Genomic DNA, 142,614 nt, shown 5'->3' with positions numbered 1-142,614 from the left:
ATGGGATTGCTTTAAAAACGCCAAGCACAGAAGAGCCTGTGCCTAGAAACCCAAACGGAGTGGATGCTGACCGCGTGTCCAGCCCACGCCCGGACACAGAGCAGGCACACGAGCGATGTTTGTCAAATGAACAACCAATGGGTGAATGCGTGAGTGGGTGAGCCACACATTCTGAAGTGACCAGAATGTTCTGGAACTGATCACCATCTTCCGCTAATGCTGACTCGTGTTCTGACTTTGAACCGTTCATCAGGTGAGAGCTAATTACCTCGAGGGGCTCCTGGTGACCGTAACTCTTGCTGAATGGGGACCAAGAGGTGCTTCAGTGTAATTAGTTCCAGTTCCATAACCCCAAGGTCCCTGGGCGGTGGCACGTTTCCAACATAGGGCCCGCTCCAGGTCTTGAAGACATAGACACAGGCACCACTAACGCTTTGGCTCATGGATTATGCCAGCGATCAAAAGGCTGTGTGGAGGATCTGGTGTACAGGGAAGATAAATGTGTTTATTCTGTCTCATGCCCCTTCTTGAGCCAATCACTGTCAAGGGGGATGGGGGACCTTAGAGAGTGATGGGGAGTCATAGCTGGGTGTGAGGATGGGGACCCCTCCTCTCAAGTCATATAGAGGAGGACTGGACATCTGCACAAAATCAGGGCTCTGTGAGCAAGGAAGAAAGGGGGAACGTCCTAGGGGCAACTGAGCATCTTCCTCATTAGGACAGCAACTCAAGGTTGTTGAGAACCTGTGAACACACCATGCCACCTAACCCTCCCAACATCTTGCAAGAGCATCATTCCCACTGTTTAGATAAAGAAACTGAGGCCAGGCACAGTGGCTCAATGCCTGTAATCCCAGAACTTTGGGAGGCCAAGGTGGGCGGATCACTTGAGCCCAGGAGTTCAAGACCAGCTTGGGCAACCTAGGGAGACCTCATTCCCACAAAAAAAATTTAAAAAATTAGCCAGACATGGTGGTGTGCACCTGTGATTCCAGCTACTTGGGAGGCTGAGGCAGGAGGATCGCTTGAGCCCTGGAGTTCAAGGCTGCAGTGAGCTGTGATTGCACCATTGCACTTCAGCCTGGATGATACAGGGAGACCCTGTCCAAAAAAAAAAAAAAAGAGAAGAGAAGAAAAGAAACGAAACGAAACAGAGACTCAGGGACCAGGCTCAGGTGGCAGTCCAGGATTCTCTTAGAAGTTGGCCACTGATGGGAACACTGTTGCTTCACCTCCGACATGCATTCTCCCTTTCTTCCTTGCTCATAGAGCTCTAATCTTGTTCAGCTATCGAGTCCTCCTCTGTATGGTTCAGTGGGAGGGGTCCCCATCCTCACTACCAGCTATGAATCTTTTATCCCTCTCTAAGGTCCCCCACCCTCTTGACAGTGATTGGCTCAGGAAGGGGCATGGGACTGAATAACAGCCAATGAGCTGAGAGGAAAAAGACCTGCTGGGGCTTCCAGGAAGGTCCCTCCTTCCTTGCCACGTGGCGTGTCCAGAGGATGGGATGGAAATGAGGCCCCCATCTTGCTGCCAGCCAAGGATGGCGCTGACACGTGGAGATGGGAGTGGCAGAGCCTGAAGTGCCAGCCCTAGGCTGCCTTGATTTAGGACTCTCTGTTTGTGGGGCAGACATTCCTTTGAGTTGGAGTCAAGGAATCTGACTCTGCTCCTTGCAGCCCGAGGCGTCCTGAGGGACATTATCGGACTTCTCTTCCTCACCTCTTTCCCACCCCTTCCTTGCCAATTAGAAAAGCTTGAGGACTCTAGAACCTTCTGTTCCCACCCTGGCCCCATCATTTACGGAAATGGCCCCACCCCTCTGTTCCTCCACTTGTTCAGCTGTAAAATGGGACTCTCCTGCCTTGCCTACTTGGCTGTGTTGCTGGAGTGAAAACGAGGTATCACATGAAAAGTAAGGCACTTTCAGAATGCCACTGGGCTAGAAAGAGTGAGAGAGGGTGAGCCACCTTTCCTATCATGCCATTTCTGGCGTTGCCACAGAACCCAGCACCCCACAGAGAATGGCACCTTGATGGATGGGCAGTGCTGTTTGCTCTTGGGTGTCTTCCTAATTCTTCTTTGACTGGTCTGCGTAGTTTTTGTTCTGGTTAATTGTATTTGGTGATGATAATGCCAAGCCTTCCTTAATCCTCCTGGGGAGAGGGATGACCAGAGCCGGTGGGCCATTTGCAGAACACTCATTTGGTGACAGCATTTCAGGGCCTTGCATGCATTGTCCCAACCCTGAATCAGTTAGAGGTGTTTGTTGTAAACAGCAAATGCCAACTGTAGTTAAGGAGCATGGGACCTCATAGAAGGATGTGGGGTGCGTAGATGCCAGGCCCTGCTCCCTTGCTTCTTGGGTACTAGTTACAGAGTTAACACCAGGTGTGGGGGCACCTGGGGAGCCTGGGTCACATGACTGCACTCTAGCTGCAAAGGAGGCTGGAAACATGAGTGTCTGGCATGTCCTACTCCCCTCTCACGGGAGAGAAAATCCTGTAAACAGCAGATGGGCTCTGAGGCTGGGGTGCCCACATTAGTGACAAATATCCACTACAGTGTAGCGATGGACACTGACTGAGTAAATGAAAATGGCCTGTAATTCACCCCCTTCCCCCTGATATCTTTGTTCAGTTGTTTCAGTGACCTATCCAGTGTCTGAGAGTGTACGGGTCGGAAGGGGACTGAGAGCAAGGACTTTCAGCATTTTTCTCTTGGTAACTTGCTTTTAAACACTGAAATTTGTGGCCAATCATCTGAAAGATTATATGCCTGAAAATAACAGCAAATAAATCAGTGAGAAGAGCGTTGAGTGATGACTACAGTTTGACAGTCTCTCCCTATGTCCAAAAGAATGCTTAAAGCCCTTGTCACCTTTCTTCCCTGTCACTGGCTGAGCAGGTGTCTCTGGCCCTCGCTGTAGGCTCTTGCACACTCCTTGTATTGGCTTCCCATAGCTGCTGTAATAAATAAGCACGAATTTGTGAATAATACACATTTAGTCTCTTTCACCGCTGGAGGCCAGAAATGCAACGTCAGTCCTAGTGGGCTCAGATCAAGATGTGGGCTTTGTTCCTCCTAGAGGCTCTAGGGGAGAATCTGTTTTCTTGCTTCTTCCACCTTCTACAAGCCACCTGCACTCCTTGGCTTGTGGGCACTCCCTCTACTTTCAAAGCCAGTGATGCCAGGTGAGTCCCTCCCACATCCCACCTCTCTGACTCTCTTCTGCCTCTTCTCCACTTATAAGGACCCTGTGATGACAGTGGGTCCACCCAGATAATCCAGGATAAACTCCCTCTTTTAAGGTTAGCAACCTTGATTCCATCTGCAACCTTAATTCCCCCTTGCTGTGTAACCTAACCTGTCTATAAGTTCCGGGGTTAGGACATGGAAGTCTTGAGGATGGGACACCATTATTCTGCCTGCTACAGGCCACAAGGCAAATGTTTCCCAAGTTCTAGGACGTACAGAGTCTTTCCTTCCATCCTGTGTCTTGTAGCTACCTATGCCTTGTTCCACTACAGAATGTTCAGCTCATTGTTTTGTCTTATAATACTTGGTTAATTATTTAACAATTCCACAGATGTTTGCTAACCACCCACATGCCAAGCCTGGGTCCACATCAATGAGTAAAACATGGAGTTTCTGTCCAGCCCTGCTCTCTGTCTCCTGGGTAACAGTGACCACTTTTGGAGCACTGCCTGGATCATCTCTTTTAGTTGCAAACAGTGCTGTGAGGTCATCATTATTGTCATTCCCATTTTACAGATGAGGAAGCAGAGGCACAGAGAGGTTAAGCAGCTTGCTACTCACCAGCACAGTCCAAATCCAGGGCTCCTGAGCATAACCATCATTCCTCGACACTATGCTCACTGCAGAACTTATTGCTCTTACAGGACAACATTGACCTTGACAGTGGTCAAGATTCGGTAGACCTCCACCAAAGGGGAGCTGTGGGTTAGCCTGGCACACTGCTCTGTTTGGGGAGGACAGCTCTCAGCAACCAGTCCTGGCCTCTGTCTATGGAGATTTGGAAACTGGAGTCCAGAAGGTCACTAAGTTAAAGGACACATAGCTTGAGCTAGAATCCAGGTGTCCAGAATCTGGTAGCTTTTTCCTTCGGGAGCCATGGAATCCTGTGGTTGACAGTGACTTCAGAGCATCAGGCTCAGTTTTCCCACCCAGAGTAGGAACCCCAGCTACAGCACCGTCGACTCATGGTCACTCAGCGTCCTTAAGTGCCCAGTGTGGCTTAACTCAGGCTGGTTGTGGACCCAGCCCAGAGTGACTGCAGCACGGCAGCCCTTCCTGCCATGGCCGCACCACCCATGTCCACAGTGAAGCTCGGCCACTTGCCCCTGGCCACGCATTAGGGAGCTTCAAAAAAGATCAGTGCCTGCACCAACCCAGGCTGGAATTTGAATCTCTAGAGATGAGGCCTGGGTATCCGAATTTTTTAAAGCATATAGACCTTGTTTTTTAGCACTGTTTTACAGAAAAATTGAGAAAATAATACAAATGGTTCCCATCTACCAGCCTTCAGTTACCCCTGTTATTAACATCTTACATTAACATGGTACATTCGTTCTAATTAATTAACCAATAATGATACATGATCATTAACTGAAATCCACACTTAATTCCAATTCCCTCAGATCCCCTCATGTCTGTTTCTGTCCCTGTCCCAGGATCCCATCCAGGATTCCACATGATAGTCATTGGGTTTCCGTGGGCTCCTCTTGGCTGAGTTTCTGGGACTTTGCCTGTCTGTGATGATGCTGATGGTTTTGAGGATTGCTCAGGTAGAGTATTTTGCAGAAGATCCCTCAGTTTGAGCTTTTCTGATGTTTTTCTCATGGTTAAACTGGGGTTACCGGTTTTTGGGAGGTAAATCTCAGATTAAAGTGCTATTCTCATCACTTCCTATCCATGGTCCATGCCGTCCGTGTAACTTACCAAGGTGGATGTTGGCTGTTGGGTTCTCCACTGGAAGTTTACTCTCTTCCCCCTTCCCATACTGCACTCTGGAAGAAAACCAAAGCCCAGACTCACTAAAGCCATTAAAGGACTTTCCTGAGGTAACAGAGCCGGGGAATAGTGAGTGGCTTAGGCCCTGACCTCTCTCCCTTGGGAAACTGTGCTCTGCGGACCATCTGGTCTATCCAGGAGAGAAGCAGCTGAGGCAGCCTCTGTGGCCCTTCAAGCCCTGGCCTTCAAGGAGTTTTGACACAGCCAAGGTGCCCTTCATCTAGCAGCTATGCAAGACATTCGCTAGAAAGTGGATCTGCGCCATCTTTTCAAAAGCCAAGGAGCGTGGGTTGTGTGCTCTGTAAAGGTCTGCATGGGCTGGCTCTGCTCACCCACCCCATCCCCTGAGCCCTGGCTGTCTCCTGCTTCCCCCTGCTCTCCTGGCTCCAGGCACACTGGCTTTTTTCCACATTCTCCAGCATGTCACGTCCCCTTCCATCTACCCGGGAGCCTTTGCACGTGCCATTTCCTCTGCCTGGAATCCACTCTCTTTCCTCCTGTACTGGCTAACTCCTGCTTCCTTCAGAGTCTACCTGAAGTAGGGTCTACCACTTTAGGAAAACCTTTCCTGACCACCCTCCAGATTAGGGCTGCCCCCATTGCATATGCACAGGGCTCGCCACCTCAACATGCATACACTTCTGTGTGGGAGCTTTTCTTTTTTTTTTTTTTTTTTGAGATGGAGTCTCGCTCTGTCACCCAGGCTGGAGTGCAGTGGCGCGATCTCAGCTCACTGCAACCTCTATCCCCTGGGTTCAAGCCATTCTTCTGCCTCAACCTCCCGAGTAGCTGGGACTACAGGTGTGTACCATCACGCCAGGCTAATTTTTATATTTTTAGTAGAGATGGGGTTTCACCATACTGGCCAGGCTAGTCTCCAACTCCTGACCTCATGATCTGCCTGCCTCAGCCTCCCATGGTGCTGGGATTACAAGTTTGTGCCATGGCGCCTGGCAGGAGCTTTTCTTTTATTCCTTTTATTTTTTTAGAGACAGGGTGTTTCTCTGTCACTCAGGCTGGAGTGCAGTGGTGATCACAGCTCACTGCAGCCTCAAACTCCTGGCCTCAAGCAATCCTCCTGCCACAGCCTCCCAAGTAGCTGAGACTACAGGTATGCACCACCACGCCTGTTATTTTTTGTTTGTTATGTTTGTAGAGATGGGATCTCACTATGTTGCCCAGGCTGGTCTTGAACTCCTGGCCTCAAGCGATTCTCCCACCATGGCCTCCCAAACTGCCGCGATTGCTGGTGTGAGCCACGCTTGAACAAGTTTTTCTTTTTAATTAGCATGTTTCCTCTATAAGGCAATAAGTTCAAGAAGGATCAGACTGTGTCTGTCTGTGTTTACTGCTGTATCCCTAGAGCCTATGTCTTAGAGCACCTGGAACATAGGAGGTGCTCAGCTCAGTAGATGTCTGTTGAGTAAAACAAGTGAATGAGGAAGACTTGGGCCTTAGCTGCCCTGGACACTATAGAAGGATAATCTTCACCATTAGAATTCATATTATCTTGTCTTTTAATTTTTTCCATTTTTCCTTCCTTTAGGGGGCATTTAGGAGTACATTTCAATGGGGATGAAATGAAATTTTTAAGTCAATTAATTTGGGATTTTTAATCTTATACCCATGTCTTAGCCTCATGGATCTGGGTTTTATCAAGCCAGAGTGAGAGTTAAAGTAGAAGGGCCTGACCCTTGTTGATTTTGGAGCTCTATGACTCAGAGTCACAGTGTCTCAGAGACGACATATGGTCCATGGCTCTTTAGGCAGAAGAGTTAGTGTGTCAGTTCTCTACTGCTGCGAAACCAACTGCCCCAAGCTCTGTGGCATAAAAGATAACCACTTTATTCTATCTCATAGCTTTGTGGTCAGCAGTTTAGGCAGGGCTCAGCTGACTGGTTGTTCTGCTTCCCTGGCATTGACGGGGGTCCCTCAGTGGGACTCAGCTGGTTGATGGCCTGCTCTGGATGGACCAAGGTGGCTTCACTGATGGGGATGATGGGAAGGCTGTCAGCTCTCTGTCTCCACATCACCTCGGGTCTCTCCATGTGCTCTCCCCACCAGCATAAATGGACTTCTTCCACAGTAGCTCAGGACACCAAGAGAACATGTTCTAGGAGGCAGGAAGAAGCAGCTGGCAGATTCTTAAGTCTCAGGCCTGGAAATGGACACAGCAGCACTTCTACCTATGCTGCTGGTCAAAGCAGGCACAGAGCCTACTGGATTGAAGAAAGAGACACAGACCCCCACCTTTAATGGGCTGAGTGTCAGAGAACTTGTGGCCAGCATTAATCCGCCACAACTGGTCATTTGTGGGCTTGAATTCTTGAAGGATGGGAGAGTTCTATTGTACACAGAGCTGCTTTTTCCATTGCAGAGAGACTTGGAAGGTGAAAAGTTGATCTTTTCTGTGGAGTGGTTTCCTGTCTCCCTTTAGTCCACAAATTTGTCTGGGTCTGAACAGCTATTTGGAGTCTTGCCTCCCCTGAGAACTTTGTTGGTAAACTACGATCTCTTTCTTGGGTCGAATGCAGGACCCCTGTGCTCTTAGATTGCACACTTTAGCTCCACTTTGTGGGCTACTGGGATCAGCAGGTCCATCCTGTGGGTGAGCCCTGTCCAAAGGTCCCCGGCCACCAAGGGCAGAGCCAGGACTCAAAGGTGACTGTGAGTCTGTGTGAGTCCCACAACTGCAATGATAAGCATTTGGGGCTGTGTTTCCTCTCACACTGGTTGTTAGCTGTCAAGTGATATGTTTTTTAGAAACACAGTTCACTCATTATTCACTCACTCACTCACTCACTCATATTCATTCATCCACCCACACATTCATCATCCATGCATCCACCTACTCAACCATCCATCCACTCATCTACCCATTCATCAGCTCCCCACTTCCCCATGCATCCTCCATCCATGTATGGAGCCAAGCACCTACAGGCTCAGGGCACAGGGTCAAAGGAGCCCACTGTCTTGGTGACCCCTCACGATTCTTGCCCATCTCCCATTTGGAGCCTCTGGTCTTTAGGAATTGGCTGTCCCTCTCCTGATCTCTCTGTGGCTGCCCTGTGCTGGGGGCAGATGATGGCTCAAGGTTGGATCCTCACATTTGCATTTTCTACCCTTTTGGTCTCAGTGTTGCAGTGGAAACTTTTCTGGAAGTCTTAAAAAAACTGAAGAAAAAAAACCATACAGGAAATTGTGTCTTGTGTTCTTTGTAGCGAATCTTGTGCTAATTTTGAACCCAGCTTTATTTTTCTTTATTTTTTGACACCAAATCTTGAGTGTGAAGATAGAAGCTTCCTCCAGTGAAGCAGCAGCCCCAGCGCTGGGCCTGCAGTGGAGACCGGGGATGAGAGAAGCCCCTAGAGTGGGCTGGCGAGGATACAGTGCATGGAGAGCACCTGGGGCAGGGCCGGCGCCAACAGCATAACACACGCTGCTGCTCCTCTCCCGCAGGGCCCCACGGATATGGCTGGAAGCAGCCCAACATCAGGGCAGGTGAATGGCATGAGCACGCATGCTGGGCATAGCCGGGTACAACAACGAGGAGGCATGACCAGCTATAAGTGCCACTTGGTGACAGGTGGCCTGGCTGGAATCCTGGCTCTGCCACCCACAAGCTATGGGACTGTGGGCCAGTGGCCCCATCTCTCTGTGCCCCACCTTATTCATCTGTACAGCAGGATGATACTGACAGTACCTGCTTCTCAGGGCTGTTATGAAGGTGAAAGGGACACATCCAAGGGCTGTTGCCAGAGGCTGTGAATTCTTTGCTACTTTGGGCTGCTGCCCAGGCAGCAAAGGAGATGCAGGTAGCCAGAGTGAGAACAGGCAGGTAGCCAGGTGAGAACAGGCAGGGTATCCAGCTGGCACTGGGTGGGGGATTAAAGATGGGGAGGATGGGTGGCCAGCAGTAACTGAGATAGCGCCCCCAAGTCCAAGAGTGCCCGTGTGTGCTCAGATGTGTTGGTGGCATTGCCAGGAGGGAATTTCAGGTCACTTTCTGTCATCTCCTTGGGCTGTGCAGGTCCATCCTGGGTCTTCTCATGGGACCACATCTACTCCCACGATGTAGCTGCCACCCTTGACTGACAACTTCCAAGTCCATGTCTTTAGCACCAGTACAATGAATTCTAGAACCGTCTAAGGAATACCCTCTGAACTGCTCTGCCCAGACAGCCTGCAGGCACCTCACACTCAAAACGTCTTAACCCAAATTCATCCTTGCAACCCTCTCCCCTCACCCCAAAGCTCTTCCTCCTCCTCCTGGCTCCTAGTTCTCCAGTGAGGACAGCTATGAAGTTAGGAACCCACATGCTGCCTAGCTGCCCTGCTCCCTCCGGGCCACCACCATCTCTCCCCTGGGTTATTCCCATAGTGGGGTAACTGGTTTCCCTGCAAACATTTGGCCACCCTTCTTGGCTGCTTCCTACACCTCCGACAGAGCTATCTTCAGCCACGTGGGGAGATCACATCAGAGCCCCCAACTTAATGTTCTCTTATCCCCAATATTGTGGCCACGAGCCCCATGTGGCTATTTAAGTTTAAATTAATTAAAATGAAATCATGACAGCTTCCCAGCTGGCCTCCAGGTCTTCAGGCTGGCTGCCGTGCTCCATTATCCACCTGAGAGCCACAGGGAACATCCTAGAACCTGGCTCTTGTGGGGCCAGTACCCACCTCTCACCCTCAGTGGCCTCAGCACGCCACGGTTCGTAGGGGCACTCACCTACCAGGGCAGCCTCCTCCTGCCTCCCTTCTGCATGCCTCCCTCTCAGCCCTGCTCCTGCCCCCTCCCTTCCCTTGCACTGCCTGCCTCCATGCTGGCCTCCTCCCTCCTCCCCGTGCTGGTCCACACCTGCTCCCCTCCAAGGCCCCAGGGTGACATATTGCTGACTGCTTTAGGAAAACAGCTTCCTACTCTGCACGCATCAGGTCTTTGCTCTTTGTGTTGAGGTCATGGTGCTGGGCTCACCCAGGCTTGGGGAACCTGGCAGGACTGCAGATGGATCACCAGGCTAATGAAGCTGGAACTCCAGGTCTCCCTTCTTGCCTGCTCCCTTACAGGGCACGTGTGGCACATTTTGTACTTTTATCCTGAAGAGGGACCCTATTTAGGTTGTTTAAGCAGCAAGCTCACAAACTTACACCCACTCTGGGCTGGACTTGGCCCTGATGATGCCAGTCTTCTCATCTGTGAAATAGGAGTAAGAAGACAGCCTTGCAGGATGGTTCTGACTAGCAAAGAAGGACACAGCCAGCCCGTTCTCAGCGAAACGCCCAGCCCGTGGTGGGGAAACACCTCAATGTTGCATAATATTGTTTGATTGACAGAGAAAACAGGTGTTCAGTAAATCCTAGTTATTATGACTAATGTCCTAATACCCATTGATGGGCATGCTGACTTCACCCTCTCCAACCTGGTGAGGTGGGCATTAATGGTGCCCCATTTTACAGACGAAACTGAGGCTGACAGAGGAGAAATGATTTTGCGTGTCAGGTAGCTGCTGCCCACGGGTGGGGCCAGGTCCGGGTGGCTCACGAAACTGCGTCCCTTTCTGGGATGGTGCTGTCCCCCTAGTGAGACCATCCAGAGCGCACTCTGAGTGTAGAACATTCCCGTCTCGCACGGAGACGCGGCGCCTGTGGCCTGCTCTGGCTCCTGTCCCTGGCTCTTCTCGTTTCTATTTCAGCTCTTTTCATTCCTACTTTCGTTTCATCTCAGATTCCTGCCTTGACACTCACTTAAGAGAAGAGTGAAGTTTCGGGGACTCCGCACCTCAAGGTAGTTCCACCGCACGAGGTGCTGCGTTCGCAGTATTACTCATGCACCTTTCTGATAAGAAAAGTGAAAACGCGAAGTTGAAAACTGAAGACGCCCAGCAACTTCCTGAATCCAGCTCTCCACGTCCTGCCCTATGGGACAGACAACTCCCAAAGAGGAATCGTTGGTGGAAGTCCCATGTTTCGTTGGCCTTGGAAGGGGGAACTGGTCAAGGCAGGTTCGGTTTCAGGATCTCACCTCACCTGGGAGCGGGGAGGTGATGGTCCCCCAGCAGGGCAGTCACGCCGCCCGGGCCTGGAGGCCGGAATCCACGCTGCGCTTGGCCAGGGTGGTCCATCCCTGTCTCCGCCACCTGTGTCGGGCAGCCTGACGCCGTGTCTTCCTGAGCAGCTGTCGGTGTTGCCGTGTGGTAGCCACGCTGTTGCAACAGGCGCCGCTGAGGTTTCTGAGGCCCCTCCGGCCAGAAGCTGGCCCAGGTGCTGTGGCCAAGACATGTGCGAGCGACTGAATTAGCCTCCTTGGGGGAAAAAAAAACAAACAAACACCACGCACACAAACACCATCCTGCCTTTTTTTTTTTTCAGGGCTCATCTCTGGACCCACACCCCATAACCAACATGGAAGCCTGGATTTGGCCCTGGGTCAGGCTAGCTCCACAGGGAAGGGTCCAGTCTCTCCGGGGAGATATCCCGACTTCGGGTCCTGCTTTCTCTACTATAAATGGAGGCCAGCCATGCCCCTCGGTGGGCCTCAGTTTCCTCACCTGTACAGTGGGGAAATCCATAGGACCTACGTCCCAGGAGGGCACTGGACCGAGGCACTGAATGCCTGTCCAGTGCTCACGATCGTGACAAGCACGGTGTGGAATAAATCCGGAATAAATGCTTACTGGGTGAGGGAGGACAGGGAAGATTTCTAAAATCCCCCTGACTTAAGATCTGATTCACCCATTTAAAAAACCGTACTGGTAAATAATTTGAAATGTAGAGGAAAGTTATAAGGAATCGCACAAAGAATACTCCCAAACGTTTTGCCCAGATTCACCTGTTTTCTGTGACAACTTTGAGATAGAATTCACACACCATACAACTGACCCATCACAAGTATACAATTCAATGGCCTTTCATAGTCAGAGTTGTGCAACTGTCACCAGAGTCAATTTTAGAACGTTTTCATCACTCTCCTCCCACAAAAAAACCCTCACATCCCTTGGCTGTCACTCTGCACCTATTAATATTTTTTTAAGTGTTGAGACTTTTTTTTTTTTTTTTTTTTGAGATGGAGTCTCACCCTGTTGCCCAGGCTGGAGTGCAGTGGCATAATCTCGGCTCACAGCAACCTCCACCTCCTGGGTTCAAGCGATTCTCCTGACTCAGCCTCCCGAGTAGCTGGGATTATAGGTGCCTGCCATCATGCCCAGCTTATTTTTGTATTTTTAGTAGAGACAGGGTGTCACCATGTTGGTCAGGCTGGTCTCGAACTCCTGACCTCGTGATCCACCCGCCTTGGCCTCCCAAAGTGCTGGGATTACAGGCATGAGCCACCACACCCAGCAAATGTGAAGACTTGTATGCATCTTCTTGACCTGTGGTCTTTGGCATTTGAGTCTTAGGGGCCCTTTAAAATATTGAGATAGGCCAGGCACAGCGGCTCATGCCTGAAATCGCACAACTTTAGGAGGCTGAGGTGAAAGGATTGCTTGAGGCCAGGAGTTTGGGACCAGCCTGGGCAACATAGTGAGACCTCCATCTCAGCAAAAAAGTAAAAATAAAAAATATTAGCCAGGCATAGAGGTGAGCATCTGTAGTTCTAGCTACCTGGGAGGCTGAGGCAGGAGGATCCCTTGAGCCCAAGAGTTCAAGGATATAGTGAGCTATGGTTGTGCCACTGCACTCCAGCCTGAGCGATAGAGTGAGACCCTGTTTCTAAAAAATAAAATCCATATTAACATACTGTGCAAAGACCTCATATTCATTTATTCATTCAACAAATGTTTGTTGAGCACCTGTTTTATGCCAAGTCCAATACTAGGAGCTGTGGTTGCAACAGAGCGCAAAACAGACCTGGCCCTGCCAGTCACCCGGGGCAGGGAATCCCCCCACTCCACTCCCTGCAATAATCAAGTGTAGAGAAGAATTAGCAAATCACAGCTGGGAAGGGGCTGCTGGAAAACGCAGCAGAGGCCTTGACCTTGCCTGGTGAGTGCAGGCAGGCTTCCTGGCAGAGGGGCGTCTGTGGCTGAGGGAGCAGGTAGGACCGGCTGGTCAGAGACGATGGCACACGGGGAGCTGCTGAGCAGGCAGGAGCATGCTCCATGGGGGAGCTAGGAGGAGGCCAGTTCTTAACTGGAGGGTGGAGAAGGAGGGCCAACGACGAGCACACAGAGGCCGAGGGGTGTGCACACATGGGGCTTTTCCTCCCTCTCTGTGGACCAGGAACCTCCTTAGTTATCACACGCCGTGCTGAATTCTCTAACACACTTTGGCCAACAATGTGTCCCTAATCACAGCAGCTTCTCATTTAGAATGTGTTCTCGTTTAGGATGTGTTCAGACCACATCTGGGTATATGTGTTCGAGCCTCTGTGATGTGAACTCCACTTGAGGACTCCCCGGGTGCCTCAGGAACCCATGTCCTACCAGTTAGATGCCCTTGTTTTAGACCCCTTATGACAGCATTTTATAAACTCTGTTCCGAAGGATACTGACCCATTTGCAACTCAGCCAAAAAAATGAAAGTTATGTAACCAAACAAACTTAGAAAATACCCCATTTCTTTCTGGACGTTTCACAGTGCACAGGAGCATATTAAAGGCTCTGATAAGTCCTGCAGCAAAGAACCCAGTGCTTCCCAAATGCGGTAGTTCAGGGAACCTTTTTGTTCCATTACTCCCATGAAGTTTACAGAACTAGTGCTATGTGGAAAATGCTTTGAGAAACATGGATAATTCCGCAGGTGATCTGCCTGAGTGTGGAATGCAGATATCCAGCCAGAGTCTGTAACTTCAGACACGATGTGGAAGGCCAATGTGAAAGGAGGAATGGTAGAGTGGCTTTAAAAGGGTTCCCTCTAATTCCTCTTGGGGAGGAAAGTAGGAGCCACTGACACCTGGGAACTGTCCTGGAGCTCCTGGCCGGGCTGGATCATTCTCCTGTTTGATATAAACCATCTCCCAGAACACCAGCTGCACAGAAGGTCATTCTGGGATCACAGTAGTGAGACGAAGACAGGCCACGGTGTCACCCACAAACACCAATTATTCCCCTTTCCCCACTCAAATGAAGAATGGCTGTTTCTTGACCAATCTCAGCCTTATGCTGGTGCAGGTCTCCCCTGTCTTAAAGGTGACAGTGATTGAAGCACCCACCCGGAGAATCGCTCCCTTTCTTTCGCCTCCTGCTCTACTGAGCCCCACTTCCCTAGACCCTCCCCTTCCCACCATCCATCCAAACCCCAAGCCCTGCAGGGGCTCTTCCCAACACCCTCTCACCGAAAAGTTCCTATGGGGAGTGTCCACCCTCATTGCAGGGAGGAATAAACCTGGCCCTTCAACCAAAGGCCTCCAGGGCAGCTTGGCTGGAGGGCACGACACTCTCAAAAATATATAATTCTCTGAACAAAACATACTTCTGTTTCTTTACGAATGAAGCATCTTTTTGAAAGTGTGTGGCACTGATTTTGCAAAGATATTCATTATGATAAGGCTTGATTCCAGGTAACTCTTTTCAAAGTGAGTCGCAGACCAGGAAGTCCTATGTAACGAGTGATGGGAAGATGTATTTTATACCTTGCCCCTCAAGTCCAAACTTGAACCCAGGTCTCTCTGAACCAGAGTGGAGCTTCCTTCCATTATAGCCCCATATCTGCTGTGAGGGAGCTAGGGGACCTGGGAGAGTGGCCACCCTGCACACTATGTGTTACTGGGTGAGGATTCACACATTTGTGGCTGAGGGGAAGACGTTCACGTTGGATGGTTGTAATTTCCAATCCAGGCCCCACCCCTCTATCACTGAGTGACTGTGAGTGAGTTTCTCTGCATTCCTGAACCTCAATTTTCTCATCTATGAAGTGGGGGTGCCAATAGTACCTACAAATCGGGTTTAAGGATTTGAGTAGATAACATATGTGAAGTGTTTAGCCAGTACTCTGTCAGCAAATGGTGGCCGCCACTGTCACTGTTGTCACTGGTACTGTAGTGGTCAAGGTCAGCGCATCAACCTTTGGTCAGTGTTCTTTCTAGGTTAGAGGACTTTTGACCCCGGGTGTCCATTAGGATCACCTGGGGGACTCAAAAACAATGGACTCATGGACTGGCCCCAAGATTAGGGAACAACTGGTCCTGGCTGGCAGGGCTGAGAGCTGCTGCTCCAGACCTGGTGCTGGGGAAAAGGAGGCGACTTCCCCACTGCGTGAATCTACACCTCTGCCCAGTGAGCAAGGGAGAAATGGCTCTGATGACTGCCTGCTGACCCAGGCCCAGTCTTACTGACCAGGGCCATCGTGAGAGGTGCACCAGGCCGGCTGCTGCCATAGCTGCTCGAAGCCTGGGGACTGGACATCAGGCAAGCGGTGGGTGGGCACCAACCCCCACATCACTCTCTCAGAGATAAAAGTAGCTGCCATCTGCAGGGTGCTTCCAACGTGCCAGACACTGCTGAGCACTGTGTATGCATGCGTTCATTTCACACCCACAACCCTGGCAGGCGCACAAGCCAGCTTCCAACTGCTGCAGCAACAAATTGCTGAAACTCGGTGTCTTTGTGATATTTATTTATTTATTTATTTAGAGACAGAGTCTCTGTTGGTCAGGCTGGAGTGCAGTGGTGCAGTCTCAGCTCACTGCAACCTCCACCTCCTGGATTCAAGTGATTCTCCTGTGTCAGCCATCTGAGTAGCTGGGATTACAGGCGTGTGCCACTGCGCCCAGCTAAATTTTGTATTTTTTCGTAAAGACAGGGTTTCACCATGTTGCCCAGGCTGGTCTCGAATCCTGACCTCAAGTGATCCACCCACCTTGGCTTCTCAAAGTGCTGGGATTACAGGCCACAGCAAGCGAGCCACCGTGCCTGGCCAAAACTTGGTGTCTTAGAATAACACAAAGGCATCTTAGAGTGCTGGAGGTCATGTCTAACGTGGGTCTCACTGGGCTAAAATCCAAGCGTGGGCAGTGCTGGTTCCCTCTTGAGGCTCCAGAGGAGAACTCATTTTCTTGCCTTTTCCAGCTTCCAGAGGCCACCTGCACTCCTTGGCCCCTGTCCCCTTCTTCCATCTGTCAGCTGGTTGAGTCCTGACATGGCCCTCCAACCCTCTCCTCTCTTACTTTCAAGGGGCTTTGTGATTTCATTGGGTCCACTTGAAAAGTCCAGGATAATTTATTTTAAAATCTGCTGATTAGCCACCTTCATTCCACCCTCAACTGTCGTTCCCCACTGCCAGGTCACCCGACATAGTTACAGGCTCTGGGGGTTGGGCTGTGGACATTTGGGGGACTAATGCCTCCACATCTGTTCTCATTGTTTCCATTTCACAGAGGAAGACACTGAGGCTCAGAGTGATTAAATGGTGGCTTGACCAAGACCCCACAGTCAGCGAGGGCTCCAGTGAGATCCAAGGTCTCCTTCAGTGCAGGTCTGAGGACCACCCTCCCCTTCCTCTGCTCATTCTCTGCAGCCCTCCTTTGAACTCTCCACTTCCACATTCTCATTCTCCATGACACCAGAGCTCATCCTATTCCTGTAGCCTGAGCAGATGCAGAAACCACACCCGAAGCTGAGGTGGGGGCCCGCCCGCTCCTCACTGGGTTCCCAGGCCCTCGCCTGGCAGATGGGCTTGGGCCCCACCCCTCACCGCACCCTTTCCCAGCCAGTTTCTGTTCATTTAATGGGACCTGTTGTGCATTGAGCCGAGCCCAGCTGGGAATACAGTGAGAGATAAATATCAGAAACTGGAAACTGTAAGACTCCGGAACCCAACTGGAATGGTTCTTGATGTCTTTCATTTTTAACAGAAATTACCTAATGAGATGCCCTCACACTCTTGATGGCTGGTTTTCTGCCTGTAGTGCCATGTAGGGTGGGTTTGTTTTGGGTGAGTTGTAAGATACAGAAGGAGCGAGCTGTTTTATTATAGAATAAAATCTTTAGGCCAGGCATGGTGGCTCATGCCAGTAATCCCAGCACTTTGGGAGGTCAAGGCAGGAGGATCACTTGAGGACAGGAGTTTGAGACCAGCCTGGGCAACATAGTGAGACCCTGTCCCTACAAAAAATTTAAAAATTAGTCGGGTGAGGCGACACAAGCCTCTAGTCCTAGCCACTCAGGAGGCTGAGGCAGGAGGATCGCTTGAGCCCAGGAGTTTGAGTGCAGGGAGCTATGCTTGCCCCACTGCACTATAGCCTGGGTGACAGAGTGAGATCTTATCTAAAAAAAAAAAGTAAAATCTTTAATGAGGTGTTGTTTTCATTGAAGGTGACATGTCTTTGTACGAGCCTGTCTTAGAATCAGGAAAATAACTAGAATAGAATCTACGGTGCCTGCCTGCCTCTGTAGTAAGGACACACAGGGCTGAAGGGATGAGGCATTTTTCAGGTGTCCTGCAAGAATGTCTCCCCCGCCACCATCCCCGCCTCCGCTGCCTGCTCTAGATGTCCAGCGAGGCTTTGGGCAAGAAGGCTGTTTAGGGAGCAGGAGTCTCCCGTTCCCGAGAATCCATGTGGCCCATCTGGGACTGGACAAGAGGAGTGGGACCCTCCTTGCCTGGGCATAGTACTCCCTGGGCTGGCTGGGTTCCAGCAAACAGTGGTGAGAAAACCTGAAACCCTGGTGGGGTGTATCAGGAGGAAGGGAAACTGATCTTTTTCGTTGCCTCCCCTCACTCAGCCATTGGTTTGGTTTGAACACATTTTCTCCCTTCATTTTTTTTAAATCATAAAAATAATACAGCAACCGCATTATATAAAATTTGAAAAAGGGAAAAAAGAACTGCTCCCCACATTCCTCCCACACTAACCCAACAGCTCTCGGTCTTCATTCAGGTGCCAGACATATTTTGAACTTATTATATCATGCCCGTTTTCCTCATTGCTACAAAATCTGGTAACTGTCATTCAGCGGGCTTGGGGAGCAGAGCGCCATTGCCCACGAAACAGCCCCATGTGGATGGCCACTCAGGCCGCTTGTAAATGTCTGGTTTTCAGGACCAATGCTGCCTGTGCCTGAGTGTGGATTTCTGCTTCTGTTTAATCCCTCTGTTAGGATAATGGCCAGGAGTGGCGTTATGGAGTGGCCAATACGATTTGGCCCCTGATCACCTCTCCAGCGCCTCCCCCCATCCCTTGCACCCCCCACTCCACTACAACCATAGGGCTCCTTGTTGTCCACAAACATGTTAAGTGTGGTCCTACCTCAGGCCTTTGTACTGCGCCCCCTTCCTCCCAGCACACTTCCATTTATTCACACCACTTTCCCTTTGCTTTGTCCAGGGATCTGCTCAAACATCACCTCCTCAGAGAGGGCTCCCCTCTCTTTCTCTGGCGTGTCTGACTTTATTTTTCTTGAGAGTACTTGTCATTGCTTGACACTGATATAGCTCGTGGCCCCTTGCAGGTGGTGAGTGCCATGCGGGCAGGGTCTATGCCTTGCACACTGGTGCATCTCCAGCTCCCACGTGTGCCTGGCACAGAGGGCATGCTCAGTAAACACCTGCACGTGCCCAGCACACAGAACGTGCTCAGTAAGTACCTGCATGTGCCCAGCACACAGAACGTGCTCAGTAAGTACTTGCTGAGTGACTATTTAAATGCATAGGGTGTTATGGCCATTTCAGGTCTCTGCATATGGATCACTAACTTGGTGATGGGAGCTGTGGCCACATCCCAACGTTTGTCAGTGCCTAGCTCCTACAAGGGTACCAGGGATGCAGGGGTGATTTCAGTTGGGGATTTCCCCCGGAGAGTCGTTTTGATGCATTCATGCCTCCCAAATCACCCCCATAAGCACCTCTGCATGTCCAGGGTGATGTGGATGACCAGGCGAAGGAAATTTGACTTTATCCCTGCTGGCAATTGGCACAGTCTCTTAGAGACTGTGGGTGTTTCCACCTCTGCTGACCAGGGGTACAAGTGCCGGTCCTGACTGGTGTCTCGGCTGGGCATGAGACTCTGATGAAGACTCGTGTGTGAAGGGCACGAGGGCAGCACAAGTGCAAGGTGGGGCAGGGGCTACTCATGGTGGAGCCAACGCTTTCTAACCAGTGGTGTCTGATTTAATTCATGCACCATTCCCATGGAGTTGGTGAACATCATCATCCCCATCTTATAGCTGGGGAAACTGAGGCTCAAAGGGGCGGAGGGCCTTGCACAGTCAGGCCATGGTGAGTGGTGGAGCGGATGGCAGGGAACTCCTCTGCATTCTCCTGATGCTCCTGGAACAGCCCACCCGCCGCTGCTTGGCTGGGGCTGTGGGATGGTCACCCAAGCAGAGATTGTATTCCCGAACTTAAAATAATACCCAAGCCTTGTCCCCAGGGCTTCCAACTCTGTAGGTCTCAGCCAGGTCCTGAAGTCTGTAGCTTCATAAACTCAACAGGTGATCCTGACGCACGTGGCCAGAAGAGTCTTGGAGAAACCACCGTGCTAGAAGAATCAAACCTCCCCTTGGCCTCATCTTCCCCAAATGCTAACCACATGGTGAAGACATCTGACGGTGAATGTACCGGCACCTGTGTAAGCTGCAGTTCCTTCCCCACACGAGTAGGAACCGGTACCAGGAAATCCTACTTTCGCTGGCGCTAATTAAAGAAAGGAGACAAAAGCCCTATGGAATCTTAGATCTGGAAGGACACCTGGAAATCATGCTGTGCTCTTTTTTTTTTTTTAAATAATTTTTAATATAGATGTTATTTTTTCAGGTCAGTTTCAGCTTCACAGCAAGATTGAACAGAAAGCACAGAGGGTTCCCACCCACCCACACATGCAGCCTGCCCACCCCCGCCGCACAGCCTCCCCCACCAACCACGTCCCACACCACAGTGGGACATTGATTACAATGTATGAACTTACATAGACACTTCATTATCACCCAGGGTCCACCGTGGACATTCGGGTTCACTTTTGGTGTTAGACATTCTGTAGGTTTGGATGAGTGTGTAATGGCACTCACCCACCATCGCAATCTCAGGCAGAAAGAATCGTTCCACTCCTCTACACGCTCTCTGCCCACCTGTTCATCCCTCCCTCCCCAGGGCTCTGTTTTTTAAACTAGGAAACGCAGTTGCAGAAAGATGTAACAAGGCGCAGGATAAACATGGCAGCCTCTCAGAGCATCCATTTTAATAAAAGATTGCAGTCATATATTTGGTCATTAAAATGTTTTTTTACTAAAATCAAAAGTCAAGTTTTTCAAAGTGCAGACTATACGGGAATTTTAGTTTTTTAAACTTTGGCCCCAAAATGTGATTTTATTTGAAATATAGAGGTATAACCATGGCAAAATACATTGTCTTTAAGAATTTTTGGATGAATAATTGGGAACATTTTTAACATTAGTTATTAGAGGATCTTAGGGATTACTGTCATTTTTAAATCTCCTATTTTACGTTCAGGGATTCATGTGCAGGTTGGTTACACAGGCAAACTTGTGTCATGAGGGTCTATTGTACAGATTAAATTGTCACCCAAGTACTAAGCCTAGTACCCACTAGTTCCTTTTCCTGATCCCCCACCCTCAGGCCCCATTGTGTGTTGTTTCCCTCTATGTGTCCATGTGTTCTCATCATTTAGCTCCCACTTATAAGTGAGAACATGTGGTATTTGGTTTTCTGTTCCTACATTAATTTGCTAAGGATGATGGCCTCCAGCTCCATCCATGTTCTTGCAAAGAAATGATCTTGTTCTGTTTATGGCTGCATAGTATTCCATGGTATATGCCGAGATTTTAAACATAAGACCAGAAACTTCAAAGAAATTTGGGCCTTCTAGAGGGGTATGCTGGTAGAAATTTAACAACTGGCTCTCCAGAAAAAAAAAGCACTTGTCAGTTTCCATCTCATAAATATTCCCACAGCGGCTGATTTCAAGCCACTATCGTGATGTCATTGAATGTGGAAGGTGCCCTGGGAAGGTCTGGACACAATCAGCTCTCACAGTTAGTGAAGCTGCCTCTAGCACATCAAGGGCCTTGCTGACTTCTGGGGGCAGCGACTTTAGATTTCTCTGTAGAATATAAAAAGCTTGGGTCTGGAGAGTTCTGGCGAGGTGGGAAAATCAGTTATGGGTCTCTCAGGGAATCGGTAATAGGCCAGTATTAGAATCTGGCTCCTTAACTGCAGAGAAGTGAGTTCTTTGTCCACAAGCTGAGTCCTAAATTGTAAATAGTGACTGAAAAACTTACCTGTCCATATAATAATAAGTACAAATTGTTATAAATAAACTGACACCATGGGCTCCACGGCCACACAGATCGTAACAGTAAACAAGCTCTCTCTTCAAGCGATTTGACCTGCTAATGAATTCCCTCATTCATTCACTCATTCAGTTATTTGTGAGCTAATTAAGAAAATGTTTACTGAGCACCAACGTTAGGTCAGGCATTGCTTTAGGCACTGGGGATGAGGAAGCCAGCGAGATGGTTCCCTGAGTGGGGGTCCTACGTGCTCATGGCTTCAAGAGAACATTAAAGGAAGCTGCAATGCAAAGCAAGAGCTGAATGCAGCTTTCTGGACATTTCTGCAGGCCTCTCTCAGGCTCTTCTTGGGTTGTATCAGTTGTCTAGTGACCCTGCCCAGGCAGCAAGCATCTCAGGGCAGGGCTGGGCCTTGTTTCCTAACTACACACCCAGAGCGGGAATCTGCACAGAACCGTGCACAGTGGATGCGGGAGTGAAAGAGGGTGGTGCCCCCGCACCAGAGGGGATTCTAATTTGGTTTCTATGCAGTGACGATAGATTTACATGAACACATCTACCCTCGGGTCTGGTTTTCTTTCTGTCAACAACATCACACAGTTTTACATTGAATGACCAACGGAAAAGTCCAACGGTAAAGTCTGGTTACTGGCAAAGAAGCTAAGGTGGCCACTGGAAGGTTTGAACCAAAGGCAACATCAGGGTAAAACATGGAGTTTGGAATGTGACCAACGTGGGTTCAAATCCCATCGCTGCCACTCACTCACTGTGTGGCCTGAGGCAATCCCCTCTCTGAGCCTCAGTTTCCCCATCTGTGTAATGGGGATAAAATGGTTTACCTCCCAAGGTTGCTGTGAGGATTGGAAATGAGGTATTTAAGTACCTAGCCTCTGTCTGGCACTGAGAGGCACACAGTAAGTATTAAACAGGTAATTAAGGCTGTAGACATCAAGTCTAGCAGGAAATCTCAGCATGCTGCAGGAAAAGGGACCCTGGAGATGAGGAAACTGGGAATAGAAAGTGGAAGTAACTTGCCAGAGTCACCCAGCATGGGAGCTTCCACACTGAAACCTAGCCTGGGGCGGATGACCATTGGTTTCAAGGAGCTGTGCTGGGGAGGCGTGGAGGGCATTACCTGAACTTCTGCTTCAGGATGGTTTACTCCCCTTCACAAACAGAGCAACGGCCCTGCAGGGTGATGACGTGACAGCCAAGAAAGTGCTTTGCAAAACATCAAGTGCTGTGCATTCCTATCATGAGTCACGTGCCTATGCCAGGGAGCGAGCTCAGTGCTTTGGGTACATTGTCTCATTTGGTCCTGCCAAAAGTCCTGAGAGGGACCTATTGTTATCATCCCCATTTTGTAGACAGGACCAGAGAGGTGAAGTCATTTGCCAAAGAACACACAGCTGGAAAAGGTCAGAGCTGATACCTGAACCTGGATCCAGCCGACCCCAAGTTCTGATCTTTGTTTATCACACTGAGCTGCCTCTTTGGAGTGTCCTGGCTCCGTGAGCTGGGAGGTCAGCAAATGTTTGTGGCTGGATAAGGTGGCTGGTGGGTGTGTTCACCAAGGCCGCTGCTGTTCCTGGTTGCCATGCTGAGTGGTCCAGCCATCTGGGTCTTCTGGAAGTTTCAGCAGGGCTCTCCAGTGTGCTCTGGCCATGCAAGTCAGCCCAGGTCAGAAAATGAAACTGGCCAGCTTCCCTTTCAAATATGAGACAGAAGTTGAGTGCTGGCCACCTCTTGCAAGGAGCCCCAGGGGTCAAAGGCAAAATACTCTCCTGGCTCTTGAACTCCATCCTGCCCCACATCCCCTGGGCCCCACCAACGCCCCCTTACTTCCCAAGTCATTGAGCTTGAGTGGTCCTGTGGGAGGACAACAGGGCAGAGTTTTGGATCCACTTTGGAAACACCTGGGTCCTGAGGGCATTTCGTGGAAAACTCATATCCACCCACCTCTGGGTCTTCAGCAGAGTTAAGAACAGACAGGGTCTCTCAGAGCCTTAATTTTCCTCCCAGCACCCTTGGGTTGGGGGCCGATGGGCAGAGGAGCGGGTCAGAGGAGTTCACGCTGCAGCCGCGTCTTTAGGATTTCCATCAAGGGTTGCTCAGGGATCATTCCGGTGGGAAAAAAAGAGGGTGTGGTTTGAAGTTGCATTTAAATTGCACTTTGAGTAAAAATCAAGGAAACGTGAATTGTATTTTGTGAAGTACACGGAGGGGGCTGATTGAGGTGGAGGGTGGGGGCTACACCCACCGCTTGGCACCTCCCTGAGCTTCTCAAAGGCCAGAGTCATCCAGAAACGGAGGGACTGAGCTCTCTTTCTCTCTGTAGATGCGCCAGCCTGGCAGGTGCGACCCGGGGGTTTCGCCAGATGCCCTGTGTGACGTGGCCATGTGGGATATTCACCAGAAGGGGTTCCTGGTGTGGGGATCAAGTTGAGCTGGAAGCCAGCTGTGTTGCTCTTCCAGACATGGGTGTCGTCCTGGAGGAAGGGCCCCCCTTCCTAAGTCAGGCATAGGCAACGCGTGGGGTTCAGCTTCTGTCTCCTGTGCCGGAGACAGAAACAGGACCAAACAGACTTCCAGGATGAGGGCGTTTATCATTTCACACTACAGGAAGTTTGGGCAGGCTTCCCGGTTGCCGACTCCACGGCTCAGAGACGTCCTCCAGGACCCAGGTTCTTGCCGTCTCTCTGCTCTGCCATCCTTGACGTTAGCCTTGTCCTTAATCTGGCCACAAGGTGGTGGCAGCAGCTCTAGGGGTTACATTTGGGCAACAGAACCTGGAGGAAGAAGAGAGACCACCTCTCCCGGGCATCCTTCTGGAGGGAAGAAACGTCCCAGAAGCCCCCCCGCCCCACGCAAACCCGGCAACTTTGTCTCACATTTCATTGGTCAGGACTGGGTCACATGCCCATTCCTGAACCAATCACATGCAAAGAATGGGATCACATGATTGGTTCAGATTAATAGCCGCGAGTGGACTGGAAGCGGAGCGTCAGGCTGCTTGTCCTCTGGCCTAAAAGACCAGGATTCTATGGGCCTTGCTGGGCTCTCGCCTTCAAAAACCCAGGCCTCCTAATTCTCCCCAGAAACAGCTGCATTGGAGACCCCAAGTCTCGGGACCCCACTCCTGCTCCCTGCGCTGTGACTGGTCAGCCTTTAACCTGTGCCTCGGCGGCCGCTGGCTTTGCGGTGCTTCCTCTACAGGTACTGCCTCCGAACACCCAGTCTGTCATTGTCCCGGGGGCGTCCTGGCTTTGGTTCTGTTAACACCTCAGTGCTGAGAAGGCACCTTAGTCGTGGCTTTCTCTCCCTTGGGCCCCCTGCCTCGAGGCCCAGGTTTTATATCTTTGCTGCCATAAACCTCTGGTCCCTGAAGCTTTCCTCCCAACCTCAGCGGGTCCCCACCTCTCCACTAAGGTCAAGTTCAGTCTTGGGGACATGGTGAGTAGAACTCTTTGCTTCCTCTAACCATCTGTCTTTTCTCCCGACCCCACCACTTTTTATTTTGAAAACTTTTCCAAATTGGAGAGAAGAATGATGATGAAAGATTTACTCACTACCCGCGTTTGACAGCTGTTACCATTTCACCGTATTTGCTTTTAGTATCTATGCTGAAATATTTGTTGGGGCAGGCACGGTGGCTCACGCCTGTCTGTAATCCCAGTACTTTGGGAGGCTGAAGCTGGCAAATTGCTTGAGTTCAGGAGTTCAAGCCCAGCTTGGGCAACATATTGAGACTCTGTCTCTATAAATTTTTTCTTTTTTTAATAGCCAGGCGTGATGGCTCACATCTGTGGTTTCAGCTATTCGGGAGGCCAAAGCAGGATGATAACAAGGCAGGATGAGCCCAGGAGGTCAAGGGGTCAAGGCTGTAGTGAGCCATGATCATGCCACTGCACTCCAACCTGGGGATAGAGCGAAACCCTGTCTCTAAAAAAAATAAATAAATACATTAAAAAAATTTGCTGACTCACTTGAAGGTAAATGGCAGGCATGTAGATAGACCACATGTAGTCCTTAGCAGTGTCTGCTAAGAATAAAAGCTTTCTCCACAATCCCAATGGTATTGTCACACAAAAGAAATGTAATATCATCTTTAATATCCAGTCCCTGTGAAAATCCCCCAATGATACACCTGTCATTGGGATTCATTTGAATCTGAAAAGAAAGTTAATTTCTTGTAGCCTCTAAGGGGTTAATAAGGTTGCTCTAAAATGACCAAAAAATACACTGACAAACACATGCAGTTGTCACAGCCAGAGCCTTTTCCGCATTCTCTTCTCTGTCCCCACTTACATCTCTCAAAGTGAGTTTTTTTTTCCCCCTTAGGTCATACTCAGGGCAGAAATCAGATGACATTTTAATCTGCAACTCAAGCGCCTCGTCCTGGGAAGGCTCCCGGTTCTTGGCATGGGATTCTCTGTCTCTGGGCGCCCAGCAGCAGCTCGAGAGTGGGCTCCGCTCCTCCTCCTTCACGTTAACTGGCTCAACTTCTCTTGACTTTTAATAATACCCTGCCGACTGGCTGCCTTCTGCCTTGTCTGTGCACGGATGCTGGATCCACAGTTCGTCTGAGCTAGGCTTCTTGGTGAGTCATGTGGACTAACCCTTTTCAGGAAAGTGGTTGCTGGGTCTGTGGCTACAAAAAAGTGGAGGCCTCAGACAGACAGCAGACACATCTGTTTCCAAGCAAATGTCTGAGGGAGTGACCGTTCTCCTTTCTAGGCTCATAAACTAAGCAACAACAGTGACAGCAACAACAATTTTGTTTTTCTTATGCTCATGAGGTCCTGTGGTACAATGTTGAATAATTGTTAAGACAGCTAATGTTTATCAGGCACTTGTATCTGCCTCGATGGGGTAGTGTGGTAGACTGACTAATGACCTAATGTCTCCTCTAAGATTCCCATGTCCTCATCCTTGGACCCTGTGAATATGACCTTAGGTGGCAGGAAAAAAAAAAAAAAAGTCTTTGCAGATGTGGTTAAATTTAGGATTTTGACATGGGGAAATTCTCATGGATTATCTGGGTAGGCTCTAAATGCAATCTCAAGTGGGCAACATAGTGAGACTCTGTCTCTACAAAAAATTACCGGAGTGTGGTGGCATACCCCTGTAGTCCCATCTACCTGGGAGGCCAAGGTGGGAGGATTACCTGAGCCCAGGAGATTGAGGCTACAGTGGGCTGTGATTGTATCACTGTACTGCAGCCTGGGCAACAGAGCAAGACCCTGTCTCAAAAAAAAAAAAAAAAAAAAAGGGAGGGAGGGGGAGATTTTACACAGAGAAGAGGTAAAGGTGATGTGGCCACAGTGGTGGAGATTGGAGTGACAAAGCTGTGAGCCAAGTGAGGCCGGCAGCCAGCAGAAACTGGAGGGGCAAGAAAGTGGATTCCCTCCTAGAGCCTCTGCAGGAAGCATGGCGTCACTGACGCCTGCATTTTGGCCCAGCAGAATTGCTTTCAGCCTTCTGGCTTCTAGAACTGTGAGATAATACATTTCTGTTGTAAGCCAGTAAATTTTGTAATTTGTAACAACAGCCACAGGAAACGAAGATAGGTAGGTACAGTGAACGCCTCCCCATTTTTCAGAAAAAGAAACTGAGTCCTTTCCAGTGAGTGGTAGGGTGGGCTGATGTTGGAGCCCAGGCTTTAGCCCTCTTGTCTTCTATCTTTTGTCTCAACCCTAATGGAAAAGAAGACCTTGCACTGCCAGCCATGAGGGGCTGCGGGAAGCCGAGCGATGCTCTGTCTTCTCATTTAGCGGGGCAGGGGGCAGGGATGAGGTGCTTGGTTGTCTCTCAGTAGAGAATGGAGAAGAGCTGATCTTTATGTAAATTCCCTCATGCAAATATCCCTGAGGGAGTTTGCTTACCGGTCGGTTCCTTCACACTGTAGAGCAGATTGCTTGAGAACAAGAAAGTCGGTCAGGTACCCCTCAGGGGGTTTGAGGTAGAAAGAAGGGGGACAGGAAGAAGACCACCAAAGACAGATTTTAAGTACTTTACAATTTTTTCCTTCATGGAGACAGAGTTGAGCCCTTCCAAATAAATAAAAGCTGATTGGTGAACAGGTCCATTCACTCAACAAAGTAGGACAATCCGTGATTAGGATTCAGAGCAGTGGCTCACGCCTGTAATCCCAGCACTTTGGGAGCCCTAGGCAGGTAGATCACTTGAGGTTAGGAGTTCGAGACCAGCCTGGCCAACATGGGGAAACCCAGTCTCTACTAAAAATACAAAAAGTAGCCAGACGTAGTGGCACGTGCCAGTAATCCCAGCTACTCGGGAGGCTGAGGCAGGAGAGTCGCTTGAACCCAAGAGGTGGAGGTTGCAGTGGACCAAGATCATGCCATTGCTCTCCAGCCTGGGCGACAGAGTGAGACTCCATCTCAGAAAAAAAAAAGGATTCAGAATAAAGCAAGGAGTTAGGAAATGTGATCATTGCCGCTATTCTTATTTGTGTGAGTTAGGTTAGGCTGAGGGATGCTGCGGGAGTGAATCTCAAAGGTTAACACAGCAGGAGTTCGTGGACTACACAAGCTGCATGTGATAATAGTGGGCTGGAGAGGGTGGGAGGCAGTGGAGGGGGCTCTCCTTCACCATCAGGAGCTCACAGCCCCCTCAGCTGATACAGCCGAGAGGACAGAGGCTGGAGAATCACACGTGACCTTTTTATTGCCTCCTTCTGAAAGAGACCCCCGTCAACTCTTCTCCCATTTTATCAACCAGATCTAGCCACACGCTCCCTGTCTAGCAGCTTGGGGCCCGGGAAGCCTAAGGGAGCAAAGGGAATATGTGGTGAGCGTTTCTGTGTCTGCCACTTTATGACTAATAAATATTTGTTGAATCTATTGAGGTACAGAGTAATTTCGGTTACATTTCTTTTATCAATAGTAAATAGAGAAGAAAGCCATTTCTGCTCCAGGGAGCTCTTGGTGCAGTGGGGAGACAGCACTTTAACATTAGAACAGTGTGCGAAGCTGTTGCGAATTTCCAGGTATAGATGTCTTTTCTATCAGTCAGTGAATCTCAGTTATGCTTCTTGAGCAGAGTTCATCACCATAGATAGACCCAGCAGTTCCCAGATTAAACAATGAGGCATCCTAGCAGTAAACTTGACCTGTGAGGGAAGAAAAGGATATGAACAAGGGTTGGCTCAGTTTGGCTCTTGCCTGTCCATCAAGTTCCCAAGCAGACTGGGGCCAAGTACTCTAGACTGTAAGTGCCATGTGGGCAGGGGTTTTGCTTTCATACTTCTCTGTAGACCATGGTTCTTGGCATGGTCAGCTTTCTAGATGTCACTGTAGGTTCCAGTGTTGATCCAGTAATCTCTGCTACAGTGTGTTGGACTTTTAGGATTGGAATGGTTCAACCGATTGACTCAATCAATCAAGCATCTGTCTATTTATCCATCACTTCATCTGTTCATTCATTTATTCATATATTGATTCACTTGTCTATCCATTCCTTACTCCTCCTTTACTTCTTTAACTATCCATCTGTTATTTGTCCACCCATCCACCCATTCGTCCATCCACTTATCCAGTTACCAACCTACCCATCCACCACCCATCCATCCATCCATCCATCCATCCATCCATCCATCCATCCATCCATCCATTTCATATCCATCAAAAACATTTGTTGAGCATAAGTCGGGATGTAGTTTGGGGTTTAGGAGAGGGGAACACAGACACAGCTGCAATGGCAGGGGGCAGGGGAAATCCAGGTTAGGGGGCCAGAGTCTCTGCATGGAAGGTCACTACAGGTCAAAGCCCAGTCCAGCATGGGGAAGTCAAGACTGAGCAAAGCTAAGAGGAATTTAGGAACAGGGGAAGGTTGAATGTCTGTGCTGGCAGCTGCTCAGTGCAGAAGCTCTGATAGCAGAGGTAGGCTTTAGTACATCAGGGAACAGCTACACTTCCATGTGAGTGGGGAGCCCATGAACTAGGTAAGAAGCAGAAAGCAGAGCCCCAGACAAGGGGACTAGCTATAACAAGTAATAAAGAAACTAAAGTCACCATTAATTGGAGCATGAAGTGGAGAAAAAGGCTCGGGAACAAGGTAGAAGGAAGCCCAGGAAACCAAGGTCATAGCTAGTGCCCAAGGTCAATCTGATGAGTAGCCCAGACACCAATGCTGAGAGTCCAGAGGCCTGGGCTGAATGGAGCCCAAGTCCTGGGAGAAGCAGCCAGGATGGCTCTGCCAAGAGGGTCAAATGCCACCCCAGCTGTGAGCAGACAAGAGCAAAGAGGTTGAGGACCAGGCTGGGCATAACAGGGCTGGGCAAGATTGTGAACGAGCAGGAATGGGTACCAGGTGCTTATAATTCCACTTGGCCATTTTAATTCAATCACACACATATATGATGAGTCCTTGTTATGTGCTGGGCACTTGAGACACAACTGCAGATAGAACACAGTCCCTGACTTCCGGGAGCTTACAGTCCAGTGGTGAGGCAGATAAACTGAAAATTACGGTTAGGTGGCTAAGAGTTGGGCGCTGTGGGACATCAGTGGGGGCATCTGACCCAGCAGGAGGGGCTGGAAGGGCTCTGGTGGAGGCAGCCTGGGGAAGGGACGTGGGGGTGGGTAGGAAGAGACTTGTCTACAGAGGACAAAGCAGGTGCAAACTGGAGATTCAAAACACTCTTGTGCAAATGCATAAATAAACTTCGGTGTAAGGCAATCCCTCTCTCGCGCTGCGACTTGCACTTGGGTGCCCTGGAGGTGTTTGGAAAGTGCAGGTTCTGATTCAGCAGAACTATGGTAGAGCCTGGGATTCTGCATTTCCAGCCAGCTCTCGGGGAGTCTCAGTGGTGCTGGTTGCAGACCACACTTTGAGTACCAAGGGTGTGAAATAGTCTTGTTACAACTTGATATGGAATTACATTGGAAGTTTTGCATGGGCTTTAAAAACAGACCAAGAATAAAGTGGTTCCTGAGGGTGGCTGGTCCCGTGATGCAGGAAAGATGAAAAGCAAACCTGAGATGATGGGCAGGTGGCCCCCAGGGGTCCTGATTTGGATACAGGACTGACCTTGCATGTTCTCACGCCTACCATGTGCCTGACAGTGCAGCACGGGTTGCTATGATGCCACTTTAAAATGATGTCTGGGTTCCTCTTACACATTCAACAGTATTCTACTGGGGGATTTATGGTTCAAAAATGATGTAATAATTAGGCAAGGCACAGTGGCTTACACCTGTAATCTCAGCACTTTGAGGGGCTGAGGTGGGAGGACTGCTTGAGCCCAGGAGTTCGAGAACAGCCTGGGCAGTATAGTGAGACCTTGTCTCTATAAAAAATTTTAAAAATTAGCCGGACATGTTGGTGGTGCGCCTGTGGTTCTAGCTAGTCAGGAGGCTAACGCGGGAGGATAGCTTGAGATGGGAGGCAGAGGTTGCAGTGAGCCGTGACTGAGCCACTGCACGTCAGTCTGGGCAACAGAGTGAGACCCTGTCTCAAATAATAATAATAATAATGTAATAAGAGTCAGAATAAAGAATCAAGACAGTTTTTTCAGGATAAATGAGTGAGGTTGGAAAGAGTTTAGCGAAAGAGAAGAGACACCAAGTAGTGTAGGATAAGGATTTATTTAGTGGGGGTGTGTGTGGGGAGAGAGAGAGACACACAGAGAGAGAGAGAAGGGGGAGGGCAGGAAGGAAACATGAGAATGTAAAGAGAGAGACCTCACACTTCTGTTAGAGGGATGGTCCATAATCAGTTCTGCTCCTTGAAGAAACTACCTAAAATATGAACGTTTCTGCTGCCCGAAGGCAGCTTTTGCTGGCTGGATCACTTCTTTTTTTTTTTTTTTTTTTTGTATTCTTATTTACCTTTGTGGTTGGAATCTGGTCCGTGGCATGCTGATAATAACCCTCAGAACTAACTTTTCTTTTCATGATCATGTTAACTCATTTTCACCTCCTCCTGAAAGGTGGTTGTCGGGGCTCTTACCTGTGAATTTAGGCAGCAGATCCCTTGCAGGGGAGCTCAGGTGTCATCCTGAGCCCTTGTGAAGTTCTGTGATTTGGGCCCCTCCTGGCTTGGGCAGCTGCATTTGTTTCCTCGTTGGGCCTATTTGTCACTGTCCCCCCCACTGTGCATCTGGAAGTCAGTTGTCAAAAAATTCCAACCTTCCAGAAAGTAGCCATGAAAACCAAAATGAAGACAAAAATCCCCGAGATCCACATACAGGACTTGAGGACCAGGTATTCAAGCCCACGTCTTGAGGTCAGGATGAAGAGCTCCCATCCCCTTCATCGGTCTTAGTTTCCATGCTGGTTTAACCTCCGTGGCTATCAGTGTTCTCAGGCCGTAGCAGAGACTGCTCACCAGAGACTGGCGAGCTGGGAGCTGCTGAGAAAAGGGCAGTCTCTGCATTCCAGAGAGGGAGATGGAGACAGAGACCTCGGGCATTCAGTCAGCTGCAAATGGCTTTCTGCACTTTGATAGGCCCTCCCTGCCTGTTAATTTCCCAAACATGGCTGGGGCAAAAGGACAGAAGGGAGACTTTTCACTTCTTAATATAATTGCAAAAGTGGTGAGGTTATGGCTGATGTTTTCATTTTTTGTTTCAAAAATATTTCGAATGGAAAAAGTTTTCTTCTCTGTGGCAGTGGAAAGGGGCTTTGCCTCCTCCCTCCCCATGCACCCGGTCCCTCTGCTCCCGAAGCACCTGGTTCGTGTTGTCCAGGGTTGGCGTGTGCTGCTTCCGCTGGCTGGGGATGCTGTCCCCCAGCATCTTGATATGGAATTACAACTTGATACGGAATTAAATTGGAAGTTTTGCATGGGCTTTAAAAACAGACCAAGAATAAAGTGGTTCCTGAGGGTGGCTGGTCCCGTGATGCAGGAAAGATGAAAAGCAAACCTGAGATGATGGAAACAGGACTGACCTTGCATGCTCTCACGCCTGCCATGCGCCTGACTGTGCAGCAGAACAGTCCCAAGGGCTGCTGGTTGCCCATTTTTGTGGTCACACCTTTGGGTGAGTCAGATCTCTCTGCTCAGATGTTGCCTCTGGTGGGGCATGGGTGTGGGTGGGGGGCTTACCCATCCAAAATGGACAGCCCTCCATCCCCCTCCACACCCTTCACCCATTTCTCTTCTTCCCAGCACCCCCAGCCCTCTCTGGAGGGATTCTTTGCTGCTGTGGGACCTCCCTACCACCAATCCTGAGCGTCCAGAGTGCTGGGCTCTGCTTCTGTTCACTGTGGCCTCCCCAGGCCTAGGATGATGCGTGGCAGGGGGAAGGTGGCCAAATGGAGGCTGCAGTGCTCCACATGCCTTTCAGCACTGCAATGCCGAGGTCTCCTGAGAAGCTGTGTGTTGCTCCAGTTAGGGGTGGCTACCACGTTAAGACCACATGCTTCCTGGGTTCAGATCCTAGTCAGGGTTGCTTTTTGGGGTTCCTTAATATGCCTGTGCCTCAGTGCCTTTATCTGTGTAATGGGGACAAGACCAGGACCTATCACATGGTGTTATGAGGATTAAATGAATTAGTATATGTGTCAGAGGCGTTTGAACCAGAGCAACTGCATCTCGAAAAGAGGCTCTGTAAAATAAGGCTGAGACCTGCTAGGCTGCATTCCCAGACAGTTAGACATTCTAAGTCACAGGATGAGATAGGAGGTCGGCACAAGATACAGGTCATAAAGACCTTGCTTATAAAACAGCTTGCAGTAAAGAAGCAGCCAAATCCCACCACAATCAAGATGGTGATGAGAGTGACCTCTGGCCATCCTCACTGCTGCACTCCTGCCAGCTCCGTGACAGTTTACAAATGCCATGGCAACATCAGGAAGTTACCCAATATGGTTTAAAAAGGAGAGGCATGAATAATCTACCCCTTGTTTAGCATATCATCAAGAAACAACCTCAAAAATGGGCAACCAGCAGCCCTTGAGACTGTTCTGTCTATGGAGTGGACCTTCTTTATTCCTTTACTTTCCTAACAAACTTGCTTTCACTTTACTCTATGGACTCACCTCCAATTCATTCGTTCATTCATTCATTCTTTTCTTTCCTTTTTCTTTTTTTTTTTTTTTTTTGAGACAGAGTCTCACTCTGTCACCCAGGCTGGAGTACAGTGGCGTGATCTTGGCTCACTGCAACCTCTGCCTCCCAGGTTCACCCTCCCGAGTAGCTGGGACTACAGGCGTGTGCCACTACATCTGGCTAATTCTTTTATTTTTAGTAGAGATGGGTTTTTGTCATGTTGGCCAGGGTGGTCTCAAACTCTTGGCCTCAAGTGATCCGCCCACCCTAGCCTTCCAAAGTGTTGGGATTACAGGCGCGAGCCATGGAATTCTGTCTTGCATGAGATCCTAGAACCCTCTCTTGAGGTCTGGATCCAGACCCCTTTCTAGTAACATACGCAAAACACTTAGCACAACCCCGGGATGTGCTACTTCTGGAATCATTCCTACAACGACTGAAACTGCCTTTGCAAAAATTATAGCTGGGGAAATTATAACAGGGAAAGAGGTTAGACCTAACCAACTCCATCTTGCTTCTAACCTTTAAGCTGTCCTTGTTCATTCCTGGGTGTAGGCCGAACTAACCTTGGAAAGGAATTTAGTTTCTAGTTTGACTCTGAAACAAAATTGATAATAGCCCTTTCCCGCAAGAAAACCCCTTCTTGTCTGGGGACCAGTCTGCCTTTGTAGGACTAATAAATTAGCTACAAAATTAGAAATTATGATTTAGGGGCCCTGCAGCCTCTGGCTGCAAGAGTCTGAACCTCCCTAAATTGCTCCTGGGAATGATGTCACTATTGTAAAACCTAAGAGAAGTGTTTGAGATATTTTGCACCCATACCAGTAATCTGACTCAGCTAGTTCTGTGATCCCACCCAGGAACAGAAGAGAGCAAGAAAACCTCACTTCAACCCCCAGTCGTTCCATCTCCAACTCTACCAACCAATAATCCCCACATCCCAAGCTCCTACCCGCCAAATTATCTTTAAAAACTCTGATCCCCAAAGGCTCAGGGAGACTGATTTGAGTAATAATAAAGCTCCAGTCTCCTGCACAGCCGACTCTGCGTGATTTACTCTTTCTCCACTGCAATTCCCCGTCTTGATAAATCAGGTCTGTCTAGGCAGCGGGCAAGGGACCCTGTTGGGTGGTTACACTATGACTACTACTAGGACCGTTGGCAGTACTACTGATGCACTGAGTTGTTGCTGCTGCGGATACTGCCAGGATCACTCTTGACAGCGCCACTGCAGCTACAAGGACTGCACCTGGGGCTTCTGTTACCGTTACCACCGCGACTTCTGCTGCTGTGATGATGCCACTGTGCTGCCACTATTCATTAATTACCACTACGACAACTGCCGCTGTGATGATGTGCCTGTGCTGTCGCGATTTTCACTGTTCCTACTGCCTCTGTGACTACCGCCTCTATGACTGACACTATCGCTACGACTGTAGCCATTGTTCCTACTGCCTCTGTGACTACCGCCTCTATGATTGACACTATTGCTATGACTGTAGCCATTGTCCCTACTGCCTCTGTAACTACCGCCTCTATGACTGACACTATCGCTACGACTGTAGCCATTGTTCCTACTGCCTCTGTGACTACCGCCCCTATGACTGATATTTCTCCTGCTCCTCCTATTACTCCCTGCACTGCTTCTATCACTGCCACATTACTGCCTTGACTATATGATTACTGCTGCTAGTCTAGTGATTACTCCTGTGGTTATCACTATGATCATGGCAGGGACTGTTGCCTCTGCAATGGTGAGTGCTGTTGCTGCTGGTATTACTGCTACCTTTAGTACTGTAACTCGCTTGTGGAGGAATGAAATACCCACCGAGCCCCCTTTTCAGTGGCATCCCCTGCAGAGTCCTGCCCTGAGTTTTCTCTGATGCCAGCCTTCCTGAGCCTCCATCAGTCATCCTGGAGTTCTGAGGTGGCGTCATTTAGGGACAGTGCTGTGGGGGCTTTGCCGGGCATGCAGGCTGACTTCACCTTAAGCCTGAGCCCAGCTTGATGGAAGTGGTGGTTCTATGTCCTCTGAGCTCAGGCTTGCTGAGCCTTCTGCGACCTCAGTGACCCCTGTTTCTGTGGATGCCATTTTGACCTTTGGTTGTGTGCTCAAGCTAACTGACAACTCCTTGGCCATAAAAACTCTCTGCCTTAAGTTGATGTTCAATGACAGCGTAGGTTTATTGAAAGCAAGCGTGTTCATTATCTAGCACAAGGATTGAAACGTTATTCCTCTGAATAGCCAATATTTGGACAACGTTTTATAGGTAAAATATTCTTTAAAGGGATATCTCTGAGTCATTTAATAGCACAGGCATCGGTGCCAGAAGGTCCTGGGTTGGAGACCCAGATCTGACATCTTCTGACTGTGTGAGCTCAGCTGTGTCCTCCTCTCTCTAAGTCTCTGTTTCTCTATCCATGAAGTAGGGGTAAAAGTAGTCACCACCTCCTTCCTGGGATTCAGGCGAGGACTACATGAGATGATGCAGCTGGAACTCAGTGAGGGTCTCACGTCCTGTTTCCTACCTTGACTCTGTGACTGCCACAGAGCAGAGGCTGATACTGTTTATGGAATAAGTTAATTAAGACATGCGGAGCCACATCCCCAGGGCGGTGCTGGCAGAAGAGCGAAGTGGGTGAGGCTTTGCTTCCTCTCCCTCCTCTTACACTGTGTTCCCATGGCCCCCTCTCCCCACTCCTTAAGGCAGAACTGCCCTGGCGGTTCCCTCTGTCTCAGTCACACCCTGTTCAAGGAACAGGTATCAGCCGGTGACATCTAGATGCCACTGAAACCAGCAGATCCCCTCCTTTCGTGCAATGGTGGGTAGACCCTTCCTTTCTGTTAGGACTAACCATTTCTCAGTGAAAGGATTTCAGGCGAGCAGGTGAAGGGGATGGTTAAGCCTTAAAACATGCCAGTTGGAGGCTTCCAGCCTGGTGCACGCAAGGTCATCCTCCCCTGCCTTGGTGCTGTACAAATACACGACTGCAGGTGTGGTTTTAAAGGGAATCTCAGATCGGAGGTGCCCGTACCTTGGTCAATGTTTAACAGAGGGCTCCCGGCCAACCCCAGGGTGAGGGGTGAGGGGCTTGTTCAAGTTCCACTCTCATTGCAAGTTGAACTTACGGAAATGCCTCCTTTCTACAGCCACACCGTAAGCTTCCCTTTCTCCTTCCAACCTCTATATGACGGCACCCTGCAAGGGGCCAGCCTCTCTTCTGTCTCTCCATAACTCTCCCAGACACGAGTCACTACCAGCTAAGATGGCACTTTCATGTGAATGGGAAAAAGCCTTCCTTCCTGGGTGAATGCAGACTTGCAGGCCTCGGGGTTGGCGAGCTTACCGCCAGGGCTTTTGTGCAAAGAAAAACGTGTCCCTACAAGGCAGCTCACAGCCTGGACGTTAGCCCCACCTGAGACAGAAGCACTTTGTGCAGTGCACAAACCACACCACTGTATGCTGCAGACCTTTTCAAATGCCTGATCCATTGGCCTTGAAAACTCAGTGGTGGAATCTCCCACCAGCCACGCAGTTATGTTTCCCCAAAATACCGGGGTTGCTAAACTAGTTGGAAAACAAAGTCACAAAGAAAAACAATGATCTAGAGTTAAATACCTTCAAACCAAAGTTGTAGAGAGCAGCTGCTCCCCAAACAAACCAAATTTGTAAATTTGAAAAACCCGCTCCTATAGACAAATCTCTTGATTCGCGGTCTTTGAAAGCTCAGCAAACATTGCTTCTGTGCTGCCATCTTTTGAGTCTGGTTGTCCCATGAGTTTGATGTTGTGCTGTGCTTAAAAAATTCTTTCTAATGCTTCGCAGCTTGAGATTTAATATCCTGGTGACTCTCTTTGGTTTTCATTTTCACAGGCCTTATCAGAATTTATTGAGGGGTTCGAAGGAACTTCTTCCTCTTTGATATTCCTGTATGGACAGGGAGAAGTGTAAAGAGATGTCCAACAACAGTGGTTTTAAAAAATTGGGGTGTTTCATCAAAAAAAAAAAACCCTGGGAATCTCAAAACCGTAGCTGTGGTGGGATGCCTCTGGGTAAACATTCGAAATCCCTTCTTCACCTGAACATACCTCCTGGGCTTAAAACTCCTTCGCCCTCTGGGTTTCCTTCCCTTCATTGTCTGCAACACTGAGTCATTTGCAAAGACCCCTCCTGGTTCACCATGGCCTCACAATGGTCCACCCCTGCTGAACCCCCAACTGCTGCCTCAGCTCAGACCCCCTTCCCATCCGTCTTGCCTGTCTCTCTTCCGTGCACGTTGCTGTGTGAACAGTACTCTTCCATAAGACCATCTGTGTCCACACCTCATCCTTGTGATGTTGGCCATGGAATAGTGGGTGGTTGTTCAGGATAAAAATCACAGTGTTCAGATTGGAGGCTTCCAAATCCGATCCTCCAACCACCAGCTGTCGTGGCTGCTGATGACCTTGGATGACTGGCTTAACTTTGGGTCTCACATTCATTCCTCATCCATAAAATGGAAAGAATAGAAGCAGCCACATTCAAGAGTTGATCGGATGCAGAATGGCTATAACAGCTTGGCACAGAGTAAATGTGCTCAATTAAATTAAAAGGTAGCAGTCACATTTATTACCGCTTCTCACTTTTGTATGACATTCAGTATCTGATCTAGTGTCTTACATGTACTGGGTAACTCAATAATAGTTTCCTTTTATTGTGTTTCAGGGAAAAATGCATCCAAACGTAAGAAGCACACACAAGGGATGTATGAGTATTGCAACAACATTGAGACAATAGAGAAATGTACAAAGTAAAAAATGGAAGCTTCTCCCTTCTCATTTCCATGCCAGCAGTAACCTATGCTAATGGTGTTCTAAGCATCCTTCCCAGACAAACATGGTTTGTTTGTTTTGACAAAAATACGATTCCACTAAATGTATGTCCTGCCCCTTGCCACATGTGGATCTGGGCGTGAGGAATGTTTACTTTCTTTCTTTCTTCTTTTTTTTTTTTTTTTTTTTTTTTGAGACGGAGTCTTGCTCTGTGGCCCGGGCTGCTGGCTGGAGTGCAGTGGCACGATCTTGGCTCACTGCAAGCTCTGCCTCCTGGGTTCACGCCATTCTCCTGCCTCAGCCTCCAGCCTCCCGAGTAACTGGGACTACAGGCTCCCGCCACCATGCCCGGCTAATTTTTTGTATTTTTAGTACAGATGGGGTTTCACCATGTTAGCCAGGATGGTCTTGATTTCCTGACCTCGTGATCCACCCGCCTTGGCCTCCCGAAGTGCTAGGATTACAGGCGTGAGCCACCGTGCCCGGCCCGAGGAATGTTGACTTTCACAGGGGCTGTGTTTTCACCACGATGTGGAGCTGAAAGTGGTCTGTGTCTGGGATTCCCGCCCTGTGGGATAGCAAGATGCCGTACTTTTGAGGTTGCTTTCAAATGGTGACTTGTTTTCTTATCAGAAGAAAGAAAATGGGGGAGATGCCCACCTGAGTATCTTTCAGCAAATACTGGGCCTGAGGTCCTGAGGCTGGGGACGGGCGTTTGCTGCTTTGGGCAAACATCCAGAATTCCTCAGCGGGACACCCTGGTTCAACACAGGAGAGTGGAACCTTTGTCTCTGCTTTCTCTTTAGTGCCACAGGCAAGAGCAGTTCTGACCGAGAATAATTTTGAGAGAATGAGCTTCTGCATGGGTATAAAAACAGTTATTTTGCAAAAGGGCAAAACTGAAAAAAACAGTTGTTTTAAGGAGCATTGCAGTTATAGAAATGTGTCGCCTAAAATCCTTTGTAACGGTTTGTGGGAATACTCCCAGCCACACTCTGAGAGGACTCTGGGTGAGAGTTTCCAAGGGGGATGTAAAAACCAACCCAGCCCTGCAAGCGTGCCCGGCCTACCCCGCAATGTCACAACACACAGCGCTGAGTGCCCGAGGTGGGGCCCACGGGGACCCAGCCTGGCACTGCCACTTCGTGTTAGGAGGGACAAGCCGAGGATTCATTCTCAGGGCAGCGGATGCCTCTGCCTGACCCCTTGGTTCCAGTACATTCTTTCAAATGCTGGATTCCAAAAGGAAAGCTTTGCACTTGATTAAGAAGAAAAAAGAAGTCCACCCACCACTTCCTCAATTGTCACGGCTCTTTCACCACTGGGAATGATGAAGATTAAGTAAAACTAGACGCAGTCATGATTTGCTACTTAGCGAGGAATACCAGGGCCGCGCTCAAGCCGGCGCCCCTCATGTCCAGGCTCGTCCCACTGGTCCCCACCCCTGCTCCTGCGTCTGCACCACCCACTCTTTCCTGGCCTGAATCCCTGCTCAGAGACACTCTGAGAGCTCTCCTGGGCCTCCCTTTCTCCTTGCCCTTGGAAAAATGGAGATGCAGCTGCAAATGCCCCATCTCGGTGATGGGATCATGGCAGGAGAAGACAGTCAGGGCCACGTTTTTGGGGAATCTCAGTGCCTTCACGTTGGTTCTGTGATGGTTGGCTCAGAACATGCACTCCTTCTTGATCTTATGGAAACGCCACCAGTTACCTGCCAACTTGGTGTCCTGCCACACTGTTGGTCACCAAGATCAAGCAAGGGCTGGGAAGCCAAGCGAGCAGCAGACTGGAGGCCCAGGTGCTTGGCTACGCACAGGCTGTGTGCCCTGGGCAGTGTGAGCAGCCTCTCTGGGCTTTCATTTCTGCATCTTTAAAATGGATGTAGGAATCCCAGCCCTCCTTAACTCACCCGGTGAGCTGGCAGCGGATCGTGCGCCAACAGCGACCGCAGCTGCTTTGTGTGCGCCAGGGCCTGTGTGTTGAGTTCCATCCACCCCTCACTTGAACTGGGGAGCCCGAGGCACAGAGAGGAGAAAGAACTTGCCCCAGTGGGGAAATCAGAGCCAGGATTTCAACCCAGGCAGTTTAACGGGGGAGCCATGTGGTGGACCAGAACTTTCTGCATGGATAGACACATGCTATCATCTGCTTGTCCAACACATCTGAATTCTGAACTTTAATTTTAATTTAAATGTAAGCAACACGTGGCTTCCTGAAGGCACAGTGCAGTTGAGATCCTCGTGCGGCACCGTCTGCCTGAACTTTCTGTGATGAATGGGAAATGACCCATGCCTGCGCTGTCCAAATGGAGCCACCAGCCGCCATGACACCTGAGCGCGTGATCCTTCACACGGTGGGATTGTAATCAATTTAAATGCGCATGGCATAGCTGCAGGTAGCTGGTGGCTGCTGCTGGGTGGCTCCAGTCCCGCTCATTAAACAATGTGCACACCCATCTGAGAAGGGCTTGTCTGGCACTCACTGTGCTGTGTCCTGAAGATCCACGTACCTCTCTCTCTCTGTGGTTTTCATTTTGGTGTGCAGTTCCCAGCAGGGCATATGGTCCACGGGAGGGGCTGAAGAAGTGTTTGCCAATGAGCAGGCTGGATGCCTTGGTTTCAATACTCATTCACCAAATGTTGCATTGATAATTCTGCAGCTGCCAGGCACGGTGCTGGGTACTGGGCAGATATGAGCCATGAATCTCTGGAGGGGGACATGGATGACCAAACAGCTGAATAGGGAATTACAGCCTGAAAGGAAAATATAGGGTGGCATTGGGGATGCAGTGGGGTGCCCACTTCAGACAGATGCCTGGGGGCGTTTTCTGAGGATCCACCTGAGGGTCCATTTAGGGTGCAGCCTAGAGGATGGGAGGAGTGGGGTTGGAGGTTGGGGAAGAGCTGTTCAGGAATGTGAAACAGACAGTGCAAAGGCCCTAGGAGGGAAGGTGCTTGGTGTGTGCGAGGGAACCAGGAGGCCTGTGTGTTGGGAGGTGCGGTGCTGAGAGATGGGCTGGCTTGAGAGGGAATCAGGAGGCCAGTGTGTTGGGAGGTGCAGCGCTGAGAGATGGGCTGGCTTGAGAAGGAATCAGGAGGCCTGTGTGTTGGGAGGTGTGGTACTGAGAGGTGAGCTGGCTTGCTCCATTCACTCCCTATTAGGGCCTTTTGCACACCAGGGTTGGGAGCCTCACATTGTGTGTATCACCTATATACATATTGTCCAGGTCTTCAGGGCATGCTGAGCTGTTTTAATGATATGATAGAAATCCTGGTTCCCATGGAAGACTCGTAAAGGATTGTCGTGTTACAGAGCGAGTCAGTTACCCAGCGGGGAAAGTGTGAAACCCACAGGCAGAAACTTCCCTGTAGCAAAATAATTCTTATATTTGACAGACATACATATGTAGCATTTACTGTGTGCTCAGTGTAGCTGTATGAACTCTAAATGAACCAGTTGAATCCTCCCAGCAGCCCTACAGGACAAAGTACCACCTTCATCATCATCATTGTCACCATAATCGCCTTCCTCATCACCACCATCGTCACGACCGTCACCATCACCGTCACCATCACCCTCACCGTCATCAACACCATCATCATCATCTTTCCCATTTCACAGCTGGGGGAAGAGAGGCTCAGAGAAGATAGCTAAGTTGCCCGAGGTTCGTGTGACTGGCAGTATAATGCTGTCCGTCCTGCCCTGCAAAAAAGTCCCCAATCCAGAACTGTTAATGTGTTATCTGACGTGGAAAAGGGACTTTGCAGATGTCATTACGTTAAGGATCTTGAGAGGAGGAAATCGCTTTGGGTTATATAGGTGGGCCATCACAAGGGTCTTTGTAAGAGGGAGGGAGGCAGCAAGTCAGAGTTAGAGATGGAGCTTGCGACGAGGTAAGTAGAGAGAGACTGGAAGATGCTGGTTTCGAAGGTAGAGGAAGAGGCCAAGAAATGTGGCGGCCTCTAGTCGCTGGGAAGGGCAAGAAGAGAGATTGTTCCGTCCGGGAGGAGCACGGCCCTGTGACACACTGACTAGCCCAGTGAGACCTGTGTCAGATTTCCAACCTCCAGAACGGTCAGAGAATCTGCACGTGGTGTTCCAAGCTGCTAAACTTGTGGTCATATGTTACGGCAGCCATAGGAGCCGAATGCTGAATGCAGTCTTAAAAAAAGGAGAATGGCCGGGCACGGTGGCTCATGCCTGTAATCCCAGCACTTTGGGAGGCCGAGGCAGGAAGATCACTTGAGCTCAGGAATTCAAGGCCAGCCTGGGCAATATAGTGAGATCTTGTCTCACTATACAAGGCTACATTACAAGAAAATGAAACTAGCCAGGCATAGTGGTGTGCACCTATACTCCCAGCTACTTGGGAGGCTGATGTGGGAGAATCCCTTCAGCCCAGGAGTTGGAGGCTGCAGTGAGCTATGATTGCATCAGTGCACTCCAGCCTGGGTGACAGAGCAAGACCCTATCTCAAAAAAAGAAAAAAAAAAAAGATAAGGGAGTGACTTTCAACCTGAAACCTCCTTCATAGCCCCGTGCCCCTCCTGGAGTAGTGATGGACTCACTGTGGCGCCGTGCACAGCCCAGGACTTCCCTGAGGCTCCAGCTGTGTCTGAGCACAGCACAGGCAGACCCCAAACCCATGGCACCCACCCCTCGGCTGCTTATCCCACTACGGGGGTATTTCTGGGGTGTGACTTGGGCTGGAGAAGGTGGTGGAGGGTCCATGTTGCTGCACTAGTGTGCCGCTGACTTTTGAGCTATGATCTAGCAGGATCCAGGAAGAATGACTTTTGCCCCTGCCTGAACAAACCCACCGAAACACAGGAAAAGCCACCCCAATGGGCTTGGAATGTAGTCAGCCCAACCTGCTGCCTCTTCACGCCTGAAGACCCAGGTGTGCACTTACAAAGGGCCGAAATGAATGTTCCTAGGCTCCCAGCTGGTCAGGCCTGGATCTTTCACATAAAAAGGGGTGGGGGACAAAGACAGTGAGAAGCAGGGGACGGAGGGTGGAGAGAAAACACAAGGCCTCCCACAGTGCCTGGCCTGAGTTTGAGGGCCACGGGGTCCTGGGGTGCATTGTGGTAGGGGGAGCGGCTAGGGTGGGAGGATAACTTGGCAGCGGCACGCTCTCTGATTCTGCAAAGCCCCCAGGAGCCTAGATGGGCCTGTGAACACCAGGGACTGAGGACCCCGGTGGGGTGGGAACCACCAGCAACAGGAAGAATCTGAAGGAGAGGAACTTGGCAGAAACCCGACTTCTCTAAAAATATTCAAAGCCCGTGGCCCACAGAGGCTAGATTGCGAGGCTCCTGGGCTCCAGCAGCCGTGTCTCTGACCGTTGAGACCTGGCGCGGTCCAGGCGTTGAGCAATAGGGCTGTGCCCGGTGTCATGCTCACCGCCCACCCCGCCCTGCCTGCTCCGCTTACACGGAGATGAGAGGAGAGGCAGCTGCTGGTGTGGCCATGTGTGTATGTGTGGCCATGCATGTGTGAGTGTGACCTCTTGTGTCAGTGGGTGGGTCTGCCGCCGGCTCCTGCAGTCCCCTGTGGCCTCTTCTCCAAGGACAGGCAGCAGAGCCCTCCTGTGGACCCAGCACAGATCCTGGGCTGGCTGTGGTCCGGGAGGGCCAGAGCATAAGGGAATAAGTATAATTCATGGAGCGCTTGCTCTAGGCCCGGCCCTGTGCTAAGCAGATCATAGCTGTAACCCAAGACCCTGTGAGATAAGAACTACTTTTGGCCCTATGTACAGAGTCTGAGATGAATTCAGAGAGGTCGAGTTGTTTGCCTGAGGCCACACAGTGATGGGTGAAGCTGGAGGAAGCCAGCCCACAGGGTGGTGCCCCTAATGCTCCATGGCCTCATTGAGGACAGACACCCCAGAGCCAACCCAGGGCCAGGGGCCCGCATTCCCCCATGCCCACCATTGACCTGGAAGGTGGGAGTTCTTGCCTCTACCCCCGGGCTGCCTGGGGCTTCTAAAGCCTTTGGCTGTTCTGCAAGGAGGTCTTCGAGGGTCTTAGTGTGGGGAAATTAGGGATGGCAAGCTGAGGGTGGGGGACGCTCTAAGAACCCCAGATGAGAATCGTTCAGGCAGGACTGAGACATTCATCCTCTGTCTCAGACGTCTAAGATGTCTTGTCTGTCCCTTGTCTGAGACACAGCTGAGGTCTGGCTGTGTCTCTGAGGCCCTCAACTCCCGGAGGCATCAGAACTGGGCGAGAGCACAGGACTCCAAGAGCAAGCTCCAGATTCACAGGCGTTGCTGCCTCTCGGCCCCTTCTCCGCGCTGGTCAGGCCTCCCAGCCCACCGGAAGGGCAGCAGGGCGAGCTCTCTTTTCCTTCCTGGTGTCTGGCTCTGCAGCTGACGGTTGGCTCCTCCGCAGCCCCTGCTGCGCTTCCTCATCTGCAGAGCAGAGCTGCGTCGGGGGCACTGCTGCAGGCGGGGGACCTGGTCCTCCCTCAGCGGGGAGTCTGCTCCGTGTCCTCGCCTTCCCTGGACCCTGCTGCCATTCATTCTGGGGCTGTCCGGGGTGGTCACAGGCATAATGGGGTGGAAGGTGCGTGCTGCCCAGTCCCTGGTAGACCAGGTGGAAATGGAGGTGCCTAGCTTTGACGGGTCTGCCACTGGTGGCCCCGAGCCTGGGTCCTGGATCCCAGCTGCAGGCTCACCTTCTAGCACCCTCCCAGCCACTCTCCAGCCACAGGAACCTCCCCGTGCTTTGGTTTAGGGACACAGGGACAAGAGCCTCTGCCTCTCGGACAGTTGTGAGGATTAAGGAATCCCTCATGTGGCATTCTTAGCCCTGTGCCCAGAACCATGTGGCTGGGATTGTCACCTGATCGAAGGCAGGGCAAAGGTGTGCTGAGCCCTGCCTTGGCCAGGAAGGGATGTCTAGAGTCAGCCCCATCACCCCATTTTGCAGATGAGGAAATCGCCCGAGGATGGATCTGACTTGTGGCTTCAATGGAGCCCTCATTCTCTTCTTCACTTACCCTCTCCATGAGGAGGAAGCCAGTGCCCATCAAGTGTTTCGTTTGTAGCACGGATTCTTCTCGCAAATATCTTTGCATTCGGCTCTGGTGAGGGCCAGTGGTGCCGCGTGAATGTCCCAACTCTTGGAACAGCCTTGGGCGCGTTTCCTTTTGTCTGTAGAAGTGAAAGAGTAGAACTCAGTGCAAAGCCAGCAAACTGCTGGAACCTTGGAAATGCAGAGGCCATGAAGGCTGAGTCCTGGGCCCTGCAGTCAGAGGCCTGCATTCAAATCTTGCCTCTGCCTGTGATTGCTGTGGGACCCTAGCAGGTGACTTAGCCATGCCCTGCCTGGGTTTACCTACCTGTGAAGGGCCCTTGTAAGCATGAAAGTAGCTGGCACAGACCAAGCATCTGTACCTGGCAGACCAGTCCTTAATGAACACGAGTTATTGTTACTATTATCTTGATTGACATTTTCATTTTAATTCATAGGAAACAGGCCTGGAGAGAGGAAGTGAGTTTCATGATGACTGGAGAAAGGGCGTCTCCTGACCCCTCACCCAGAGCTGTCTGTGCTTCCCTTAGCAGCAAGATGACTGACAGAGCCTAGACAAAACCTTAGTTCCTTCAAAGGAACTAAGGTTCCTTTGTTTTGCTTTCAGGGCCTTTGCTCAGTAACCCTGGGGCCGCTGGCTGAAGGCAGCATAGGCACTTCTCAGCAAGCCCTTGAGTACATACCTGGGGAGACGGGGCCTCACTGGCAGGGGGTGGCCAGCCAGGCTGCCCTCACCACTTTCTCTCTGCCTTTTGTGGCAGCCCTGCAGTCCTGGCTCTGATGAGCGGGAGTCACAGCGTGCGGCCTTGGGAACAGCTCTTAGCCACTGGGAGTCTTGGTTTCCTTACCTGTAATATGAACACAGAGGCTCCAAGTTCCGAGCATGGTCAGACTTAGTCACGTTTTCACCCTGCAATGGAGGAATGTTTTCGAAACATTTTCTTTGACACCATGTCCGCCTAGGAAATACGCTGAGAAAATTAGACAACTGAATGATATTGACTGTTCTCATGAATTGCTCCAATAATTTGCTTTTTCCTTGACCTGCAGGTTAAAGTCAGCATTCATTGATCTGCTACATAAAGTAACATTTCTTCTAATTCCAAACGTAACATGGGCTCAATTTGGAAAACCTGGAAAACAGAGGCAAACACAAATTTGGAGGGAAAAAGAAAAAAAGAAAAAAAAAACAACAAAAAACCCCAACAATGTGGGGAAATTTAAAAAAAAAAAAATCTCCAAACAAAAAGAAAATGAAAAGGAAAGTCAAACAAACATTTATCACCAGATATGAAGCCGTCATAAAACTCTTGTGCTTCTTGGAAACACTGTCCTGCTCCCAGTTTGGAGGGCCATAAAATCTCAGGGTATTGCCCTTGCAGATGCCCTCTGGGAGCCTGCTGGAGGAAAGTCTTCATTTTCTAGAACCTTCTCCTACCCTTATGTAGTGACCCATGAGGTGGTAGGTGTGGAGGGGCAGCCCTGGTCTTGCACCTCCAGCAGGTTGCATGTTCTGGACTCTGATGGCCCAGAGAGACCCCTCTTTCTGCAATTTTCTAGGCAACTTGCAAGAGTTTCTTAACCTCTGTGCACCTTACCTTCCCATCTGTGAAATGGGGGGATCACTGGGAGTTGATAAATATGAAGTCATACACATGGTAGTTGTTACTATGCGTCTAACCACACCCCAAGCATTTTTGGTTTTTTTTGAGACAGAGTCTCACTCTGTCACCCGGGCTGGAGTGCAGTGGTGCGATCTCAGCTCACTGTAGCCTCTGCCTCCAGGGTTCAAGTGATTCTCTTGCCTCAGCCTCCCGAGTAGCTGGGATTACAGGTGTGCACCACCATGCCCAGCTACTTTTGTATTTTTGGTAGAGATGGGATTTTCACCGTGTTGGCCAGACTGGTCTTGAATTCCTGACCTCAAGTGATCCTCGGCCTTCCAAAGTACTGGGATTACAGGTGTGAGCCACCATGCCTAGCCCCCGAGCGTTCATTTAATAAAAAAAAACCATTGCTTTAAGAACAGAGCATGGGAGAAGTAGACAGAGAACTGGAATGGCATTAGCTTCCCAGAAACCCTCCTCCTGTCCCTTCAGATCACCACCCAGACCCCCATGGGGAGCCCCTATCCTAACTTCTAACAATGTAGATCAGTTTTGCCTGGTTTGGAAACCTGGGTAAATGGCATTGTTGTGTGGACTCTTACATCTGGCTTCTCTTACTGAGTATCAAGTTTTGGAAATCATCCATGTTTTTACATGTAGATGTTCCCTGGAGCAGCTTCCACGACTTGCTTGGAGGCTGTCAGAAGGCAAAAGACACATGGGCCACGTCCAGTTTCATAGATTCTGCTGGTTTGTTTTTTTAAAAATAAAGAAACGCCAGACCAGAGATGCACACACAAACAGAAGGTCAGCATTCACAGGTGGGCACCTTCCTCCAGTGTTGAGTGACTGTGTGCGTGGATGCCTCCGTAAGTCCAACACTGAGACTCTGTGGGTTGGGGCAGCCCTGCTCTAGTGTGTGAGACTCTGGTCTTGTTAGCACTCAGTCCCTCCCAGCTGACAAACACTGCCAAGCACACTGCAGCGACGCTGCATCTGTCGATCAAATACATGAATGCACAAATGAATGAATGGGACTCAATCATCATAGGAGGAAGAGCAGAGGAAAGAACTGTTCTGATTTCCACACCCAGGGCTGTCCTCCAGGTCCAAGGAGCAGAGGATATCAGCTCATCATGTTGGATAAAGGACACCTGTCCCCTGGGGGCAGCTGCTATGGCCTCTGTTGCAGATATCTGTTCTACTTTCTCTTCCACTTTCTTTCTTATCCTTGCATTTCAGGTTGGGGTGCAAAGCAGGGTAGGGCCATAAAGATAGGGGATGTTGTAGCAAAGAGCTTGGAGGCTGTTCTGTTGGCTTGGAGCTTAGTCCAGGGGCCCCTCAGCCCTGAGGTGCTGGGGATGGGGCCCGAGGTTCTCCCCATGCTTCCTGCTCCCATTCCCTGATGGCTATGCAGGAGTCCAGGAGGTCATCTGAGTGTGTGGCAGTGTAAGGATGTTGGGGTGCAGGGATCCCTCCCTGCCCAGCATACTCTTGACACCCCCATGCCCCAGCGCCTACAAAGTCCCACCCCAGAGGCTCATGCCAGATCCGACGAGTGTTTGAGGTCACTGAGAAGACAGGGACAGCTGGAGCAGCAGCCCTCACATGGCCTCCACCACCTCCTGGGACCCTTGGCCATGAGGATCCCACAGGCAGCAGCGCCCCCTGCTGGCTCATTGTGGACCCTCCCTCCCACCTGGCCCCGCTCCCCTCACCCCAGCTTCTTCCCAGCTCCTTCCCATCCATCCATCCTCTGGGACACCTAGGACCTTTGATTGCCACTAAGTCCATGCACTGCCTGTTGGGCTGCTGGATAAGCTGCAGAGTATCAGTGGGGTGGATGAATTTAAAACGGTGGCCTCGCAAGAATATGAGCCCACCATTGCACTCTTATACACATACACCCCAAAATTCTCACCTGGGGTCCACTGGGGACGTGGATGATGGTGTTATGCGTGCTGGGGAGTGTGGGAGCCGTCCAGCGCCCCTCAGTGAGGGGTGAGCTGTATGGTGGGCATACCCCGGTTATGCAGCAGCACAGATGAATTTTAAAAACAAAACATCAATTTAAAAAAGTAAAAAAGGGCCAGAATGAGAGGCCAATACAATACCAACACCTGTATTTACCAGAAATAAAATGCATAGATCATATGGATGGTTACAAAAAACATGACAGAGTCCACAGCAGACCAAGTAGTTGTGAGTTCCCAGTCTCAGGGTATCTTCCAGTCTGAGGGGCCGGGACTCCAAGGTTCCCACGTCCAACAGACCTTCCTTCCAACACTCTTCATAGGGGCGCAAGGGGGCTCCCCTTCTCTCAAGCCTCCCCCTTTAATTGTTATTGGTAATCGACAACATGGCAATTTCATGTCATTTAACCATACAGAGTGTGATGTGTTTCTAGAATGGAGAATGCAGCAGTGAATATGAATGATTAGATCCACATGTAAAAACGAGATGATTCCTCACACTCGATACTTAGTAAGAGAAGCCAGATACAAGAGTCCACACACCATGATGCGTTTATCCAGATTTCCAAACCAGTCGAAACAGATCTACATTGTTAGAAGTTAGGAGAGGGGCTCTCTTTGGGGGTCTGGGTACTGACTTCCAGGGGGCATGAGGAGGGTTCCTGGCGGAGGGGGAACAAAGCCATTCTATTTCTCTATCCAGTGGTGTTACTGGTGCTTAGTGTGTGAAATTCATTGAGCCGTGCACTTAGGATTCATGCGTTTTTCTGTACCTGTGTCATACTTCAATACGACGTTCAGAAATGCGTGTTTCCAAAGCAACCATGTACAGTGCAAGGACACCTGAGAACAACAGGACACACATTCAGTGTGGGAGGACAGTTGTCCAGGCTGGGGAGGGTCCAGGGAGCTTCCTTCTGCTGCCAGGCATCCCGGGCCCCTCCTCCAGCTCTCTCCTGAGCCCCTGCATTGCTGGAGGCCCAGCCTTGGCTGGCGGGAAAGGAGGAAAGTCCCCTCTAGTTTCTTTTTCTCGACACTGAAGGAGGTGACAGGTATTTGTTCCTGAAACTCATGGCTGAGCTAATTTTACACAGTGAGTGAGGCACTGCAGAGAGAAATGAAACAGTGGCTTGGGGGGTCTGATCTGGGCAGAATGGAAACCCTCACGGGGCAGCTGGGAGCAGTGAGGGAGAGGCTTCAGAGAAGGGGAACCCCCTTGTGTACCTATGAAGAGTGTTGGAAGGAAGGTCCATTGGACATGGGAGCCTCGGAGTCCTGGAATGTCCACATTCACCCTCGGATGGGGAATTCACAACTACTTGGCCATTCACTGGGCCCTCTGAGCCTTGGTTTCCCCATTTCTAAGGGGATGGGGTGGATAAAATGATGCCTAAAATTCCTGCCAGTGTGCAGGGTGTTGTGCCCATCTTCATCTCGTGTCTTCTCTCTTTCTCTCTCATATTTCGTTCCAACTGCAGAAAAGGTTGAACAAGAAAGCATCACACTGTGTTTGGGTTTTCAGGAAAATGAAAACATACCCAGTAAGAGCATGCTAACTGCTTCATGAAAACATGCCACCGTAGGCACTGTGATGGCAAACAGAGGCTGTCTGGGCTTCGAGGCCGCTGTACACTGAAGGAATGTTTGGTGAGCCCACTGCTGCATCCTTTACATTCCATGACACCGTTAAAAAACAAATTCATGGCCGGGCGCGGTGGCTCAAGCCTGTAATCCCAGCACTTTGGGAGGCTGAGATGGGCGCATCATGAGGTCAGGAGATCGAGACCATCCTGGCTAACGCGGTGAAACCCCGTCTCTGCTAAAAAATACAAAAAACTAGTCGGGCGAGGTGGCGGCGCCTGTAGTCCCAGCTACTCAGGAGGCTGAGGCAGGAGAATGGCATAAACCCGGGAGGCAGAGCTTGCAGTGAGCTGAGATCTGGCCACTGCACTCCAGCCTGGGCGACAGAGCGAGACTCCATCTCAAAAAAAAAATTCATTTTTACTGTGGCTGTTTTGTGACTTTTATAATCATCCAAAATGCTTTAAAAGCTCTTAACTGTGGCACATAAAAGATTTACACCGTCTGTAAGCAAACAGTTACATTTAGCCACAGCAGGGGGATTCTTCTTTTTCTTGGTGGCATAACTGATGTGAAAGATGAAAAGGAAAGACAGTGAATCTCTCTGAAACTCTTCCTTTAGCTGTTAGTCTTGCTGGCTCATACTGTACTATCAGAGGCCGCCCACCACGCTTGAAGGAGAAGGTAGTATTTCTGATCTTGTTTTTCCGAGGGAAGGAGTGGGGAGGCTCATGTGCTTTTTTCCCAGAGACAGTGTTTAAAGTAGAAAACACACTTGGGTTAACCAGAGCCCATGCGATGTCCTGTGTGAAGAGAACAATCTCCAGCCCCTTAAAACGCTGGGGAGGCCTGAGCAGTGTCAAGGTAGTGACTGATGTTATAGATCACGGAGCCTCGGCTGAATATGGGAGGGGGTGAAGCTTGAAGGGTGGATGGGAGAGAAGTAAAGGGCCTGGCGGACTGGTGACCTCTGAGAGGCTGGAGAACTGATATTGTGCCCATGTTCGAGCCTAGGTATAAGAAGAAGAAATTGGGTTCTGAAGTCTGAGGATGTCTGAGTGAGGTATTCTGGAGATAGAGAAAAGACTTGTGGGTTATCGAAACAGAATAGGGACAAAGGTCAGTAAGATGAAGAAATTAAGACAGGGAGCACAAAATTCAGCTCCGAGCTTCCTAGCAGCCACGGCAAAAAGGAACACGAGGCGCTCCAATCTAAGAAAAATAAAATAATAGGTCATCTGATAGGTCTCGAGTTCACCTTGGATGACAGATGGAATTGGGAGGAGGGAGAGAGCTTGTTAGTGAGTATCTGAGCATTCACTGAGTGGAGAGAAACCATCTAGAAGGCCAGTTCCTGCATAACCCTGCGGCTCATGTGTGAGAAACAGAAAAGCTGTTTGTTGCTATCACTGCAGACCTAGTAGACCATGGCAGGCATTGTGCAGGCTCTGGAAACCCTGAGTGGTTATTGGCTGTCTTCACTGCACCACAGCGATGTGGCGGCTGGGAGACAGACCTTGCCATGCAGGTGCGGGTGACGGAACTGTGGGATTAGAGGCTGACACCAGTGGAACAAGCCCAGCTGGACCCCCTGCCCCAACTCAAGCCAGTTCAGGCTGGGGAAGTGGAGGAACCCAGCTGGCTAACGTGCCGGACCCAAGGGTGATTAGTAGCCAGGCTGGTGCACGTGGAGCTGCATGGTGATCGGCATGAGCACCACTTGTTGAGGACCTGCAGCATGCCGAGTACTCTATTGTGTCACCTCTTTAATCCTCACACCGATGAAGCTCTATTCTTATTTCCTGTCTCCAGCAGAGGAAACTGAGGTCTGAGAGGCTGAGTATGTGGCCTGAGTTCACATGGCTAGGAGGTGGCTGAGCTGGGATTGGAACACATGTCTCTCTGATTCCAGAGTCTTTTTTTTTTTTTTTTTTCCTGGCCCCTTCTAAGGTTTGAACAGGCTGAGTGAGATGTCCCGAGTTGGGCAGTCCCTGGCTGGGAACAGAGCTGCCTGTGTCTGGGGTCTTGGGGAGGCTCCGTGCTGGCTGAGAGGCAGCTGGCTGGCTCACACCTGTGCTCAGAACCCCTGGGGCTTTCCTACAAACCCACTCCATCGCCTTCTGAGTTCACATCAGGGAGAGAGTGACTTAACGATGAACCTTCCCCAGGAGGCTGCAGGGTTTTAGAAAGGATCCTAGGGAGGGAGCTGCTAGCAGGTGGCTTTTGGCCTCTGCCCATGGCAGAGAGGACTGGAAGGAGGGAATGTTGATTTCACAGAATTCATGATTCCTGCTCAAGACATCCTAGGCTAATTGAGCACCAGAGACCTAAGGGGTCCTCTTTTCCTTTCTAGGCTATTCTACATATTCAAATGGTCCTTTGCATTTATCCTGACAAATCCCATTGGGGTGTGTCTGTCCCGCTATTGTGTTTGATGTCACAGTCTTGAATTTGCTTTAGTGTTGGAACAAGGCATATCCACCACCATGGCTCTCCTGACATGTGGGACTGGAGCATTCTCAACTGGGGGGTGCCATCTGGGGCACTGTGGGGATATCTAGCAGCATCCCTGGCCTCCACCCACTAGATGCCAGTCGTACCCCCACCCCAGATAGCATAACAATAAAAAATGTCCCCAGACATGGTCAATATCCCCTGGGATTTAAAATTCATTCCCCCAACACCTTGTTGAGCTTTTCCACCTGCTCTAGATTTTCTGGGCTTAATGGTATAGAGGGATTTGGGGCTCCACTACCAATGGCATGTCCTCGGGCAGATCTCTGAATTTCTCTGAGCCTCAATTTTCTTAACTGCAAAATGTTATCCCCCAAAATAATAGCAACAGAAGTAGTGACAGTCATGGGAGCCATGGGCTTTTGAACACCTGCTAGTGCCAGGCAGCATGACAGGGACATGCATCTCATGGAAACTTGGTGTCTTTGGCTACAAAGCCAGAGGTCTGTCCACTCTTCCAAGCCGGTGCCTTTCTGTGATGAGTAGGCATGAACTTTAGGAAGTGTCATACAAAGGACATCACACGAGTGATAGTTACAACCCTTTGGTTAAATCGCTGAAACGCGAGGCTTGTGCACTCTGCCATTTTGGTCTTTACGGACCAATCACTTAAAATGCTTGGCCCTTGGCAGTCATCAAGAAATGAGAAAAGAAATGGCCAGCTCTATCAGTGACCATAACCCTCATGCGCATGGGGCAGTCCTCCTTTCTGTCTGATGTTTTTCTATAATTACTAGTTTCACACTTAGAAATGCCTTGGGCTAGATGCAAAATTAAACAGTCATGTTGCCTAAGTGGCACTGACTTCCTCCCTTCTGTCCTTCTGTCTGTCCTTCCTCCCTTCTTTTTGTCCTTCTGTCCTCCCTTCCTCTGGCCAATCTACTCTCAAATGTGTCACTCATATGAAAGTCCCAGAGAGACGTATCCCAGAGTTAGGTCTGAGGAGTAAATGAGTCCCTGTTCAGTGATGATGCCGTTTTTATTAGCTGAGAGCTTGTCATGTTCCCTTTTTGCTCTGTCAGGAAGCTCAGAAATAAGGTTTGTGTGCAGATGTGGTAGCTCTCCTTAGCCCAAGTTTCCTGGATCTTCACTTTCTCATCAACAGCTGGATGGTGGCTCATTTCTTATTTTTATTTTATTGAGACAGAGTCTCACTCCGTCGCCCAGGCTGGAGTGCAGTGGCGTGATCTCAGCTCACTGCAACCTCTGCCTCCCAGGTTCGAGCGATTCTCCCTCCTCAGCTTCCCAAGTAGCTGGGATTACAGGCGCGCCACCACACCCAGGTAATTTTTGTATTCTTAGTAGAGATGAAGTTTCACTGTGTTTGTTGGTCAGGCCGGTCTCGAACTCCTGACCTCAGGTGATCCACCCACCTCGGCCTCCCAAAGTGCTAGGATTACAGGCGTGAGCCACCGCATCCGGCCCCATTTCTTGAATGATTCTGGACCTTTGATGATTGCTTTCAGGCGTTTAACTATTTACCTATAGCCGCTCTTTCACAAGAAGCTGGCTTCAAAGCCTCCCTGCAGGAGGGCAGCTCATAAAAGAAAGACGAATGCACTTTCAGAATGTGGTCGGAGAGACTTGGTTACTCCTTAAAGCTTGAGGACACACACACAGGAGTCGCTGTTTGGAGTGGGTTCTGTGATGGGTAGCGCGGATGGGTGAAGAACAAAGTTCCGGCACCAGGCGTTGCACGAAAATGTGAAGCGCATTGTCTGCTTCCGATAGGAAAGCACCAGCTCCTGTGTGACGGGGGCTGTTATATCCCCGTTTTACAGAGGAGGAAAGTAAGGGCTAGCTTGGGAGGCGCAACCCCCTGCTTCCCACACAGTGAGCAAGTGGAAGAACCACGCTTCGCCTCAGCACTGCTGGTTTCAAAGGCCACGTTCCTAACATCTGCTGCCCACTGTCTCAACATGGCCCTGTGGGATTGTAGTAACAGCCTGCGCTTACTGCCTGATTCCGGTGTGCCAGCCCCTGGGCCGAGGACTGAAATGAACTCCCATGTGATCCTCACGACCAGTCAGAGTTGAAATAACAATGAGTTAGCTGGGCGCGGTGACTCACGCCTGTAATCCCAGCACTTTGGGAGGCCAAGGGTGATGTATCACCTGAGGTCAGGAGTTTGAGACCAGCCTGACCAACATGGAGAAACCCCGTCTCTACTAAAAATACAAAAAAAAGTAGCCGGGCGTGCTGGCGCATGCCTGTAATCCCAGCTACTCAGGAGGCTGAGGTAGGAGAATCGCTTGAACCTGGGAGGCGGAGGTTGCGGTGAGCCGAGATGGCACCATTGCACTCCAGCCTGGGCAACAAGAGCAAAACTCCGTCTCAAAAAAAAAGAAAGAAAAGAAATAGCGATGACTGTCTGTTGACATGTGAAGACATGGAACGTGGAGAAACACACTTGTCCGAGGTCCTGTGCTTAACAAGTGGCAGAGCCAGGACCGGGACTGGACTCAGAGAGGCCACGGCCTGTGCTCCGCATCACACAGGAGGCGGAGGCGGGGCTGGTTTACAGCCAGGTCTGTCTGGGTCCAGCAGCATAATTTCAAGAGTGCCCAACCTACAACAAACTCTCCAGGGAATGGTCAGGGCACATTTCTGACCTTTTGAATTGAGGTCACAGAATGCAAATGCCATTGTTTGTCACAAAATGTCCCTTGTCATTGCTATCAGAGGCTGCAAGTGCCTGGGGCAGCAGAGATCTAAATCAGAGAGTGCTTTCTTACACTCTGCGATTCTGTGCGAGAGGCCTTCAGCAGGGGCTGGACTTTCCTCCCAAGAAGGGAGTGTGGTGCTCTGTGGATCCTGTCAGGTGAGAAACCGAGGCCCAGCAGGTGTGTGTGCGCACAGCGGAACCAGGTACAAGCGGAGATCCAGGTGCCAGCTGCTAAGAGGGGTATCGCTTCTCATTCATGGAAAGACACATGCTGGGGCCTGTCCCATCCCCTGTACTCAAACAGCCTCCCACATCTTCCAGGGTCTGACGCTGGACTTACCTGGAGTCCTGGAATATGGTGATCCCATCTCCGCTGGACCTGAGTCAGAAGCTTGCTCTAGAGGAAGCAGAAAGTACATCTGGTTTTGGTTGGAGACGTTGCATCCATTCTAATACAGCCAAGAGTCAAACTGAAATACTGGCCCAGGCTGGGAGGATATTCTGCCGTTCCAGTTTTGCTCGGGGCTATTCGTTTTGAGAAGACTAGAGAGTCAGTTCCAGTTTGTCTTTGGGGACTAAGTTTTTGTCATGTTGTTTCTACTTGTGGCTTATTGAGAACACATGCGGGTACAGTCGCGTTTGGGTTTTATTCTGTGCAGGGTTTCACAAATGGAAGCCATGGAAGACTGGTCTATTTATTTCACTCCATAGGCATTTAAGAGGACCCGCTGGGTGCTGGATGAGTGTCTGGGTACAGAGATAGAAAAAGACAATGTGAGACCACAGTCCAGCCAGTGAGTCTGGAGCAGAAAGTCTGTGGTAGGGGCCAGACAGGTGGAGCCAGTTGGTACTAGACCCTAGCACCAGGCTGGGCGTTGGAGCATCGGTCTCAGGCACTGAGGTTTGGAGACGCTGAGTGCATTCTGGGGGTCAGCCTGTGGCACCCAGCCCCCGGCAGTGGCTCATGTTGGGGTCCCGGTGGAACGAGCACCACCCCAGTGTCACTTCTTCAGAGGCGAAAGAGGAAGGGCCAGGATTTGGAATGAAAAATGAAAATCCTTGCCCTGCGAAATGGAAACAATAGCAGCTGTTTTCAATTTCCTGCCCAGTAGGCGAAATGCCCACTCCCTCGGTCTCATAAACACCTTTCTTTAGAATTTGGAAACACAGAGCGTGGGGGAAAGGCCAGCGTGGAGTGCTAGCACGTGGCTCTGGAGTCAGGTGTTACAGCGGCGGTATCATCAGAATGCTCAGGTCCGAACACGCACTGTCCCTGTGAGAACAACTCCCAGGGAAGCTGTTCTTTCTGCTTTTTCTCTCTCTTGCAATTCATAGTGAGTTCCTCTATGAGGCTGTAAGTTTCTGGAAGGTGGTTTCTGGAATGTTCGGCTCCCTAAGCCCACACGAGGCCCAAGACTAATCACGTAAGTAAGGACGGCAGCTGCCGCTTGGGATGCCACTACATGCCTGTCAGTGCATCCTCGAGTTAGCGCTGTGATAACCAGCAGAGTAGGGGTGGCTTTCTCCATTTTGCCTCTGGGGAAACTGAGGCACTGAGCAGTGGCATCATTTGCCAAGGTTGTAAAATCAGGAGTGGCAAATCCCGGAAACAGAAGGAGTTTGTGATAGCTCCACACCATTGTGACGATGTTAATAACTGTTGAATTGTGACTTTAAAATGGCAAATGGTATGGCAGATAGATTATATCTTGATTTGAAAATGCAGTAAATGGGTACTGGTGTCCCCCAAGTGGCTCTCCTGCCCAAGACAGCAGAGATACTGTCTTTTTCCACTGCCGTGAATGTCTAGCAGATGATGTGTTCGGTAAATGTCGGAAGGAAGAAAGACAAAGTAAGAGAGGAAGGAAAGAGGGATGGAGGGAAGGAGGAAGGAAGGAGAGAGGATGGAGGTAGGAGAGGGAGGGAGAGTGGGGGAAGAAAGGAGGGATGGAAGGAGGGAGGGAGGAAGGAAACCGATGGGAGTAGGTTCAAGTCCCAACTCAGCCATGAAATCTCCGGGCGGCCCTGAAGGCATGGCTTCTCTTTTACCTGTCTAAACAAATTTTTAAATACCTAATTTTGGTTGGGGCCCCTGCCTTGAACTATGAAAAACATAAAATATGCAAAACGCACATTTACACCCTGTTAAAAATATGTCTGGGTGCTAGGTCTGGCTTCCTTTGTTGGCCAGAGTGAGGGCCTCATCCTAGGTATGATGGCGTGACCACTCTTTGCATAACCTATTTACTTCAGGGTTCTAAAACATGTGGGAGCCACTGAGTGTCCCCTAATGGTAGTTTTACATGGGGAGAGAGACCTGGTACTAGCTGTGTAACCTTAGTTAGGTCTTAGCCTTGCTGATTCACAGTCTCTGTGCCTCTCAGATAAGGAAGGTGAACTTAATAATGAAGGTGACCTCTGTGGAGTGTTCACCACACCCCAAGTTCCTGCTAAGCCAGCTCCATGCATTAATCCAGTTTAATGCTTGCAATCCAAAGAGCTTCATGTGATGATCAGGACATTTCACACGGGAGATGCCACTCGCCCAAGTTCACACAGCTGGGATATGCCAGAATCACATTTCGTCTCTTGGAGTTTTGACTCCCAAGTGTATGTTCTTTCACTGTAGCTTTTTTTGTCGTGAAAATTTTCAAGTATTTGGAGAAGTTGAAAGATTAGTACAAGGATCACCTGTACAGCTACTATCTGACTTCAACAACTTAACATTTGCTATATTTGTGCCTTCTCTCGCTCTTTTGATGAAATATTTACCCCATTTTAGAGAACTGCCTTTCGATACCAGTTTTATTGAGGTGTAATTGACATATGATGAGCCATACATATTTAAAGTGTGCAATTTGATACGCTCTATATACGCGTGTATCCTTGAAATCGTCGACACACTCAAGACAAGGAACAGACTCATTATCCCAAAAGTTCACTCAGGCCTGGCTTTCATCCCCCCACCTGCTCTTCCTTGTTGCACTCCACCTCCAGCCCCGGCAATCACGGGTCTGCTTTCTGTCACTGTGTGTCAGTTTGCATTTTCTAGAATTCTATAAAAATGGAAATACATAGTTTGTAATTTTTTTTGATGGTGATGGTGCTGGGGCGGGGAGGTGTCTGGCTTCTCTTACTGAACACAATTCGTCTGTGTTGCAGTGTGCTGTGGTCCAAATGTATCTCCCCCAAAATTCACACGTTGGAACTTAACTTCCAAGGTGATGGTACTAAGAAGTGGGGCCTTGGGAGGTGATCAGTCAGGAGGGCTCCACCCTGGGGGATTGAATTTGTGCCCGGATAGGCGGGCTTCAGGGCGTGAGTTAGTCCCTTTGCGGTTCCTTCTGCCATGTGAGGACAAAGCGAGAGGTGCCATCTGCAAAGCCGAGAGCAAGCCCTCCCCAAACACTGAATCCGTTGGTGCCTTAATCTTGGACTTCCCAGTCTCCAGAACTGTGAGCAATGAATTTCTGTTATTTATAGGTAACCCAGTTTAAAATCCATGGTTATTGCAGCAGGAACTGACTAAGACATAGCATGAATCAATTGTTCATTCTATTTCTTGCTGAGTAGTATCATGCATATACCACAATTTCTTTATCCACTTACTTTTAGTGTTGTTTCTGGGTTTTGGTGATTACAAACAGAGCTGCTCTGAACATCTGTGTACAAGCGTTTTCAGGAATAGCGTGTGCTGTGGGAGGCAGAATGCCCTACCTCTCCTCCCTCCAGGATGTTTGTGCTCTTACCTCTAGGACCTGTGGATATGCTACATTATATGGCAAAAAGAATTCATATAATTAGGGTGAGGGACTTTATGATAGGGGGTTTGTCCTGGGTTCTTTGGGTGGGCCCGATCTAATCACACAAGTCTTTAAAGGCAGAGAAGTTTCTCTGGCTGGAGACAGAGGAGGCAGAAAGTGAGAGAGAGGAGGCAGAAGGTCAGAGAAGGACTCCGTGTGTCACTGCTGGGTTGAAGATGGAGGGAACAATGTGATAGGGGATGAGGCCAACATAAGGAACTGACAGCCACCTAGGGAATGGAGACCCCAGACCGAGAGTCCCAGGAACCGAACTCTGCCAACAACCTGAACAAGCTTGAAGTGGATTCTTCCCCAGGGCCTCCAGAGAAGGACACAGCCCTGCTGACACCTTGACTTTGGCCTTGTGAGACCCTGAGCCAAGAACCCCACCAAGCCTGCCTGGTCTTGAGACTCAAGCACACTGAGATAATCAGTAGGTGCTGTTTCAGCTGCGAAGTGTGTGGTAATTCATTACGGCAGCAATAGAAAACTGATACATATGTATTCATTTCTCTTAAGTAAATGCCTAGGAGGGGGATGACTGGGTCATATGGTAGGTGCATGTTTAACTTTTTGAGAAACTTCCAAACTGTTTTTCGAAGTGATTGTACCATTTTATATTCCCATTTTATATTCAGGGTATGTGGGCTCCTGTTGCTCCACATCCTTGTCAATACTTGGTATGGCCAGTCCTTTAAATTGTAGACTTTTTTTTTAACATGGCATTTTAGACATTGTGGTTTACCTTGCATTTCCCTAATAACTATGATATTGAGCTTCTTTCACAAGCTTATTTGATTTCCATGTATCTTCTTTGGTAAAGTGTTTGTTTAACTCTTTTTACCCATTTACAAAAATTGGATTGTTTTCATATTATTGAGTTTTTTGTTTTTTGGTTTTTTTTGAAAGAGAGTCTCACTCTGTCGCCCAGCCTGGAGTGCAGTGGCGTGATCTCGGCTCACTGCAACCTCCACCTCCCAGGTTCAGGTGATTCTCCTGCCTCAGCCTGCTGAGTAGCTGGGACTACAGGTGCGTGCCACCACACCCAGCTACTTTTTGTGTGTTTTTAGTAGAGATGGGGTTTCTTTATGTTGGCCAGGCTGGTCTTGAACTCCTGGTCTCAAGTGATCCACCTGCCTCAGCCTCCCAAAGTGCTGGGATTACAGGCATGAGTCACTGCACCTGGCCTTATTATTGAGTTTTGAGAGTTCTGTATATATTTTTGATACAAACCTTTTATCAGGTAGGTATTTGTAAATGTTTTCTCCCAGTCTATGACTTGTCTTTTCTGGTATTAACAGTGTTTTTCAAAGAAAGAAATTATTAATTTTAATGAAGTTCTTGGTTTGTCAACTTTTTCTTTTATGGGGCATGCTTTGGTGTCATATGTAAGAAACCTTCACTTAACTGAAGGTAACAAAACATTTCTCCTGTGTTTTTTTCTAGAAATTTTATAGTTTTGCTAGTCATGATGGCTCATGCCTGTAACCCCAGCACTTTGGGAGGCTAATGTGAGAGGATTGCTTGAGGCTAGGAGTCCGAGACCAGCCTGACCAACATAGTAAGGCCCTGTTTCTTCCAAAAAATAGAAAAACATAGTCAGGTATGGTGGCACATACCTGTAGTCCCAGCTACTTAGGAGACTGAGGTGGGAGGATGGCTAGAGCCAAGGAGTTCAAGGCTGCAGTGAGCCACGATTGCACCATTGCACTCTAGCCTAGGCAACAGAGTGAGGCCCTGACTCAAAAACAAACAAACAAAAAAACAAAAAAAGAAAGAAATTTTATAGTTTCAGGTTTTACATTGAAGTATATAATCCATTTGGAGTTAATTTTTATGTATCATACAATATATGGATTTTAAGTTTAGTTTTTTCTTTTTTTGCATATAGATATAGATGTTTTCTAGCACCATTTGTTGAAAAGACCACCTTTCTCCACTGAATTGCCTTTGCACCCTTGTCAATAATCAGTTGGTCAGTATACAAGTGGGTCTATTTCTGAACTCTGTTCTGTTCCACTGATGTACTTGTCTATCTTTACACTTATGCCACACTGTCTTGATTACTATAGCTTTGTAATTAGTTTTGGAACTAGTTGGTGTAAGTCCTCCAGCTATCTTCTTTCCCAGAGTTGTTTTGGCTATTCAAGGTCCTTTGCATTTTCATATACTTTAAAATCAGCTTGTAAATTTCTTTCTTTCTTTTTTTTTTTTTAAAAAAACCCATGTATTTTAATTGAGATTGTGTTGAAGAGTCTTCTGACTCATGAACATGGTACATCTCTTCATTAATTTAGGTTATCCTAGAAATATTTTGTAGTTTCCAGTGTACATGCTTGTACATTTTTTGACTGATTTGTTCCTAGGTTTTCATATTTTTGAATAGTATTGTCAATGGTATTGTTTTAAATTTCAATTTTGGATTTTGCTAGTATGTAGAAATACAATTGATTTTTTTATATTGGTCTTGTAACTTGCAATCTTGCTAAATTCACATATTAGTTCTACTAGCTTTGTCGTAGATTTTACTAGATTTTTGACATGAAGCATCATGTCATCATGTCATCTTTTCTCATACAGAAGCCTTTTATTTCTTTTTATTCCCTTATTGCACAAATTAGAAGAATGTTTAGTAAAATGTTGAATAGAAGTAGTGAGAGTGGACCTCCTTCCCTTTTTCCACACCTTAGGACAAAGTATTTCATCTTTCCCTACTTAGGGTAATGTTATCTTAAATGCCCTTATCAAGTTGAGGAAGTTTCTTTCTATTTCAAATTTGTTAAGAGTTTTAAAAATAAGAAATGGATGTCAGATTTTGTTAAATGCTTTTGCTGCATCTATTGAGATGATCATATGATATTTCTTTTATAGTCTGTTAATATGGTAAATTAGCTGTTGACTTTTGTATGTTAAACCAACCTTATATTCTTGCAATAGCCTCTGCTTCATAGTATTGTCTTACTCCTTTTATATATTGTTGGGGTTTTCCAGTGTTTTTGTATTATTGGGCTTAATTTGCTAAAACTTTGTTAAAAACCTTTGATCTATGTTTGTGAATGATATTGGTCTATCGTTTTCTTTTCTTGTAGTATCTTTTTCTATTTTTTAGTAGAAACGGGGTCTCACTAAGTTGGTCAGGCAGGTCTTTACAAGACATTTACAAGACATTACAAGAAAAGAAATAGTTTTGGTATTAAAGTAATACCAGTCTCATAAAATGAGTAGGAAAATATTCCCTCCTCTCCAATTGCTATGACGTAATTTGTGAAGAATTGACATTATTTCTTCCTTAAATGTTTAGTAGAATTGATAAGTGAATCCATTTGAATCTGATGCTTTCATTCTGGGAAGGGTTTTAACTGCAAAAAGGCTGTCTTTAATAAATGTATGGATATTCAGATTTTTTCTTTGAGTGAACTTTGTGTTTTTCAAGAAATTTGTCAACTTCACTTAAAGTGTCAAATTTATTGAAATTGTTTATAATTTTCACTTATTATACTTTTACCATCTGTAGAATTTATGTTAATGTTACCTCTTTCATTTCTAACTTTGGTAATTTGTATCTTCTCTTTTTTTTCCTTGTTAGTTTGGTTAGAGGTTTATTAATATTATTGATCTATCAAAGAACCGGTTTTGGTTTATTTGATTTTTGTATTGTCTTCTAGTTTCTATTTCTTTCATTTCTGATCTTATCTTCATGATTTCCCTTCTTTTGCTTGTGTTGGTTTTACCCCACACTTCTTATTCTGGTTTCTTAGGTGGAAATCAGGTCATTCATTTCGGCGTTTTTTCTTTTTATTAGATGGGTTGGATGCTCTACATTTCCCTTGAAGTTGTGCGTCAGTATCATTACTCAGATTATGATACACTGTGTTTTCATTTTCATTCCATTTAACATACTTTCTAACTCCTATTTTCATTTTTCATTTGACGCATATGTTTTTTAGAAGTGTGTCAATTGCATTCTAAATCTTAGATTTTTCTAGAGATCATTTTGTTGTTAGTCATTTTAATTTCGTGTGGTCAAAGAAAATACATCATATGACTTAAATTATTTTGAGTTTATTAAAACTTGTTTCATGACCCAAATATTGTTTACTTTGGTAAACATTCTGCATGCACTTTCAAAGAATGTGTGTTATGCTGTTGTTGGATGGAGTGTTTGCTGGATGGATAGTGGTGTTTAGGTCTTCTATATCCTTGATTATTTTTGTTATTCTGCCAATTACTGAGAGAGGGGTGCTGAACTCTCTGACAGTAGTTGTGAAAGTGCCTATTTTCTTCGCAGTTCAATCACGTATTTCAAAGTTTTGTTATTAGGTGGATAACATATAGGCTTGTGTGTCCTCTTAATGAATTGACCCCTTAATCTTTATGAAATGGCCCTTTCTCCCTGGTCATATTCTTGCTATAAAATCTAGTTTGTCAGATATCAATACGGCCACCTCTGCTGTCTGTGGTGTTAGCCTAACACTGTGTCTCTCCTGGCCCTCCCCACGCGCCTGTAGCACTTTTAACCTATTTGTGTATAACCTATTTAAAGTGAGTTTCTGATAGTCAGACTAAAGCTCGGTCTTGCATTTTTATTCAATCTCACAGTATCTGCTTTTTCAGTGTTTAGGTCATTTATTTTAATGTGATTGTTGACATGGTTGAGTTTCAATCTACCAATCTGGAAGATATTTTCTATTTGTCTCTACTGTTCTTTGTTCCTTTTTCTGCCTTCTTTTAGATGGAATATTATTTTAATGGTACACTTATCTCCATTGCTGGCTTATTAGCTTTAACTCTGCTGTGTTACTCTGGCGGTTTGTTGTACGCGTATCTAACTTATCACAGCTTACTCTCAAATGTTCTTATACTGCTTCACATATAGCATAAGAAGTCTTTCCTTCTTATCTTTGTTCCTCTTTACCTAATATTTTTCCCCCCTCTGGTTGCCTTTAAGATTTCACCTTGATCACTGGTTTTGAGTAATTTGATTATGATGGCCTTGTGGTTTTTTTCATTTCTTGTGCTGATATTTGTGGAGCTTCTTAGATCTGTGGGGGCTGAGTTTTCATTAAATTTAGGTATTTTTTAGACATTTCTTTAAGCATTTTTTTTTTTTTCTGTACCCTCCTCCCCATCCTAAGGGCCTCTAATGACACATATGTTAGGGTGCTTGATGTCCCACACCTCACAAACGATCTGCTTATGTTTTTCAGCCTTTTTTTTTTTTTTTTAAGACAAAGTCTCACTCTGTTGCTCAGGTTGGAGTACAGTGCCACAACTATGGCTCACTGCAGCACCAACCTCCCAGGCTCAAGCCTCCCACTTCAGCCCTCTAAGTAGCTGGGACTGTAGGTACACACCACCATGTTTGGCTAATTTTTATATTTTTTGTAGAGACAGGGTCTCATTATGTTGCCCAGGCTGGTCTCAAACTCTTAGGCTCAAGCTATCCTCCCACCGTGGCCTCCCAAAGTGCTGGGATTACCGGCATGAGCCACTGTGCCTGGCCCATTGCTTTCAGTCTTTATTCTCTCTGTGTGTTATTTCAGATCATGTCTCTTGCTATTGTCTTCAAGTTCACTAACATTTTCTCATGCACTTTAGAAAAGAGGGCATTGAAGAAATCGTATCCTAAGTGGATAGTCAAGGAGAAGGGGCTTGGTGAAGCCCCTGTCTGGACACCTTGTTCGTTAAGTCATGCTGCTCAGGGCCTGGTGCAAGCTGGCCATGGAGAAGCTGCAGATTGGCTGTCCGGATGTGTTTCTAGTGGCATTTCTAGTGAAGCCAGGTTCTGAGTTACATGCAGGAAACCATCATCCTCAGCAAACTAACACAGGAACAGAAAACCAAACACCGCATGTTCTCACTCATAAGTGGGAGTTGAACAGTGAGAACACATGGACACAGGGAGGGGAACATCACACACTGGGGCCTATTGAGGGGTGGGGGACAAGGGGAGGGAGAGCATTAGGACCAATACGTAATGCATGTGGGACTTAAAACCTAGATGACGGGTTGATAGGTGCAGCAAACCACCATGGCCCATGTATACCTATGTAACAAAGCGGGATGTTCTGCACAGGTATCCCAGATCATAAAGTAAAATAAAAAAATAAAAATAAAAAGAAAGAAAGAAAGAAGGTATAAATGGAATTGGGGGAGGGGTCTCGTAACACTCACACATGTGCAGGGAGTTTGGAGGTCCCTTCTCTTCCCCCTTTGTTTTAGATGCAGTTAAACACAGCTGGTGCTCATTAAGTGCTTGCATCCAGCAACTCTCGAATCCTCATAACAAGCCTATCATAGGGGACTCTTATACCTATTTTGCAGGTGGTAAAACTGAGGCACAGACAGGTTGAGTAACCCGGTCAAGGTTCATTCAGTGAGAAGCATCAGAGCCCGGATTTGAGCCCTGGTGGTCTGGCTCTGAAGCCCCTGTTTTTATCCACCCCACCGTCTAGCACCTAGAACCCCACTTTGCATATGAGGAGATTGAGGGCCAGAGAGGGGAAGTCACCTGTCCAAGACCACAGAGTGAGTGCATGTTGGAACGGAGGCTGTGGCCGCAGCAGCACCTGGCCATGCCTGGGAGTGACTGGTTTCCGCTGGTCTCGGTGCTTGGGGCCCATCTTCTTGCTGGCTGGTGAGCCCTTGAGGTCAGAGATCTGGGGCTGTGGACACAGTGGGATCCTTCGGGGTGACAGTTAAGGGCCTTGACCACCCCATTTCCTGGAAGCAGCATCAGCTCCGTGAGTGTCTGTTGGCTCGTATGTAAGATGGGGACATCACACCATGTCCCTGAGGGTTAAATGTGACCACGCAGGGGGAGGGTGTAGCTCAGAGCCCAGGGCCTTGGCAAGCACAGTCAACAGCAATCACCAGAACCCCGCAGCAAGGTTCCCCTGCCTTCCCCGAGCTCCACGGAGGTCTGGATTTGCAACCCTCCAGCTGCTTTTCTTTATTTCCCTTTCCCTGTGGTCTGTGCTCCTTCCAGAGAACAGAGAGCTTCACCCATCCATCGGCAGGGAGCGTTTTGAGGGAGAGCTGCCACCATTTTTATTCCTAAAGATTAAAGAGGCCGGGCGCAGTGGCTCACACCTGTAATCCCAGCACTTTGGGAGGCTGAGGCGGGCGGATCACGAGATCAGGAGATCCAGACCATCCTGGCTAACACGGTGAATCCCTGTCTCTACTAAAAATACAAAAAATTAGTCGGGCATGGTGACAGGCTCCTGTGATCCCAGTTACTTGAGAGGCTGAGGCAGGGGAATCACTTGAATCCGGGAGGCGGAGGTTGCAGTGAACCGAGATCGCACCATTGTACTCTAGCCTGGGTGACAGAGCGAGACTCTGTCTCAAAAAAAAAAAAAAAAAAAAAAAAAATAAAAAAAAAGAAAACAGATGCAAACAAACAAACAAAACCCTGCTCTGAGGTTTCCTGACCGTTTCCTCTTTCAAAGGTGCAGAACAGCACATCAAAACCAGAAGATGAATCAAAACGTTGCTGGTGGATTCTAGAAAACTCCAGTCACAAGGATGAGGAAGAATGTGCTGAGGTATAGAAGAGGCTGCTTTGTAGCTGCTTCTGGTTTTGGGTTTGTGCTTTATGACAGCGAGTCATTGTGAAACGTCCTTTTCCCAGAGGGCGCCTTGGCCACTCCGGCAGGCTCTTCGGTCTACAGTTTTGCCAGGGGCTCTCCTGGTAGGAATACCTTTGAACATATATTTTCTGAAGTTTCCAGTAGAATTACAAGACTTCAAAGTGGCCCAGCTACTTGGGAGGCCGAGGCAGGAGAATCTCTTGAATCTGGTAGGTGGAGGTTGCAGTGAGACGAGATGGTGCCACTGCACTCTAGCCTGGATGACAGAGTGAAACCCTGTCTCAATCAATCAAACAACTTCGAAGTGCTACCCAAACAGCATGCTTCTGAACATTGGTTCTAAGACCACGGTCACAGCCAACCCAGACAGTGGCTGCAGAGATGTTGGAAGCATCACCCAGGTTACGTCAGGCATATTAGACAGGTGTGCTCATGTGCTCATTCAGGTCCTCCAAGAAGCAGACACCAATAGAGGATTCGATGCACAAGAGATTCCTAGGGGAGCTGGTGCCAATAATAACAGACCGTGTGTGCCAGTTGCCACATGAAGCGGGATATCCTGTTTCCCTCTCCACTTGGGAACCATCAGGGGTGGGAAACTGAGTCTCTTTTTCCAAGTCTTTAATTCTGATTTACTGTCAAAGTCCCTGACTGAATGGCTTCTGCAGGGGAATGCTGTAAGCGGGCATAAACAGCACCTCATGTAATTTCTACTGAGAAAAGGGAAACACACCATGAATCGGATGACAGAAATGACGCCGCATGGCTTTTTCTTCCCTAAACCTGTGGAACCAGATTCTTCCAGGGCCCGAGTTATTCCGGGTTCTAAGTTAGGAATCTTTAGAAGCCCCATGAACCTTGAAACCGAGAACTAGTTAAGTGATTCATTTAACAAACATCTATGGAGCACCTGTGTGTCAGACCCTCTTAGATGCAGACGATGCAGAAACAAACTAGACACAAATTTCTCCCTCTGGGAGCTCCTCTTCTGGGAGCTAAAGATGGACTACAACAAATGCCCAAGACACACACAAAACAGTAGAGAAAGGAAAGCTGTATTAAGCTGTTCTTGCATTGCTGTAAAGAAATACCTGACACTGGATAATTTACAAAGAAAAGAGATTTAATTGGCTCATGGTTCTGCGGGGTGTACAAGCATGGCACTGGCATCTGCCTGGCTTCTGGGCAGGCCTCAGGGAGCTTTTACTCATGGTGGAAGGTGAAGTTGGAGCAGGCACATCACATGGCAGGCGTGGAAGCAAGAGACAGAGAGAGTGAGGGGAAGTGCTACCTACTTTAAAACAGCTAGTACTCACTCACTATTGTGAGGACAGCACCAAGGGGATGGCGCTAAACCATTCATGAGAAATCCACCTCTGTGATCCAGTCACCTCCCACCAGGCCCTGCCTCCAACATTGGGGTTTACAATTCACCATGAGATTTGTGGGGGACAACATCCAAGCTATATTAGGGGGTGACTGGGCAGGCCATTGAGGTCCGCAAGGACGTGAAAGGGGTTTTGTTGGGGAAAGCCGCCAGGAGGGGTTGTCTGAGCTCAGTAGCCATGATCCTAGGGCCCCTCTTCTACAGAGTGGCTGCTTTCAGAGGTTCTGGTAGAAATTCTCTGGACTCTGTGGTCTGCTTTTGGACCCCAGAAAGGTGGGTCCATTAGAAGAACCAGCCTCACCTGTTGTGCCCTGGGCACTGTGCTGAGTGGGATGGGAAAAGGCCCCCATCCTAGCCACTGACCTGGAGTGTGGCTGGGGAGTTGAGAAAGTACAGCGGGTCCCAGCTCATGGAGGCAGCTATGATTTAGAAGTTCATGCTCCTTGTTGAAGGCCTCAGGGATAGGGAGAAAACTAAGTGAGATGTGAGAAGCACATAGCCCAGTAACTGGTATTTCACAAGCACCAGTAAAGGACAATGATCATGAATTGGATTGTTATCATTAACCTAATCAGCGCCACCATCATCACCACTTCCATAATCATTGTCACATCATTACCATCACCATCATCACTGTTATCACCATCATCATCACCACCATCACCATCGTCACCATCTCCACCACCATAATCATTGTCATACCATCACCATCACAATTATTATCATCAACATCATCATCACAGTTATCACCATCATCATCATAACCACCATCATCACTATCATTACCTTCACCATCATCATCACCATCACCATCGTCACCATCACCAACACCATAATCATTGTCACACCATCACCATCACAATTATCATCACCATCATTACCATAATCACCACTGCCATCACCATCACCATCATCCTCACTATCATCACCATCATCATCACTACCACAGTAATTATTACATCATCACCGTCATCACCATCATCACCATCATTATCATCATCATTGTTATCACCACCACCGTCACCACTATCACCATTACCGCCACCATCATCACCACCAACATAATCATTATCATATCATCATCACCACCATCATCACCATCACCTCCATTACCACCATCGTCACCACCATTATCACCATCTTCATCATCACCATTATCACCTTCATCATCACCATTATCACCTTCATCATCATCTTTTATCACTCTCATCATCACCACCATCACCATCATCATTACATTTATCATCATCGTCATTATACAAACAGACATGACCTTGCTCGCTGCCTTCTTTTTTTTTTTTTCTTGAGACGGAGTCTCGCTCTGTCTCCCAGGCTGGAGTGCAGTGGCGCGATCTCAGCTCACTGCAAGCTCCGCTTCCTGGGTTCACACCATTCTCCTGCCTCAGCCTCCCGAGTAGCTGGGACTACAGGTGTCTGCCACCACACCCAGCTAATTTTTTGTATTTGTAGTGGAGACTGGGTTTCACTGTGTTAGCCAGGATGGTCTCGATCTCCTGATCTCGTGATCCGCCCGCCTTGGCCTCCCAAAGTGCTGGGATTACAGGCGTGAGCCACCGCGCCCAGCTGCTCGCTACCTTTTTAAGCCAGCTTTACAGTCTTAGGTGAAGAGTTACAGGGAGCAGTGGGGTAGGATTTATGCTGTAGAAAAAGTAATCAAGTTCTTAGGACAATGATATTTAGAGGGTAAGGTGAAGTAATCTTTTGGATTTTAATCCCTACCCTGATTGTAATGAAATCAGTAGGTGGCAATACAGGGCCTCTGACCATCTTCATGATTGCCCCTCAACTGTGCTCAGGGATGGCAAAATTGTTATTTCAGATAAAATCTAATTATAGTTTTGCCATGAAATAATTGCTCTTTTGAGGAAGCCTCAGTCTTGGCATCTTCATAAATAGCTCCCAATTTCTTTACCAGAATAATCAGGTGTTGTTTCAGAGACAGGCATAGTTATTCTGTGGATTCCAACAGTCCTTGTACTTCATCTATGGAAAGTGTAGCAATTGCAAAACTGTGAGCCCTCCTTCTAAAGATTATGGGTTTAAAAGTATGCCTCATCCATTTGATGAAACTGGCACTTCAACTGATTCAACCTCAAGGGGAGGCAGCATCACGTAGCAAACGGGCATAAAATGAGAAGCCAGAGCTCAGGGGTGAGCCCTGGCTTTGCTGCTGCTGATGTGGATCCTTGGGCAAGGTGCTCTTTGAGCCTCAGTTTCCTTATACAAATGAGAAAAATATCACATTGATCCAAATTTCACCCAGCTCTTATGAGGCCAACGGGAATGGATAAGACCTTCTGAACTTAAAGCGCCAGTGTTAGTTAGTTATAGATAGATAGATAGATAGATAGATAGATAGATAGATAGATAGACAGACAGACAGACAGACAGACAGACAGACAGACAGGCCAGGCACATTGGCTCATGCTTGTAATCCCAGCACTTTGGGAGGCCTAGTGAGAGGATCACCTGAGGTCAGGAGTTCAAGACCAGCCTGGCCAACATGGTAAAACCGCATCTCTACTAAAAATACAAAAATTAGCTGGGCGTGGTGGCACGCACCTGTAGTCCCAGTAGTTGGGAGGCTGAGGCAGGAGAATCTCTTGAATCCAGGAGGTGGAGGTTGCAGTGAGCCAAGATCGTGCCATTGCACTCCAGCCTAGGTGGCAGAGTGAGACTCTGTCTCAAAAATAAAATAATAAAATAAAGATAGATAGATTCAAGGCAGCTCAAAGGCAGTGCTTTCCGACAGAACTTACGGTGATGATGGAAATGTTCTGTAGGTCAGAATCAACCCTGGTCTAGGGAGGACAGCCGTCCATGTAAGAAATATGCCAGTTCCACGTGGGGCCTCATGGTTGGACAGAGAAGGATGGGAATTCTCTGGCGAGGAGAGTTTTCATCACAAACCATGGTCCGTACAAATTAAGAAATCTTGGACTTAGCTTAAAGAATGGTAGAACAGTGAAGGAGTTGGTAATCAGCTGCAGAAGGGTCCTTCGCTATGATTATTTGGACCTACCTTCAGGAAGCCCTTCCTGGTGCCCGCACAGTCAGGCCCACTGTGAACACTGAGTTGCCAGAGCACTCACTGCCCCATTCCTTGTCCGTGTGACTGCTCTAGGTTTGCTGTCAACTTCCCATGCCCCTCTGTCTTGTCTCTCCAACCTCACTTCCCAAGACAGGGCTTTGTCTCCTGAGGGCTCCTTGTATCAGCCATGGAGCCCGGTCTGATGCAGTGCTCATGGTCACTGTTGGCATGAGAAAGTCATGTTTCTTAGCCACCAGGAAGACAATGGGCCAATCATGTGAGAGAAGCAAGCCAGATGGAATGCCTTCAGCTGCAAGGAACAGAAGATTCAACCCCAACTGGGGTAAACTAGCCAGGGGTTTATCAATGTACATGACAAGAAGTTCCAAGGTCGGGAAGCTCTGGGGTTGGTCATTCAGCAAGCCAGTGACATGGTGAATAACGGAGGCTCTTCCCATTTTTAGTGCTGCCATCCTCAGCATGTATTTCTTGGGTATCTTCCCTCCTGGGCTCAATATGGCTGCCCTGGCTCCAGACCTTGCAAGCAGGCACAATAATCTCCATTGCATTCCCTGGCTAGAGAGTATGCGATGTGTGGAGTGGTACCATAAAACCCATGGAATAATAGCAGAGCCATCACAATAACCTCTCAACATCTGTGTGACAAGATCACCTCCAGCTTCCTAATGTTTTGTAGATATTAACATGTCTCAGAAGCCATTTGGATACAAAGCTCTGCTTCACAGACGAGGAAACAGGGTTGGGGAGTGACAGGCTCTGCCTAGGCTGCAGTGAATCTGAGAGATGTGGCTGCTTAAGGTCAGGTGGTGGGGTTGCATTAGAACTCAGGTTTTCTGACTCCTGTCTAATTAAGATGCTCCTTTTTTCTGAATTCTATTGACTGGAGTGACTTGAGGATCTCCCCTAAATAGCAGCCATCGCTGTTAGCCACCTGGTCCCAGATGGGAAACTTGCTGTTTTGGGGCTCTCAGGGAAGCTTCATGGTTGTGTCCCTGGGGCACTGGCTCCCTCTAGTGAACAAACTAAATTACACGATATTCCTTCAGGATCCATGCAATGACGCAACGAACTCTCAAAAACATTCTCAGTGCGGAATCAGCTGAAATGCTGATTCCGGGGCCTCATCCTCAGAGATTTGAATTCAACAGGTCTAGAATGGGGCCTGGAAATATGTGTTTTAACAAACTCCAAGATGACTTTGATGCTGCAGGTCCTCTGACTGTACTTTGAGAACCACATTCCCTGGCAGTTTGGGGGCAGGAAAAGAGCATGTGGGGTCTGAAGACTTGGTTGCTGGTCTTGCTATGTGACCTTGGGCAAGGCCATTTGCTCTCTGGGTCTCTGTGTTCTCGTCCATAAGACCAGTGGGGTGGACTAGAGAGGGGGCACATTGTAGAGTCTTGGGAATGAGAGTCTCTTTGACCTCAGTATCCCCAACTGTAAAACAAAAGGGGTGGGCAAATGGTTAAAAAGAGGAAGGCGGACAACACCCAATTCTGGCCAGGCTGTGGAGCAACTCAAGCCCTCATGCAATTTGATGGGAGTGAAATTTGTTGCAACCACTTTGGAAGACTCTGTGGCAATGTCCACTATATCCATCCCCCGTGACCCAGCGACTCCTCCGCTGGGTACAATCCCTCCTGGTTCAAGGTTTCACTTTCCATGGGTTCAGTTACCCTTAGTCAACCTCAGTTTGAAAATATTAAATGGAAAATTCCAGAGAGAGTGAGAGAGAGAATGCACACGCACATTCACATAACTTTTCTTACAGTAACTATTATAATTATTCTAGTTTTTTTTTTTTTGATGTGGAGTCTCACTGTGTCACCCAGGCTGGAGTGCAGTGGCGTGATCTCAGCTCACTGCAACCTCTGCCTCCCGGGTTCAAGCGATTCTCGTGCCTCAGCCTCCAGAGTAGCTTGGATTACAGGCGCGTGCCACCATGCCCGGCCTTATTCTAGTTTTTTATTAGTTATTATTGTTGCCTAAATTAAACTTTATCATGGCTTTGTGTGTACACAAAAAACATAGTATATATAGTGCTTGGCATTATCCACGGTGCCAGACATTTCCTGGGGGTCTTGAAATGTATCCCTTGAGGGCAAGCAGGGAAAACTGTATGTATGCAAGAGAAATGTAAACATCTGTTTACCTAAAGACGTAGAAAAGAAAGGTCATAGCAACATGGCTCAGTTTAGACAAAATCTGGGAGCTGCCCCCATGCCCATCATTAGTGCATGGATCAGTAAATGGGAGGCAACTCATACAGTGGAATATGATACAGCAATGAGGTCGGGCAAACTATTGCTACAGGCTACAGCCAACACAGCTTTAGCAACATGATGTTGAGCAAATAGTCTAGATTCTGCAGAGCTGGGCCAGGGCCCCCCAAGTGCAGACCTGCCCCCTTTCCCCCTCTGGAGTTTTATGATTGCAAATCAGATACCATTTTCTCATCAACATATATTATGATTCCAGAGTGTATTTCCACCCCCCTCAAAGTGTGTGACTCTGTTTATAATAAGTTCAACAGCAGGTGAAAGAAATCTCTGCTGTTAGAAGTCAGGAGAGTGGTTACCCTTCTGGAGGAGAGGGAGAGGTGCGGGGAGGGTGGTGATCACAAGGGTTTCTGGGTGTTCCTGGAGGGGCTGGCTGATGGCCTGTTCCTTTTTTCTAGGTGCTAGTTACACGGGTGTGTTCAGTTTGTGAAATTCCTCAAGCAGTATGCCAAGGACTCATGCACTTTTTATATGTTACATTTCCATAAAACATTTACATCTTTAAAAAAGGAGGGTGGGATGAGAGGCTGTCTTGGGGTCATTCATTCTGGCCCTGCTGTGCCTTGGCTCTCTCAGTCTAGCCCTGCTTCCTTTTTTTTTTTTTTTTCTTTCAGCTGTGCTTAGCACCCAGGGAAAGATCCCGGTGGGGGTGGGGTGGACTCCTTGCTTGGGGTTTGGCAGGGTTTTCTGAGGTCATGCCAAGAGGCTGCTGTGGATGGAGAGATGCGTAAGGACTGAATTTCCTTGCAGGGTCTGACTCTGGGCTGCAAAGTGGTTTCCTTGGCAACCAGCTGTTGTCAGAAAAACAGAACAATGAGAGAACACGGCAGGGTCAGACGAGGAAAGATACTCTGGGGAACTCACGCACGCAGAGGAACAAGAGGAAGCCGTAAGAGTCGGGGCTGGGCCAGGGTCCTCAAAGTGCAGACCTGCCCCTCTTCCCACCTCTGGAGTGTTATGTTTGCAAATCAGGTCTCATTTTCTCGTAGACATATATTATGATTCCAGAATGTATTTCCATCCCCTCAAATTGTGAGGTCTGTGAAATATGGCTGGTCAGACCCATTTCCCCCAGGTTGGGGATCAAATATGGTGTCTTGTCTGTTTGGATCTCTAATGAATCACCATAAACAGAGTGGCTTATAAACAACAGAAAGTGATTTGTCACTTCTGGAGGCTAGAAGTCTGAGATTAAGGTGCCAGCAGGTTTAGGGTCTGTGATGGCTTCTTCCTGCTTCATGGATGGCGCCTTTTGCTGTGTCCTTGCATGGTGGAAGGGGTGAGGCAGCTCTCCAGCGCTTCTTTCATGAGGGGCACTAATTCCATTGTGAGGGCTCTGCCCTCCTGACCTTATCACCTCTCAAAGACCCCACTTCCTAATGACATCAGCTCAGGGGTTACAGTTTAAACATGTGAATTTTAGGGGAACACACATTCAGAAGATGTGTGCACATTGAAAATTTAAAAAAAAACAATCACTTACATCCCACTTGTCTTTATTTGTAGAAAGTCCAGTATTGCATCTTGAAGATCCTCACCTTCCCTATTGTCCATGAAGGCTGGGGTCATTCTAGGTCCATGGGGGAGGTCAGCAACCTTCAAATTGCAGGTGGAAGGAGGGTCCTAAAATGTTTGAGCCCCTCGCTGGAGCTGCTGCGCCAGTGGTGACCACACAGTGTCGCTGTTGAACACTGTTTTTGCACAGCCTGAGGAACGCTGGCTTTCCACTGAAGTGAGGCCCCCAGGAGAGCTCCTTCCAGGCACACCCAGGTGCTCAGCTTCTGTTCTCCCAAATAAAACATCAGGCAATAAAACACCAGGGTCGCTGGGGCCAGAGGTACTTCCAGTCTCCCCAGAGATGGGACAAAACCTCCCCAACATCGCACAGCCGAAAGGCCCAGGCTCCTGAACACATGCACACACATGTACATACACACGTGTATCATGCGTACACACGTATGCACACACACCTGCACACACATGCACATACATGTACACATGCACACACAGGCACAGATGCACACACATAATGCACACACAAACACTCTCTCTCTCTCTCTCTCTGCATTGTGTAGTTTGGAGCTGTGAAGCTGAAAGCCCTAAGATACTTTAGGGCTAAGTTTGCTCCAGCTAAAGATCCTGCAAAGATCCCCTGTGGAAGCTCACATGTGGTCTACACGGGGTAGGATATAAACTTGGGGTCTACACGGGGTAGGATATAAACTTGGGCCGCAGAGTTAGACATTTTTGTATTCAAGTCTTGGTTCTGCCAAATGCAACCTGTAGATTTTGGCAAGTAGTTTCGTCTCTCAGAACCTTATAAAATGGATAATAGAGTAGTGCCCATCCGATAGGGCTGTTGCCAGGGACAAGGAAATAATACCCGTGAAGCACTGCTTAAAGGTTTCTCCTCCAAGGGCTTCAGCTCTTGGGGACTCATTTGCATCTGTGCCTGGCTGCAGGCTGTCCCTAAGGACTGAGTTCTGGGGTTGTCTTGCCTTCTGTTCACCCTGGAATCAGCCATTTCTCCAAGGAGCTTGGGCTCTGGCATTCCTATGCCCCAAACTCCCTGGATACTTGTAATGTGCAACCAGGTTGAGGACTGTACAGCGTCTTTGTTCCTTCCAGTATCTGAAGAACCTCCTGGTGTGAGTGTTCACTGTGTGCTGGGGATACCATCTTATTTGATCCTCACAAAACACCCCACAAGGGAAAATTGTTAACCAATTTTGCACATTTAAAAAAAAAAAAAAAACAAAGGCTGCCCCAAATAGGTGATGTGTCCGTGGTCACACATGGAGTGGAGACAGAGCAGGATTTGAACCCAGGCCCCTCTTTCTCTAGAGCCCTTTGCTTCCTCTCTGCCTCTACTTCTCAGCCTTCCAGCCCTGGAGCTATGAAAATCAGCCTTCCCTACACGCTCAAGCCTGCACTCCTTGCATATTCCACTTAATATGTTCTCCCACAGGGTTTTATGTTGCAATTTTCATTCATTCATTCACCCCTACCCTGGGCCTGGCCGCATGGGGCATCTGTGACTAGTTTCTTAGGTTTAGTCTCCCCATTTAAAAAGGAAATTCAGGCTCATGAAAAAAGATTTGGAAAATACACAAATAATATAGACTTAGTTGCACACTCAACATCCACTGTTCTTGGTGTTTGGGTGCCCTTCCTTCCTTCCTTCCTTCCTTCCTTCCTTCCTTCCTTCCTTCCTTCCTTCCTTCTTTCCCTCCCTCCCTCCCTCCTTCCTTCCTTCCTTCCTTTCTTCCTTCCTTCCTTCTTTCCTGCTTTCTTTCGATGGAGTTTCACTCTTGTTGTCCAGGCTGGAGTGCAATGGTGCGATCTCGGTTCACCGCAACCTCTGCCTCCTAGGTTCAAGCGATTCTCCTGCCTCAGCCTCCCAAGTAGCTGGGACTACAGGCATGCCCCTCCATGCCTGGATAATTTTGTATTTTTAGTAGAGACGGGGTTTCTCCATGTTGGTCAGGCTGGTCTTGAACTCTTGACCTCAGGTGATCCGCCTGCCTCTGTCGGCCTCTCAAAGTGCTAGGAATAGAGGCGTGAGCCACTGCGCCCAGCCATTTGGGTGTCTTTCTTTCCAGACTCCGCTTGCTGCCCTTGTGCTGTCAGGTGATTCTCAGTTGACATCTTATCACCACCATGTCCTAATAATAATAATAATAATAATACAATTTGGAGCAAATGCTGGGTCCTGCTATAACCTGCATGCCATGAGCTCCTACAGTTTTATGACGATGCTTTGAAGGGGGAAATTTCACCCATCCCTGTTTGACAGATGAGGTCACTGGGGCAAAGCCACGCAGCTAGAGCCAAGCTGTGAGGCCAGGCAGCTTGGCACAAAGGGGACTGCACAGACCACCTTTTCTTACTCCTCCAACAACAGTGACTGAGTTCCTTCCAGCTTAAGGTTCTGTCTGGAGCTCCCAGGATTCCGCTCTGGTGAAAACTACATCCCTGAGAGTCCGTTAATTCCTTCAGGGAGTCTCCAAGACTGGGGCTTGACTCAGCTTCCAGCCTAGCCAGGCCTTTCCGGAGTCTTCCAACTCCTGGTGTCAGCTCTTTGTCCTGGGAGGCTAAGCGTCCAGAGGACCCGAGTGACCCTGGCCCTTGTCTCTCTCCACCAAAGGCTCCTGAAATAAAACAGAGTTGGTAGATCTGTTTCCGAGTGACAACGCCCCTTGTCTGTCCCCACCAAAGACTCTTGAAATAAAACACTGAGTTGGTAGGTCTGTTGCTTGCTGCTGAAATGCAAGCTCAGGGCTCCCTGGGTTTTGAACACCATTTGGGGCTCTGAGTACCTGTGGGGGAAGGGAGGCCTTCACTATCAGCATGTCAGCATGGCCTCTTCACCCCTCCCGCCCGCCCGCCAGTCTGCTGACACCTCTGCGGGCATCTCCTCCTTCTCTGCAGAGAGAGAGAGATAAGCATCTTTCTGAAGGAGGCAACGGGTCATCTTCTGGCACAAATTAAACTGCAGAGGCTCCTGAGGACATGCCGGGAGTCACTCTGAGCTCCTTGTAACAGTGAGGGGCTGGGTGGCTGCTGGGGCTCTGGGTCCCCCAGGCCCATCCATCAGCTGGGCGGCTTTGATTCTGATAGTGGTTTGATCTCCAGTGACAGGAGTGGGGGAGGAGGTTTATGGCCTCCACTTCCCCCAGGCCTTGGAGCTCAGTGGCTCCAGGGCGGACCTTGTCCAGCCAGGTCGTGGCCTGCATTTGGTCTAACAGGCTGGCGTGGAGAACTGACAAGGAACTAGCTACAAACAGCCCCGTGTGGGGCTGCAGATCTATATTTTGAATACTTGTCTCATTTATTACAATAACTGGAGTGTAGGTATTAGTGCATCACCTTGCGCATGAGGAAACAGGCTCAGAGAGGGTGAGTGAGTTGTCTAAGGCTACCCAGCTAGGAGGCAGAGTTGGGTTTTAGACAGGTCTATCTGACGCTATAGCTCAGCGTATTCTGATTTTCCACAAAGTTTCCCAAATGTAGGGGCAGGTGGGGCTGACTCTGGGCCCTAAAAAGTCCTGACACCCTGGGAGAGCAAAGGCTGTGCTGGGACTTTCTGTTCACATGAAGGAGAAAGTCTCAGGGTGGTTCCAATAGGTCTTTAACCCTCAAAAGCATTTGCTCGTCTCTCTTGGGATTTTATTGTTATTGTTGATTGTTTTGGATACAAATTTATTTGTTTTAATTTTTTCGTATATTAACTTTAAAAAAAAAAATTTCAAGCTTACAGAAGAGTTGCCAGTGTGCAACAACTGAGACTTTGAGTGTAACTTGCCGACCTGATGTGCCCTCACCCCTGGATGCTTGGTGTAAGCCTCCTGCACACCAGGACTTTTCCCTACAGAGCTACAAAAGGGTCATCAAAATCAGAAGCTACACTGGGACATCGTTACCATGCAACCCTCAGACCCTGCTCAGCTTTCCCCAGTGGTTTGAAAAAGACTCAGAGCCTTAGACAGCCCTCAGTTTCAAGCTAGGATTTAATAACATTGTCTTCTTTCCTTTTAACTTGTTTGGATGATTGATTGCTTTCTGTTTATGGCTGGCAGCATCGGCTTCCTTTTAAGGTTGTGATATAAATTGCATTATATCTAATATTTTAAAATTTGTTGAGGTTTGTTTTATGACCAGGGTATGGTCTCTCTTGGTGAAGGTTCCATGGAGCCTTAAAAAGAATGTGCATTCTGCTGTTGTTTGTTAGAATGTTTTATAAATGTCAATTAGATCCTGTTGGTTGATGGTGCTGTTCAGCTCTTCTATATCCTTGCTGATTTTCTGTCCAGTAGTTTCATCAATTGCTGGGAGAAGGGCATTGATGTCTTGAACTATAATTGTGATTTGTCTATTTCTTCTTTCAGTTCTATCAGTTTTTGCTTCACATATTTTGAAACTCTGCTGTTTGGTGCATACATATTTAAGATTGCTATGTCTTCTTGATAGATTGACTCTTTTATCATTATACAATGTCCCTTTTGGTCCCTGATAAGTTTCTTTGCTCTAAAGTCCACTTTATTTGATATTAATATAGACAGGCCTCCTTTTTATGGATTAATGTGCTTGAAATATGTATATATATATTTATATATCTATCTCTCTATATATATCTTTGTCTACCTATGTAACTATAATGTTTACCTATGTAACTATATTTGAAATGAGTTTCTTTTAGACAGTGTAGAGTTAGGTCATTTAAAAAAATCATTCTGTGCTGGGCACGGTGGATCATGCCTGTAATCCCAGTACTTTGGGAGGCTGAGGCGGGAGGATCACGAGTTCAGGAGTTTGAGACCAGCCTGACCAACATGGTGAAACCCTGTCTCTACTAAAAATACAAAAATTAACCAGGCGTGGTGGTGTGCACCTGTAATCCCAGCTACTCAGGAGGCTGAGACAGGAGAATTGCTTGAACCCGGAAGGTGGAGGTTTCAGTGAGCTGAGATTGTGCCATTGCACTCCAGCCTGGGAGACAGAGCTACACTCCATCTCAAAAAAAAAAAAAAAAAATCATTCTGCCTACCTATGCCTTTTAATTGGTGTATCTAGGCCGTTTACATTTAATGTAATTATTGGCAGAGTAGGACTTAAATCTCCCATTTTATTTATTCTGTTTGTTCCTTCTGTTCATCATTCCTCTGTTTCCATTTTTCTGTCTTTCTATGGGTTACTTGAACATTTTTAAAAAAATTCCATTTATATATTTGAGTATATTTCTTTGAATGGTTTTTTAGTGGCGGTACATTATACATACATATCTTATCACAGTCATGAAGTTTTCCTTAAAGTTAAGTAAAAAAGTGAGTTGATTGAAAAAGATATTGAGTAAATAACAGTTAGCACTCATGGAGTGGTTACTTTCTGCTAGGCATTTTCCTAATTGCTTAACATGTATTAACTCATTTAATTCTCATGATAACCTCATGATGTAGATTATGATTCCTGTTTCCTAGTTAAGGCAACAAAGGGACAGAGAGGTTAAATCACCTGTCCAAAGCCACACAGCCAGTAACTGGCAGAGTGGGGACTGGAACCCAGGCTGCCTGGCTCAGGCTCTGTGTTCCTGACCATCATGCTATACATCTTCTAAGGTTGATGTGATGATATGCCAAAAACTGTAAAGGTGGACTGCATGGTCTAAATTTGGGAAACCTTCTACTTGGCTGTATTTGTTTCCAGACCCTCTGCCATGAGATCTTTACACTCCTGGTAGAAGAAGAGAGAGAAGGGGTGGCTCTGTAGCTGTTTTGAAAATATCATGAAGGGGCAGGCACAGAGAAGCTTGTAGGGTCCTTGTGTTCCCAAAACTGCCAAGCCCAGGTGTTGGGGGCGGGATGGAGGAAGCGGGAGGAGTGGCCTGTCTGTCATCTTGTGCTGTGCCACATGCACCCATATGCCACCTGCTCATGCTCTTCAAGGTTGCCCCAGTCACCGTCCCTCCTCCCCAGCTCCCACATATTTCCCTCCTTCCTTCCTTCCTTCCTTCCTTCCTTCCTTCCTTCCTTCCTTCCTTCCTTCCTTCCTTCCTTCCTTCTTTCTTTCTTTGCTCCACTTCTCTGCAGGTCTCTTTGTTTCTCTCTGTTGGTTTCTCTGAGCATCTCTCCCCTTGTCTCCCTGTGTCTCTGCTCTGTCTCCCCATCTCTGGTCCACAGCCCCACAGCTCTTCGCCCTCCTTAGTTGTCTCTTAGCGCAGCTCTAGGGCCAGGGCTGAGGCTTTGCCAGCCCTGCTTTCAAGCAGACAAGATCAGTCCAATGTTCTGACAAGTGGAGACCTGGTTTCTTTGCCAGTTTCAGTCCTTCCTTGCAGGAGGGTCAGCATTTGGGGAAAGGAAAAAAGCCACATTCTTGAAGAAAGGAGAAGCAGGTTGGGACCCTCTAAGTTTTGAAAACCCAGACACTTCCCAGGCAAGCTCATCTCAGGAGGGCAGAGCCAGTCCCCCTGCACATTCTGAGGTAGATTGCTCCAGGGAGCCCAGGCCAGGCTGGCAGGGGAGCGGTCCTGGATAAGAAGCAAACCCTCCAGTCAGGAGGCTCCCCACCCTCAGGGGAGGACAGAGGAGGATGTGTGGGAAAGGCCATTGGCTTCCTGCTCTCCGCCTCCTTGCAGACGCCTTGAGGGCCCACTCCTGTCTCCTGGGGAACATGGAGGACTGAGCTGTAGGAGCCAGGAGAGCCAGGTCCCAGAGCCGATCAGCTGTGGCCTTGATAGAGGACTGCCCTGGAAATGTCCATGGGAGATGCCCCTGGGAGCGGCATGCCCCTGGGGGATAGGCAGGGAGAGAGAGAGAGAGAGAGAGCGCGAGAGAGAGAGAGAGCGAGAGAGAGAGAGAGAGAGCTCCAACTACAGAAATCCAAAGAAACCAAGGAGCCCAGACAGCATCAGAGAGAGACATCGAGAGCAGCGGGGGAGGTAGACAGAGGGAGACAGGGCGGTGGCAGCCAGCCTTGCTGCACGTGCCAGGTACTGGGGCATCCCTGGGTGAGTGGGCGGGACTGTGGCCTGGGGGTTAAGCAGGGACCTGGGCTAGGTGGAGCTGCCACCTCCACTGACCCTTCCCAGACCCCCATCCTGCCCTGCTTGGGGCACCTGCGGGACCTGGGGGCTGGGTTGTGGGTACACCGGGAAGTGTGAGTTTGTGCGTGTGCGTGTGTGTGTGTGTGTGTGTGCAGGCCTGCCTGGGGGAGTGTGTATCCCAGTCCACTTTCCTAGAGGAGTCGGGTTCTTCATGCTAGGGGCCTCCCCCGGGATCCTCCATCCTGGGGGCCTCCCTGGGGGTCCCACACCAGCGGGTTGCTGGGTGGGCAGCAGAGCTCTGTGGGTAAGCCCCCTCTCCACTGGGGGTTCAGGGCTGAGGCTCTGTGGCAGCTGCCTGAAGCCTTTGGCTCTAGCTAAGCAGCCTGCTCCCTCCCACAGGCTCTGGGCTGTGCCTGCAAGCCATCCTTCACACCCTCTCCCTTCCCGCCGCCTTAGCTTTGGCGAGGGCTTTGTACAAAGGACTTTGAGCTCAGCCACAGTGGAGGTGAGAGTGGAGCCTGGGCTGCCATTGGGGCTGGTAGCCCGGCTCTGCCGTTTGCCCTGGGACCACCCTGCTGGGCCTCAGTTTTCTTATCTGTAAAGTGGAGATATGAGCAGCACCTACCTCTCAGGGTTCATAGCACAGTGCTAGCTCCTAACTGGAGCCTGCAAACATCAGCCATTTGTATGGTTTGAAAATGTGCCCCTGTGCACTCGCAAACCCCACTTCCCCGCTAAGCCCCCAGGCCCCTTGGTGACACTGACCAGAGCCTGCTCCGAGTCTGGACCTGGCATCATAATGGTCTCCCTTGCATCCCTGCCTCTTCCCTACTGTTTAACCCAGGCAAGTCCTGTACCCCTGCAAGCCTCATCTATAGAATGGGGCAGAAAAAACGCTTTTTCTCCCCCAGGCAATGCTCTGTGTAAAGACACTCCACACGCACTCAGGAAACAAAGGTAATGTTGCTGTTAGAAAGGCAAATTCACCTCCTCGCCACCGGGCCTCTGTATGTGAACAGACTTGGTGCTTTGGAGCCAGAAGAAAACTGCTGGGATCCTGATAGTCCCCTCACTCCCTGCACTACAGATGAGCAAGCTGAGACCACACGAGGGAAGCAGCAGAGGAAAAACCAGAACCTGGCCCAGCCCCGCAGCCTCCTTCCTCACCAAGTGCTACAGACTCTGTTTTGCCTTGTTTCACCTTCAAGTCCTTATCATGGAACTTGTATTTATTTTTACGACTCTTACAGGGAACTCAGCGAGTGTGGTAAATTGCAATGTTGGGCAATAAAATGCCTTGTTCCAAAGTTGGTGGCCTGGCAGAGACTGACAGATGTTCCCCAGGGTCTTTCTTAATAATAGAAATCATAGTTTTTAGCTGGCTGCATAGACATTGCTGGAAATAACGACTACATTTCCGAGCCTCCTTGCAGTTAGATGTAGCAAACTGACGAAGTTTTGGCCAATGGCATGTAAGGGAAAGTGTCTTTAAAGAGTATGGGGTGCACCTGTATGCCATTATCTTCCTCTTCCTCTTTTTAGCTTGCTAGAATGTGAATGTGATGGCTGGAGCTTTAGCAGCCACATTGGACTATGAGGCAGCCTTGGTACTAGAAATCCATGCCTGGTGGAACAAACAAGATAGAAAGAGCCTGGGTCTCCAACCCTTGGCTGCCGCTGGGCTTCTTGAACACACAATAAAACACATTTCTATCTTGTTCAAAAACATTGTTAATCTGAGATGTTTTAGCTAAACTTAACCTTAATGAATGGACAGGGGCATATGAAGTGAGAATGGGAAGGGAGTGGTCCGTCCTGGCAGGGAGGTGGAGTTTATCACAGATGTGTTTGGAACAGCCAGTGTGTTACAGGGTGTTTCAGGGGGGATCCATGCTGGGCTTGACTTTCACATTTATCTCCAACATAATTCTTATCATCACAAACCCCAGCTCAAAAACCTTCACAGAAAAGGCCCACACTTCTTGGCCAGGTGTTGAAGGCCGTTCCCACCTTCCTGATCTTACACCTGCTGTTCGTGGTTTGCTTCTGCCCAAGCAGTTTCTGTGACTTCATAAAACTGCACCCACCCCTTCCACCTCAAACACTTTGACCCACTGCTCCCTGCACCTCTTGTTCAACACCATTTTCATGAAGCAGCAACACCCGAGGTGAATGCCTGTCTTCCTCTGAGTGTCTTTTCTTTCTTTCTTTCTTTTTTTTTAGAGATGGGGTCTTGCACTGTTGCCCAGGCTGGAGTGCAGTGGTATGATCATAGCTCACTGCAGCCTCCAATTCACGGGCTCGAGCAACCTTCCTGCTTCCGCCTCCCGAGTAGCTGAGACTACAGGTGCACACCACCATGCCTGGCTAACTTACTTATTTGTTTTTGTAGAGATGGGATCTTATTTGGTTGCCCAGGCTGGTCTCAAACTCCTGGCCTCAGGGGCGTCTCCCACCTTGGCTTCCCAAAGTTCTGGGATGACACTGTGGCCATCCTTCCTCTGAGTTTCTTTCCCACTGTCCATCCTCCTTGGAGGTGCAGGTATTTGTGCATTTATCCCATCTCCCTCGCCCAACGCCACATTCCTCGAGGGCAGGATGTTCGTGGCCCTCATTTCCCACTCAGGGTTGGACACAGTGTTGTCCAGCATCTGTGGGGCAGTGAAGGGGAATGAGCTCTGGGCTGGAGACCGGTGACCTTGGCCTGGAATCCATCTCCACTTCTTCCTAGCTGGGTGAGGAGCAGCACCTGATCCCTTAGTCTCAGCTTTCTCAGATGCAAGAGAGGGCTGGTAACAGGCTCATCCAAGTCCAAAGTCCAAGCAGGCACTCATCACCCAGCAGGCACTCAACCATCCTAAGCAGGGGCCGACCCCAGGGCTCTGAGGATGGCTGAGCTCAGGCTGGACGTGATCAGCATGGCTGGCTGTCACACCTGGCTAGCGACCCTGCGCCAGGCAGTAGGGCGCCCCCTCGGGTGACTGTTAGGCTGAGACGCTGGCTGAGCTGAAGTGCACACATTTCCGCGAGAGTGGGAAGTTCCCAAGCTCTGGAGGCCTTCCCTCCTCTCCACTCTCTCATCCTCTCGCCTTCCAGGCAGCGCCCCATCGACTTTGTTCTGCATGTGGTTTCTGGGGCGCTTCGGTGGAATTGAAAAAACAAGGAAATGCCAGCTCAGTTCCCAGCAGCGCCTGGCTCTGCGCTGAGCTGGTTCCATCTGCTGTGGCCTGAGACCAAAGCAGCCTCGCGCACTTCTGACGTCTGGCAACAGGGCCCAGCCGGCAGCAGCGGGGGCCTGCTCTCCTCGCCCCCTGGGAGCTCAGCAGGCTCGGGCTCCCTTTGAAGCTACTGGGAACTCAGTGCCCAGGGCTGCTCTCAGGGATCAGAGACAGGATGAGGCTCCCGGTCCCAAGAGCACACTCCGGGGGTAATGGGGACTTCCTGAGTCCACTCTTGGCCTGGACAGAGGGGTCAAACCAAGGCCATTCCACAGGTCTGATTAACCATAATGACTCACTCATTCACCCTCTAGCGAATGTAGCATTTCTTCATTTCTCAGAGATGGCTTTGTCATCTGTAAAGTGGGGGTAATAATAGTACCTGTTTCATGGGGTTGCTGTGAGGATTAAGTAAGATATTCACATAAACTGCCTAGACCCAGCAAATCACATTCTTACAATACAATGTCACAGCTGTGTGTTTGGACTACAGCCATGGTCCCCTGAGTCCAAACCCAGGCTCCACCACCCACTGGCTCTGTGACCTTGGGCATGTCACTCGACCTCTCTGGGCCTTAGTTTTCTCACCTATAAATGGGTGTAGCCAGGGTCCCCCACTCCATAGCGTTTTGAGGTCGCATAAGTTAATATTTGCAAAGCACACAGAACAGGGCCTGGCACCGAGCGACGCTGTATCAGTGTTTGTTGAAAAATCCCGTATTCTAGTAAGAGCCAGCAACCAGAGACCCCGATCGTCGGTCCTCTGCTTGAGTGTATTAGGAATGTCCATTCTTCCCTGACTATCAGCCATGGTGGGGTGGAGAGGAAGACAGGGGATGGACTGAGAGGAGAAGTAACGCATGATCCCTGAGCTGGAGGAGCCTCTCATTTGCCACATTTTGTGTCTGAAGAAACTGAGGCTTGAAGACAGGATGTGACTTACCCCAGGCCCCGTAGTAAGGAAGTGCTGGGGTTGGGATCTCAACCCAGGTCATCTGTTTCCAAGACCTGTGGATCCCAAGACTGTGAGGCAAAGTGACCCCAGCTAAGTGGCCAAGTCCAGGGAGCAGGAATGGGGCTGAGCCCATTAGTATTGGCTGACACAGTAAAGGATTTGGTTTTTCAGTCTATGTAAGTGAATGTTCTGGAGACAGGGTGTGTGTCAGAGTTGGTTTGCTTCAGCTCCTGATGGTGTTACCAAGGGACCCAAATTCTTTCCTTCTCTCTGCTGTGCTGTCTGCCGTTTTAGTTCATCCTCATGCTGGCTTCTCTCTTTGTTGCAAAAGGGCTGCAGGAGTTCCAGGCATCACTTTACACACCACCTCAATCACAAGGAGAAAGAGTTTGTTGCTAGGAGAGGCCTCTTGTTGCTCAGAAGCCTCCAGCACACCCCCATCCCATCTCTCTGGCTCCAGCTGGGTCACATGTCCATTTCTCCATCAATCCCTCTGGGCTGAGGAATAACTCACTCTGATCGGTGTAGGTCTGACTTGCCAGGGGTGAGCGTGCTGACAAGGATTCACACCTGAATCTTGCAGTAGAATCAGCCCCTCTCCAACCAATGTCTAAAATCACAAAAAGGATGCAGGATGCAGGAGATCTTGGGGACACCTCTGTGATGCCCACCTACTGTATGCCAGGCTTTGTGCCAGGCCCTGGGGTCACAGTGAACAGGACATTAACCTGTGGGCTCAGAAGCTCACACCTGCTGTGAGAGACAGGTTAGAAAGCAGGGATGTGATGTGCTGTGTGACCCACATCATGAAAGGTAAGCATGGGGAAAGGGTGGCTGACCCAGCTTGGGAATGGCCAGGAAAGTGTTCTGGAGAATTTAACCTGAGACCCAACTAGGTGAACGGAAAGGGTTGCAAATTAGAGGGAGTGTGATGTGCTCGTGATTGATTAGTGATGTCTGCTGTGGGTGGGGAGTAGCAGCGGAAAGGCAAGTGAGTTACGCACCGAGAAAGTGGATCCACTTAAAACTGGACCCACCTTTCAGAGCAAATTGGGACTTTATCTGAAAAAATACCCCAGCATTATGAAAATAAGCTCATTAAAAAATATGATGTTTAATAAAACTAGATGTATAATTGCAACTCTGAGCTAATTCTTAGACCAATGTGGACAGTTATGTTGCATATGTGTGTGTGTATATATACACACACACACACACACACACACACATATATAGTTTTTTTTTTTTTTTTTTTTGAGGTGGGGTCTTGCTCTGTGGCCCAGGCTGGAGTGCAGTGGTACAACTGGCTCACTGCAGCCTCAACCTCCTGGGCTCAAGTGATTCTCCCATCTCAGCCTCCTGAGAAGCTGGGATTACAGGAGCATCCCACCATGCCTGGTTAATTTTCTGTTTTGTTTTTGTGGAGACAGGTTCTCCCTATGTTGCCCAAGCTGGTCTCAAACTCCCAGGCTTAAGCGACCTTCTGCCTCAGCCTCACAAAGTGCTGGCATTACAGGCATGAACCATACCATGCCTGGCCAACCTTGCATAATTTTATGACCTTTTGTGACAGTGTGAGGCAGCTCAAATCCAATGACTGATCAATGTGGGGGTCTGAGGGCCCAAAACTCTTGCTCCAGCAGAGGAGAGCTGGGAAGATCCCTTCTACCCCACATGGGCACAGGGAGAACTTGAGCTGTGATGCAGTTTCATGACAGCGTTGGCTGTCCCTGCAGGAATCACCAGTGCTGAGGCTCCTCTTGAAACTGCATTACAGCCACTGCTCCCTCTGCACAGGCCAGCTCCTTTCCTTTCTTTCCCCTCCCAGCAACCCCCACCACCCAAACCATCTGCAAACCAGGAGTCTGCCTCCTGGGGAGCCTAACAGGACAATTGCTACAGTCCCTTGCTGGAAGGTTTATTTTTCTTTCTTCTTTCCTGGAAGTGTGGGTGGGGAGCGCATGTTTCTGAGCAGCAATCCGGTCAATCACAGATTGATTCCAAACCCAGATGAGACAATCTCAGATCAAGTTCTTTAGGGCCACGAAGCATCCTTAATTCAGGGAAACCCAGCCCTTGGGATATAGCTACTCCACTCCCACCTCTCTCTCTCGCTTTCTTCACTATGTTTCCTACCAAAGCCAAATTCCTTCTGCCTCCACCCTGACCTGGCCAGGCCAATTTTCCCTTAATGCTCAATTTCACCTGCCAATTTGTGAGACAAGACTTCCTCTATCCTGCCCTGCAGAGGCCCCTCAGGGGACCCACTCTCCGAGGGCATCCCCTACTTCACATAGGCTCTTCTCAGGGTCTATTTGGAGAAGAAGCCTGGGATTTCTAAGCCCCACTCCCAAGCAAGCAGGAAGAGCCTTCTTTTGCCTGCATGCTTGCATTTTCTAAGAGGTTTTTCTTATGGGAGTAATTGGAGCAGGCTTCATTTATCCAGCAAAGAGCAAGGCTTTGCGAGGTCACACAGAGAATGCCAGGCTTGTCCAATGTTCTGGCGGCGCAGAGCTCCCCGGAATAAGAGGCAGGAAAATAGTTGGGCTCCAGCCAGCAGAGGCGGGGCTGTGATCAAAGCCGTGACCTCCCCAGACTCAAGCCTGCGACTGCAACTGGGCCACCCTCCCTCCCGCTGCCACCTGGGGAGAGCCTCCAGCTGACCCAGGCATCGTCCACGGCCAGCCAGCCTCTCCGGGCAGTTTGCCTCCCTGGACTGTGGGGAGGACCTGGCGGTGCCTCCCTCCTGGTGTCCCCGGTTGTCTTCACACACTCTCCCCAGAGCCGTTTGGCCACGTTTGAGGAGGGATCCTGCGGAGTTTCCAGGGCGCTCCTCTGTCTTGCCTCCTCGAGGCGGTGAGAACATGGTTTCCCCACGTGCCTGTCCGGGCTGTGAGCGACTTGCTGGGTATCACTTCATTCTCCTGGGGGAGCCTCAGCATCTGCCTTCTTTCCCTTTTTCTCTCAGCTGAGGGCTGGGTTGTGCATGGGCCAGGGAGGTTCTGAGGGCTGAGACTGGGGGAAGGGGCTGCAGAAGGCAGGGTTGGGGGACCCTCTGCAGGGAGAAACTCAAGCCATCCGTGGCCTTCCTCTCGTTAGTCAATTAGGGGAAAAGTTTCATTTTTACTGTTGCACCTTTTTTGACAGTGTGAAGCAGCTTACAGTCAATGACCGATCAATGTGGGGGTTAAGGGCCCAGAACTCTTGCTCCAACAGAGGAGAGCTGGGAAGGTCCCTTCTACCCTGCATAGGCACAGGGAGAATTTGAGCTGTGATGTAGTTTCATTACAGAGTTTTGCATATGTTGCTCCAGATTTGTTGAGGTTAGAAGCAGCAGAAAAATATCAAGTTGTCTTTTCCAAAATCCTGGCCAACGCCGTAAGAGAATGGCTGTAATCTATGGGAACTGTCATCCGGGGTCAGGGTCTTGTAACAGAGACTTGAACCCGGGCGGACTGGCCCTGACTCTCAGATCATGCTGGGCAGCCCGTGTTCTTGTTTCTGGGCTGGAAGAGCTTTGGGGAGTCCCAGAAAGTCTTTGGAGGGAGTGATTGACAGCTGGGCTCTGGAAGGCCCCAGCCTCGAGTCCAAGCCCTGCCATCACCCGGCTGGGCAAGGTCCCCAGCACGCCAGGTCTCAGTTTCTTCATCTATAAAACAAGGCTCCCCTGGGGTGGATTGTGGGTTTGGAAAGACACATGTGAGTCCTGACACATACTGTGCCGTGTGTTTAGTTGTGTCCCCAAAAAGATACGTGCAAGTCTTCACCCCACTACCTGTGAATGTGATCTTCTCTGCACTGAGGGCAGATGTGACCAAGTTAAGGTGAGGCCATACTGGAGTAGGATGGACCCTAAATCCAATCTGACTGATGTCCTTAAAAGAAGAGGGAAATTCAGATGCAGACGCACAGAGGGCCGAGACTGCGGAGATGCAGCTTCCAGCAGAGGAATGCTGAAGGTGGCCCGGAGCCACCAGCAACTGGAGCGAGGCCTCGAGCAATCCTCCCTCAGAGCCTCCAGACAGAGCCACCCTGCCGACACCTTGATTTCTGGAGTGGCTTTTAGAACTGTGAGAGAATCCATTTCTGCTGTTTTAAGCACCCCCAGTTCATGCTAATTTGTTTCAGCAGCCCGGGGACAGGAATCCACCGAATCCACCGAATCCACCGCAGGAGGTTAAATGCTAAATAAAGCCTGTTGAATGCGTCATACGCAGTCAGTGCGCATCAGCTACTGTTTCAGCCGTTGTCCTTGAGTTTTCCCCTGAAACGAGGAGCTGAAGGGGGTGAACTGCTGTGCGCAGAGGAGGATGTTGGATTTTGAGGGGTCTCAAATAGCCATACAGTGGAACATGTGTGAACGTCGGCTCTGAAGGCATCTCCTGCTCCTTCACTTGTTGGCAATGTGCCGTTGCATAAATTATCCAGCCTCCAATAGCCTCAGTTTACTCATCTGTAAGGTGGGACAAGAATTGTATTTATTTGGGTTGGGTGAAATAATAAGGGTAAGGTGCTTATCCCTGGTGCGCAGTAAGTGGTGAACATGCGTTAGCTATTATTGTTGTTGTGAGGGGCGGAGCTTCCCCCAAGGCTAAGACTGGCCTGAGTTTGCCTGAAGATGGGTGTAGTGGGTTGAAGAGTATCCCACCAAGTTCATGTATTTGCAGAAACTGAGAATGTGACTTTGTCTGGAAATGGGATGTTTGGAAGTATAATTGGTTAAGGATGAAATCATCCTGCATCTAGGGTGATAAATGCAATGACTAAGTGTCCTTATAAAACAGTGGATACGGGCTGGGTGCGGTGGTTCACGCCCGTAATCCCAGCACTTTGGGAGGCCAAGGTCGCCGGATCATGAGGTCAGGAGATTGAGACCATCCTGGCTAACATGGTGAAACCCCGTCTCTACTAAAAATACAAAAATTAGCTGGGTGTGGTGGCACGCACCTGTAGTCCCAGCTACTCAGGAGGCTGAGGCAGGAAAATCACTTGAACCCAGGAGGTGGAGGTTGCAGTGAGCCGAGATTACACCACAGGACTCCAGCCTGGGCAGCAGAGGGAGATGCCATCTAAAAAAAAAAAAAAAAAAAAGGAGACAACACAGAGACACAGAGGAGAAGCTCACGTGAGGATGGAGACAGAGACTGGAGTGATGTGGCCATAAACCAAGGAACACCTGGAGCCACCAGGAGCTGGAAGAGGCAGGAAGGCGCTTCCCTAGAGCCTCCGGAGGGAGTGGAACCCTGCCCACGCTTTAATTGCAGACTTCTGGCCTCCAGAGCTGGGAGAGAGTATATTTCTGTTGTTTTAAGCAACCCCAGATCAGGGTACTTGCTGTGGCAGCCCCAGAAAGCAAATACGAGGGTGACTGAGAGCCTCAGCCTTTGAGATCCCGTCATCACTGCCTCCCGAGTCGCCATGGGCATGTGACCTCGGGCCATCAGCATCTCAGGGGGTTGGCTGTGCTCAAAGCCATCCGTCCTCGTCCACATTGCACCTTGTCCAGGCCTTGTTGGAGTTGGTCACCTGAGCCTATTCTTATTGACGGTCTGGCTGTCTTCCCCTTTGCAAGCCTGAGGATGGCACGATGCTGCCATTTGTCAAACAAGAGCCCCAGAAAGCCAGAGGTACAACCAAAGACAGACAAATAAGAACGATGAGCAGGCACGGTGCCTCTGTTGTTTTCCCAGGACAATTGCGCTTTTCCTCAAATGGGCCCGGGGAAGAAGCAACTCTCACAGATCCTCCTCGACATGAAGGGTGTCAGGGTCCCTGTAGATTTGGCTGGAGTTCCAGAGCTGCTGTGTCAGATTCGGTTGTGGAGGCCAGATGTGCCCAGTGAGCACTGGAAATGAGGCCTGTGCAACGGAGACACTGAATTTTTAAAATTAATTTTATTTCAATTAATTGTAATTTAAACTCGGGTCCTTGATTCAGTTATTAAGAAAACTCAAGTATGTTTGGAACTACATGATATGTGAATCTGCCTTTTTGACTGTAAGTTTGATGAACTCTAAATGCAGATCACGTCTTTCCCATGGAAATTTAGCATTCAAATCGAAGTGTGCTGTAAGTGTAAAATAGACACCAGATTTTGAAGACCTAGTATGAAAAAAAGAATGTAGGCCAGATGCAGTGGCTCAAGTCTATAATTCCACCACTTTGGGAGGTCAAGCTAGATCGCTGGGCTCCAGGGAGTCTGGTGAGGACAGCTCAAGGGGAGAAAGAGACCTTTGTCTCTAAAAAAAAAAAAAAAAAAAAGAAAAGAAATAGTTGGGCATGGTGGCGTGCACCTGTAACCCCAGCTGCTCAGGAGGCTGAGATGGGAGGATTCCTTGAGCCTGGCAGATTGAGGCTGCAGTAAGTCATGACCATATCATCACATTCTGGCCCGGATTCCATGAACTAGATCTTGTTCAAAAAAAAAAAAAAAGTAAAATACCCCATTATACTTTCTTTTTTTTTTTTGAGGAGTCTCACCTGTTGCCTCAGGCTGGAGTGCAGTGGCATGATCTTGGCTCACTGCAACCCCCACCTCCCTGGTTTGATCTTCTCCCACCTCAGCCTCCCACATAGCTGGGATTACAGGTGCCCGCCACTGATTTTTGTATTTTTAGTAGAGATGGGGTTTCACCATGTTGGCCAGGCTGGTCTCTCAGAACTCCCCGACCTCAGGTGACCCACCTACCTCGGCCTCCCCAAAAGGCTAGTTGGCAGGCGTGAGCCACTGCACTTGACCCGCCATTATACTTTTTATATGGATTATATGTTTTGGATATATTGAGTTAAATAAAATACATTATTAAAATTAATATTTCTCCCCCTTTTAAAAATTTTAAAACGTGACAATTAAAAAATTTACAATTACATACATGGCTTGCAGGATTTCTTTTAGACAATACTGGTCTAGAAACCAAGCTGGAAGTTTGAAACTGATGTGCATTTTAATCATGATCAATACAGGGCTTTCTGGGAAGCTGCGAGCTCCCTCCGGACCTCAGATTCCCAATACCAAATTAAGGACTGGACTGGCCTGGTGGATTCAGGGTATTGAGGGGGAACTTGAGAGGGGTAGGGCTTTAAAAACCACCACCAGATTAGTTGATCCCAATTCCTTTCCACTGTGATTCTATGGTTCGGCTGAGGACTGGCTGATACCGTTTCCTCTCTGAGGCTAAGCAGGTGATGGCACTTACAACAGGGTTGCTGGACATGGTTGTGCAGGTTGTTGACTGCACAAAGGAGCCTTTCCTGATTTCCATGAAAGTGCTCTGTGCCCATGGAGAAGAATGTCAAGATTTCTAGATTGGAATAGCATTTCCATTTAAAAGCACATGCCTATAATCTAGATATATAAATACAGTAAGGGCCCTCTGTTTCTTGAGGCCACTTAAGAATCTGGAGGGAAGGTCTCCGGGATGAGGAATACATTTGCAGATAAGGAAGAGGGTTGTTGTTGGTTGCAGTGGTGGGGTGGAGAGAATATTCCTACACAACCTTTCCTTTGTAGAGACTTGTATCTTCAAAATGGCCATCTCGGGCGCTCACCATTAAAAGCTACTCTACCTGGATCCTCGAAACTCTCACCCTGATGAGAGTGGGCAATGCCACTGGCCCGGTTTGCATGGAATCGGTCTCTCCTGGGATTTCCTGAGTGCCTACAGCAGCTGTAGGACCGGCTCACAGTGTGGTGTCCCCTCTCCTTCCTGGCTCCAGGAGGTCTCCATGCTCCAGCCCTCACATCTAGGTGGGCCAGTGCCTCACCTGCTGAGGGAATGGGAGCAGGAGTAGCATGGGCCATTCTGGGCCTTGCATGAATGTGTGGAGCTTCCTGCAGAGTGGCCCCTGGACCATGTCCTGAGCGGAAATGCACCTGGACTATGTGACACCCCTGCTCATCACAGTGACGGGCACATTGACTAGCACAGTGTTGGGGAGGGGCTGGTCCTTGCTTGCCCCAAAGGGCTGCACTTCCAGGCAGCAGGGAATGGAGCGGGCTCAGCCTTTGTTGGAGTGTCCTGGACTCCCCACGTTGGCCTGGGCTTCCCTGTAGAGCTTCCCCGTGCCATGGGGAGGAGGAAGGTTTCCCAGCTTCCTGTCCAGCTCCCCAGGACTCAGCGCGCCATCCGTGGGCTTCACCCTGCCACCCTTCTCCACACGTGGGTAATTAGCAGCTGTTGGCCAGAGGCTGGCTGGGAGCCAAGGCATTTTCTCTACATGGGAAAAAAAGAAAATGAGGTTATAAGTTCCAAGCCATGGAAACCACCTAGAACTCCAAGGCTGTTTTGCCACTCACTGTCTGCGTGGAGTTTTGGAGGGGCGCAGAATCCCCAGCGCCAGGATGACCGCCTTCCCTTGGCCTTGAGGTTCTGCTCTCCCCCGGGCCCTTGTTTGGCACAAGGAAGGAGGCCTGGAGGATGCTGGATGCTTCTGGACTTCCCAGTGTGCAGGAGCCTGGAGGGAAGGGGGTGATGGGTGGGTGGGTGGGGAAGGAAGGGGACTGGGCGGACCAGAGGGAGTTTCCCAGGGGGTCGTTGTTGGTGTGGCGTGGGGGTGGCTCAGCGGAGCCTCTGTTTTCCCTGCAAAGTTCCACCCCCAACAGGGCATGACTGTCACTGATGGAGACGACAGATAACTTCTGAGGTTACGTGAAAGTGGCAACATAGATTGTGAAGCTTGAGTTGAGTCTGGCAAAGCCACTCTGCGTAATGTCAGGGCCTCCCTATTATGTCCTGGATAAGGGGCAGTGCTGGGATCCTTCGGATTCTGTGGCCATGCTCCAAAGCAAAGAGATATGCAAATGTCTTTTAATGAGAAAAAAGCACACTCTCCTAAAATTCAAACACTACAACTTATAAACTAGGCGCTTTTAACACACGACCACTGCATTCTTCCATACTTCTGTCATTGAGAGGTGGTGTCACTGTCCTCACCCCTCGACTCTGGGGGCTTATGACCACTTCCCCCAATAGAGTTCAGTGGAGCCAGTGCCATGTGACTTCTGAGACCAGGTCAGGGAAGGCCACGCAGCTTCCTCCTGGCTCTCTTGTGATGCTTGCTCTGGGGAAAGCCGGCCGCCATATGAGAAGTCCGTCAACCCTAAGGCTGCCATGCTGGAGGGGCAGGTGTGGGTGCCCCGGTCCTCAGTCTGGCTGAGCTCCAGCCAGAAGCAGCTGCCTGCCATAAGGGAGGACCAGCGCGGACGTCCAGCCCCAAGGGAGGGCTAGCATGGACGTCCAGGCCAGTTGACGTCAGAACCTGGAACTTCATGAGAGTACAGGGCTCATCCTCCATTCCCTTGGTGTATGGTGTGTTCGTGGATTCATTTACTCACTTGTAACTTCATTTATTCAACAAATGTTGATTCAGCACCTTGGGCCAGATGTATTTTGAAATTCATATTTGTTTTTGGATTTTAGCAAGGCAATATGGGTATTAGAGTTCCCCAGAGAAACAGAACCAGTAGGAGATATTGATCTATCATCTCTCTCTCCCCCTCTCTCTCTCTTCCTCTCTCTCCCTCTCCCTCTGTTTCCCTCTCTCTCTCTCTCCCTCTCTCTCTCTTCCTCTCTCTCTTTTCCTCTCTCTCCCTCTCCCTCTCTCTCTCCCTTTCTCTCTTCCTCTCTTTCTCTCCTCCTCTCTCTTCCTGTCTCTCTCTTTTCCTCTCTTTCTCTCCCTCTCTCTTTCTCCCTCTTTCTCTCCTTCTCTCTCCCTCTCTCTTTCTCTCTCTTTTCCTTTCTCTCTCCCTCTCTCTCTCTTCCCCTCTCTCTCTCTTCCTCTGTCTCTCCCTGTCTCTCTTCTTCTCTCTCTCTCTCTCCCTGTCTCTCTTCTCTCTCTCTCTCTCTCTCTCTCTCCCATTCCCACTGTTATGGAGGCTGAGAAGTGCCATGATCTACCATGTGCAAACTGAAGAAGCAGGAAAGTCATCGAAAAGTCTGAGTCTGGAGGCCTGAGAACCAGGGACTCTGATGACCAAGGGCAGGAAAAGCTGGGTGTCCCGGCTGAGGCAAAGAGATGCTTCGCCCGTCTTCTACCTTTTTGTTCTATTTGGACCTCCACAGATTGGATGGTGCCTGCGCACACTGGGGAGGGCACTCTTCCTTACAGATCAAAAGCTGATTCCCCCACAGACACTCCACAGACAACAGTAGTAATGTCACCAGCCTCGGGGCATCCCTTAGCCCTGTCAAGCTGACATGAGATTAGTCATCAAACCATCAAGTGGCACAACATAGATATATACAATTCTTCATTTGTCAATTAAGATAAATGAATAAACATGTATGGAATGAGTTTTTAAAAAGTACCACACTTAGCCGGGTGCGGTGGCTCACGCCTATAATCCCAGCACTTTGGGAGGCCGAGGCGGGTAAATCACAAGGTCAGGAGATTGAGACCATCCTGGCTAACACGGTGAATCCCTGTCTCTACTAAAAATACAAAAAATTAGTCAGCTGTGTGGCGGGCGCCTGTAGTCGCAGCTACTCGGGAGGCTGAGGCAGGAGAATGGCGTGAAACCAGGTTGCAGTGAGCCGAGATCGCACCACTGCACTCCAGCCTGGGCAAGAGCGAGACTCCCTCTCAAAAAAAAAAAAAAAAAGGTGCCACACTTTATAAGCTCTAGTGTTGTTTGAATGTTTACAAGCATGTCCTTGTTTTCTAGTTTTAAAAAGGCATTTGCATATTTTTCTGTTTACTTTGGCTATAAAGTCTAAAAGATCCCACCTCTGCCCCTTGCTCAAGGAGTCTCGTGTGACTTTCATCTTCCTCTAACTCTGCTAATTTCCCCTCTGAGAAGAAGAGAATAGGCTTCGAATCACAGGTCCTTGGCAAGCAAGATAACAAGGATATCACAAGAAATCAGTGAATGCCATTGTTTCACGGTCTAGTACAGGAATACCATGCCTTCGCCAAAATCCTAAGCCTCATGCGTTCGAAATTTAAATTTCCCTTGGGTCTTAGAAAGGCAGTATGGTGCTCGTACGGCGATTTGCTTAACACTTTTAGTGGGTTCTGGGGAGGCCCTTATCGCTGTCTCTTTTGTGTCTCCATTTCTTCAGGGAAAAAAGTGATTTTCATGCTAAGTAGAATAAAGAGACTACAGAGAGCCCCAAGTCAGTTCAAGTTGGGTTTGCCACCAAAAGAGAATGTACCAAATTTACAAATAAATAATAAATAAAAGCAAAAAAACCAAAAAACAAAAAACAAAACTTTGTTTTTCAGAGCCTTGGGTTTGTGTTGTGGATGAGGGATTGTGGCACTGTGTTAATTTTTATGGCGACTTTCCATTTCTGCAAAGCAGGGCTGATTTTTCTATGATCTTAATGATATGCAGTTGTCCCTTAAATAAAATATGTAAGTGAAAAAAGTTGAAAATACAGTGAGTAAACAGAAACCACCGGTGGAATGCAGACGCCCCCAAAGTGTGGTCGTTTCCCTTGAATGACGTAAATCTAAGGAACTCAGATCTAACCCGGCCCCTACTCGAACTGGGAGGGAGAAGTGACTCCTCTGCTCTCCTCCTGGGAGATGGCGTCACAGGTTTTCAGGGCTCAGGTCCCAGGTGAAGGGACACAACATGCCCCAGCTCCCAAAAGGCCCCCTCATTTTCCTCCATTCTGGCAACTGCCCTTCCCAGGAACCACAATGCGACCTCTGTCACCACTGAGAAGTTGTTTGAGTTTGAGCTTTATGGCCGTGGCATGTGGCCTCTTTTGATCATCTTTGTGCTTGTGACCGTGTGGTTGCCAAATTCTCATTTTCTTTGCTGTATAGTATTCCACAGGGAGCCTGTCCTGATTCACTTACCCATTTTACCACTGATGGACATTTGAGCAGGACAGTTCCCAACATTCTAGCCTGTGCCTTTTGGTGAATGCGCATCCCTGTTTGGGGTGGGAATCTGCCCAGAAGTGTAATTGCTGGGTCACAGGTGGAGTGTGTGTTCAGCGTCAGTAAATCCTGCAGACCGTCAACTTCAAAAGATGTTCTAAAGTCTTGCCACTCCTGCTGCTTTGAAAACCTGCCCACCCTTTGCTATAAATAGGCAGTTTTAAAAGGATTTGTTTCTTTGCTAGTTGTAATCACCGTGAAATTCTTGGCGACATAAAATATGCTCCAAAGGGGATAAAAAGAGAGTTGTGCGAGTTCTTGTTCAAATAAATAGCCTGTCTTCTGGGTCGAAAGGCAATCTGTTCCTTGCACTACAAGCCTTTGTTCCCTTCCTCTTTGTTTTAATCCTTATTTCTTAGTCCTTGAATAAAACTCCAGAGATCCTGTCAAGTCACATAACATTGCGTTCATTTTTATTCCTTTCGGCGGGCACTGGCTTCCCCTGGCTTCAGATTAAGTTGCTGGGGTTGGCCTCACTGCCCCCCGCCCCAGGGCTGCAGGGAGTCCCTGCCTCCCAGGTGTGGGCTACCCCATCACCAGGAATTTTGTGGCAGCTGGGCTATAAAACCAGAGAAGCTTTGCGAGGGATGTGGCTCAGAGATGCTGAGGTGGGGCCGCTGGCTCCTCGTGCTCCACCCTGTCTGCCCTGTACCTGCCGCGGGAGACAATTGACACACCCACATCTTGGGCTTCCACCCACTGGCTCCCGGTGACTTTGGCTGCTGGGGCCACTGGACAAGTCCCAAGAACAGGAGGTGGCAGGGTTGGGGTTTTTCTCATCCTGTCCCCCCCGTTCTGCCACCACAGCCCTGACCGTGGCTGTATCTCTCCGGCTCGGTGCTCCCCGCTCCCCCCCGGCCAGTGACACTATTTCCTCCCCTTGTCCCTTCTGCCCTGGGGTGGTCACAGTTTCCGCTGCCACTCACCTTGGGGCCTCCATGTCCCTTACCTGTCCCCTTGACTCTGCCCGCTGTGCGGTGAGTGGGCCCTGCGCTGTGCCGTTGAGTGGGCCCTGCGCTGTGCCGTGAGTGGGCCCTGCGCTGTGCCAGTGAGTGGCTCAGCCTGAAATCAGCAGTCACGTTCTGGACTGGCCAGACCTCCAGAAGCTTGAAATTCTTGGTGTCTCTGCAGGGATCCTGCCTTGCTGGGGCCTGGGACGCCTCTGGTTGTCTGGTGGAGCCTGAGGACCTCGTGGTCAGCAGAACAATGACTGCCAGAGCTGTGCGTGTCCAGATCTCCAGAGCCCGTGAGTATCTGCCCCGTCGCATGCAGATGTGACTGGGTTAAGGACTTTGCTTGCAATGGGGAGAGTATCATGGATTATCTGGGTGCCCAATGTCGTCGTGGGGTCCCTGTGGGGAGGGGCAGGAGGTGCAGAGTCAGAGAAGCACTGTGAGGATGGAAGCAGAGGTCAGAGCCATGCAATTGAGGGCTGTGAAGATGGGGGAAGGAGCCGTGAGTCAGGGAATGTGGGTGGCCTCTGGAAGCTGGAAAAGGTGAGAGGCCGGATTTTCCCCTGGAGCCTCCAGGAGGAACCAGCCATGCCCACACCTTGGATTCAGCCCAGTGAGGCTGTTTGGGACTTTGGCCCTGAGGCCTGTAAGAGAATGGATCTGTGAGGTGAACTGCTCAGTTTTGGGTCCTTTGTTACAGCAGCCATAGGAAACTCTTCTTGGAATAAGCTTTCTAAATCCATAAAACAAAACGCATAGACTTACACAGGAGATGGATTGTACAGACCCACTGTCCCAGCCATGCACCCCGTGGTGGGTGCCGGACCCTGCCTGTGCCCTCTATTCCGCTCTGCAAGCTAGAGGCTCTTCATCATCCACACACTTGGGTTCTAGCCAAGGCCTTTGTCCAACCACAGAAGCTTCCTCAGACCACGCAGGGCGAGCCTGTAACACTGGAAGGTCAGTGTTCCCAAAGCAGCCCTTACTGAGGGATGGGGGTCCGGTGGACAAACATGGCCTCCACCTGGTGGGCGTGATGCGTCTCCCATTCCCCTCAGCTGGGCTCCCGGTGCCCACTGTGCTGGCAGGCCTGGGGGCTGCCATTTGCTGGCCTCCTTGTCTTCTCTTCCCCTTTCTCACCCACCACTGCTGGTTTCCCAGAGCACCTCCCAGATACACCTATTGCACTGGAAGCCTCATCTCAGGGCCTGGTTCTGGGGGAACCCACATCCAACAAGAGCCTGGGGGTTCATGGAGCCTCAGATTCCCACCCATGCTCTATGCCAAGGCCTTTGGCTGCCTCTAGGGATGGTTCCAGAGAAGGCGTGGACACTGTACCTGAAGGCATTCATTCTCTGAGGTCATCAGTGGCCCATTTCAGACCTTGTGTAGAATTTTGGTTTATCGAGGAGGAGTGGAGATGTTATGAGCTAAATGGTGACCCCGAATACAGATGTTAAAGTCTCAAACCTTGGTACCTATGAATGCTGTGAATGTCACCTCACTGGAGAAAAGGGTCTTTGCAGGTGGAATTAAGTTAAGAATCTCAGGATGGGATCATCCTGGATCAGCCAAGTGGGCCCTGAAGCCAGTGACCAGGGTCCTTACAAAAAGAGGAAAGGACAGAGAGGCACAGAGAGAAGGCCGTGCGGGGACAGAGGCAGAGATGATGGCTATGCAGTCACAGCCCAGGGCTGCCTGGAGTTCCCAGGAGCTGGAAGAGATAAGAAGGAGCCTTCTCTAGAGCCTCTGGAGGGACTGGGTCCCTGCTGACACCTTGATTTCAGACTTCTGGACCACAGCACTGGGAGAGAATACATTTCTGTTGTTTTAAGTCCCCTCATCTCCCTTTCCCAATTTGTGTTCCTTTGTGATGAGGTCACAGGACACAGGCTTACTGATGCGCATTTGATTATTTCTCCTTGATTTTGGCCTGGGCCTGGCTCCAAGATAAGATGGGCTGTGTGACCACGAGAGTGGCAGGGGAGCCAGCTGCATGAGGTTCCCCTTGGAGCAGGGCCAGCAGGGCTGTGTGCCTTCTGGGGCTCAGGTGAGCCAAGCTCCTGCAGCACCTGCCAGCCGAGGGGCGGAGCTGGCTACGCGTGGCAAAATGATCAATGCTTAGTTTCCTGTTTTAGGGATCATGGGAGATTCCCCCTTGCGGTTGATGTGGTGACAGCGTGTTCATTTTAACTGTGGAGCATTCCGTTCTGTGAACACACAGCCATTCGTGTACCTATCTCCCTGTTGATGGGCGTTGGATAATTTCCAGTTTTGGCCTATTGCAGTTCTAGCACATACTATGTACTGCCATGAACATTCTAGAATGCACCTTTTGGTGACTGTACGGATGCACGTCTGTAGGGGACACGCCTAGGTGTGGAATTGCTGAGCCACGAGGAACGACACTCATGCTGAGCTTCAGCAAATCCTGTAAGACGGTTTTCCATAGGGTTGGACCGAAGTAAACCCCCGCTGGCAACAAAGGTTTCTGGATTTCTTACAATGTCCTATTAGGTTGTTGGAGCCCTGGGTGAGTTGGTTTTTTTTTTTTTTTTTTCCTTTGAGTCTTCCAAACTGGGGGCTTCTGATCTAGCCGGAATCCCAGGAGATGCAGATCTGGCAGACCCTGCCCCATACTCTAGAAGTGAGCCTTTCAAGGGACCCAATTATCTCTCCCATGGTTATCTGTCACCCTATGACCCAATTATCTCCGCAGTCCAAATTCCTGCCTCTGAAGTGGAGGCTGGTCTTTGATGTTCCCTTTGGGGAAGATCTGAGCCCTCTAAGATGGCCCAGGAGGCCTGAGACCAGGCTCAAGTTGGCTTCTGTCCTGGGTCTTTTGCCAGGCTGGCCCCCTGGGGAAGTGGGAGTTCTCCCTGCAGGTTGTGCCTTCAGAATTCCGGAGCTCCCCAGAGAAGGAGCCTAGAAGCTGCCTGGCTGACTGATCAAAGGGCCGAGTGTTCCCTTATCAGAGCAGTGAGATGAGAGGGGGTGAGGAGGGAAACCTAACAACTCCTCCAGTCACATAAAATATGGAGAGCGCCTACAATGTGCCAAGCCCTATGCCAGGGGCTAGGCTTGGTGACAAGAGAGAGACCCTCCCCCACTGTTTGAGGTTTTAGGGCTGAGCTTGGACGGATAGGGCCCAGAGGCATGCATGTTTTATGGTGTGTGGAAGAGGAGCAGGGTGGCTTTGAGAGGCACTGGAGGATGTGGTGGGTTAGGTCAGGGGTCACAGAAAGCCTGTGGGAAGTGGCAGGGGAGGTGTATGATATAGCTTCGGGGGCTAGGCTGTTAAGCACGTCCCTGTGTAGAAAATCATGGAGCTCTTTACATATGACTTAGGTATTCTGTATCTTGAATAAAAAGTTAAAAAGAGCTTGTTGCAAGCTAGAACTCTTCCAAACAGAGACCAAAAGAAGCTTCTGGAGACCACATGGCCCCGCCCCCCATTTGCCCACCCTCAGCCATGGTGGACCCACAGATTAAAAACCTCAGGAGAAGCCAGCAAACTGTTGTGTGAAGGCTGATATGGGCCCTCTGTCCTGAGAAGAGAGGAGAATACCCCGACAGGAACAGGGGTGCAGGTCAGGTGACACCATAAGTCCAGGGGGCAGCCGCCTGGGGGGTTCATGCTGCCTGCGCACCAGGCAGGAAAGAGAAACTCAGGCAAAGCAAGGAGAGGAAGAAAGCAGAGTGGCTGCTGGGCAGCTGCTGAGGGGTGGGTGGTGGGACTGACTCCAGAGGAGGTGTGAGGAGTGGGGAGGACCTGGGGTGACTGGCAGGATGAGTGAGTCATTGGCAGATAAAGCATGGCTGTGGGAAGCCTCAGAAGGTGTTTGAGCAGGGTGAACGTAACCTGGCTTTAAGGAGAGTGCTTGGGCTACAGTGATGTGAGGGAAGGACTAGAGTTACAGGAGTTAGAGGTAGTGAGGGGGCTGCCTTTAGGGGCTGCGAGGGTTGAGGGAGGGAAGCTGGAGAGGGACTGGGGAGGAAGGCCTGGATTGGAGACACCCTTTAGGGAAAGGGGTGACCTCAATAGAGCTTGGAAAATAGCTGGAAGGAGGAGGAATGGAAGAAGATACTGAGGTCCTAGTGGAATCTGAGTGGATGGTCATGTTTCCCACTCAAGTGTACTGAGTGTTGACGGTGGGGCCAAGTTTTAAAATGAATTACTTTATGTCATCCTTGAAGTAACTCGAAGAAGTAGGTTCTATTATTACCCCCACTTTGCAGATGAGGAAAATGGGGAACTCTGATGTCCAGGTGTGTGTCCAAAGTCACACATATGAAAAGTGCCACACACGAGAATATGAGGGGTTGGAGAGGAGGTAGGGCAGCCAGAACCCTCCCGCAGTGCTGGTCGGGAATCTAAAATGAGGCCAGGATGCTGAAAACTCCATCCAGTTCTTCCCCCTCTAGACATATACTCAAGATAAATGAAGGCAAGGGACTAGTGCAAAAACATCTGCAGTGGCTTTATCAATAGTGGCCCTGCCCTGGAGATGACCCAGTGACCATCGTCGTGAATGGGAGGGTTGACTCCAGTCAACCACCTGGAGTGCATTCGGACATTGGGACATTGGAGTCCCACTCAGAAGCAAGAATGCCTCGTGGAGGAATGCAACCATGTTGCGGAAATCTCCAAGCCACGCGCAGACGACCACCTCCTGCAGGGCTCGATTGCGTGCTCAGGAACAGGTCCATTCATGGATTGACTGCGACAGCAATGCGATCGGTGGTTGTCACAGGCAGAGAAGGGGAGATATTGACTGGAGTGAGAATTTCCTGGGGAGATGGAAATGTTTTGTCTTTTGATCTGGGAGGGGGCTATATGGGTGTATCCGCATGTAAAAATGCATGGAGTGTACACTTAGGATGACAGTTGCACATCAATTTTTAAAAGTCAGCTCTCAACCCTGCCAGCGCTCACTCCTCCCCTGTGTCCGGGGCTGGGCTCTCCACTCTGCCCGGAAAGAGGGGGAAGGGGGACGGGCCTGCTGTTCTCTCCCTGTCTGGGGCCTCCTTTTCCCCTGCCGGTGGCTCCCTGGAGGAAGTGGAGAGGTCTTATCAGATCCCCATCTGTGGCCCCTGGGCAATAGAGCATCAAAACCTGCCCCGCCTGGCCTCCGCCTTTTGGCTCCGGGGCGCCAGTCGGGTTCCCAGAGATGGTTGCACTCTCTCTCGATGGCAGGAGGACACCTCCCATTCCCTCTCCCTTCCCTTTCCCTCCTCTCTCTTCTCCCTGCCATCCCCAACCTGTCTTTTGGCACCGTGGGAAGCTGAAAGCTTTAGGCAGAGAAAAGACGTAGGGTGTTATTTTCATGAGTTCTCAAAGGGACTCTGATTAGTAATAATAGTGACAAGAATCCTAACTGCTACTTCTGCAGGAAGTGCATTGATCTCATTTATTCTTTGAGACAATCTGGGGAGGTAGATTCTATTATTCCCATTTTAGAGATAGGGAAACCGAGAATCGGAAAGGTCAGACTGCTTGTCTGGGGACTCACAGTGAGTTTTATGGTAGGATTTGGACCTGGTTCTGAGTGGTTCTAAAGTCCATGCTTGTAAATGCATTTTCCCTTTCTCCACACTAACAGAGTGCCTCCTATGTGCCAGGCACCCTGCTGTGTGCTCAGGACAGACAAAGCCCTGTGGTCAAGGAGCTCCCCTTGGAGTGGCCTGTGAGGCCTCCACCCTCATCACTGACAACCTCTAGGGGGCGCCTGTCCTCCCCACCTGTCACTGTCTCATCCAATTCTACCCACCTGGTGTAGGGATGGGGGCTGTTACCCCATTTTGCAGATGGTGAGATGGAGGCACAGATGTTTCTTTTTCAATGTTGACCAGCCAATAAATGGCAGAGCTGGGGAGAGTCCAGGCCTTCATAACCCGTGGTAATGACCATTGAGCCCATGGCGATGACCCCTGGGTCTATGGCGATGACACACCTGGATCCATGGCGATGACACCTGGGCTTATATCAATGACCAGTAGGCTCATGGCAATGACTGCTGGGTGATGCTGCCCCAGGGACCCCATGGCCAAGTAGGCAGCACTGTTGCTCTCTCTTACCCCCAGGCCCACAGTGTCTGCCACAGGATGCCAATGGGCCATCCTCCCCTTGGCCCAACACCTCCTGAGCTCTAGTAATGATGAAATGATGGCATCAGTGGTGAGCACAGTCATACTCCATTCATGTATTCGTTGTTCACTCAACAAGTATTTATTGAGTATGAACGACCTGAGAGTCTCTGCAGGTTCCTAGCTGAGGCATTTGCTTTCACCTCTGCCACTTACCTGCTGTGTGGCCTTGGATAGGACTTGGAACCTCTCTGTGCCTTGGTCTCCTCGTCTGTGATATAGGCATAATGAACACAGATGGTATCCGAGGCTGCCGGGGCTCAGCTGCGGAGAGTGGTGCTGAGAAAGCCTCCTGTGCACCAGGCCCAGTGGTGGGGAGCCACTGCCCCTGAGCTGCTGGGAGGAGGTAGAGCTTAGCGGTGAGGAACACGGGTTTCTGTCCCTGCAAGCACCTGAATCTCATGGCCTTCACTGCCTTGTGTGTGAAATGAGGCAATGACAGGATGACCACAGAGTGATTGTGAGGGTGAAATGAACTCCCGAGAGCTTGGCTGGGAGCCTGTGTGGGAACCGCCCTGTAATGTCACCTAGCAAGAGGCCCAGTATTAGACGTTAGCCATCCTTTGACATTAGCTATCATTAGACATTAGCTATCATAGCAGTTAGACTTGGGGAGAAGGCAAGAGCAGACATTCTATCAACAGATGTTTGTGAGAAGGTCAGTCCCTGAAGCAACACACGGGGGTGTCCTCCACACCTAGAAACATCCTAGCCAAGGAGGGGGCTTCCCCAGTCCTGCCGAACAAATCTGTGCCCATGGTTCACACTTCTCGCCTGCCTTCTGTGTGGGCAAATTTCTCAAAACCCTCAGGCCCTGCTGGGTAGCAGAGGATCAGACAAGAAGTCCCCAGAGTTTATTCTTTGGAAAGAGGTGCTGACTGTTCCTGTAGCTTCTCAGGAGAAGCTGATCTTTCTAAGGTGCGTTCGTGGGATACAGAATGTGTCTAAAGGGCAAAGAGCAGGTTAGAACAAGACAGTGGGGGCTTCTGCCCTCATGGAGCTTATGGTCTGGTCAGAAAATAAACAACTGGTCAGAAACATGAGATGGCCTGTGAGTTTCTTGGCAGTCGTGTGCTGTTCTGGGGGAGGTATTCATGGGGCTGTGGGAACTGTGATCATGTGCTTGGGCCCTCCTGGCAGTGCTTCTGCCTGCTCAAGTGCCCTGACCTCTCAGACCCTGTTATTTACCTGTGCATGGAGACGGTAATGGTGGTTAGGACCAAAGGAGACGGCACACAACACCAGCACATGGCAAATGCTCCACAAGCAGTGGCTGGTGTTCGTTTATTCCCTAGGGAGATTTGCGCCAGGGGGAAAGGTGCTGACCGCCACTCATCAGAATCCTAGCTCCAGAGGAAAGAGGTGGTGGGTTTGCAATACGTGGGGAGGGACCAGAAACCAAGGCGCCAGATTACGAAGGGGCCGACCTGGGGCCTGCTGAGAGCCCGAAGAGCATGGGTTGAAATCCCGAATGGGGTCTTTCCAGCTCTGTGATGCTGGGCAGGTGACCTAGCCCGCCCGTGCCTCCGTTTCCCCCTTGTGCAATGGCAACCATGATAGAGTTGACCTCCTGAGTGGTTGTGAGGACTCAGGGAGGTGGCACTGGCAATGCTCTCCGCCCAAGGCCAAGGCTCCCCAGTGCCGAGCTCTCCCCATAATGATTTCCTCTGCTGAGCGGAGGCAGATGAGATCAGCCTCTTTCCTCTCAAGGAAACTCATCTGCAACTGGTTCCAATAAAGCCAGGATGGCTGGGCCAAGGAGGACAGGAAATGTGGAGGACCCAGGGCTCCTCCCGTGGGCCCAAGAGCCGGGTCACGCCAGGGTCCTCAGAGCCCCTCCTGAGGACTTGGAGGCCAGAGGGCTTCCTGGCCAGAGGTGGTCAGCAGCGCGCTGGGGTGAGGGTCCCTGGGGGAGGGGCACACGTGCTACCCTGTCTCCTTCTTCCTCAAACCCCCTTCCTCCTCCTAGGCTGGCTGTTGACATGGTGAGGAATTGCTCCCAAGGCAGTGTGGGAACACAAAAGGACGTGGCGCAGCAGCAATAAATCACGATTTATGTCCTCGGAGCTGCCAGAGGACACTGGGGCTTGTCATGATTTCTGGAGATTCACTGAGCCAGATGACAAGCCAAGCTCCGATGCCCCCGTGGTCAAGTGCAGATGGGACCCAAAGTCCTGGCCTGGGGAGGTGCCCTTTCCTGCAGGGCTGACTGAGGATGCCCGAGGAAGTCAGCATGGGGAATGGCTGGATGCATCCAGGGGGCTCTGGCCTCTGAATGACCCCCGACACCCGGCCGTGGGAGCATTTTGGCAAATTGGGATTGGAACACCTGCTTGTGTTGAGGGTGTGCAGGTTCCTGAGGCCGACTTTGAATTAGTGGTGGGAACTGAGGGCTCTGGACAGATAGAGCTTTTTGGTCCCGGCAATGCCTGGGCGGGGCTGCCTTCTTGGGGTCCTCATGCATCAGGAGCTCGGGTCCTCTCCTAATAGTGCACCTCTCGTCGCCCAGGGGCTGCTCCCAGCCTAGGATGCTGCGGAGATCTCCGGAGAGACCCGCAGAAAGGCCACCGCGCTCTGCCCCTGCCCTTGGTGGGCTCCAGGCTCCTGTGCTCTGAAACAAAGGGACCAGTGAGGCCGGGACCTCCGCCCCTGTGTGGCCCACAGGGAGGTTTGGGGGCTTCTGCGATGTACCTGGCACTGTTCTGGGAGTCAGGGGTGTGGCAGGAGCGAAACTGAGTCACTTCCTGGGGTGCGCAGGCCATGACCATCCGGCCTGGAACATGCTGGGGGAGGGGGCTCGATGTGTGACAGCAGCAGAGGGCCTGCTATACCTGTCAGCTCCTCCAACGCGCACACCAGCCCTGGGGAATGGGGAAACTGAGGCTTCCAGAGGGCACACAACTCGGCCAGGCTCATGTTGGGTAAACATAAAGTAAACCTATGCATAAATGTAGGGCAAATGCAAACAAAATATCGAGTAAGTATAAATATAGAGTAAATATCAATACAAATAAAAAGTCAGTAGAAATATCCAAATAACTATAGAGTAAATGTTAACATTACTATAGAGTACATAGTCAATATCAATAGAAATATCAAATCAATAGAAATATCGAATAAATAGAAAAATAGAAATAGACACAAAAATGTAGAGTAAGTATAAATCTAGAATAACTATCAATATCAATATAGAGTACCGGGGTATGCAGAGCCTTGGGCAGCTGGGGGCTTCCCTGAGGAGCACCCCCAAGGAAGCCTAAGGCAGCGGTGGGTTATCCAGGCTGGGAGGGGCAGGAGGCTGAGGAACTGCCTGAGCAAAGACCTGGGGGCTGAAGCTGCAAGCGAGTTGAGGAGCAAAGGGGCCCTGTCTGGTGCAGTACAAATGAGGCATGCGGCCGCCTGGGAGACGGTGGGTCTCAGGGACAATCGCCTTCTGCGGCTGCAATACACTTTCAAGAGAGGCTGCCTCCTGGCTCCCAGCCAGCAGACCCCAGGGCTGAAGCCCAAAGGACCTTGTTCTGACTTGGTTTCTGCCAGCTGGTATTGGCTGTTGTCTTCTCTGCCTGTCTGCCTGTCTGTCTGCAAAGACCACCCTCTAACTACAGATCAACACCCGTGGCGTTGTGAGTGAGATGCTTCATGGGGAAGGGGTGCCCGCACTGTGCTCTGATCAGATCTCTAGCTTTTTTCCGGGTCATGGACCCTTTGGTAGGTGGGCTAAACTTATGAGGGCATCCTCAGAAAAATGTTTGTAAATGCAGACATTAAAATGTGCAGGGTTACCCAAAAACCCCCAGCCTATGATATAGAAAACAGCTAACAAAACCATTGAACAAACCGATTGGTACATACACACCAGGGAATACTATGCAGCCATAAAGAGGAACATGATCGTGTCTTTCACAGGAACATGGATGAAGCTGGAAGCCACTGTCCTCAGCAAACTAACACAGGAACAGAAAACCAACTACATGTTCTCACTTATAAGTGGGAGCTGAACAATGAGAACACATGGACACAGGGAGGGGAACAACACACACTGGGGCCTCTTGTTGGTAGGGTTGGGGGGAGGGAGAGCATTGGAAAAAGACCTAATGCATGATGGGCTTAATACCTAGGTGATGGGTTGATGGGTGCGGCAAACCACCATGGCACACATTTACCTACGTAACAAGCCAGCACATCCTGCACATGTACCCCAAAACTTAAAATAAAATAGAATAAAATAAACAACAGCAACAACAAAAATCTATGATAAAATATATATGTGGGGTTTCTTCGTTAGCAGATTAAATGACAAGCTCTAGAAGCGGGGTTAGAGTCTAAGTCCCATAATTGCAAAGTGGTGATTAGCATAAACAGCACTTTGAGAGAACTGTAATGACTCGAGATGTTAAGAAAGCATCTGTGAGTCTATTGGTGACAAAGTCACAACCACTGCTAATGCCCCTATGGCTTGTGCCTACAAGCATCATCAAAAAGAAAAGTGCTAAATATCAGCACAGGGCTGGTTAAAATAAAGAGGGATCTTCATTTAATTTCATGGACTTCTTGAATTTTTGGGGGTCCGTGGATTCCTTTCCTGGAAGAATGCCTTTCCTGGATGTTGACAGCACAGACCCTTTTCCTTGGGAGTGGCCACAGTCAGCTTGGTGGTATCCAGGGTCACTTTTCCTAAAAGGGTTGTGGGATCTGGGGCTTGGGACAGTCCCTGATGTGAACTGTTGAAAATGACGTGTAATAGGTAGAACATGCTTTCTCAGAGTCAGGCACTCCTCGAAGCCCCTTATAGGCATTACCTCATGTTACACTTACAACCCATCTTTGATATAGGCTATTCATTCATTTGAATATATATTTAATATCTAGAATATGTTAAAAGCTGTGTTAGAGGGCGGGCGCGGTGGCTCAAGCCTGTAATCCCAGCACTTTGGGAGGCCGAGGCGGGTAGATCATGAGGCCAGGAGATTGAGACCATCCTGGTTAACACGGTGAAACCTTGTCTCTACTAAAATACAAAAAATTAGCCGGGTGTGGTGGCGGCTACTCGGGAGGCTGAGGCAGGAGAATGGTGTGAACCCAGGAGGCGGAGGTTGCAGTGAGCCAAGATTGCGCCACTGCACTCCAGCCTGGGCGACAGAGCTAGACTCTGTCTCAAAATAAACAAACAAACAAATGAGCTGTGTTAGATGCTGTTGGCACCGATGGCATGCCTTCTCTCATGAAGCTTATGATATAATGGTAAAAGACAGACATTGACCAAATAACCACAGGGAAACCAAACGGTGCCCTGTTCTAGGACACAGTGGTTATGAAGAGGGAATTGGCTTAGCTGGGTGGATCTTACCTATGGAAGGGCGAGTGAAAGGTGGGCTTGCCTAAGAAGCTCACCACCAAGTGAAGATCTAAAGGGTAGGAGTGGCTTTGTGTAGCCATGAGGAAGAATGCCCCAGGCGGAGGAATAGCTTGCATGGTTCTCATGTTACAGAGAAGGAAACCCAGGCTCAGAGAGGGTCACACTAATCATGATGGAGTCAAGATGCTAACCCAGGACTGACTGATTCCACGGCCTCTTGTCTTAGCCAGGTGCTTAGGGAGACAGTTTGTAGTGTAGAATCAAATACCTATGAGAGTCGTCTGAACGTTGTGCTGTTTATTTGCTGTGTCCAGCAAGATTGACTCAGGGCATCAGTGACCTTTGAAGGTAAACTGGTCCCTTAACAGCTGTGCTGCTTAAGGCAGGGATGAGAAAGTCATCCCAAAGGACCTTGGAAATCTTTGCTAATAAAAAGCCACTGGAGACTTGGAGGCAGAGAAATGCTGCCAGATGTCAAATATATTGCGAAAAATAAATGAATATTTATGAACCTACTCATTGAATTAAATATTAGACCAGCATTATCCTGATTCCAAAACCAGACAAAGACATTAGAGGATAAGAAAACTACAGGCTAATATCTCTCATAAACAGAGACACAGATATCCATAACAAGCATTATCTCATTGAATCCAGCAATATATAAAAGGATAAGATTACTACGATCAAGTAGAGTTTACTTCAGGAATGGAAGGATAGTAAAACATATAAAGATAATGGAATATTAACAGAAAGAAGGATAAAAAATCGTAAAATTATCTCAATACGTGCAGAAAAAACATTTCAAAAATTCAAAACCAATTCATGATAAAAATTCTCAGCAAACTAGGGGTAGTGGAAAACTTCCTCAACCTGACAAAGATTCATTGATAAGCGAAAAACCTACAGCTACTATTGTGCTTAATGATAAAGACTGAATGTGTTCTCCCTAAGATCCGAAACTAAGAAAAGATGTCCCCTCTCACCACATAGTATTCAACAGTCTACTGGAGGTACCAGCCAATATGATAAGGCAGTACAAAGAAATATTGATTAAAGAGAAAGAAAAAAATGTCATTCTTCCTAAAAGGCACCACTGTATACATAGAGAACTTGGTTAAAAGCGTGGCTCACGCTCTTTCGTAATCCCGGTAGCACTTTGGGAGGCTGAGGCCAGCAGATCACCTGAGGTCAGGGGTTCGAGACCAGCCTGACCAACATGGTGAAACCCCGTCTCTACTAAAAATACAAACATTAGCTGGGCGCAGCGGCTGGTGCCTGTAATCCCAGTTATTGAGGCTGAGGAGAATCACTTGAACCTGCGAGGGCATTGTTGCAGGAGTCGAGATTAAAGAGATTGCATCTGAGCCTGAGACAGAGCAAGACTCCATCTCAAAAAAAAAAAAAGAAAGGAAAGAAAAGAAAAAAGAAAACCCTAAGGAATCTAGAAAAAACTTCTAGAACTAATAAAAGCGTGCAGTAAGATAGCAATCTATTAGGCCAATTTTTAAAACCATGCCAATGATGTTTCTATACAGCGTAGTTTCTCCTTACCACAGTTTTGCTTCCTGTAGTTTCAGTTACCCATGGGCAACTGTGGTCTGGTAATAGGTGAGTATAGTGCTATCAGATATTTTGAGAGAGACACAGCACATTCACATAAATTGTATTAATACTATAGTATATTGTTACAATTGTTCTTTTTTTTTTTTTTTTTTTGATGGAATTTCACTCTGTCTCCCAGGCTGGAGTGCAATGGCATGATCTCGGCTCACTGCAACCTCCACCTCCTGGGTTCAAGTGATTCTCCTGCCTCAGCCTCCCGAGTAACTGGGATAACAAGACACCTGCCATCATGCCTGGCTGATTTTCTGTATTTTTAGTAGAGACAGGGTTTCACCATGTTGGCCAGGCTGGTCTTGAATTCCTGACCTCAGGTGATCCCCTGGCCTCGGCCTCCCGAAGTGCTGGGGTTACAGGCATGAGCCACCATACCAACCTTCTTTTGATTATTATTTATTACTGTTAATCTCTACTGTGACTAATTTATAAACTTTATCATAGGTAAGTATGTATAGGAAAAAACATGGAATATATAGAGTTTGGTACTATCTGCAGTTCTAGGCATCCGCTGGTGTCTTGGGATGTATCCCCTGCAAGTAAGTGGGTCCACTCTAGCAGCAATTAATAATTGAAAAATAAACATTTAAAAGATCATTTAAAATAACGTCAGAACCATAAAGTATTTAGGGATAAATTAAACCATAAAATACTCAAGTTTTTTGGTTTGAGAGAAATTGCAGAGAGAAATTAGGGAAAACTCAAATAGAGTGATAGATCATGGTTATGGACTGAAAGATTCACTGATTTGAAGAAGTCAGTTTTTCCCAAATCGATCCACAGAGTTAATGTAATCCTATTAAAATCCCAACAGTCTTTTTAAAAATAAAAGACACAGGCAAGTTGACTCTAAAATTGAAATGGAAATAGAAAGTACTTAGGATGGCCAAACAATTTTGGAAAACAGGGATAAAATGAGAGGACTTACATCACCTGATTCCAAGCCTTCTAAAATGTATTTTATTTAATCCAACATATTTGAGACATTATCATTTTCAACATGTAATCAATAATACGATTATGAACAAGACATTTTAACTTTTTTTTTTTGTTCCAAGTCTTTGAAATATGGCATGTATTTTACACTTACAACACTTCTCCGTTCAGACCAGCCACATTTTAACACTCAATAGCTAAGGTAACAAGTGGCTACCATTTTGGACAGTACAGATTATGGACAAAAGTTCACTTTAAACATTATCTCACATCATTTAAAAAATTAAATCAAAGTAGATTGTAGACCTATATATAAAGGTCAAAACAGTAAAACTTCAAAAATAAACATAGAAAAAAGTCTTTACAACCTTGGGATAGTCAAAGATTTCTTAGATAAGACACAAAAAGCATAAACTGTAAAATAAAAAAAATGATGATTGAACTTAGTCCACACTTAAAAGTTATGTTCTTCAAACGACAACATTAAGAAGATGAAAAAGCCCACCCCAGTCACTAACTGGGAGGAAATGGTCAGGATATCTGATAAAAAACTTTTATCTAGTATATTAAAAACAAAACAACAACAACAAACCAAAACTGGCTACACTCAATAGCAAAAAGCCAACAAATACACGAAACAGTGGGGAAAATAGTAGAAGACATTTCACACAAAAGGATATATGAATGGCCAATAAGCATAAGAAAGATGTTCAACATCATTCGTGATCAGGGAAATGCAAATTAAAACACAATGAGATAAATATGCATTAGAACAGCCAATGACAAAGCCTGACAGTACCAAGTGTTGGCGAGGATTGGAGCAACTGCAGCTCCCATTGCTTTGGAAAAGTGTCGCAGTTTCTTACAGAATTCAACACACATGTACCATGTGACCCTGTAGTTTCACGCCTAGACATTTCTTCAAGAGAAATGAAGATGTATGCCCACAGAAAGATTTGAACATGAATGTTTGCACTTACTTTTTCATTATAGTCCTGAACTAGAGACAATTCAAATGTCCATCAGCACGCGAACAGATAAACATATTGTGGCATATCCACACAATGGAGCGCTACTCAGCAATGACAAAGAATAAGCTGTTACATATAATATCCCTGAATCCCAAAGACAGGCTGAATGAGAGAAGCTAGACCCAGAAGAGAAAATACTGCGTGATTCCACTTATCTGAACTCCAGAACAACAAATCTAATTTAGTAACAGAAAGCAGATCAACAGTTGATTGGGGCCAGGATTGGGGGAAGGGGCAGGGATTGCCCGAAAAGTGGCCCAAGGGGGACATTCTGGGGTGATGGAATGAATATTCTCTATCTCATTTGTGGTGGTGTTTACATGGGTGATTTAAATTTGTCAAGACTTGTTGAAATATATGCTCAAAACAAGTGCATTTTATTACATGAGCCTGTTAATATTTCGGAATATGTAAAAATGATGCTGCAGTCATTTTCTTCTTACGTATTCAACTATACGTCGTATTTTACAAAGTCAGAGTCATGTTCCGTTGACTATTTTGTAATTTCCTTTTTCTACTTAATGGCCTCTTGAAAACATACTTGCCCGTCCACAAGAGCACTTCCATACCCACACTTTCAATGGCTGCGGAGGTACCAAACCCTATGGCTGTACCCTCATGTACAGCACCCAGTTCTGCCCGTGGGACTTTGAGTCTGGTTCCCACCATCTGCTATCAAAACTGTACTCAACTAAGCATCCTCCAGTTTCGTCTTTACTCATCAAATGGATGCTTTAGGCTGGTTTCCCAGCAGTGGTGGGGCAGGATCTGAGGGTGTGGACGTTGTTAAGGCTGTTGATTGGTAATGCTCTGCAATCTATGACCACTGTAGGAACTGGATCCCCCATAAGGGTGTGAGATGCCCTTTAGGCTGCATCCCAGGAACCAGCCAACTCCTGTTGGCTCCCTGCCCTGGGTTTTTTCTCTGCCCACTCAGTTTTATCGGAAGCAAAGAACTGATGAGAACCTGCCAGCCTCTGTGCTATTCTCGAGGGCATGTGGGTGGAGGTGCTCTGGGGAGGGCCCTGGCACCTGCAGGGGGAAAGATGCCAGCTGCTGGGAGCATTTCCCTCCCTCTGCACTCAGGGAGGCTGTGAGTGAGAGGCTCTCCTGCTTGGCAGGGCTGGGCGGCAGCCCAGGCTGGGAGCCACACTCCCCCAGCACAGCCCACCGGGACTGGCCCTTCCTGCGGCGTTAGCTGGGGCATTGCATGGGGGACCTCACTTGGGGCTGGGTGGAGGTGAGGGGGTGGGGGTGGGAGTGAGGATGGAGCCAGTGGCCCAGGGCCAGAGCATACCCCAAATTAGAAACCTCCGTCGTCTGTTCCAGCTGGTATCTGAGAAAGGCTGCCGTGGTCAGCATGAAAGGTAGTGATTACGTGAGCGGAGTCTCTGCAGAGAGAAGCAGTAACCCAGGCCTCGGCGGCTTCTGGCTTGTTCCAGCGCCCTCCCTGCTCCGCGAGACCACAGCGCTCGATGCCTCTCTGACCCCTGGCCCAGAGGCGGCCTCCCCTCAGGAATTGCTTGGAATAAAATTTTCCAGAAGGCTGCCTTGGGCTATTCTCGTTTCTCTCCACTCCTCCTCTCCTCCCCTACCCTTCTCCTTTCGAACAGATTAAAATCCCTCTCTGCAGAGACCCTGTGCCGTGCCCTGTGGGGTGTGGGACACATGGCTATTCTGAGGTCTTGGCCTTCCAGGGGTTCATATTATTTCATTTTTCCGTTTAAAAAATATTTCAAAGAGGCAGTAAGTACAGAGGGCAAAGCTGCTTTTGGACAGTGAGAAGGACTCCAGGGTGGAAGAAATTCTCCCTTTCCCGCCCTGTGCAGGGGGTCGGTCGGGACGGTTTCCAGGTGTCCTCACGCCCTGCAGGACACGCAACGGAGAACGCTCCGGATCGGCTCCCACGGTGTCCTGTCCGTCTTTTCGACTCCCTGCCCTCTAATGGGCTCTGAGAGATCCTGGAGCCTTCAGTTTACAGAAGAGCCTCCTTCCTTATTAGCCTCTGGGCTAAAGGCTAAGGGTCAGGCATGGTCTCTGGACTTGGCTGGTTTCTGGGGCCCACGTCTTCCCCTCTCTGACACTCAGTGTCCCCTCCGGTGCAGGTGGGCTAGTAATGGTGCCCATGTGGCACTGCTGTGGGCACTGAGATGACGTTGGCAAAGTTCTGGGCCTGGAGGATGGGCACAGCCAGTGGAGGCTTCTGCTGTCCAGAGGAGGTGGGTAGAATGGCGACAGGTTCAGGGAGGGGTGAAGGGGCTGAGGAGAGGAGCCTGGGGAGGAAGGTCCCTGCATTCATGTCTCATGGGCCAGGACCAGCCTCGCTTTGTGGGCACTGAGGGTCCCTCGGGAGAAGGGGCAGGGAGGCACGTTTTATCTTATTACGTGGAAGAGCCATGGAAAAGAAGGAGCTCCCCATTCCTAGGAGCATGCAAACTGGGGTGACAGCTCCTGGGTGACTCAAACATTGGAAGAGGCATGGAGTCAGAGTATAATCCAGCCCTAGACGAAGGGGCACACGGCTGTCGTTGGAGAGTGCAGCTTATCCACTGGCTTCAAAGGAGACTCCTTCTCCCATCCCCAGTCACCCTCCACCTGTTCCCATCTGATGCATGGGGAAATCCAGGTGGGCTGCCTGGTAGGAGCAGTGGGAATGTGTGGCTGAAGATGGTCCGTTCATTAGTGGAGGATGGGTGGATGACAGGGGCAAAGGGCAGGCAGGAAGCCAGCAGCCCACCCAGGCCCCCACCCAAGCTGGCTGCCATGTGCAGAAACGGCTTCCTCTCTTGCCCAGCATTTTTGGGGAAAGGAACTAAACTCAGTTCCTGAATTGGAAGGGAGAGGAAAAGGCGAGGATTGTGAGCCATTGAAAGGCTTGCACTTTCCCCAGCGCTGGGAGGGATCTGCATGGGAACCGTGAGGCGGAAGCGATATTTTAGCAGCTGTTTTCCAAGGCTGATGAACAGCAGAAGACGTGCGAGCAAAGACAACAGACCCAGATTTCCGGCCTGCAAGAAGTCCTTCCAGCAAAACAGCAAGCGCTGCCTGTGGCACCCAGGAGTCTCCCGGGCTGCATCCCAGATGGACAGGGCTCCTCTAGCGTCTTCCAGGGGATGGGAGCCATGGACCCATCCCAAGGCTGCCCACGTCACCCCTGCTAGCTGGGTGACCTCTTCCCCACCCTCTGCACCTGGGCTTCCTCGTCTGGTGGAATCCTCCCTCACCGGTCTCATCTACAGATTTAAGTGAGAGCATAGGGATAAAGTCACAACCACTTATGATTTCCAGATCTGGAATAAATCAGATCTTTCTAAATGGCTTCTAAGTGGCTAGGGCATCCTTAATTATCCTAAAAACAAGCAAATCAATGAGGACTTGAAGTAATGGAACAACAATAATAGGACTTCGTATGGATTATTATTGTCAGTCCCATGACGGTCCACTGAGAATGGTACCAGGATTATATCCATTTTGCAACTGAGGAAACTGAGCAGAGAGAGGGGGAAAAGGTTGCCCAAGGTCACTCAACCTGCAGGTGGGTGACTGAGGTTCAAATTCAGGCCCGTGTCACCTGCTTCGCTGTGCTGGCCGAGCACGGTAAGACAGCAGATTTCCACCTGGGGCTGCCGGTTCGAAGAGTGTGTGCCAGGTGCCAGGTGGTTCTCTGGGACTGGCTTCCCCAGAGAATCCCTGAGCAGGATTTGTGTGCAAATGGTTAAGGCAGCAAAGGCGCCGGGAAGCAGAGGGAAGAGAAGGCACCAAGCAAGCAGTGGTTTCTTGGGGGCCCTGCCGCAGGCTGACCATGCAGGGCTCTGGAGGGTGGGCCATGCGGCAGGCCGGGCTTCACAGCCCCTCGCCAAAGTCCTTGGCGAAGGCTGGATGGCGCCACGTGGTCCTAGAAGCACAAGGATGGTTCTCTGAAGAGAGTTCCAGGTGAGACCCACAGAAGCAGAAACACACAGGAGCTGGGAAAGGAACAGGCAAAAACCTCCAAAGGGATCTGGGTCACGTGGGTGGAGCCCGACAGTGTCTGCGACATCAGTTTCTAGAACGCCCACCACCACTAGGATGTTAGGGCTCCCAGGTGGACGTACTGTTCACAGCAGAGCCCCCGGAAGCCAGAACACACGTGCCACCAGTTTGCTGGTGACTTTGTTTCTCCTCTAATCCTTGGTTGCCCAGCAGCTGAGACTTCTGTGATCTTTCTGTTCCCTCCCACTGCACGCGCTAATTTCCTTCCCGAAGCCCATGCTGCCTATGCACCTGCCCCTCGGGTTCTCCCTTCCTGGTGCCTTTGCTGTCTACTCCTGGCATCCGCTATGTGCTGTGTGGCCAGTGTCCTGGCAAAGTGATGCCTCAGCATGTGGGGGAAGGAGAGGGAAGGAGAGAGAAGGAGAGAGAAGGAGTGGGGAGGAGAGGGGAGAAGAGGAGGGGAGAGGGAGGGAGAGAGAGGGAGAGGGAGGGAGAGGGAAGGAGAGGGAAAGAATGGAAGGGGGAAGATGGAGGGAGGGAAAAGGAAGAAGCGTGACGGGGGTAGAGAGTGGGAAGGGAAGAGGTGGGATGGGGAGAGCCAGAGAGGCTGGGTTTTGGAGATACAGCAGCCCCAGGGAGCGGTGGACTGGCCAGCACATTTCCGGTCCTTGGGTCTCGTTCGAGGCCTGGGCCTCTGGTTGTCCTGTCTGTCATCGACTGTGTGGTTGTCAACTCCTCTTTGAGCTTCTCACCAAGTTGGCACCTGTTTATTGAGCACCTACTATGTGCCGGCTGTTTGCTGGGATCCAGCAGTGAGCCTCAGGCATCCCCTGCTCTCTGAGCTCACATCCTAGTGGGCCCAGGCCACACCCACTGAACACGTGGGAACTCCAGGCAGAGCCCAGCCGTCCTGCAGCCTTGCAGCCGAGGGTCCGTCCCTTGGGTGGAGAACCTGCTCCACCACTGGCTCCTCCTCCATCCCCAGATGTGTCCCCCCGAGTCCCTCAAGCTGTCCAGGGGACCCTGACCACAGGGAGACTCCCCAGCTTCCACCCTTTCATGGCCCTGTGGTTCCTGGGGTGCAGTCTGGCCTCTCCTGACCCTCAGTCTGTCCCTCTCTCCTTGCTCTGGAACTTTCTACCTGCATCTGGACTGAATTTCTCTCCCAGCTCCCTGGCCTCCGTGCCATCCCCACAGGCAGTCGTTCCTTACCTGCAAGGCACATTCAAGTCACCTGGGAAGCTAAATAAACTACCCAGAGTGCTGGCCACGTGCAGACCAATGAAAGCAGAATCTCTGGGCCTTAGGCCTGGCAATTCCCTGTGCCCAGAGCTGAGATTTCCCCAGGCCCTCGTGCACTGTCTGCACTGCTGCCCCCCGCTTTCAGGTTTCCCTCTGGGCCTCAGATCCCCCGGCTGGGGGTTCTCCTCAGCCCCGGCAGTGCTGCCTACAGCCAAGTCTCCAGCTCATAGCATGGGATTCCCACCTTTCTCCTGGCTCACCTCTCCTTCCAGGCCCAGGTGCCCACCTGGGCAGCCACCCTTCCCGGCCTCAGCACAGATCCTGAGCTGTCCTTGGAGGGATTTTGGTGGCTCCAGCCAATATCCTTTGGGGCCCTTTGTCTCAGTGTGGCTGTGACTCTGTTCTAGGCAGGCCCTGGCTAGCTGGCTGGTGTCCTGCGGGCCCCATGCTGAGAGTATTGCTAGATCCCCTTCTCGCCAGGATGGATGGATGTGGCTGTGAACGGTGGGTCTCACATTGCCACCGCCTCCTCTGCAGCCTCAGTTTCCTCATCTGTGGTCTGAGTTCATCCTAAAGATGAAGGTGGGCCACCCTGCATATCATTGCCTGGTCTCTTCAATAGGTGGCACTGTGGGGTAAAGTTGGGGTAAACAGAGGAGTGGAGACGGTTCTAGGGTAAAGAGCCTGTAGAGGTTCTTATGAAGTTACATTGCCTTGGGATTAAATTTTTTTTTTTTTTAAAGAGTCGCTCTGTTGCCCAGGCTGGAGTGCAGTGGCATGATCTCAGCTTATTACAACTTCTGCCCTCTGTTTCCAACAATTCTACTTCAGCATCCCGAGTAGCTGGGATTAGAGGCAGGCACCACCACACCTAGCTTTTTTTTTTTTTTTTTTGAGTCTCTGTCACCCAGCCTGGAGTGCAATGGCATGGTCTTGGCTCACTGCAACTTCCACCTCCCAGGTTCAAGTGATTCTCCCACCTCAACCTCCTGAGTAGCTGGGACTACAGGCGTGTGCCACCACACCCGGCTAATTTGTGTATTTTTAGTAGAGACAGGGTTTCACTGTGTTGGCCAGGTGGGTCTCAAACTCCTGACCTTTGAGTGATCCGCCTGCCTCGGCCTTCCAAAGTGCTGGGATTACAGGCGTGAACCACTGTGCCTGCGCCTGGCCCTTGGGATCCATTTGAAATACAAGTTGGACTTCCCCCTACCAGAGGCAAGGCTCGGCCACCCTTGACACAGTTTCCAGTTCTCCACCCACTCCAGTTCTACAGTAAGATGGATCCAGACATTTGCGTCATACAGTTCCCTCCTGGGGACCACCCCGCTATGGGACAGCTAGATGCAGCCTGTCTGTCTGTCTCCTGACCCCAACACCCAGGATGACTATGACTGTGCAGATATGCAGTGACTGCCTCTCAGTCACCGTGTGACCTCCTGGGACCCGTGCCTGCTCGCTCTCAACCAGCCACTTAAAACTCTCTGCTGGAAACCTGTTTGGATGATAGACAAGGCGTGGCCCCCGTGTCCCTTCCTCTCTCCATGTGCTCCCTGACCTCCATGCGTGTGGCCTCCGGGAGGGCTGTGTGCCCCCGGGACCTGTAGTGAAATCCTCCTCTCTGTCTTGTGTCTCTCCTGATGATTGGGGAGGTGTTCTTCATCTGAAGGACCTTAAGTCAAATCAGAGACATAACAGCCAAGCATGGTGTTCAGTCCTTAACTGGATCCTGATTTTCAAACACAGCCATAAAAGATATTTGGGGAACAGCTGGGGGAAATGTGAATATGGACTGGGTATCAGACTGAAACGGGAAAAGCTCCCTTATCCCCCTCGCAGAGCATGCGATGGGAGTGTGGTTCACTTCTTCAGTGCCCTGCTGCTCAAACCTCTCGGGAGAGCAGGCAGACGGGCAGGTCGTGGGGGTCCAACCCCACAGCAGGGTCTAGGGATGAAGGCTTACAGCGCCTGAAGCCCCAGGGGGCCTGTGTTACAGGTGCTCCTTCGGTTTTGCCATCTGTAGCTGGCGTGTGCTCATCAGCTCAGTTAGACCCTCTGCCTTGTTGCAAGGACAAAGGGCTTTCTGAATCCCGGGGTTCTTGCTTTGGTGTACCAGAAAAATCAGATCACATGTGGGCTTGCAGAAGGAGTGCAGGGTTTCACTGAATGGTGAAAGTAGCTCTCAGCAGATGGATGGGGAGCCGGAAGAGGCAGTGGGAAGGTGGTTTTCCCTGGAGTCCGGCTGCTTGGCAGCTGGATTGTCCTCCGACCATCCCACCCAAATTCCTGTTGGCGTCTGTGTTGTTCGCTGGTCGATGGCCTGCCAGTGCCTGCCGGTGCCTGTTGGCATACTCTTCCACCGGTGTGTTCCTCTCAGCATCCACCCGCTTGTGTCTGTGCCCGCTAGCGTCTTGGGGTTTTCGTAGGCACAGCATGGCAGTGTGGTGGGCCAGGGAGGTCTTGGAAAATGCAACATTGGGGCAAAAAACCAGAAATGCTTGTCCTCATCTAGGTCTGTGGACACAGGCCTGGGGGTGGAGCCCTCACCAGAGACCACACCCTTCTCTACCCAGCACTTCCCTGCCCCCCTCCCATATCAAGATGACATGAGGGAATTATTGTTCATTTTGCTAGGCGAGCTAATAACAGTATGGTCACGCAGAAGAATGCCTTTCTGTTTTTGGAGATGCCTGCCACGGGATTTAGGGCTGAAGTGTCAGGATGTCTGTGAGATACCTCCATATGTGCTAGCAATGTCTGTTTAACCATCTATCTGCTTAGCAGAGATTTGACAAAAAGCTGAGATCTGTCGAGTCTAAGTTGCGGCTCTATGATTTTATTTCTGATTTTCTCTCAGTTTGGAAATTTTCATAATAAAAGTTTAAAAATTGAGCGAGTGTGGATAAGCCCCATGGCGAGTGTCTGGAGCACATGGATTGTTTGTGAGTGGGCGCTGCTGCCTCTAACAGAGCGGTGGGCTGACCTGGTCCTTCTTATGCACGTCCCAGCTGAGCTGGGCCACCCTACTCCGTCCCTGGGTCCCAGCCGTGACGCCAGGCCACACCTCCAGGGCCCTGCATCCCAGCACTTGCTTTCCAATGTGTCCTTCTTATAACCTGGGGTGCTGTGGCCATGCCTCACTCCTGCAGCCCCACTGCCCACCCTGGCAGGTCCTTGTGTCTCCAGCTGTCCTGGGAGTAGCCTCAGATCCCCTGGGGTGGTGGAGCCAGGGAGTCCCAGCAGGGCCTGCACCTCTTCCTCCCTGGCACATTCAGATGTCAGAGTTTGAGAAGTGCTTTCCTCTCCGTGGGGGTGGGTGGTTGGAAAGCACTGATGGGAATCAGCTAATAACAGCCCTACTGCCTCCCAGGCAGGGAGGGGCGGGAGCCATGGGGGACTTTGGGAGCCGCTGCAGGTCAGGCAGAGAAAGAGGGCAAGGGGTGTGATGGGGAGAGCAGCAGGATGAGGGCACCCTGCACTTGAGCTGAGCCTCTGTGGAGGTCGGGGCCTGGAGCTGCCCTGGGGTAGGAGCCTGGCATTAGCCTAGTGCTGGCTGTGGTCAGTACTCAGAGGTCACTCATGGCGGGGATAGGGCAGGGCTTCAGCGTGGGCTCTGGAATGTGGTAGCCTGGGCTAGAGTCCCAGCTGGGTGAACTACTCAGTGGCTTTGTGCCTCAGTTTCCCATTTGTGGGGTGGGAACAGGGTGATGTCACACGTATTTCATCCAGTTATTGTTGGCATTAAACACACAGTAACCGAAGTTTCAGGAGTGGAACCGTTAGGTGTAAGTAGACGTCAGCACAATTTCTCGTTTGTGGGGTGGGAACAGGGTAATAGCACACGTATTTCATACAGTTATTGTGGTGATTAGACACAATAACTGAAGCTCTGGGAGTGGAACCGTTACGTGTAAGCAGGTGTGAGCACGGACATCATTACCATTACGTCGCAGCTCTTAAAATGCTAAATGTAGCTGCTCTCAGAGCCAGCGATTCCTTCTGGCTTTCTAGGAGATGCGAAAACAAGAGAAATGAAAACATCCAGTCTCCCAGAAACGCGTTTGGGAATGTTCACAGCAGCACTACTTACAACAGCCCAAAGTGGAAGCAGCCCAAACGGCCACCAGCAGGTGAACGAATAAACAGAGATGCGGCAGATCCCTGCCACGGAATATTACTCAGCCATGAAAAGGAATGAACACGCACTACCACACGCATGAACCTTGAAGAACTGATGCTCGGTGAGAGAAGCCAGACACGAAAGGCCACAAGCTGTGTGATTCTATGTCTATGAAATGTCCAGAACAGGTCAATATGTAGAGACAGAGGCAGATGCGTGATTACCAGCACCTGGGAAATTGGGGGATGGGAGTGACACTGAATGGGTCCAGGGTTTCTTTCTGGGGTGATTAAAATGTTCTAAAATTGGACGGTGATGGCTGCACAACTCTGTGAATGTACTAAAAACCACTGTTTTGTACACTTTAAATGGGTGAAGCTTATGGTATATAAATTTATGACTCAGTAAAGCCATTGCTTAAAAAGAAGGGCATTGGAGCACATTGCTATCATATTTATTAATATATTTTATCTTAATTATTAATATATAATTGATTATAATTGTTTAACAATATAGTTTTATGATTACTATAATATGGTATTAAATATAGTTAATATGTAATATAAGGTATATTATATATGTGAAAGTAATAATCTGTTATATAAAATAAATATTGGCTTAGAGTACTTGAAATTGCCATTTCTCTACATCACGAATGGACAAACAGTGGCAATTTTGTGTGGTTCAACCTTACATATTTTCCTTTTTTATTATTTGATGGTAAGCATTGCTGTTTGGCTAATGCTGTCATTTTGGGGTGCTGCTGTGTGGCAGGCACTGGGCTGCTTTCCCCAGCACGGGTGTCCTTTGCGGTGATTCTCGGGGACGCCCTGCTGGCCCCAGGCTGCAGAGTGAGTGGTGGATGTGGCTTAGCCAGGGGCTGTGGGGTTGGGTTGGGTTGGGTTGGGAGCCACGAGTGGCCCCAGAGTTGGGCTTCAAGGCTGGGTTTCACTCGTGCTGTGCACAGGAGCCTGAGGGACAGCATGTTAGAGCCGAGAGCCCGAGTCAGCAGGTCTGGGTGGCTTGAGACTGCATTTCTCACAGGTCCCCAGCAAGGTCGGTGCAGCTGCTGTGGCCACTCTGGCCTCTGCTGTAAGGGAAATGCCCTCCCTGTCTCCTGTTCCTCCAAGCAACCGATGTGCTGAGCAAGTGCCAGCCTGACCGGGTGTGGCTCAGCTCATGGATGCTGCCTGCCCCTAGGTGCAAGCTGGTGGCCTCTGACCCTGGGGCCAGAGGCCAGCTGTTCTCCATTTGTCATGACCACCGAAGCCAGAGGGAGGCAGGGCCCCTTCCTGAGAGGAAGCTGCATGAGGGCGGCGGGTGGCCCTGGACACCGGGGCCTCTGCCCGGCACGCCTGGCCCGGTCTCTCCGGATTTGGGGTAGGCAAGGGGAACAGACAAGCAGGGTAGCAGAGGGCGACTGGGCAGAATTTAGAAGAAGCCGGGTAAGAACCTGAGATGTGGAGAGGAAAGCCAGCCCCACCCTGCGTGCTCAGAAACTTCCAGAAGGCTGTTTACTCCCCCGGTACAGCTTCCCGCACGGGCCACCTCTACGTGGGGGGCCAGGTGGGAGCCAGAACACAGAAGCTGGGCCTGGCCCGAGAGCCAGGGAGGGGCTGTGGCCAGGACTGCGCTCGGAGGCTCAGAGCACTGACACCAAGAGTTCCTGTGACGCCACCTCAAAGCTTAGCATTGAAAATGGCAGCCGTGTAATTGATGTTCTCATTATTCTGCAATTTGGGTAGGGTTTGGAAGGGTGGTGTGTCACTGTTCCACGTGGCCTCCGCTGAGGCTGGGGCTGGGCGGGGACTCAGCCAAGTCTGTCAGCTAGAGTGGGTGGGCTCAGTTCTTCTGCACCTGGCCTTTCCACATGCCCAGGTTGGGCCTCCTCAAAGCGTGGGGGCCTTGGGGACTGGCAGAGAAGGCATGACTTCCACCACACTGCCCCAGTGAGTAGCAGTTCACAGGCAGCCCAGGTCTAGGGGGAGGGAACTATGTGACCTTGAGCAAGTTGCTTAACCTCTCTGATTCTCAGCTTCTCATCTAGTTTCCCTCCTAGCTACAGCTGCATCTTTGGTGCCTAGAACCAGGCTCCACGGATCATGGGTGCCCAATAAAGATGCAGAGCGGAGTGATGGAATGGGCAAACCAGGTCATTCATTAACTGTGCGGGCTGCATAGGATCACTGCAAGGATTCAGTGTGAGGAAGCACATAAAGTGCTTAGTACTTCAGTACCTGGCCAAAGCACAGTGCTCGGTCAAGGTTAGCACTTGTTTCTCAAAAGCACCAAGCCATGTGAGGCATAGCACCTGCGACAGGTGGCGAGGCGAGCCTTGCTCTAGGTCGCCCCAGACACCTGGTCAGGGGTAAAGTGGGTGCTGCTCCCCTGTTTTGCAGCCTGGGCCATTTGTTCAGAACCCAGCAGCCGGGTCTGTGTCAGTCTTCTCTCCTTCCTCTGGGCCAAAGCAGGAGGCAGCTCTGGAGGGCAAGGCAGCCAGACAAGTGGGGAAACGGCTGATGCCCAGAAGGCAGATCTTCCTGCTTTGTGAAAGCAGGAGCTGAGAGAATTCCTTGTCCTTTAGCACAGAGCCACCAACCTCGGACACCTTCCCCCATGGCCCCCACTGGGAGCAGCTGCCCATTTGGTGTGGAGTCAAATCACTGCTCAGGGGCCTTGACCAGTTCCTTAGCCTCATCTGTAAAATGGGAGGAGAGCGTTCTCACTGTGGAGGCTGCCGTGTGGGTGCGGTCATGCATGCGACTGTCCTGTGGCCCCTGTAACAGATGACCCTAAACTTGGTGGCTTAAAACAGCAAGAATTTATTATTTCACAGGCCTGGAGGCCGGAAGTCTGAAAAACAGGTGTCTGGTTTTCAGGTGGCTGGTGCTTGCCTGAAAGCCCTGGGGGCGGCTCCTTCCTCCCTCTTCCAGCTCCAGGTGCTGGATGGTGAGGCAGCACCGCCCAGCCTCTGCCTCCGCCGTTACCTCGCCTTCTCTGTGTGTGTATGTGTTTCTCTATGGACTTCCTATAAGGACACCAGTCTCAGATTTGGGGCCCAGCCTCCTCCACTATGACCTCCTCTTAACAAGTACATCTGCAGTCATGGCCCTAGTTTGCATTCTGATGTTCCAGATGGATTCGCATTTGGAGGGACACCATCCAACCCAGCACAAAGGGCTGCCTGGCTGGTCATGGCTCCTGTTAGTCCTGCCGTCGCCACCGCTGGAATTAAAGCTGGGGAAGCTGGACTTCACTAGACGATCTCCCTGTCCTCCTGGTTCCCGGAAGCTCTGGGATTCCTGTTGTAGTCTTGCCCCACCCTAGCCTCCCACTGTAGTCCCATCCTCAAGGAGTCCCTCAATTCATGGGAGCCGGAGCACTACCCAGAGATGGAGTGATTCTCTCCAGTATTTACTGGGACCTCACTCTGATTTAAATGTCTGTGGGGGCTGTTGGGATAGCCCCTGACCATGTCTCTCCCTGCTTCCCCTCTGTCCCTCTCTGCCCCTCCGTCCCAGACATGTCATCCCTCCCTTACACTCCCTTCAACCAGTCAGAAACACCACATCCTACAAGCCTTTGCTCCGGCTGTTTCCTCTGCCAGGAGCACTCTTCCCCTAGACCACCAGGTGACTCCCCCCTCCCTGCATTCAGGTCTTGGCTCACAGTTGCCTGCCTGCCCGCCTCTCCCCCATCACACAGCATCAGCCATCACCCTGACTGCTTGCTCCGTACCTGCCTCAGAGATTTACTTTCCACAGCATTTACAACCACCTGGCTTTTTGGTTAATTGCTTTGTTAATGTGCTTATTGTCTGTGGCCCCAGCTAGAACAGGCACCCTCCACAGGGCAGGGTTTACTCCGTCCAGGCCATAGCTGCATCTCCCGTGCCTAGAACAGGGCTCAGCAGACAGCAGGTGCCCAATAAAGGCGCGATTATACTTTAAAAGCAGTTCTGGGTTCTGGGTAGCTGTAAGTTTTTGAGAAAATGCAAATCCAACTGCTATAAAAAGCACGAATCCTATCACGTGGGATCTGGAATAATTTTGGGGATTGCCAAGGGGCTCAGATTTTCCTTAAGTCGCCCATGAACGAGAACCATCAAGTTGTCCACACCCTTGTTTGTCCAGCAGAGGGCAGCTGATTCCCGGTCGCTCGGGATTGCTCTGCCCAGAAGGGCTCACTTCTTTTTGACTCTTTGAAATTCTGAAATTGACGGGAGATTCAAAAAAAATCCCACAGTCCACGTGAGTGGGGAAAAATCACTTGATTTGATGCACAGGCAATTGGGCAGTTGTTTCCTCCTAGGTTTCTAAGCACCTTCTCTCTTTCCAGAACTTTGAAGGACCTGCGGGGGGTGTGGGTTAGATTTTTGATGAGCTCAGGAATGGACCTCGGTTTCCACAGGTATTTGAAGGTCTGATGGATCAGCTGCAGCCCAGCACCGCCTGCAGGTGTCATGGTCACCGAATCTGTGGGAGCAGAGCTGCCCTGGAGACACCTGCAGCGAGTGTGGGAGTCACCCTGCTCGTGGAGGGTCGGGGGAGGCATGCAGGAAGCCTGTGCTGTGGGTCTGGTCTGGTCCTAATTAGCTGTGAGACCTTGGGCAAATCACTTAACCTCTCTGGTCCGGTTACTCTTCTGTTTAATGGGATGTCATGTTAATGCCTCTTGAAGTTCCTTTTAGCACAAAAGTCCAGAGTCAACCGAGAAGGCAAGGCTCCTAGCCTGATGCCTCGGGCAGTGCAAGCCTCTAAAAACTGAATTATGTCAGATATGGTGGACCTAGGCGGATCTGCCGTTCACATTTATCTCTGGGTGTGGAGCGGAACTGAGGCTAATTCTTAGCGCTGCCACTAACTGGACATGTGACCTGAGGTCAGTTTGTTTCTCTGGGCCTCAGTTTACCCAGCTGCAGGCTGAGGACATAGTACACCTTTGCAGAGGTGTGAGTTTTCAATGTGGTAACAGGCGAGCGTGGACCCTCTCCTCTCACTCGAGAGCCCCCCTCCCACCCTGGCTGCCCCTGCTCTCCCAGGACTGTGCAGGGCTCCCTGACGCGCGGCCCCACAGGTCTGGGCGTGGTCCTAGGGGCTGGTGTCTCTCCTCTTCCCCACTTATCCGGGAGTCCCCAGCCTGGCCTCCTCCACCTGGGTCCTGTTCTCCGCCTTAATCCAGTGAGTTCCCTTCTCTGACAGCCCCTTGAAAAGGTCAGTGGGGTTCCAGGGAGAGAGTTTGGGGGATCATCTTGGCGTCCCCCCTGTGTCTCTATGTCCCTCTTGGGATGCAGTGGACCTGCTAGTCCTTGTGTGAGCGAGAGTGAGTATGAGTGTGTGAGTGTGTAAGTGTGTGTGGATGTGTATAAGTGTGTGCAAGAGTGAAGTATGTGAGTGTGCAAGCGTGAGCGAGTGTGTCCTAGCGTGCAAATGTGTGTGAGTGGAAGTGTGTGATTGTGCAAGTGTGAGCGAGTGTGTGTGCGAGTGCAGTGTGTGAGTGTGCAAGTGTGAGCGAGTGTGCAAATGTGAGTGAGTGTGTGATCAAGCAAGTGTGAGCGAGTGTACGAGTGTGCAAATGTATGTGAACGTGCAAGTGCGAGTGTGCAAACGTGTGTGAGCGTGAGTGTGCAAGTGTGAGTTAGTGAGTGTGCAAGCATGAACGAGTGTGTGAGAGTGTGCAAATGTGTGAGTGTGCTGTGTGAGTGTGTGAGTGTGCAAGTGTGTGTGAGGGAGTGTGAGTGGGCTAAAGGGCAGACAGTGGAGAAAAATCTTACTGGAGTGAAATTCGCATAACATACAATTAACCATTTAAAGTGTGCAACCCGGTGAACACTCGTCTTAAAAGAGACTTTAAAATGGCAGGAAAGCACTGCGGAGAGCCCACCATCTGCTGGGCCCATGCCAAGGCTTCGTCACACAGTGTCATTTCGTCCTCACTACCTGACTCCTGGGGGAAGGGCCTCAGCGGGTGAAGAAACTGAAGCTCAGAGAGGCTGAGCAACTTTCCCAGGAACACCCAGCCAGGATGTGGCAGAGTGAAATCCAAGCCCAGGGTGCAGGAGGTGACAGGGGACACCTGCCCGGCTGTGGCTCTGACCTGACTCAGGGACTTGGGAAGGGTGGCAGGCAGGCATGGGCGGGGACGGCGGGCAGGGCAGCAGGAGCCCCAGTGAAGTCACTTGACCTCCTCATCCCTTCATTTCCTGCTCTGCCAGAGAGGAAATGTTTATACAGCGGCCCCACACAGACGCTCCACAGGCCTGGGGTTTCAGTCATTAGCTGAACAATGAGGGCCCAGCCTGTCCCTGGCCCCAGCGATGGCCTGGGGTCAGGCAGCCGGGCCTGGCTCCTCCTCCACGAATTTGCCTTGTGATCTTGGGCATGTCCCCTCCCACCCTGGGCTTGTTTCTCCATCTGGGAGAGGCAGAGGCTGAGGGCGCTGGCCTTCGGGACTCCTCTGAGGCCCCCGGGAGGGTGACCCGTCTGATGGTGACGTGGGGAGGAGAGTGGTCACGAAAGGGGGATATGTCAGCAGAGAACTCTCCTCCAGATCCTTATCTCGCGCAGTTTAATAATGTGGGTTTCTGATTCAGCTCAACATTTCAACAGCCGCCTAGGAAGTCTGTCTTCTGAGTGACTGGCTTGGTCATCCGTTAGTTGGTGCACTGATGAACGAACCAAGCAAATGTTTATCCTGCACCCATGGCCAGCTGGCCATGGGCACCTGTGTGTATGTGTGGAGCTGTCCTTAGTGGGTGGCTGTCTGGCCGGGAGCTACGTTTCCCAGGTGTCTTTGCATCTGGGTGGGAACAGGCCACTCATTCTTGCTGAAAGAATGTGTGAGAAGGTGGTAGCAGCTCCTCACCAAGGAAGTGCGTGGTATTTGCCACAATTCTCTGTCTTTTCCCCTCGTCTGTCTGAAGACTCTGACATCCCCTGGACAGCAAGGCCCCAACTGGAAGAAGCCCAGGCTCCTGAATCATCCTGTGGCAAGGCTAATGTATGACAAGGACACCCACATTGGAAGGGTCCATGCATGAGACAGAAACTTGTGACAGGACATTGAGATTTGGGAGAAACAGAATAGAGGAAAATGATGGGATGCGACAGAGACCCAGTGCTGCCCCAGCTGGCACCCCAGAGCCCGTCTACCAGACAGCAACTTTGTCCAGAAGATGGGAGGAAATTTAAAACGAATCCTATAGCTTCTGTCCACCAAGAACTCAACCACACGCCCACACACAGTCACAAAACAAGAACAACAGAGCACTTAGGGCCAAACCCTTTACATATATGATCTCATTCAATCCTCACAGTAATCCTACAATGTCAGTGCTATGCATCATTCTCATTTTACAGATGAGGAAGCTGAGGCCCAGAGAGGTTAAATAACTTGCCCAAGGGCACACAGCCAGTGAGTGGTGGAGCCCGGACCCGCCCCATGGTCTGTGAGATGCTGACAGCGTGGATAAACTTCAGCATGCACGGTGGGTAGACTTGCCGTGTTGTCTTGGTGTAGCAATTGGCATTACCTGAATGTATACAGCTACGCTGTGCTAGCCCTGGAAATGCAGCTGTACATGACACAGAGCCAGTCCCTGCCCTTGGTGGGGATGGGAGAAGGGGACACATTCAGTACTTAGGCTGTAGGATCATCAAGACTTTGGTGGGGTAGGTCCATGTTCACCTAGCTGCCTTATATCTGTCAGCCAGCCAGAAAGGTGCCTGGGAGCTGGGACAACTCTAGTTCCTGGAAAGGCAGAGCCCCTACTACATATGTGTCCCAGTATATACATCAGTCTCTTGTGAGTTGAGTTATTACGTCTCCATAAATTGAGTTGGTCCATTCATGAATCAGTATGATCTTAACAAATTACATCTACAAAGACCCTATTTCTAAATAAGGTTACATTCTGAGGTCCTGAGTTGGCATAGATTTTGAAGGGACATCATTCAACTCAGTATATTGTAAAGCTCTCAGGCATAGAGATGCCAACCCCAGCAGATGGAATTTATCTGGGTACTAATATGTCCAGATACTGGAATGGTCTTTGTAGACAGACCCCTGCCAGCATCCACTTGCGCTGGGAGTGAAAGTATAAGATTTTTGTTTGTTTTTGAGTCAGGGTCTTACTTTGTTGCCCAGGCTGGAGTACAGTGGCACGATGTTGGCTCACTGCAACCTCCACTCCTGGGTTCAAGCGATTCTCCCACCTCAGCCTCCCAAGTCTAGCTGGGACTACAGGCGCACACCACCACACCCAGCTAATTTTTGTATTTTTTGTAAGAGACGGGGTTTCACCATGTTGGCCAGGCTGGTCTTGAACTCCTGACCTCAAGCGATCCACCCGCCTGGGCCTCTCAAAGTGCTGGGATTACAGGCATGAGCCGCTGCACCCAGGCAAAACACAAGATTTTATTTTTGGGCTCTGCTTAGCTCCAACATGAGGTTGGGCTGGGTCCGAGGGGGGTATTTCATTCCAGCTTAAATCCATCCTGCCCCAAAGTAGCAGCCACCTGTGGTTAGAGGGCTTGGCCCTGGTTTCAGGTTCTCCTTTCAGAAAAGTGATCTCTTTCTGCCCTTGAGCAGATGACTTCACCTATGGTCGCTGCATTCTTTGTTTCCTTGGGTTAATGCCACTGGTGGCTCCACTGGGCATGTGTCAAGACGACACACGGCAAGTCTGTCCACTGTGCGCACTGAAGTTTATCCATGCTGTCAGCATCTTGCAGACCGTGGGGCGAATCCAGGCTTCACCACTCACTGGCTGTGTGCCCTTAAGCAAGTTACTTGACCTCTCTGGGCTTAGCTTCTTCATCTGTAAAATGGGAATGACGCATAGCACTGACATTGCGGGATTACTGTGAGGATTGGATGAGATAATATATGTAAAGGGCTTGGCCCTAAGTGCGCCATTGTTCTTGTTCTGTGACTGTGTGTGGATGTGTGGTTAAATTCTCTGTGGGCAGAAGCTATAGGATTAGCTTTGAATTTCTACCCGTCTTCTGGGGCTGCCTGGAGGAAGGTCCTCTCTGGTAGAGGGGCTCTGGGACGCCACTCAGGGGCACCACTGGGTCTCTGTCCGACCCATTATTTTACTCTGTTCTGTTTCTCTGTCAGGACCCTGAGGCTGAGGACATGTCCTTTTCCATGTCCCATCCCACTTTCTTGCAGGCCCAAGACCAGATGAGAACTTGGAGGGAATAAAACGTGAAATGAGAATTCGCTGTGTGGCACGTGGTCCGTGAACGCTCTTTACCGAGAGTGACTCAGCACAGAAATCATCCACATTTGGTTTTCAAAGCCAGGCTGGGCCTTTGCAGAATTTGTGTCTCCTAATAGGTAGCAGGACAGCTGGACTCTGGCTTCAGCTGGGACCGATGCTGCAGCTGACTTCTCTGGGCTCCAGGTCACCTTGTCCCTACCTCTTCCTGAGCTTCCAAACTGGCCAGCAGACCCACCCGTGCTCTACCTTCCCTTCCCAGAGCACAGCGGCAGTTGCCTGGGTGCCAGCAGCCTCCTGACCTCCCGAGGACTCTGGTGTTGGAGACTCATCTTGACGTGGCCCACTGTCTGAACGAGCAGATGCTAAGATCCCATGCTCAAATTGAGCAACGCGAGTGAGCCCAAAGTGAGGCATGTTCTGATTTCCAAGATAAAGTCCAGACTTGGCCCAGCTGTGGCCAAGCCCAGTCCTGCCTTTTCCTCCAGCCTAGCCTTGGCTTCTGCTGCGTCACCCCGGCGTCTAATCAACGATGCTTGCTTTCCATGCAATTATTTGAACTTGCTTTTCAAAAGACCCAGTTTGAATCCAGCCGAAGGACTCATGCCTTAGCCCCGTCATGTAACCTGATGATGCTGGGTGGAATAATGACCGTTCATCACAGCCACTACTGCTTGAAGGCGTGCTGTGTTTTATGAGTTTTACATGAGTTCTTCTTGTCAAAGCCTCATGACCACTCTGGAGAGGGTGAGGCTGGTTTCCAGCTCTCAGGGCTGGGCCTGCCATAATGGCTGTTTATGTCTGGGGTGTTGGGATCGGCTGATGTCTGCTCTACATGGGTTGTTAGACATTTTGAACATCACCCCTGGAGGTGGGTAAACGTCATCATCCCATTTCACAGAAGGGGAAAATAGAGGCTTGCAGAAACTAAGCTTCCCAGTCTCACTTAGCTATTAGGTTGCTGCAAAAGTAATTGCAGTGTTTGCCATTAACAGTAAGGGCAGGCCAGGTGCAGTGGCTCACGCCTGTAATCCCAGCACTTTGGGAGGCCAAGGCGCGTGGATCACCTGAGGTCAGGAGTTCGAGACCAGCCTGACCAATGTGGTGAAACCCCATCTCTACTTAAAATACAAAAATTTGCCGGGCGTCGTGGCACACACCTGTAATCCCAGCTCCTCGGGAGGCTGAGACAGGAGAATCTCTTGAACCCAGGAGGCAGAGGTTGCAGTGAGCTGAGATGGCACCATTGCACTACAGCCTGGGTGACAGAGAGAGACTCCATCTAAAAAAAAAAGTAAGGGCAAACACCGCAATTACTTTTGCGCCAACCTAATAGAAAGTAGAAGAGCTGGCATTTGACCCCCAGAGCAGCCAAACTGCACTTCAAGTTCATGAACCTAGGGAGCAACCTTCCCCTCTCATGCCAGTGGCCCCCATTTCCTGTGGCCTCAGTGGCTCGGCCGGGCACGATGTCCGTTCTCTCCTAAATACACGCTGACTGCCAGTGCTTTTGGGATTGCAGCTACTGGATGTGGAGGCGCCCTGGGAAGTCTAGGGAAAAGCAGCCAACGTTGTCTTATTTGGGGTGTTTCTTTTAAGGAAACAGGCCGGCAGGGTTAACTTTGAGACAAAACTTGATGTGCCAGCATCTGGCTGAAACGTAAAAGCCATGGGCCACACTGCCAGATGGTGGATTTAACTGAGGATCACACCAGAGTGACGTCACATTCCTTACAAAAGGCTCACGTGGGTCCCGAGAGCATAGGAAGAGTGTGGAGTGGTGAACTGCATGATCGCAGGGCTGAGGGGGTCCCCCAGAAACAGAGCTGAGACAAGGACTTGGGTGCAGGTCGCTTACTGGATCGGGGGGAGGGGTGCCTCCTGGAAGCCTGTGGTCTACAAAGTAATGGTCCCTAAAGATGTTCATGGTCCTAATCCCTGGAACCTGGGAATAAGTGGCCTCACGTGGGAAAAGGGGCCTTATGGATACGATTAACTACAGATTTCACATAGGAAAATTATCCTGGAGTATTCGAACGGGCCCAGTGTAGTTATAGTCATCCCTTGGTATCCGAGGGCCGTTGGCTCCAGGACTCCCGTGGATACCAAAATCTACAGATGCTCAGGTCCTTGATATAAAATGGCAGAGCGTTTGCGTACAACATATGCACTGCCTCCGGTATACTTTAAATCATCTCTGGATTACTTATAATACCTAATACAATGTGCGTGCTACGTAAGTCATGGCTTTACTGTGTTGTTTAGGGAATAATGACGAGGAAGAAGACTCAGCACATGTTCAGCACAGATGGAATCATTCATTTTTTTTTCCAAATATTTTTGATCTGTAGTTGGTTGAATCTGTGAGTTCAGAGCCTGCAGATACGGAGGGCGGACTGTGCCGGGGCCCTTAGAAGGTGGAAGAGGGAGAAGGCTGGGAAGAGGCTGCACAGCTGGCTTTGCAGGTGGACGGAGGGGCCTGGGCTAAGGAGTGCAGGTGGCATCTAGAAGCTGGAAAAGGCCAGGAAATGGGTCCCCCAGACCCCCCAGGAGGAACCAGCTCTGCCCACAGCTTGAATTTAGGACTTCTGACTTTTAGAACAGTTGGGTAGTAAGTTTATGTGGTTTTAAGTCATGAAGTTTGTGGTAACCTGTAACAGCAGCTGCCGGAAACTGATGAGGCAGGCAGGCAGGCAATAAAGGGTTACCTAATACAGGTGATTGATAAATGGCTGGGCTGTTGTATGGGCACCTGACGGCGCTGCAGCGTCGCCTCACAGCGGACAGGACAGCTGACACCTTCACCCACAGAGATGCCCATCATTGCTAGAAGGTTCTCCGACACTCCAGGCTTCTGACTGGGGGTCTTAGCAATTCCACCGGTACAGGCTGAGAAGCAGCAGCGCAGACCCAGCCACAGGAGCACAGGTGGCTCTGGGCGGGACACCAGCCCAACTTCCTCCATGCACCGCCTTCCCCATTCCTGCCCTGCCTTTGCTCCCCTATACCATTTCACTAATACTTTTCTTTAACTGGAGTTGCTTTAGAAGACACTTAAATATATATTAAAGGAAACTCAGCCCCAATCATAATTCCCAAAAATGATGGGTTTGATACTTTCGTTACACATTTTTCTAATAAATGTTAAAATAAATACATTAATGGTGAAAATACAAACTTTGCCCATTGACCAGTCATCTCCTGGGACCACCCAGGGATCATTGCTGTGAACTTCTGGAAGCACTGCACTATTTTATCTGGCCACAACAACAAGCAATTTTGTGCATGGAGAACTGAGGTTCAGAGAGGCTCGGTGACTTTCCCAAGGCCACACAGTAAATAACTGAGCCAGCAGATTTCTCAGTCTTCAAAGCCTATGATCTTTCTACCACTCCACTCTCTGCCTAATAATAATAATAAAAATATTAATAACCATGTTGAGGTCCCTTGCTGTGTGCCAGGCCATGTTTTGCAAGCTCTACACACAGGAACTGATCAAATCTTTGCCACAAACACCATAGTTACCAACTATTATCCTTGCTTAATTATATGATTAAATTTATATGAGTGTATGTTTTTTATTTACACTGATGACGGGCGCCATTATTATCTCTGTTTTTCAGAGGAGGCAGCAAAGGAACAGAGGGTTTAGGCCTCCTGCCCGTGGTCACACAGCACGGCTGGCTTCTGCAGCATTTCAGGCCAAGCCTCTGTCCGCTGAGAAGCAGAATTCTGAGAATGGCTCTAAATGTACTCTGCTCAGGAGGTGACCGTGATTCTCTGTTGAAGGAAAATGCACAGACGGCATCCCAGACCTCTCCATGGAGCTAGTTTGGGCTGGCCTGAGGGTTCGTTCTTTCTGTGGCAGAGCACTCTGTGCTGTGGACGCAGCCCATGTCACCATTCATTCTGCATTCCTGGTGATGAGCTTTCAGAGGCTTTTAGTTCTTCATGATTATGAATGGTTCTGGGATAAGCATTTTTTTTTTTTTGAGCTGGAGTCTCGCTCTGTCACCCAGGCTGGAGTGCAGTGGCGCGATCTCGACTCACTGCAAGCTCTGCCTCCCGGATTCATGCCATTCTCCTGCCTCAGCCTCCTGAGTAGCTGGGACTACAGGTACCTGCCACCACATCTGGCCTTTTTTTTTTTTTTTTTTCCAGTAGCAACGGGGTTTCACCGTGTTAGCCAGGATGGTCTCGATCTCCTGACCTCATGATCCGCCCTCCTCGGCCTCCCAAAGTGCTGGGGTTACAGGCGTGAGCCACTGCACCCGGCCTGGGATGAGCATTCTTGCACATGGGTTCTTGTGGATGTCTGTAGGCGTTTTTGTTGCATGTGTACCCAGAGTTGCAATTGCTGGGACGCAGGGCAGGCAGATGTTCAGCGTTCATAAAAGCTGCTGCATATCTCCTGGCAGTTTTTAAAGACCCTTTTGCCCCCAAGCCATCTCCCCGTGACCCATCTGATTCACACCTGGTGAGGATGACGGCTGATGTATTGTTTTTTGGAGCAGGTTTTGATGAAGGTGGAGACAGTGAGAGGGTCAAGCTTTTAAAGGATGGCAGGCAAAAAATGTCAAAGAGAGAGAAGTGGGGCGTAGGCTCTTTCACTGCACTTTGCCCTGGGATGGTGAGTGTGGCCTGCAATCTGCAGCAGGAGGCGTGGATGGACAGCTGACGTTTGGAGGGCTGGGCATCAGCAGGGGTCAAGAGCTGCTGCCCCTTGACGTCCCATGGTGCAATGGGGGGATGGGAGGAGAGGGGAGCAGGTGCCTCCGTGGAGACCCTAAGCCCGCACAGTGAGGGACATGTAGATGCTCATGCACCACGGGTGCATTTTCTCCACAGGCAGTGGGCTGATATTAATTTGTATGCACCAAAATAAAAACTGCCAGCTCCCACACTGACCACAGGGGTCAGTGCAAGCCTGACCACCAGGAAGTGAGGAATTTCTATCCGAAGGGGGCCTTGTCAGGACTGGGTTATCAGAGCTGGCAGCGATGGCCGGGGGCTGCTGATGGACAGGAATGATGTGTCACCTGACAGACCACAGGTGTCCAAGGAGGAGGCAGGGACACTGTGTGAAGGAAGCTCTGTCCAGACACTGAGGGGCTGTCCAGCCACCTCGCACTCCCCGCCTGCTCCATGCAAAGCTGACTCTTCCAGGGAAACAGTTTGGGGAATAGTTCTTGTGTCTTTTTAAAAATTCATGATTATTTTTATTGCTCTTTTCTTGTTATAAAGAGTATTTATTTAAGTAGAGATAAGAGAAAGGAACGGAAACGGAATGTAATCCATCCACACAGAGCAGTGAGTATGGGTCCATGGGTCACATTGCAGCGGTGGAGAGTTTCTGTGCAGCCACATGCGGGGGTCAGGCATTTGCAGCCCCACCCATACTTTCTCAGCACTCAAGGCTCCTGAACAAGCTGGCGGTTTCCCACCCCGACGTATGTGGGAATCCATGCCGGAGACTTTCTCTGACCATGGGAACGTGCTCAGCCCACCTACAGGGCCCGCCAGAAAGGGCAGGGAACGAAGAAGGCCTTGGAGTCTCTCGGGATTGGTGACAGATGGGGGCTGGTGGGTCAGCACCCCAGCTCTCTCCCCCACTGGGAGGATGCCTTGGGGACGAGCTCTCCACCACTCCCAGAGCGCTCCAGGGGGACTGAGCCCCACTTGCCATGCAGCTTCCGCTCTGCGAGGTCCCTGCGCCGTGGCCTTCCTCCCCCACCTCGCCTCTCCACTTCACTGCTGCTCCGGTCGTCCCCCAAATCAACTCATCCTCAAATCCTTGCCTCAGGATCTGCTTGTTGGGGGCTGGGCATGAGCCCAGTCTTGCTGTCTTGGGACTCTGGAGCCAGACGCAATCGGAGTGCAGTCCCAACTCTGCACTGACCAGCCCAGTGGTGTAACTGGGACTTGTGGCTTTCTTGAGCTTCGGCTTTTTTCCTTCCCAGTGAGATGAGGCTCCTGCAACCTGCACCGTTTTGTTTTGAGGAAATCATGGCACGGGAATGGTACCTCACATGTCACCTGCATGCATGGCAGCTGGGGCTGACCTCAGTGCCTGAGCACGCCTCCCTTAGATTGGAGGTGTGTGTGTCCAGACAAGCTTCTCTGGGAACAAGAACCATGGTTTAAAGTTTAAGTAATTAAATAGTCATGCATTTCTTTTTGTTAGTGATATATTTATGTTGTTGCATAATCAATAGGTATACAAAAGGGCTGTGTGGGCCATGATGATGACTGAGGTTTCTTTTGTAACTGGCTACAATCTGTTTTAAGATCCTTTTCACCTGCAGGTTCCCCTCTGTCTCTTTTGTCTTGCATTTAATTTTTAGAAATTATGATCTAATTTCAAATATAAAGAATATCTCAGCCGGGCGCGGTGGCTCACACCTGTAATCCCAGCACTTTGGTAGGCTGAGGCAGGCGGATCACGAGGTCAGGAGATCTAGACCATCCTGGCTAACACAGTGAAACCCCATCTCTACTAAAAAATACCAAACATTAGCCGGGCGTGGTGGCGGGCACCTGTAGTCCCAGCTACTCGGGAGGCTGAGGCAGGAGAATGACGTGAACCCGGGAGGCGGAGCTTGCAGTGAGCCAGGATCGCGCCACTGCACTCCAGGCTGGGAGACAGAGCAAGACTCCCGTCAAAAAAAAAAAAAAAAAAAATCTCAAAAATAATACAGCAAAGGACAGCAATGCCAACACCTGTCACTATTTGAGAGGTGGCCTTCTCCTAACAGCCTTCATGGGTGGTCACTCTCCTCCCCATGCTATGGATGAGGAAACAGGCCAGAGAGGAGAAGGTCCTTAGAGGAGACACAGCTAGGAAGGCAGAACCACAATCTGCACATAGGCAGTGTGAGCCCGATACCCTTGGAGCAGAAGTATTCCTTTTTTTTTTCTCTGAAACATATTCTTGCTCTGTCACCCAGGCTAGAGAGCAGAGGTGTAATCTCGGCTCACTGCAGCCTCTACCTCCCGGGCTCAAGTGATCCTCCCACCTCAGCCTCCTGAGTAGCTGGGACCACAGGCACCACCACACCCGGCTAATTTTTGTATTTTTTGTAGGGATGGGGTCTCACCATGTTTCCTAGGCTGGTCTCAAACTCCTAGGAGAGCCCAGGAGATCTGCCTGCCTTGACCTCCCAGAGTACTGGGCTTGCAGGCGTAAGCCGCTGAGCCCAGCCTAAGATACTCTTTTTGAATTGAAATCTCTTGGACCCCCAGACCTGCCTGAGGGGTGTCTCCAGAATTTCTACATAAAAGATGCTTGGTGGAGGCGTTGACTGGGAGGTGGCCTGGAGCGGCATTGCCTCTGAACGCTCCCTAGGCTGCAAAGACGGTGGTTATTCATGGGGCCAGGCTAATGCCATAGTGCCCAATCACCTGGGTTCAAAGCCCCTTCTGGGCTCCCTGAATCACTTGGGTTAGTTAATTTGTGTCTCTAGGCCTTGATTTCCTTACTGGGCAGTGGGAATAGTAACAGTGCCCACCTCTTTGGGTTACTGCCCCTAGTGGTGGGTCATTGACGTGGGTGAAGTGCCTGGCCCCATGCCAGGTGGGACACAAGACCAGCACCCAGCAGGGGTCTGGGGCCACGAGCAGGAGTAGGGAGTCTGCCCCACGGGGCACCCGCCTCCGCCTTGCCCCTTTGCCAGCCTAGTTTTCTTTCCTTCCAGCCCCCATCATGTGTGGGGCGTGGCTCTGGAGCTGGCAGCCCCCCAAGGCCCCACCCCACTGGGCACTGGCCTGCAGGGAGCACTGGGGAGGAGCGCCCACCAGCCGGAGCTTGGGAGAGACTCCCCTCTGCTTTCCTAAGCCCTCAGGACAGTGGAAGAAACGAGCAGTGCGGAAAAGGCCTCCGGGCTGCCTCCTGCTTGGAGAAGCTGCGTTCTGGAGAAACTGCCCCCGCCTTGGGACTGGGGAATGGGGGTCTCTCTTCCCTGGGAGGCCCCCATGACAAATGGGTGTCAGCTCACCCATGCTTCCTGCCCCCCACCCAGCCTTCCAGTGACCACCTTGTCCTCCCGTGAACACGTGCACGGAGAAAGCACCACCTCTTCCACCACTGCTTAGGAGGTGGTGCAGCCCAGGGGGTAAGGCTGAGGGATTTAGGAAGACGTGTGCTTTGCGGCAATTTCTTTCACCTTTCCGAGCCTCGGTGTTGCCATCTATAACATGAGATACCAATCCTTACCTCCCGGGGAGTGGCTGAGATGGCCTATTCACACCCTTATCCATGTTCTTTCCTCTATGTTGTAATACTCCCAATTTTAAGCAAAGGAAATGACTGCCCAAAATAAAGACTCCATTTCCCATCCTCCCTTGCAGCCGGGTGTGGCCATGTGACTCTGCTCAGCCTCCCTTCATCCTCCTACCTTCGGGGTGTGCACTGTGGGTGAGGGTGAGCTGCTCAGGGCCTTGCAGATGAGGACAACCTCCCAGGGGGAGAGGCACAGCAAGACGGAGGGAGCCGGAGCCCCTGTGGACTTTGCAGATCAGAGCTTGGGTTTCCATGAACAAGAGAAATGGACTTTTGTTTACTGGAGTCTTGGTTAGATGCGGTTCAAACCATATAATTCCTAATGCAGATTTTTGAGGTTAAGAGCACCGTTATCATAATTTTACATGCATCATCTCATTTAATTTTCACAGTCACCCCTCGAGGGAGGTGGGTACCATTGTTATCTCCATTTTGCGGTTGAAAAACCCCAAGCACTTACCTGCAGTCACGTTGTGAATCAAAAGACAGACACTTACTAGAAACAGGATCTGAGGATCTCCCCAAAGCAAGTCTTCTGACAACCCAAGATGAGTGTTCCTGCTTCTCAAAGACAACCAGTCTTCCGCTAAGTATCTCGGGGATTGAAGAGTTTTAACCAATAGCCCTTTGCACAAGGTGGGCTTTTAATAAACATTGATTGATTAGTGCTTTTTTGGTGGGGGGGCTTGTTGACAGGTCAAAAACGGTGGCTCTGACTAAGATGTGAAACTGGTAACAGCGACTCTGCCTCGATGTCTGATGCGGTTGTAGGTTCCCAGGAAGCCACAGGCCTCAGGACTCCTGGTGGCTCAAAGGCTGGTGTCTTCCTGAAGGAGGACTGTGTGAGCGGCCAGCATGGCGGTGGGGTCTGGAGAGCACACCTCTGCCTCTCCTCTAGGAGGAACCCATCCTTCCTTGGAAAGAGCAACAGCATTTCAGCTGGGAATAAAATAAGACTCTTTTACTGACAACTCTCACAAGAAACTCTTACCTGTCTGTCTTGAATATCCACTGCCTAAAACTTGGTGGTTTTATGGGCAGAGCGAAGGATGTGACTCACATGATTCGGTGGGCCAAGAGGGAGGTATGAATGATCGCAGAGTCCCGGGTAGAGGGAAGAAGAATCCAGGTGCCTTTTTGCAGCACAGGGACGGAGGGCGCAGGGAAGGGCCCAACCTGGCCCAGTGGTCTCCCTCGACGGGCCATGCCCAGCCCTATCCTTCCGCTGCGTCTGCACCTCCTTTCCCATTGTGTTTGGCTCCCTGGCACCGGATGGACCTGGCTTGGCCACCATGTTCTCCACAGGCGTTCTCACATTTTTCTTCCAAGATGGGCTCAGACATAAACAGCCCTGGATGGTGGGCATCCGGACTCCAGGGGCCCGTTGGCTCTATCCGGTGTTTGTCACTTCCCCGGAGACGGCTGGCGGTGGAGGGTGGGGTTTGAGACAGGCATTCATGTGTCCGAGGAGCGGCCAGGACAAATGGGTATGTCGGGAGGTCGGGATCAGAGAGCCCGATGTTTATCCTGCTGGGCCCTGGGACGCGCCCATGTTGGTTGACT

At 49.8% G+C, this 142,614-nt stretch overlaps 5 long non-coding RNA genes across 7 annotated transcripts in view; 4 read left to right on the top strand and 1 right to left on the bottom strand.

The window, feature by feature from the left end:
* The window catches only part of LOC103880587, a 16,585-nt gene extending 4,498 nt beyond the window's left edge, over nucleotides 1–12,087 (top strand). Inside the window, exons 1-3 of the long non-coding RNA XR_002519340.2 lie at nucleotides 1–253; nucleotides 10,766–11,042; nucleotides 11,410–12,087. The exon at nucleotides 1–253 is cut by the window's left edge and continues 4,498 nt beyond it. This is a non-coding gene — a long non-coding RNA (uncharacterized LOC103880587). The remainder of the gene's footprint in view (nucleotides 254–10,765; nucleotides 11,043–11,409) is intronic.
* An 11,028-nt stretch (nucleotides 12,088–23,115) lies between these two features.
* Nucleotides 23,116–38,031, top strand: LOC101025029. Its single transcript, XR_001898356.3, has 3 exons — nucleotides 23,116–24,440; nucleotides 25,566–25,824; nucleotides 37,946–38,031. It is a non-coding gene; the product is annotated as an uncharacterized LOC101025029 (long non-coding RNA).
* Nucleotides 38,032–38,448: 417 nt separating this feature from the next.
* Nucleotides 38,449–46,651, bottom strand: LOC116271263. The gene is made up of 3 exons (XR_004179713.1): nucleotides 40,562–46,651; nucleotides 38,713–38,878; nucleotides 38,449–38,620 (listed from the first exon to the last, which is right to left on the bottom strand). It is a non-coding gene; the product is annotated as an uncharacterized LOC116271263 (long non-coding RNA).
* An 8,399-nt stretch (nucleotides 46,652–55,050) lies between these two features.
* LOC110740393 lies at nucleotides 55,051–118,636 on the top strand. Of its 2 annotated transcripts, XR_001898359.3 has the most exons (4): nucleotides 55,051–55,588; nucleotides 55,754–56,856; nucleotides 99,305–99,419; nucleotides 115,546–118,636. It is a non-coding gene; the product is annotated as an uncharacterized LOC110740393 (long non-coding RNA). The 2 variants fall into 2 exon arrangements; XR_004179712.1 differs by having other exon boundaries at nucleotides 55,051–56,856.
* On the top strand, nucleotides 73,292–83,438 carry LOC110740471. 2 transcript variants are annotated; one of them, XR_002519341.2, is made up of 2 exons: nucleotides 73,292–74,458; nucleotides 83,020–83,438. It is a non-coding gene; the product is annotated as an uncharacterized LOC110740471 (long non-coding RNA). The 2 variants fall into 2 exon arrangements; XR_002519342.1 differs by lacking the exon at nucleotides 73,292–74,458 and adding an exon at nucleotides 81,155–82,054.
* Nucleotides 118,637–142,614: the final 23,978 nt, after the last annotated feature.

This window comes from Papio anubis, chromosome 18 (genome assembly GCF_008728515.1).
Source record: "Papio anubis isolate 15944 chromosome 18, Panubis1.0, whole genome shotgun sequence".
Lineage (NCBI taxonomy): Eukaryota > Metazoa > Chordata > Mammalia > Primates > Cercopithecidae > Papio > Papio anubis.
Note: the sequence above shows the minus strand (reverse complement) of the source record. Positions and strands in the feature narration are given on the sequence as shown.